General features: G+C 42.2%; 3 protein-coding genes across 4 annotated transcripts in view; 2 read left to right on the top strand and 1 right to left on the bottom strand.

Annotated features, from left to right (window-relative positions):
* The window catches only part of VASH2 (vasohibin 2), a 34,618-nt gene extending 3,446 nt beyond the window's left edge, over nt 1–31,172 (top strand). The window contains exons 2-7 of the mRNA XM_059468236.1: nt 1,936–2,024; nt 4,328–4,384; nt 13,417–13,491; nt 22,036–22,417; nt 24,225–24,340; nt 28,830–31,172. Coding sequence (XP_059324219.1) covers nt 1,936–2,024; nt 4,328–4,384; nt 13,417–13,491; nt 22,036–22,417; nt 24,225–24,340; nt 28,830–28,899 — 789 coding nt within the window. The 3' untranslated portion in view covers nt 28,900–31,172. The remainder of the gene's footprint in view (nt 1–1,935; nt 2,025–4,327; nt 4,385–13,416; nt 13,492–22,035; nt 22,418–24,224; nt 24,341–28,829) is intronic.
* A 1,127-nt stretch (nt 31,173–32,299) lies between these two features.
* Nucleotides 32,300–47,759, bottom strand: ANGEL2 (angel homolog 2). The gene is made up of 9 exons (XM_059468110.1): nt 47,615–47,759; nt 45,569–46,005; nt 43,189–43,442; nt 41,893–41,962; nt 39,725–40,146; nt 38,657–38,783; nt 37,944–38,004; nt 35,924–36,087; nt 32,300–32,777 (listed from the first exon to the last, which is right to left on the bottom strand). Exons 2-9 carry the CDS (start codon nt 45,996–45,998, stop codon nt 32,623–32,625), a joined length of 1,683 nt encoding a protein of 560 aa, XP_059324093.1. The 5' UTR covers nt 45,999–46,005; nt 47,615–47,759; the 3' UTR covers nt 32,300–32,622.
* A 5,897-nt stretch (nt 47,760–53,656) lies between these two features.
* On the top strand, nt 53,657–137,101 carry RPS6KC1 (ribosomal protein S6 kinase C1). Of its 2 annotated transcripts, XM_059469067.1 has the most exons (17): nt 53,657–53,803; nt 58,368–58,403; nt 62,644–62,764; nt 69,655–69,770; nt 71,733–71,826; nt 75,526–75,585; nt 76,377–76,739; nt 90,855–90,973; nt 98,362–98,454; nt 109,169–109,216; nt 110,760–110,892; nt 118,900–119,505; nt 119,587–120,477; nt 120,749–120,838; nt 132,125–132,207; nt 132,924–133,019; nt 136,175–137,101. In XM_059469067.1, exons 1-17 carry the CDS (start codon nt 53,699–53,701, stop codon nt 136,283–136,285), a joined length of 3,165 nt encoding a protein of 1,054 aa, XP_059325050.1. In that variant the 5' UTR covers nt 53,657–53,698; the 3' UTR covers nt 136,286–137,101. The 2 variants fall into 2 exon arrangements, with proteins under 2 accessions (XP_059325050.1, XP_059325049.1); XM_059469066.1 differs by having other exon boundaries at nt 118,900–120,477.
* The last annotated feature ends 5,669 nt before the right edge of the window (nt 137,102–142,770 follow it).

The following is a 142,770-nucleotide window of genomic DNA, read 5'->3' as shown; positions in this document are numbered from 1 at the left end:
CTGGTTCTCTTTTCTAGGCTGTGCTCTGGTATCTGACACCATCAACCTCCTTGGATAATGTGATCACCTACCTTGGAGATGGGGAGCACCTCACCTGGAGTGTGAACCTGTCCCCTTGGTGAGGGTGGCCTCTGTGGGTTTCAGGAAGGGCTGTGTCTGTCCACACTGCTGCTGTCCCTGTGGGATGCTGTCCTGGCTCCCACAGCAGGGTGAGGGCTGGGAGAAGGATGGAATTCCCACCTCTGCAGGCCCCTCTCTGGCTGGGGCTCCCATTGCTCGGGTGTTGTGTAAGTGCAGGCATGCACCTAGAGCTTCTGTATCCTTGAAGCAAAGGACTGAGTGTATTGGAGCAGAAATGGCCCTCCCAGGGAGGTGTGACAGCCCTGCCAGAGTTACCTTTGTCAGCTTCTTGCTGCTTCTGGAACCTGAGCCTTATCTGGTGTGTTGAGGCCTTTGTGCTGGAAGGGACAGGTGAATAATTCATCCAGCCCAAAGGGGCTGGGTGGGAAAGGAACCTGTGGAACCAAAAGAAAATTCCTCTAATGAAGAGCTTAGGCATGAAAATCATGATTAAGAAGTGCTAATGAGTCTTGCTCATAACTCCCAGTGGTGAGAGGAGACAGCCCATGTGTGCAGCCACCATGTAGCACTGGGATGGCGGGGGCGAGCTGGAAGCCTTGCCATCTGCTTGCCACTTACAGTTTGTTTCTGTGTGCCAGGAGTGTAGGAGTCTCTGGTTTGGTGTTTTCTCCCTCCTTCTCCAAGATGTATTTACTGCTTTGCTGTAGTAACTTGCTGCGTGTAGTAAATTCTGGGTTTTGTTGCCTTGGGATTACCAGTGCTCATTCTCTGAAAGCAAACACACAATCTTAACAGAGATGGGTACTGGAGAGGACAGTCTTTGTGGCAAAGATGCCCCATACCACCTGAGCTTGCTGTTCTTATCAGTAATTGCTGACTTGAAGTATATTAAGGACAGTGATATGTCACTTTATGAGCTTTAAACTGGTTACACCAGTGTGGTCCCACAGACACTTTTCTTTGCACCTTGTCACAGCTGCCCAAATTGCTGGTTCCTGAATTTGAGTCTGCATTAATATTCAAATTGCTTCCTCCACTGTGTTTGTGAGAATTGTGCTGACTTCTTTTTAGTCGTGCTGCCTACTTTAATATCTGCTGACCCCATATTTTGCAGTTTCACCCCTGAAATAAGTGGACTTGGGACAAGGTTGTGCCCCTTTCCTGCATGGCTGCAGGCTCAGGAGCCAAATAGCTGTGGGGATTAAACGTGGATTGAGGGCCTGCCTTCTTAAAATGCTTAGGCACAAGCAGATGTCTTATGAGATTTTGGAAAAATCCCATTATGTTGCCAGTCTATATCTTTAAGTGTCTTAATGTCATTAAATATTTGGGTTCCAGGTGGTCTTCTGGGTGCTGTGCTCTCCCTCCCCAGCAAGCGTGCTGCAGACATATGGCAGATGGGAAATTATGCAGCCCAGGATCCTTGTCTCCTTTTATCTTTCTCTTGTGGTAAAGGAGGCCAGAAATGAGACTTGAAATGGCTTCCAGGGGGAGGGAGCACAGCAGAGTCAGTGCTGGGACTCTGCTCATCCAAACTGCCCTGTGCTGGGGGATGGGAATGGGAAGCAGAGGCTTTCTGTGCTGCACTGCCTGCCTGCATAGGGGCTGTTTGAGGGATGCTCTGATGATCAGCCTGCCACGGTCTCTGTGCAGGGCAGGGCTGGCTCTGCTGCTGGGGCAGCCCCCGTGGTCAGCAGGATGACTTTGCCTGATGCCTGAGCTCACGTGGGGCTTAAGCCATCTGTGCTGCAGCGTGGTGTTGCACTGAGCACATGCCACTGCTCAGTAAATCACTTATCTGCTCTGCAGGGAGCCCTGCCTGTCTAACCTCTTCATCTTCTTTCTCGTGTCCAGCCCTCAGTGCCGCCAGTGCCAAACTACAAGCTCTCCATGTCAATCCCAGAATGGCTCCAGGCAATACAGACCTACATGAAGATGCTGCAGTATCCTTCTCCTGTGTGTGTTCTCTGGAATGAAGGCTGACTTGTGCCTGGTGTGAATTAACAGAGCTCTACTGAAGCTTTAGCTGGTTGCAAGGGCTTGGGATCATTTGGGGGTAAAGGGATGCCTCCAGGGATTTGTGATAGCTCCAGCAGCACTGAGCTTGTCATAGCAGTCCTCTGGGAGATGTAATAGCTTTAAATTATACTGAAAAATTTAACTGGAGTGACATTGGTGGGAATAGAAGTGCTTATTTTGAAGTTGATGTATGAGGATATTATGATTGGATCATGATGCCTGGAGAAATAATATGGTATCTTGTCATAAAGCCACTAAGAGGGAGCCAGTGTTATGTCAAACCCTCTCTCCCTGTGCCTGGGCAGCCCCTGAGGATTGCCTGTGTGCTCAGCCTGCAGGGAGTGCTTGTCACTGGGGTGGGGGGCACAAGCAGCTGTCCTGACCCCAAGGTGGGCAGGCTTGCCTGTGACACAGGAACTGACCAAAGGCATCTCCCTTCCACATGTTCCACCTTGCTTGGGGATTCATCAGGGATCTACACATCTGTCTAGCCTGTCTGTCACTGCCTCACGCCCAATTCCTGCCTTTCCATTGCTGACAGATAATTTCAGGGAAGGTTGCTGGCCCAGATGCTGCTCTTCTGTTTCCCTTTTTTCCTAAACTCTGCCTTTCTGTGTACGTGGGGAAACTGGGGGGATGAGGAATGAGTGTGAAGTGCTGGTAAGGATTAAGAAGGATACGGGAGGCAGCTGGAAGAGCATCCAGAAATAGCAGGCGTGGTGAGCCGGGGGCAGTCGTGGCTGGGATCAAGGCAGGCCTGGAGCTGCAGCAGCTGCCCTGGGCAGGGAGCCTGGGCCTGCCTGCTCTGCAGGGAGATGGTGCATTTCTCTTCTCTATGGCAGCCACTGGGCCAGGACAGGAGGCTTCTTGCTCCCTGGGATTGTGCCAGAGAGGATACCGTGCCATACAGAGCTCCAAAAATGACATTATCCCCCACCTCCCCCCACAGTGGATTTGAAATCCTGAATTCTGCTGTGTAGCAGGAGCAGGCCTTAGGCACAGGGTTTGGGTCTGTGTTCAGAAAAACTTCAAAGGGGGGCTGGGGAGCAGCGTCTGGGCTTCCTTTGAGGGCTGCAGGACGTGTGCTTTGTGCAGAGCACCCTGAGAGGGCCTCATGAGTTAGTTTTGAAGGCAGGAGGGAAGTAAAGCCTTGTTTGTGGAAAGCTCTGAACTCTAATTGAAGTCAGTTCAAGCATCCTGCTGAGAGCTGGAGTTTTTATTTAGGCTATGGTTATACATACAGCAGCTGTGCTATTTATACTTTGCAAGCAACTCTCAGCTTCCATGGGGTCACCTGCTAGTGCCCTGGTAGCATCAGTTTTACTGGCATGAACATTCTGATGGGAATAGAATTTAGGTACTAGATACTAGGTTAGGAAGGAGATTCAACTGGAAAAGTAACCTATCAAAAATAAGGGCAGTGTGATTTTTTTTTTTTTTTTTTTTACAAAACTTAATTGGGTTTTTTGTTTTGTTTTTGTTTTTACTGAACAGATTGTTTTCCTGGTCTGATTTATTGCATTGCTGCTTGGACGGAAATACACAAGGAGCAGGGAAGAGGCTGCTTCTGTTGATGCTGCTAGGAAGGTGGTGCTGAGATTTGATTGACTGTCTGCTGGCATCATTTTGTGATGAACTTTTCTGCAATTAGTGTTAACTAATGACCTTGGCTTGCACGTAGCTGGTTGTTTTCATTTCAAGAGCATTGTGTTTTTAGAGAATGGTTTCTATTTTCTAAGTGTGAAGGGATGCACCTGCAATGATTTTGGTTGACAGGTCACAGTGAGCCATGAGGCTGATGGAGTTAAAAGACTTCTAAAGGAAATAAGTTTTTTCAGACCATGGATTATGTTGATTGGTTAGGGTAAGCTATGAAAGCTTTCTCTGGCCCATATGGGAGACTTTTTTCCAAACTTGCAACCTAGTAGTGAGCAGGACCTAGTGCAAAAGAGAGTCTAAAACCTTCAAATGCTGAGTTTGAGTGTCATTTTAGATGGTCAACCTTAATATATGATTCTGCACCTACTGCTGTTAATAAGTCATATAAAAAGACAAGTGACAAGTTTTGCTTTATTTTACATGCCATATGTTTCATATCTGAGAGTCAACAGCTTTTACTGTCTGTTTTGTGTTTCAGCAGGACCTCAGAACTGAAATTCACCTTTTCAGCAGTGTTATTTTATTGCTTGGCTGTTCCAGTTCCTTTCCCTTAACAGGCAAAATGCAGATACAATCACACGGGAACACAGTTCTTCGAGATCAGAAAGAGCAGACCTCTGAGTGGGTAAGTGCCACTGGAATTGCTCTGGGGTCCTTGTCCCTGATCAGCTGGCATTGCAGCACTGCAGCACATGGCATGGGAGGGCTGTGTCCTCTGTGCTCCTGTGGCAGGGCCAAAGCTGCCTCTGTTGCTGCCTTTGCAAGGAGTGTCCCAGCTTGCTGCGGGGTGCCAAAAGGACCATCGAGTGGAAGGGCTGCTCTTACTCAGCAGCTGTGTGGGAGCTGCTTGGCTGCAGGCCAGAGCTGCGTGCACAGGGCTGGGAAAACTCTCTGCTTATTGGTGTTGGGCTGGGAGGGCTGGGTGCTTTTCTGGAAACTGAGTAAGTCCTGATATTCTGGTTGTGCTGAAATGCCCTTTGCAGGTGTAGGAAGGGATTAGCTGTGTGAAGTGCAGCAGGAGTTTGGACATCCTGGGCACAGCAGTTTTCCCTGGAGGCTCACAATGGACTGTTTAAGTTGTGTCTGTGCTTCTGCCTTGCTGCTTATCTTGCTGTTTTGTCCATGTGGTGGGTTTGTGCTGGCTGGTGATGAGTTGTGCAGTGGAGCTATGAACATGTGCCCAGGGAGCCTGGTGGCAGAGAGCTGGGGTCTTTTGTGTGTTAGAACTGCATCATACTTGGGACAGCTCTTTAACAGAACCTAATAAATTAGCAGGTTAGGGCAGGAAGGGTGTTGACAGCATTATGGTTTTATTTTAGGGTGAAATTAAGATAAGCAGAGTATAATTACTCCCATAGACTGCTCTGTCCCTAGCTCTTTCCATTTCTCTGTCAATAAACTAATGGTCCCTCACTCTAAAATTCCAGTTCCCATCTCAGCTTTGTGCTTCAGGTTTTCATCTTGCTGACAGCAATCTTTCTCACCTCCTTTATCTAATGTTCACTGGTCTGGTGGAACTTGTTTAAAACAAATCTTGTGCCTCGAATGATAGATGAGTTTACAGAAGCTTAAACCAATTTTCAAGCTGCTCACTCATTTTTAAATTTGTCCCATTACTTTTTTCAAAGGAAGTGAAGGATGAAAATGAATTATGCTCAGCACTTACCACTTAAAAGGTCGTTGTCTTCCTGGGCTGGATAAAAGCCTGGCTTAGAGGATGGTGCTCTTTCCTAGAAGGGAACAGATAGAGTGCTCACAGCTGGATATGTGCCTGTGGCTTTGAATCACCTCCCAAGTGGAGCCATTTCCTCTGTTTATCTGCCTTAGTGATTGCTTGGGGGCCGGTGTCTGACTCCTCTCTTGCTGCTGCTGGGAACTGCTTGGAATGGGGTGGCAGGACTTCTGTGGGGTTAAGGATGGTGCCCCTGGAAGTGTCCAACCCCTCAGGGGCTGCCAGCTCTCCAGGCACAGTTGCCTGAGCACGGTGTGTGCTGACTCAAGCTGTGCTGCTTTGCTCCTGGATTGGGTGGATGGGAGTGCTGGGAGGAGTGGAGCTGTCAGGAGCACGAGTTGCTGCCCAGATCTGCTGTTCTGCTGTAGGCTCTAACACTTGCCTGGGCTTGGTTTCTCCAGTTTTGAGGAGGAGAATGCATGCAAAGCTGTCTGAAGTTCGTCATTTTTATGAAACCAAAATTCCAGTTGTTTTTATGAAACTTACAGTTTCTGGTTTAGATTTCATATCTTTTAAAATTTACCTGGCCAAGTCAGGAGGATGGGACCAGACTATTTTTAGTGGTCCCCAGTGACAGGACAAGGAGCAATGGGCAGAAGCTGGAAGTTTTATCTAAGTGTGAGGAAGAAAATGTTCACTTTGAGGCTGACAGAGCACTTGAACAGGCTGCCCATAGAGGTTATGGAGTTTCCTTTTGTGGGGATATTCAAAACCTACCTGTGCAACCTGCTCTAAATGAAACTGCTTTAGTAGGAGGGCTGGGCAGATGGTCTCTGGAGGTCCCTTCCAACCCCAGCTTTGGTGTTTCTCTGTGAATAATGCATTGAGGTGTGCACAAAAGCTTCCCTTTCCTTCATCTGGCCAGTTTTCATCAAAGCTGGAAAATCGCTCACACCTCCAAGTTATTTTTCCTGGGAGGTGTGTTCTGCTTTGCAAGAAATCTGCTCCCAGCGTGGCAATGACAGGTGTCCTGTGCTGAGGTGACAATTTTTGTGGTGTGAAAGGTCTCGCTTGCTGCAACACAGTGTTTGGGCAAGCTGCTGAAGGCCTCCAATTGCCACTGGCTCTTGAAAAATGAGGCTGTTCCCAGGGCTTTATTGACACTAAACATATTGCTGATTTCATAATGCGAGGGCTCAAAGTGTTACGAAATCTTTGGCAGCCTCTCCTCAAGACAGCAGTGGTTGGACACAAAGAAGCTGAGTACTAGATGGAAATTGAATATTCATAAATTCATGTCAAAGTGTCCTAAAGCAGCTGGGGCATATTAATGAGTTTTCCTATTATGGAGGGAGGACTAGATATTGTAGAGATTTACTGCCAGCATCAATGTGATGTATGACAAAATAAAAATGTGTGGCTGAGCATAGGAAGAACAGCATAAATTATCTATGTGTGCTCATTAAGGGATACAGTCTTGCTATAACTCAGTATTTACAGTCTCTTTAAAGAAAGTTACTCTTATTATCAACTTGAATTTTAGAGTGCCAGACCACCACGTGGATTGTCTAGACTACAGATAGCACTTTCAGCAATGCTAGATTTCTGTTGGCGTAGCTGTGTGAGTCAGGGTGGCAGAGCTGTGAACCTGTAAACTTGGTGTGCTGTTCTTGTTGTGCTGGCAAACTGTGTCTGAAAATGTGCCTGGGTCTCACCTCTCCTGAGTTGGCTGTATTTGCATAAAATCCAAATTTATGGGTGTCGCTACATCCACTGTAGGAGTGCTTTGCTTACACAGTATCCTGGGAGAGTGCCCTTCACAGGCTTCATGATGTGCCTTTTTGTACTGAATAGGTAAAGGGCACCCTGTGAAGTTCAGCTCTGCTGATCCGTGTATGTATGCATGTGATATGAATGTTTCAGACACCAGTAGGACTGGTTCTCCTTTTCCCATGCAGGATTATGCTGGCTAAACCTATATTAGACTTTTGTTGTTATGACCAGTCTGATCAAAAATGATACATTTGACTGACATAGTCCTTCTTTTTAAAACTTCCAGGCTTGGATCGTGTAAGAGCTTTAGGAAAAAAGTGTATGTGTGGATACCTAGTAATATCTGTAACTGTGAATTCAATGTCAACAAGCTGTTACTACTGGGTTTGCAAGGAGAGATAAGCCCTCTGGAAGCTTCTGTTCTAGGATGCAGGCATGAGGCACGATGAGGAACAAATCCCTTTATCCTCCACAGAGGATCAGGGGAGGTGCAGTGTTGTTCTGTTCCCTCCAGTAAGTGCCAGCTGAACAGGGGGACCTGCAGCTGAGGCAGAAACTGGTGTTTGGGTGGGTTCTGTGCTCTGTGAGGAATTGGAGCCCAGAAGCTGCTCTGTGAGGAGGGAGAGCCCTTCAGTGGCAGCAGATATGATGTGTGATCAGTTGCAGGGAAGGAGCACGACAGGAGCTGTCACGTGGCAACAACGCAACCAAATAACAGGGAAGGGGACATGGGGAATAATTCTGTTTCCACACACCATGTTATTAAGGAACACTGATGGGGCTGTAAAGAAAAATGGGCTCATAGCATTTCCAGACAATAGGCTGCAGAAGGCATTTGAACATCTGCTTCTCTCTCTCACAAAGGGGATGTTACAGATACGGTAGGGTGTTCAGCATGTGGTGGAAATGCTTTTGCTGTTGCAACACTGTTTTTGAGAGGATTCACAAGATCCATATCTGCTCTGCTGTTTTATCTCCTTTTACTCCTGCTGGTGCCTTTCACTTCTCTCTCGGCTTCGTTATCATGAATGAAACTGTCAGGAACCTTAAAATCTCCTTCTCCCAAGTTTTTCTATAGACCTCATGCAAATACATGGGTCTGTGCAAGGAGAATCTTGTGGAAAAATATACTGGAGGATCTCACTAATAAAAAAATTATTCAGTCTTGTAGGAGTCTTTCTGGTGAAGGTAATGGGGAGCCTCTCCTAAGCATGGTCATCCCTGAAGGGACTCCAGTGTGATCAGTGCCAGCTGGTGAGATCCTCCAGTTTTGGGCATGCTGAATGGTTTTAAGCTTTTTCTAACCTGTATATGAAATTGGGTGCCCCAAGAGAAAAATCTGGAAGCAAAAGGAATGAATGATTTGTGTGAGCTGTATTTAGGCGCTGCCATTTTGAACAGAAAGCATCCTGAAGAAGCAAAGTCAGCTCCTTTCAGGGCCTCTGTTACTGCAGGAAGCAAGGGAGATAGTCCTGCTTGGCTCCTGAAAACACTGAAAGAAATTTGAATCAATTAACAAGGAAGTATCACTATCTGCCAAGGACTAGGTTTGAGGGAGGAACAAGCAGCCTGTTCCTGTTGGCTACATTTGTTAAAAGGCAGAAGTGTTCACTGTGGTCTGGAATAGAGATGTGCCTGGCAGACATCAAGAGAGTGGTGTCAATGCCACAAGGAGGGGAGCTGCAGGGTGCTGTCTTTGGCTGTAGCAGTCTCTCCTGGAAGAGATGGGCTGCCCCCAGTGCTCACTGGAGTGTTGGGAAAGGGTAACTGTGGGCTAATTCCCAGCTGTCTGATGTATAAGACTAAAGAATAGCTATATATGGGGCTCTTTTCAGGTAACTGTCAAGATTTAAAGAAAATCCCAGTAGCAAACTCTGCTAAGGCAGGGAATTGAAATGCTTGATGCTGTTTTTTAATTCTTTTCTGCCTTCCTTAAATCTCCTTTCACAAGTTTAACTCCAGAGTTTCTGGTCACTATTAATATCTGAGACAATGTGATAGGAATTTAGGAGTGAGGGAAAAGAGGGAAAGGACAAATCAAAGAGCACCTGAATTGTGCTGTTTTCACATGAGCTGAATGCTCTGTTATTTGCCATAAGTTGTTTGTCATAGATCCCTTAGAGAGCTGACATGCAGCCTTGACCATTAATATTTGTGTTAGAGAATGTGGGGAGGGTGGGTGCTGGGGAAGGCAAAGATAGCAGCCTTTAAAAAGAATAAGGGAAAAGATAAGTCTAGGAACTTTGAGTTTATCTGCAGTTCAAGGGAAGAAAAAGGCAACATTAATAGCGTTGCCACTGTTCGTTTCTGAGAATTGACTTCTATGAGCTTTTGCAAACAAGGGAGAAGACGTGGATGTAATAACTCCTTGTTTTAGTGTGGCTTTTGATAAGGCCACATCTTATCTCTGCAGATAAGGCAGGGACCTTGAGTCTAAATAAAACTATTTAATGGAAGGACCCAACTTGGTGGAAAGCAGCACGTAGGAAGTGGCACTTTACCAATCTTGCCTCAGAGATCTTGGTAAAGTGGCACTTTACAATCTCTCACCTCAGAGATTGTCAGAGGTGTGCAGTGTCTGTCCCAGCTCAGTTTTTCCTTAATGGTATGGGTAGGACTAATTGTATCATGATGGATGATTTGCAGTCCAGGCTGGACAAGGTGACAAGGCTTTGACAAGTGGAACTGGGATATTCAGAGTGATCTCTTGGGCTGGAACAAATGGGAGATAATTTAGTGAGGACAAATGTAATAAGAGAGTTTGGGAGTAGCCAGCTGTGGAGAGCAAAAGTGGAGTTTGGCAAAGAAGAAGATGAGCTTAAAAAAAAAAAGAAACCAAATAAAATTTACCAAAAAATCCCAGCCAAAAAATCCCCACCCCTAACAAAAAAACCTCCCAACCAACCAACAAAAAAACCCCACCAAAAACACCAACAAAAAAACCCAACAAAAAACCACCAGAACCCGATTCAGTGTGGGCCAACAGAGAAAAGCCACCACCATGCTGGCTTGGTTGCATATATGCACTGAAAGATGGATTCAGAAGGAAATTGGTCTGTTTGTACTGTTGTGGGCTTAGCCAAAGGACTGTGAGAAGTGAGTTGGTTGAAGGGATTCCAAAATTGAAAGAAACAAACATTGTCCTAAAATCATAACCTCAGGGGGAGTGAGAGAGGAATTAAATAAAAATTGGTGTCTGCTTTCTTATTTTTACAGAGGGGAAGGTAGATTACAGTCTTTTGCATATACAAATGTCTGTAGCAAGAGGAGAGATGATGAATGGTCTCCATGCCCACTGTGGAGAGCCAAAACAGCTCCTGATTTGATTTGCAAAAATGGAAGGATTTAGTTTAAACATTAGGGGACCTTCTTAGAGGCAAGGTTAAGTATAGGATAGATTAGCTGGTGGGTTCCCAGGCTTTTGAGAAGCCAGTTGAAAGCAGACTGAAAAATAATCCATGGGGAGTGATTTAGATTTGGCTTGTGCTACCTTGGGCCGAGCAGTGGCTTGGGGATCCTCCAGGGGCTCTGCTTCCAATGCAAACACAGGGTTCAAGGCCATGCTTTGACTCAAGCTTGTTAAAAGTGGAAGAACTCTCAGTGGCTCTTGAACTGGGTCATGCACACAAACCCTGAGGTCTGTGCTGGAAATGCAGAGAGAAAGCAAACTGTTTGCAGAGTGCTCCCAGGGCTCCAGGGGGGCTGTGTGTGAGGGCACAGCCTGCCCAGAAGTGCAGTGGCTGCTGCTTGGCTGACAGCTGGTGGTGCCTCCTGAGCAATGCTCCCTTCTCACAGACCCTCCCCACCTGTGGGAACCCAGGACATCCCTCTGGCTGTCCTGAGCAGCCAAGACCCCTGCCAGGGGGCTCAGAGACCCTGGCACAGAGCCCCAAACACCTGTGGTTTTGATTATGACCCGTGGAGCAAGTTACCAACCTTGTATAAAGATCAGCAAGCCACAACAGTTTAAGTAGAATAATAGTGAAGTTATCATGGAGTAGAAAAGTAGATTTTAGGGTTTTTGGTATGAGAGTTCAAGAAGCAAGATGGAAGGGACTGGGTGTGTCCAGCCTTTCTCCTTCTTCTTGGCCTCCATCTTCTGCTGTGATGTTGGCACTTACAGATTGGTTTAGAGTAGAAGCTCACTGTCTAACATAGGTGATAGGTATTGGGAAGTAATTGTAGACATTGTATACGTAGTTTTAGTATGAAGACATAACACCACCCTGGGGGAAAACAGAGTGCCTCAAACCTTCTTGCTGAGCTGACCTCAGCAGAGCAAGAGAAAATTTTTTATAGACAAGAAACAATAAACAACCTTGAGACCGAGAAATGAAGAGCCCTGACTCCTTCTTCAAGCGCTGAGCTAAGAAAAGAGACTTTCCAGCTTTTCTCAGAGTCATTCTGACCAGCAGAGACCCTGACACCCACTGTCCTGCTCCACTGGTGTCTCTGAGCTGCCAAGTGCCCCTGCATCCCTGGATCCAGGTGCAGGCTGCTGGGTGTGCCTGAGGAGGGGATGCTGGCTCTGCCCCTGCCCCTCAGACTGTGTGAACCAGGCACAGGTCACACCAAGCGGCTTGCAGGTAAATGCTTTTACAACTCATGATGAACATTGATAATAATAATTTCTTTTTTTTTTTTCTTTTTTTTTTTTTTTGTGACTCCCTTGTGGTTAGAAGATAGGAAATCCAGTGGATTATCTTGTTTATGGATACCTCCCATGCCTCATCTGCACATAACAAATCTGAGACAGAGACAGGGCTTTGCAATGACCAGTGGGAGCCTCTGTGGGCGATGAAGGAGCCCCATTGTGTGCCCTCCCCAGGGCTGCTCTGTGCTCCCAGCAGTTCTCTGGGGTTCTGTGCCTGATTGTGAGTGTGGAGGAGGCAGGCAAACTCTAATTAGTCTTCTGAACTGCAGGCAGTGTAAGGGGTGGTTGTTTACAAATGAAAAGATAATTTCTAACTTGGATAAATGGGACATGAAATGGCTGTGACAGGCTGTAATAGCAGTGGAAGCTCTGTTGTCACTTGCATTCAACACAAGGTTTAAAATGCATGAGGTGGGTGAATCAGAAAGGGGGGGAACAGACTGATGGTTTCAGATCCGTATTTTCATAATCTTCTCTAATACAAATATTTTTGTCATTTAATCTTGTATTTCCTTAGAGTAGGGATCTGTTTACAAAGCTCTTCCCAGAGAAAGGATATGGATAGAGAAGACTGCAAAAGAAAAGTTATCCTCTGGCTGAGTTTTCAGCTGTGCTTTTTTGGGGGGGGCATTTTTTTGGTGTGGCATTGAATGTGATTCTTCTGGCCTTTTTTAGGCTTTTCCATTTTATTTTGTTTTTTTTCAAACTGTCCAAGATTTCAGGATCTGTTTGTGGAAGGGTATGGGTTACCTGCTAGGTTAATAGTGCAGTGTCAGTCTGGCACAGCAGCTTTCTCAGCTGACCTGAGCTTGCTTGTCACAGTGCTGTCCCTGTCAAATAATTGTACTCCAGAGATGGTGTCTAGATTGTGCCTAAACTTTGGGAACTTGCAAAATCCTGGGCATGTATAGTTTCCTGCACTCCTGCAGGAAATTTTGTGGATTTTGCCACTTTCCCTGTCCACAGGAGATGTGGGGCAGCAGCAAGACAATAACTCAGTTTGCAGGGATGTGAAGTGTCTGTGTTGGTAGAGCTTTCTGCATTGCAGGCTTTGATAAAAAGGCAATAAATTCTGGTCTGCAGCTGTAGCTATGGGGTTATGCAGGCATTTGTAGCTTTTAGGGGGCCAGTAACCATTCTCTCTCTCCTGGTTTGTTTGTTTGTTTGTTTTTCCTGCAGAGGAGAGCCAGGATTATTTTGAAAATAAGCTGAACTCAGTCCTGCTCTGGGATTTCCATGACTGCCAGCTCATGCAGTTCAGTGGGCTTTGTGTTACAGTCTGAGGTGATGCTCAGGGAGTTGCTGCCAGATGCAGAGAGGACTACATTCCTCCCATTCACCTTAAAATATTTTTTTTCCTCTTCCTTTTCTTTTCCCCCCCAGTCATCCTCCAGAAGTTAACAGGACTCCAACAAGTCACTAAGGGGAGAATCAAGTTCCCCAGCTCTTGCTGAGATGAGAACTGGAGGTGCCTGGCTCTTGGTGTATAAGAGGACCTTTTGATTCCTGTCAATTGCTCTAGCTGGAAGGACTGAAATCTGTTTTGTTTTTGTTCTAGGTTAATGGAGACAGCAAGAGAAATGACCAGGGAGTCCTTACCTATCAAATGCCTTGAAGCAGTTATCCTGGGGATGTATCCTTTCTTGTGCCTGTGCCTTTTTCCACTGCAGCTCTGCTGAATGCATTGCCCCTCACAGATGGTGTTTGAGAGGGCTGCAGCCTGAGGTGAGTGCCAGCAGCTTGGGGAGCTGCCCTGGTAGTCATCACCAAGGTGCTGAGTTGCCTGGAATTGTAGGTGCAAGTTGGGATGCTGTGTGCCGGCTCATGCAGGCTTTGCCTCCTGCCCTGCTAATCTGCATAATGTCAGGATCTGACCCAAAGTGCCCAGATAAGTCCCTTTCTGCACAATCCTTGTTTTCTTTGTTAGCATTTCTCTGTTGGTTGTTGTTGGAGCTTGGTAGCACCCGAGGAGGTGGGTTCTGTTCTGTGTTTGTCTGATGTTGAGCTTTTGTCTCTGAACCTGCAGCTGTGCTTTGTGCAGAAACATGTGTGTGTTACAGTTAAACATTGGAGCTTCCCCTTCACATAATGCTTGCTTCCCACTCACTCTTCAGTCATTTAGACACTGATTGCTTCTCCACCCACTGGTGCTGTCACTGATAAATCAGCCTGCACCATCCTCAAACACTGGAGGAGGGCAAGGCAGGGCTGCAGGAACAGATTGCCAGACACATCTTGTCAGAAATGATCAAGTTTCACTTAAAACAAATCCCAACTGAAAATAAGCCCTGGAGCAAGCCATCTCCTGGGATGTCTCTGCAGTGTTGTGCTGGCTGCTGCTGCCCCCTCCCGTGGGACAGGGAGCTGGCAGAGCCTGGCAGGTGGTGCCTGTGAGAATCCATGGCTGCTGGGGCTGGGAAGGGCATGGGCTGGGCAGTGTGTGCCAGGGATAGGCCTTGGATTGCAGACTGAGAGGTGGCTCTGGCTCACAGGGTTTCCCTGGGAATGCTGACAGGCTCTGCATGAGCTGGAGGGATTGGGGTCCTGGGGGCTTGATGTCAACAAGAGACTCAAACCCCCTTCAAAGCCCTTCCAGAAGGAGAAATAATAGAATTATAGAATATCCTGAGTTGGAAGGGACCCACAAAAACCATGGAGGTTCAGGCCCTGTGTTGTCCAAATGCTTTTTGAACTCTGTCAGGCTGCCTGGTGCTGTGACCACTTCCATGGGGAGCCTGTTCTAGTGCCCAGCCACCCTCTGGGTGAAGAACCCTTCCTTAATATCCAGCCTAACCCTGACACAGCTTCAGGCCATTCCCTTGGTCCTGTCACTGGCACCACAGAGCACAGACCAGTGCCTGCCCCTCCTCTTCCCCTCAGGATGAAGGTGTGACTGCAGTGAGGTCTCCCCTCAGTCTCCTCCAAGCTGGGCAAGCCAGGTGACCTCAGCCACTCCTTGTATGGCTTCCCCCCAAGGACCATCTTCATTGCCCCCTTTGGGATGCTCTCTAATAGATTTATATCTTTTTTATGTTGTGGCGCCCAGAACTGCCCCAGCACCAGAGGTGAGGCTGCCCCAGGGCAGAGCAGAGCAGAACAATCCCCTCCCTTGCCTGGCTGGCCATGCTGTGCCTGATGCCCCCCAGGACATGGCTGGCTCTCCTGGCTGCCAGGGCACTGCTGGCTCATGTTCCCTCTCTGTGGTGCTGTTCTCCAGCCTCTCATTCCCCAGTCTGTCCACACAACTGGGTGTGCCCTGTCCCAGATGCAGAATCTGGCACTTCCCTTGTTAAACTGCATAGGTTGGTGATCACCCAGCTTTCCATTTTGTCAAGATCTGTCTGCAGGGCCTTTCTGCCCTTGAGGGAGTCAGCAGCTCTTCCCAATTTTGTGTCATCAGCACACTTACGAAGCATACCTTTGAGTCTTGCATCCAAGTAATTTGTCAAGATGTTGTACTGGCCTTGAAATGGAGCCCTGTTGAAGCCCACTAGTGAGTGGCTGCCAGCCTGGTGTGACCCCATTTGCTGTAAGCCTTGTGTGTGACCCATGAGCCTGTTCCTTACCCATTGTGTTCTGTATTTCTCTAGCTGTATGCTGGATGTTTTGTCCAGGAGAATACTGGGAGTAACAATATTGAAAGCTTTCCTGAAGCCCAAAAAGTTTATATTAACTGATTTCCCTTGAAGTGATGTCAGTGGATCTGTTGTACTTGCCCTAGTGTCAGGATTGTGTTCCAAACTATTGGAATGGGGGCAATAATCCCCAGGTGGAGTTGATGCTGCTCTGTAGTCTGTATTTCTAGCAGTGAACTGATTATTCCACACATCACAGGAGCAAAGGGTGATTAATGGCCTATGGATAACCATGATAACCTGAAAGTGTTGTTGCTGGTTTTTTGCTTGCCTCAAGCCTGACTTATGGGTTCAGTTTGGTGTTTTCTGCATTGGTGTTTTTTTTTTTTTTTTGAGAAGTGAAGGAAGCAAAATAATCAAAAGCTGTATTTTATACAATTTATTGTCATTTGAAGTTTCTTCAGACTTAAGATGTGTACGAATATTTCTGTCTCTAGATGCTAATTAAAAAACTCCAAACTTAGGGCAAACTTTTTTTTTTTAAATTTAGAAGGTTTAACCAGAGGAGTGTATGGGACAGGCTTGTCTTGCTAGGACTTCTGCATCCAGTCTTGGAAGTCTCTGTCTGAGAGCAGGGACTGTCTGCTGGCTGGTGGTGCAGTAACAGAAGCATGTAGGTTTACAAGATTCATGCACTATAAACCCCAGGTATTTTGCTTGAGATGTGGGTACACAAAGAGTGTAGCAGTGGTGAGGGGATGGGCCCCCTGAATTTGTGTGTCTGGGAGGTGGCTGGAACAGAGCCTGTGCCAGTATGGAGCCCTGCAGTGCTGTGATGCACGTGCAGCATGAGGGGTTTTGGGAGGCATCTTTGGCATGACAGGTCACAGACATATTTTATGAAAAGTCCTTTTGCTAGGATTTTTTCTCCTGAGAAGCTGAGAGGCCTCAGAAAGGAAATGTAAACATTGATTATCTGCTGCTGTGGAATGCAACAGGTGCATCTTTGATTGGTCCAATGTGGTTGTTTTTAATTAATGGCCAATCACAGTCCAACTGTCTCAGACTCTGGAGAAAAAATGCTACCGAAAGGATTTTTCATAAAATACATCTGTGACAGGGAAGTTTGCTGTTTTTTGGCAGCCATGAGATTCTGATGTTCAGCATTGCGCTCTGGATGCAGCCATGGTGAGGCCAGCAGCGTTCCAAGGTCAGGTCCTTTCCAGTGAAGATGTGCTTACCCTCTCCTGAGTTCCCAGCCAGTGCCTTCACACAGGCCTCAGCTGAGCAGCCCTGTGTGTGTGTGAACCTCTGGTTCCATTCCATGTGTCTGGAAGTGAGGTCCTGCTGTAATTTGTGTGCTGGCAGGCCCTGGGTGTTGCTTGGATACTGGAAAAGCTCAGCCCACTGAGCGACCCTCGGCGTGAGCCTTCCTTCAAAGGCCGCCTGGCGCAGAGCGGCTTAGCGAGATGTCGCTTTAATGGAGCTGCTTGCTGGCTTTTTTTAAAATTGCCTTTTACTGTGTGACTTCTAATAAAATGCTTCTATAATCCCTCTTGGTGCAGAATTAAGTTTTGCATAATTGCCTGTGCACTTGATCTTGGAGCGTTTTTATAGGGCACTGAGGTACCCTGTCTGCACACACCAAGGAAGCAGCTGCTCTGAGATGACTGAAAGCTCAAGCAGATCTTCCTGTATTATTTTGCAGCAGTCTGCACAACTCTTTTTCTCTGTGTAGCTGTCTGAACTGGGTTCATATCTCTGCTTACATGATCTGCTTGTCAGAGCCTAACCAGAAGCATTCCTCCTGCTGTCTTCCCCAGGGCATTGCTCAGTTCAGCTGTAAATCAGCTGAGTAATGGTGCGTTCAGCCCACTCTTTCTGAGCAAAGATCCAATTGATTTGAGCTCATGAAAGGGAATAGTAAACCAGAAAGTGCCAAGGGAATTTTATCTGTGCTGCATTCACTTTATTAAAACATAGAGAGCAGAATATCAGAGGAGGAGAAGGAAGCTGCACACTGCATTCCTCCTCGGGGAGTCTTGCAGAGTGTGTCCACATTGGCTGAGCATAAATCACAGAAATCACATCAATCACTCCCATTGCCTTCAGCATCCTTCTCCCAGTTCATGTGAGGTAACACTCAGACCCACACAGGGTATTAGAGCCCCTGGCCAATAATATCATTAAACAAGGAAGAGAAGAGCAAAAGTATCTCAGGAGTGAGAAATCATTCAGTAGCTTCTGCAGTGTTCCTTCTGTGGATGCAGTCTGTGGATGGTGTTTATCACCACTGGAGGCCTAGGTCCATCCATCTCCTCCAGGCCAACAGGTATACATCCCTGGGCTGGAAGTGAGGGTTTTCAGTAAGGGGGAGAATTTATTGCAGTCATTGCAGGATATTGATGTCTGTGTAGTGCTCCTCTTTGCCTCCTGCATGCTTGTCTACAGCTTGACCCACTTGCTAACTGAAATATGGGAAAGAAAGATGGTGCTGAATGTCTGCAGCCCGTGTGGTGGCTGTGAAGAGCTGGGAGAGAGCTTTTAATTGCTTACATTGTCATGGTCTAATCTTTAGGTAGTCCCTCCTCTGACTGTAGCCAGGCACTGCAGAGCAGGTTTCTCAGTCTAAGGGATGTCACCCTGGCAGTCCTGCCTGGGGAAGCTGAACCAGCTGCTTGAGCCTTTCCTACATGGACCCTGGAGCTGCCAGGGGGAACTCTGGGCCCTCTGTAGACAGCATCCAGCTGTGGGCTCAGTAGCACTCTGCCTCACAGTAAGCAATCCCAAGCCCATGGGAAATGCTATCTGACTCCAGCTGGAAACCTCTCTGAGAGTTTATTGCTGGTGGTTGGGGGTCCTCTGAGCAGTTGCTTGGAAAACCAATTCTTCTGGTTTTACTGAAGCCTTATTGATGTTTTTGAGATTTATTTTCCTCCTGCTCCACATGCTGCTCTGTGCTAGCAGGTTCAGCATTGCTAAGACCTAGAGCTGCTCCCTTGCTCCCCAGCCTGCTGCCATCCCTCCAGCTCACTGCTGCTCAGTGGCACTTACTCGTGGCCCCAGCCCTTGGGAGTGGCAGGAGAGGGGGCAGCCAGGCACCCTGTAGTTTTCTGTGCTCATCTTGACCAGACTTCAGCAAAAACACCCTTGCTGGGCTCTTGAGGCATGAAGCACTGCCCCTTTTCAGGGCTGGATTCCAGCACTTGCTCTTGTTAAACCTTGTGTGGTTTGTGGTTGCCCATCTCTCCAATTTGCTGAGGTCTCTCTGCAGCACCTTTCTGCCCTTGAAGGAGTCAACAGCTCTTCTCAGTTTAGTGCTGTCCCCAAACTTCCTTTGGGTTCTGTGTCCATGTTATAATGAAGATGTTGAAGAGTCCTGGGCTGAGGATGGAGCCCTGCAGAGCCCCTCTGGTGACTGGACTCTGGGCTGATGTTACCAATTCTCCAGGATTCTCTTGTGCCTGAGCTGTGAGCTTCTTGTGCTTCAGTTTCTGCCCCGTTGCCTCTTGTCCTGTTGGTTGGCACCACTGAGAAGAGCCCAGCTCCATCATCTTGACTGTCATGGAGACCTAGGATTAGGAGGCCACTGAGCTTTGCTGCAGCTGCTTTTGCCCTCTCCTGCTCTGCACTGCTTCTCTATTGTGACATGTAATTCACTCCCTGACTCTGGATCTGTAGTCACAGTCCCAGCTCAGAAGTGTGATTACAGCTGCAGCATTGCTGTGTGCTTGTCTTTTGTTTGCCACAATACAGCTCTCCTTGGGCAGAGCAGAAAGGAAAGCTGTAATAATGATGCAGGGACAGAGGGGAAGATCTGACGTGCCTTTCCAGCCCATTTGCTGTGTATTTCATCTCGGGTGGGGACTCTCATTAACCAGTCCCTCAGCAGAAGCAACCCATACCTAAAGGTTAATTTCCACAGCAGTTGTTGCTGGGTTGTTTGATGGTGGGTAATTTCTGCCCTCAAAAGATTCTTTTACTCCTACTAAGTATTTAACGAGATTAAATTGCAACTTCTCTGAGCCCTTGTGGCAGAAGTGTGTATGTGTGGCAGGTGGCCACCAAAGCTTTGTATGGACTTAACAGAAAGGCACTTGGGGAGCAGAGTGAAAACCCTTTCATAATGAGGGGGGAAAATAGTGGTGGTGTTTGAAAGCTTCCTAGGTGTTAATAAAAGGTAGTGCTTTTTCAGTTACACAGAATGATAAATACAATGGGCTTTTGCAGAAATCAGTCTGTAGGACACAAATGATTGTAACATGACTTTGATGTACACAGGATGCACCTTTTAAGGACCAAAGCAAGGTGACCTTTTAAATGAGGTGAGTGTGTGCTGAGTTTTCCAGTTGACATAATGGCGCTGGGCCCCATTCTGCCCTTGCAGTGTATTTATAATCTTTAATTATAAATCATCTACTGGTAGTGGGGTGAAGGTATTTTTCTTGGAGAAGCTAGTCCTAAGGCAGCAGTGATCCAGTGAGACCATCTAAGGCAAACAGAGCTGTTTCTGTTCTGTGTGGGTGATGTTGGGCTGGGCATTGACGCTGCAGGGTGTCTGTGTTTGGTGGCAGTGGGGCAGGAGGTGGGTGCATGTGGCCTTGCCTGGGTGACAGATGTGTGTGGCAGAGAGGTCTGTGCTCTGCTGTGCACAGTCTTCCAGACTCGTGATCATACAGCCAGCATGAGCTGAGCCCACAGTGTTGTCTGTTCCTTTATCCTCTAATACGTTTTCTCCAGGCTGCTGAAGCTGATGACATCTAGCACTGAATACAGCTAAACATGTTGACATGGAACTGAAAATCTTCCCTGTGGCTGTTCCAAAAGTTCTGAGTCAATGTGGTTTTCTTGTCTGACTTTTTTTTTGTTTGTGAAACTCCTTGCTCTTGACTTAGGATTCTGGGCAGTTCATGGACCTCTTATTAGTTGGTTTGTGCATTTATCCAGAATCCAAAAGTTTGAATTTGTGAAATTCAACAACCACTGGGTGAAATATCCCCCTGAGAAAATGGTTTAGAGAGAGATGAGAGCCACTGGATGCTTTTCATGCAACCCTATAGAAAGAAGAGGTGAAATGTGGGGTGCAGGCAGGGGTCAGCATCCCAGGGAGTCACACTGGTGGTGAGGTGGTGGCATGTCAAGCTGGGCAGAACCCAGAACAGAGTGCAAATTTTGTTTTACAGTCTTGATACAAAGGCTTTTTTGTGCTCTGTTTCCCAGCAGCTGTTTGGCAGCCGTGCTGTGCAGGCAGGGGAGGAAGGCTGGTCACAGTAACATCCCAGGATCTCTCAGCTGTGTGGTGGCTCTTGTTTCACTGCTGTTAAATACCTCCTTTTTGGGCATGAGGCATGGAGAAGAGGGGATGCTGGTGATGCCCAGAGCAGAATCCTGGACAAAGCAGGTTCCTGCAGCTTCAGTGGAAACTGAGCCCACTCCTCCATCTGTCAAGATGCCCTGACACTATTCTGGCAGTGCTGCCTTTTGGGTGGGGTATTTTGTAGTGGCAGCACCATGACCAGCTGACTCAAGGGATGGCTCCAGGGTTCCAGCAGGTGCCTCTGGCTGGAGTAGCCCCAGGCTGGAGCGTTTTGCTGCAGCCTTTTCTGGTCATCCCTGCTCCATGCCCAGGCGTGGGTGGGGGCCTCAGCTGTGGAGGGGAAGGCACCTGCTGTCCCAGGGCCAGGTGCCAGCACGTGGAGCCCGGCTGAGTTTCAGCTGTCCCAGGATTAGCAGCACGGAGCTGCGTGCGACGTAGGTGCTGACGCAGAGCTGCTCGTGAGGGATTCTCAGCCTGTCCTCTCCCTGGCACGGGCCAGCAGCCTCCCTGGAGGTGACCTGCATGTAGCTCCCCTCTGAGCTCACACACTGCACTGGCACAGAGCTTGGTCCTGGCCTCTGCACGTGGTACCTTTGAAATGGCCAGTCTGTGATTCCAGGGACAGGGTTTGCTTTTTAAGAGTGTTTCTGACCATACCTCTGTGCTTATCTAATTAATTATTCATCTTGGACCTTTCCTTTGGTTCCTCTCAGCAAGGTGTTACAAGGGTAACATGCTGAAACACTCTGTATGAGGAGTGCAATGTCAATGGCCAGTTTACAGAAAGAAAGACAGACTGTCATCTTGGCGAGGAATAAATCCAAATTTCTTGATACTATTTGAAGACATGAGAAAATGAGGCTCAGTAAACTAAGTTGTATCAAACCCTCCAGAAAGGGAGGTAAACACTTTTCCCTTTGGAAGTGTGGGAGTTTGATGTAGGTATCAAATGGGGAGCTTCCCCAGATCTAGGGAGGGTGGTCTGTCTTTGGTCGTGCTGACCTGAACAGTGTTGTGGTTTTATCTTTTTCCTCAGTGTGAATAAGAGTCATTTATTTTCCAAGCAGTGAAATGGGCTTTGGCAGCATTGGCTGTATCTGGGCACAGAGATGAATGTGAGATGAATGAATTCTCACACAGTGAGAATAAGTTTGTTTACAGGAAACAAACTTATTTTTGTTTGCCTGGCAGTTAGAAACCCCAAACCCGCTGAAGAAGTCTCCCAGGTGTAATTGTAGCTGCTGCTCTCCCAGCACCGTTGTTGCCTTGATGCAGTGCACCCCAGCTACTTAACCAACGGGCAGCCCTCGGTGGAGCGATTCCCCATCAGCTTTAAAACCCACTTCTCAGGGAACTATTTCCATCATGTGGTGCTTGGCATTTACTGCAACGGCCGCTACGGCTCGCTGGGTATGAGCAGGCGCTCGGATCTCATGGACAAACCTCTCACGTACCGGACTCTGAGTGACCTCATCTTCGAATTCGAAGACTCCTATAAAAAGTACTTGCATTCGGTGAAAAAAGTGAAAATCGGCTTGTACGTGCCGCACGAGCCGCACAGCTTCCAGCCCATCGAGTGGAAACAGCTGGTCCTCAACGTCTCCAAGATGATGCGCACGGACGTCAGGAAGGAGCTGGAGAAGTTTGCCAGGGATATGAGGATGAAGGTAGGTCTGTGCACCTGGATGTTGGGCTCAGGAGGCAGCTGTGCCTTGTCCCATCCTGCATCCTTGTCCCCCTTGTCCCTTGCTGTGTGTCAGCCTGAGATCATGCAGGTGTGCTGAGGGGGTGCTTGCATCTCTCTTTTTGGTGTGCTTTCAAGCCCTTACAGCTATTTAGTTGAAGGATCTCCCCTTTAGCCTGGGAAACACTTGAACCCATACTTGTCACTGGCTGTCAGGGAGCTGCTGCCCAGTTTGCTTTCCTCAGTGACTCCAGAAGAAGGTGGTTGGGAAGAATCAGCTTAGCTGGGGCTGGAGCTGCTGGGAAGAGTGGCCTGGTTGTAGGTAGGGGGTCTGTGTTTTCCACCTGAAAATTTAATTATAACACTTTAATTATAACACTTGCAGGACATGCCAGAGGGCTGATTGTCTCAGCTAAATCACAGAGTAGGTTATGTGGGACAGGCAAGTAAAGCAACTCCCTGATAGACTTCCCTGCTGGCTGGTTGGACTGAAGAGCTCATTGGGAAACAATGGGGAGACAAGGCAGGCTGCCAGGGGCCTGCAGGGTTTGGCTGCCCTTGGGCATGAGGGGTGTCCCTGACCGTGCCTCTGAGCCTGGCGTGGGCCAGGAGCTCTTTGTGGTCGTGGTGGAAGCAGATTTGGTGCCTGTCCATCTGGCTGCCAGCAGCGAGAGCAGAGCAGGTGTGTTGCTAAGAATGGCTCTGGCTCTTGTGCAGAGGTATGTGGCATGGTGTCCAAGTTATTCTGGGTTCTCTCCCCTTCCCCACTAAAGGACGGCTCTTACGTGGCAGCCACGTGCCTTTTTGGCTGGGGCATCTGCCCCTTGCCCTGACCTTGGGGTGAGCCCTGCCAGTGGCATTGATGTTCTGCTGCCATCTCCCCTGCCCTGCCAAGGAGTTTGAGGGCCACCTTGTACCATGCTTAAGCATATGGGCCTGATTACTGATGTAACCTCAAAACCCCTTACCCAAATATAAGTTTGGGGTTTTTTGTCCTTCTCTATTCATGTGCTTTTAATGCTGTCCAGAGAGCAAACAGGCTTGAGTTGAAGAAGTCCACAGGGGTGGATGACTGACTGAATTTTCTACTGTTTTTGATAGAGGGCCCAGCTCTCTGTGTGCACTGAGCTGTGACACTGGGTCTTGTCCCAGTGAGTGCCTCGGGGCCAGGACCACAGCCCTGAACCCTTGAAGGCTGAAAGCCCTGCATCTGATCTTTCCCTCAAGTTACTACGGAATTCAGAGGGCTTCCATTGTGAGTGGGCTGGGTTTGGAGGAACAGGTCTTTAAAGCTGTCCAGAGTGTGAGTGTAATGCTGATTGCCCTCTGATGTTGGAGGGCCTGGAGGATGGGGGCAAGCTGGAGACCTACTGAAAAGCCTCACTGTCAGAGTTCAGCTGCCAGCCTGAGAGATGGTCACCTCTGTTTGCTGAGAGAAAAGCTGAGAGGGTGATTTGGCTGCCTGAGTTTCTTTCAGCTGAGGCTCAAAGCCATTTTTCTTATCTCTTGCTGTTGCCAGCTCTGAAGAAAGCTGTGGATGAGACAGTATTCACCTGGGAATTGAACTGGTGACACCAACTAATTCTTGCAGGGGGCCCCTGAACAGCTATCACATGATAACAGCTTTGAGTTCCTCTTAACCTGGGCAGGGTTTGAATAAGCCCCAAGGGACTGAAGGCTCTTTGTGTGCCATCCCTGCTACTGTATGAGGCCCTTTATTTTAAATTTTTATTTGCAGTGAATCATTGCCTTTATTGAAGGCACTTCCTTCCCTCCCCCATCTCCCACAGATTCTGAAGCCGTCCAGTGCCCATTCTCCGATGAAGGAGAGGCCCCGGGGAAAGTCGCTGTCGCCGCGCCGGAGGCAGGGCAGCCCTCAGAGACGGGCCTGCAGGAGGGACAAGTCGTGAGTATCCCTGCCACCATCCCTGCTGGCACAGGGGAGGCTGCTGCTGGTACTTTGCTGTACACAACTTCTGTGCTCACTGGCACAAACTGCACCAGGTGCCTTTGGTAGCAGAGGGGCTCCAGAAGCTGCTGGCACTGCTGATGTCCTGGCATTGCTTCCAGTGCTTCCTGCTGCCTGGTGGCCCCTCCATGCAGGGTCCTTGCACTGTGCAGCTTACAGAGACAGGGGAAATGTACACTTGTCTTTCCAAAGTGACAACATCACTTGAATTGTATTTTTTGATTTTAATCACCTCAGAAAAACCCCAGGCCTCTTTCCATGTGTGTCGTAGCCAGGAGTTGTTCTTCAGCTGTGTGGGGAAGGATGGATGCAATACCTCTAAATGGATAAAACTGTGCTTCCAGATCCACAGGCCTTTTACAGGCACTGGCAATTCAGACTCCCCTACCTTAGATGTGGAAGAGCTGAGTTCTAGCTGTGGTGCTCCATGCCAGGAAGCTGACAACTGTGAAAGCCTATATGTAACCCAGATTAGTCACATATTTATGATCATTGCTTTTTAAATAGACTCCCAGACTACTGTCTCAGCACTTATTTATTTATTTTAAAGCACCTAACAAAGACATTAGACTAACCTTCTAAAGATAACTTCAAGATACGTTAGCAGCAGATGATTTCACAGCAAGCTTTTATTTTTACACGTTCATTCACACGCAATCCACGATGCTGTGCTTTGGACTTCGTCACTGAGAGCTCCTTGTTTAGTGCATAGATAATTATAGTTGTGATGGGCTCAGCTGCTTCAGGCTTCTCCTCCTAGATTCTCTTTGGGGAACAGTTTCATTTTTGAGTTTCTAATAGTGCTTCGGAGTTGCTGGAGTGGATCAAGTATTTCTGGAGAGGAATGAGTGTCACTGGGCTTGGAGACTCTCCAGTTGAGGTGGTTTCCTGAAAAAGCTGCTGGGCATGTGGCTGCTCTGCAGTGACTGATCTCTCCTTGGCAGCTTTGCTTTTCCAGGACAGAAAGGCAGGGAGTGTACAGGTGGCCTTGCAGTGGCTTCAGCACCTGTTACTTGCTCAGTGGTTCTGCTCTGTTGCTCTGCATCAAGAGCAAATTATATGTAACTCTGAAATAAACCCTGGGTCACCCTGACAGAAGATGTAGGACTCAGACACAGTGTGATGAGCTGTGAGCCCTGAAGGGGGAATGGCATCCCCAGGTCAGGGATGAGCTGAATGACAAATCTCAACACATGCAGTGGTTGACGTAAGGTGAGAAATAACGAGGAGAAATGGGGTATTCTCTTCTCCATATTGGTGAATCTCTGAGAACCTGATGGAGTGAGAGGCCTTTGTGTTACACACAGAATAGGAAAGAGTCAGGTCTGCTAGGCTTTGGGCTGGGATCCAAGCTAAAGAATGGCTGTGCTTATCAACACTGTTTTGTTTCTTTGTGGATCTCTTACTCACATGCTCTAATTACAGCTTTCTTGAGCTGGCTGGGGAGGGGGAGAGAAACCTTTTGCTCCAGTGTGAGCTGGCAGGGGCAGAATAACACATTCATTTGAAAGGCTTCACCTGCTGATGACAAGCTGTTATTACAGCTTGGGTTTTTTCAACAGTAAAATTATATGGGCCTGCTGGGAGAAATCTCCCACTGAAGGATATGGAGTGTGAACTAGAGTATCTTGGATGGATTGTTTCTGAAGGACAAAGGATGAAACTGTTCTTAAGGATGGAAGAGGATTTCACAGACACAAACATTTAACTTCTCATCCTTCCCCCTTCAGCTTTGTTAGGTAAATGTTAGTGGTGGCTGCCAGCAAGCTCAGGATAGCCTTTCAGCCTGGAAATGCAGCTGCAAGGCAGGTGGGGCACATTGCAGGGCAGGTGGCAGTGCAGTACCCAGTGCATGCCTGCTAGGAGGCTGGTGTGTAGGCAAATTGCAGCTTATTAACTGAGCTGTGAGCAGTCCCTGTGCTCTTAGCCCACAGCTGGTGTGATCCTGCATGGATACAGAACATTAGATAGGGCAGTGTCAATCTCTCTGGTGAGTCTGAAGCTTTACTGTGTCCACTTGCCCATCCTCTGAAGTCCCAAAGCAGCAGGGTGCAGTAAATTGCATTCCTGTGCTGGAACAGGCAGTGAAGAGTTTCATCCTCACTAGGAGCTCCTGGAGCTGGAGGGGTTTGGGAGAGTTGCTATGAGTTTGGAAGGGAGGGTCATGCAGTAGTCTGGAGAATCTCTGCTCCTAAATGTGAGCTCACCAGATCCATTTCCTTTCAATTTCATGTTGAGCCTTAACATGCATGCTCTGTGACTGGCTGGCAACACTGGCCTTGTGTGCTTCCAGCCCAGGGTAGCTGCTGAAAGGGAAGTTCTGCTAGTCTGTTTTATCAGGGTGTGCAAGGGGGCAGGAGTACATCAGGATGTATCAAATCAGGCAGCTCAGGTGCAGAGAGCTCATGAATGCTGTGTGCCCAGCAGCTGGGCACAGCTTGCTCACCTGCTTGTGGTCAGGGTGCGTTGGACAGGAGGTGTGATCTGATGGGCCAGTAAAGCAGAGGCCCCTGGCCTCAGAGGGCATGTCTGGCATAGTCATGTGGCACCAAGGAGAATGGGATCTGTGGTGCCTCTGGTCCGAGTCTTGTCTTTTCCTGAAACTTATGGAGGACAGTCTGTTTGTAGCTAAAAGCTGCAGACAGTTGTGGATGGGTGGAAATATTCATGTCACCATGGGTGTACAGTGACTCCCCATCCCTCCTGGATAATCAGAGAAGGTACTACCATCCAGGCATGCTTTAATTAAAACCATATTGTGACCCTAATTAAAGGGAGGGAGAAAAGGTGTGAAGAGAGTCCCTAAATTGGAATGAAGGGGAAAGGAAGGACACTGGAAGTCTCATACAGTGCATCTGTTGCTGATCTCTGACTCCTACACAAGCTCTGAGGGATGCAGCTTGTAGCTTGTTTACTGGTTAGTCAAATCCCATCTGCTCTGAAGGAATAATGAGGAAAAAATGCAAACTATCTTACAGTGATTTGTTGTAAGTGTGATCCCTTCCTGCAAATAAGAGAGACCAGTGAAGACTTCTTCTCTTTTGTGAATTACTTAAATTGAGACAAACGCAAGGCATGGTGCAGGGCAGTACTGCAGTGAGGATGGTGAGGTTATTATGAAAGGTGCTTAGATAAATGGCAAAGCAACAGGTTTCATTCAATGTGCCACTAGGCAGAAGGGCATTAGATGCCTCAAATGCTGTGAAGATTCTCAGCAGGCATCTGGTGTTAACTCTTAAAAAGAAAAAAAAATCCTTGTTGAATTGAGCAATTAAAAAATATTTCAGAGGCTCTGTTGCACACATGCATGTGTGAGCTATACACTCTCAGTTCTTGGGGCTGCAGCAGTACAGCTCTTCCCTGTGTGTGCCCAGCAGTGTGCCACAGCCAGGGCTGGGCTTTCCCTGGTTTCCAGCCTGCCTGTGGCACTGCTGCCGGCCCTGAGCTGCTCCAGTGGGAATGGGCTGGCAGCCTGCAGCAGGGAGATAAGGGCCAGCCTGGCTGAGCAAACTCAGGGGTCACATCTGCTGCAGAGGGGGCAAAGAGTAATAAGCACACAGAGCTGGAAAGCAGGGCTGAGGAGCTGAAAGCACTGGAGCAGCCTCCCATTGTACTGCTGGGGTTTTAGCTGTGTTTCTGCAGGGAAGCAGACATGCTATGGAGTACTAGAGAAATGTGTGCTTTAAACAATGTATGTCTTCAGAAAAGCAAACACATGGCTTAGTGTGAAAGCAGCCAAGAGCCTGCAATAGATTCTCAGATTAGACACTTCCAGACTATAAATCAGCTGAATAGTTTTGGTTTGACAACTTTGTTGCAGGACCTTTTCCATTGCTTGCTAAAAAGAGAGACTGATAGCTCAAGGTTTCCTTTGGTTCAGGCTGTTGGAATACTGAAATGGTCCAACAGCATCCACGTGTGATTGCTCAGGTGAGTGGTATCAGAGTGCTGGATGCCAGGAGGCTGAAGGGAGTCCACCCTGTGTTTTCTGTTTGGTGGGCTCCAGCCTTTCACACAGAGCCAGCCAGGAGGAGGGGCAGGCTGGGGTTGAGCCAACATGCAGTGCCCGTGTGAGAGACCCTGCCTGTTTGCTCTCAGCTGTTTTGGCTTTGTTCTAAAAGCTGGAGTCCTGCTCCGGGGTGGATGACAGGTGGGGTGTGTCTAGTCTTAGCTACTCATTTAGGGCTCTCTCAAGTCAGGAGGAGGGAGTGCTTCAGGTTTGCATCCTAAATCCCAGGCACAGCTTGTCAGAGGCAACACACAGATAGCTCTATCACAGTAGGTCCTGCAGCAGATTGACCAGGATTGTGTTTAAGATGACAACATTGGCTCTATCCACCGTCCCCGTGGCTGCTGAGCTCCCCCCAGCTGCACGGCCGTGCGGGATCGCTGGTGAGCAGCGCCCTCTTCCCTCCCCTGTGCGCAGGCCGGCGGTGCTGGACAAGAAGGGAGACCTGGCTGCACTCAACGAGGTCGGCTACCAGCTCCGCATCTGACCCGTGCCACGGGCTCCTGAGGGCTTCCCGCTGCTGCCGCTGCACTTTACCTGCACCCCCTCGGAAGGAAAAAGGAATGGGACTGCTTTTTAATTTATGTACTCTCACAATAAAAGTTTGACCTAGATAATAGGGGGTAATTGTTTTTGGTGGCAGTATTTATTTCAATTTACAGAAAAGGCATCAGTGAAGAGAACCTAAAATTAGATTTGCCAGGATATGAGATTTTTTTTCCTCTCCCATCATGTAGCAGGTGACTTCAGTGGTGTGAGTTTCTTCAAATATAATTTCCCTGTACAAGTGTTAATTGAACTTGGCCTTGTGCTGGGTGGTTGCATTGGAGTAACTAACAAATCATATTCTTAGTATTAAGATGTGCTGGGGTGCAGTGCAATTAAAAAAAAATCATATTCACTATTAATCTTTAATTCAGCAATAAAAGCAAGCAGTGAAGAAGTGGCATAAGTTTTTAAAGTATCAGTATTACCTCACTAGACTTAATAGATATGCAAAACTGTCAGTATTGTTATTTTCTAACCGATTTGTACTGTTTCCCAGCATTACTGGGAGTATTAAAACAGCACTGGATGTTTTACTGCCACCTCTGTTGTTATTTTCTGTGTGTTGCCGAAAGATGTTAAGTAATAGTAATATGCAACTGTATTCTTAACACTGACATCTTGTTAGGCAAGATACAAGGGTTGAGGTTTTTTAAATGATGATAATTGATGAATAATGAATTTTTAAACTTTCATAAATTTTTTTATACTTTTGTCACAAGCTTTTAGTCTTTCTGAACTACACCGCTGAAGCACAAAACATAGAGATTGCTGTTTTGTAGAGACAAGTCAGCTTTTTTCTCATATATATAGTACCTGGAATAATGGAAAAACTGTGGGAATTGCTAACCTGAGTCTATGTGCTTTTCTCTCCACATATTTATGTGCAAATTTGAACCTTGTCTTTGAAAGGCTGGGCAGTCTCTGATGGTGGTGCCTTGACACCTTGTATTAAATCAGGCATGGCGGGCTGAAGTCAAACCTGCCGTGCTGTGCAGGGAGTTTTCCTGCACATGTTGTAGTAACAACTGCTTAGTCAGACTTGAATAAGGAAGTATGACTGAAATAGATGAAAATCAAGCTTGTCTGCTTCCTCCCTGCTCAGTTGTATTGTTGTAAGACTTGGCTAAGGACCTGTGATTGGTGAAGTTCTCTGGAAGCATTTGAGTGCTGGATTCGTGGAATTGTTTCATTAGGTGCCTAAATATAAACTGGATTATTGTACATGTCCAGCCTCTACCCTTTGTGCTGTGCTCATAGATGATGCTGCCATGGGCCCGGTGTACCTCCCCTCCTGGGTACTTACTTTTTTGGGATTTCGCTGAAGATGGACGCTGTTACAGACTGACAGTAATGCTTATTCAAATGGAATGATGTAAGCTCCGAGGACACTTCCATCAGCCAGAAAATGAAGGAATATAAAAGGAAAGAATTGCTTGTTCACAGACCTCATTGCTCAAAAAACTGAATTTCACCTGCCTAGGACAGGAAGAGAAAGCCAAGACCCAGCAACCTTCTACAGCCAATGAAAGGCTTTCTACTGATTAAGAGTTCAAAAGCTCTAGAAAAAGAACTTTTCAAAAGCATGACACCTCTTTATCCAAGTTTACCATATCAATATCAGGAAGGCCTTTCCCATGCCTCTTTCTTTAAACTTTTCCACTCCTGTGTTCACAGCAAGGATTTTTTTGCTTAAGGAGTGAAGCTGAAGAGAGGGAAATACTCTTTTGGTAGAAATTCTTGTGTAATTTGACATCAGCTGCAGAGTTTTGGTTTCAAACTTTGTGCTGCCCAGTGTCTTGTGACCTAAATAATTTTTTTAATGACTTCTCATGGATAAAATGATGTCGAAAAACTTGATCAGCTGTATCCTATAGCACAATGTTACCTGATATGTTGCAACTTTTTTCTATGAAACCATGGTTTACTTCAGCTCAAATAATGGTTGTAATATAGTTTCTACCCTTGTCCAGCACACTTTATTTTCTCTTAACTGATACTGAAGCTTTTTAATGCTGTAGAGGTGTGTTGACAAATTGCTCTTGATCGTTGTTTAAAATTCTGCTGAAATATTCTCTTGAAACTTGCTTATGATGGCATTTATCTTAAGTGTGGTTCAAGTGACAGCAAAGTGGTCAAATAGTATAGAAAAACATGCATGACTTTTTGGGCTGTTTCTCATCTCTTGTATATGCACAGCATGAAACTTCAATAAAAGTATCATGGTAGTCTTTTTCTATGACTTATGTGTGGTTTCTTTTTTGTTTTTGCTCTTAGCAAGGGTTGCTACAACTGAACAATGTTTTTACCTGTAATGTGGGTGTACCCAGAAATTTGTTGCCTCTAAGTATGCTGGCATCTATGAGGTTACTCAGATGCTTGAAGCCAGACAGTATCCAGGATCAAACAGATTGTCATCCTCAGCATCAATCTCACTGTTAACAGGCAGAAGAAAGATCTTCAGTTACAACTACCTCTGACTATGACAAAAGTAGCCCCCTCCAAATTCTCAGCAATGTAAGCTGAATGTTTTGGCAGGTGCTCATAGTTTGTAATGGACTGAGGAGCTTTAATTGCAGTTGTCTGTAGTCAGGGAAAGGCAACACAGATGAAAATTCCACAAGTGCTTCTGGGAGACAAATGTGTCTGAATGGGTGCAGGTTTTCCAGCACTACACTGAAAGACAAATCTTACTTCAAAGTTGGTTCTACATACACATCCATGTGTTGTTTGACCAAGTTACAAGATTTGTTTCCAGCCCCTCCACATTTCCTATTCAGGCAGTCTGGTTGTTTTTTAATTACTTTGTAAATTGTATTTTACAGAGAATGTTTATGAGTGCATCGTGAGAGTAAATATAAAACCATGATAATTTAATAACCTCAGGATCTGTAATTTCAAGATACAACCAGATCTTTTTAATAACTAAATGGAAAAAAAACCCCACCCTGTCACCAGTTCTTCAATAGGTATGAAACCTTAAGATGTCAAGGGCTAATTTTTTTGCTCCTATATAGATCAGTTAAGTTTCCTGTGATGTGGTGTGCTCATTAAGCTTAGCTTTATTTCAGATATTTTAAAAAATATTTCAGTGACTGCTACCTATATTTATGCCCTTAGAATTTTAAGCAGCAAATTCTTAAAGCGTAAGTATTTGCCTTTCTTCCTTTGAAAGTTCAGTCTTGCAGCCTCTGCACTGATAACACTGAGTAAATTCATTTGCAGAAGTATTAAGATGGAAGTGACCACAAAGCACCTTTACAGTAAAACATTATTTTGAACTCATTTTAAAATGCTGCAGGCACAAAGACACGTTCACCTCTGCTTGAAGAAACACACAGTTCTCAGAATAGTCCTTTTTACTGTGATTTACAATAAAAATCATTTACAACATATTCATGAAAAATAATGCCATTTGGAGTCTGGCACAGATGTTTTCCTTTATCAAAGAGGAAGCTAATGTAAAATCCTTCTTCTCCCTAAAAGACTTGGTAAAGTAAATTAACCACCTTTTTTTTAAAAAAAAGCAAGTCCCTTTAGAAAGTCTACTTCACACAACACTAATAAATCAGCATGCAGGCAAACTTATTTAAACTGGACCAGCAGTGCTTGAATTTTAAAAAAATAATAATAATCATCCCATGAGAGAGAAGTCCTTTGGATATTACCGTTCAATAAGCCTGAACTTTGCTAGCAGTGGCAGGTGGTCAGAAGAGTTCTTTTCATTGGGAAGACCATTAACAGTCCAAAGATCTTTCTCTGTTACAAGTGCCAGCCTGCCAAGAAGTTTCAGACCTCCACAAGAAGAATCCTCTGCTCCTGTTAGAAAAAACAAACCAAAAGGCAATGTTAATCAGTGTGGGCTAAGTATCACATGTTCATACAGATGTAGAAGGAGGAAAGCAGTATGGAAGCAATAATGCACAGTTGGTACTGTTCCATGCAAAATCACCAATATGACAGTTCAGAAATTCTTTCATGATTCTCAAAATAGAGTTTCAGCAGTAGAGCTCCAAGTATTCCTAAGGACACTATTTTGTGGAAGGGTAAATAAAAATAAAAAGGAAAATGCATTTATTTGTTCATTGTAACTCCCCTGAAAATGCCTCATATAATCCAGTCCATTACTTTAGACAACGGCATTGCTAAACAGAGCTGACACTTGTGAAGGTAAATATCTTTTTAGTTACTGGTCCACGTAACATTTTATTTCTGTATCCTCAAGCACACAGTTCCCCAGCAGGCAGGTCATACAGACACTTTTGCTCCTAAGGATGAAGGTATTCTAGCTTTCTATTCCCTTTCATCATAAGAAGGGATCTCCATTATCTCCTGCTACCTATTCCTGCAGCTACCTAAGGAACTAATAATTATATTCCTATAATTCCTATAACCTAAGGAACCCACTCCCACCTCCTTCCCCAGATGGAACACCACACTGCTCATGCAAGAGGGAACACAACTCAAGCCTTGCAATCACTACACACTTACGTAGAATGGTTTGGCTTGGAAGGGATCTTAGGGACCATCAAGTTCCAACCCCCTTGCCATGGGCAAAGGACACTTTCCACTAGAGCAGGTTACTCAGAGCTCCATCCAGCCTGACCTTGGACACTTCCAGGGATGGGGCAGCATTGGTCCCAGTACTGATCCCTGAGGAATGAGGAACTGACCCCTGAGGAATGCCACTTGTCTCCACCTGGATATTGAGGCATTGATGGCAGCTGTTTGTTTCCAGCTAATTCATGGAGTGGTGCAGCCACCAAATCCATCTCTCCAGCTGCTGGGCAGGACCATGTCAGCTGCCTTGCACAAGCCCAGGGAGATGTTCAGTTGTTCTACCTTTTCCACAATTACTGTAACTCTGCCACTCAAGGCCACTGTATTTGTCAGTCATGATTTGCCCATCATCAAAGAGCAATCAGCTTCTCAGCTCAGGTGGAGAAATTTCACTGAAATCCTTCCATGATGTGTAAAATTTAGATTTCCTGAGCTATGTATTCAAGTTGGACAACTACTCAGCAACCCTGCCTTTTGCTTTCAGAGTGCAGAGGTGATCCTGGGCAAGTTGAGTGCTTTCAGGACCAGTACAAACTGCAGCTGTAACTTGTGACAGAAATACTTTCTGTGTGAAAGTTCTCAGCAAATTCAGAGCTTCCTGGCTGACCCTGGTTCTGGCTTCCCAAGAGATACTTTAAAGGACTATCCAGCAACTTCTGAACTCCTCAGAAAGTTCAACAGCTTCATCCTTTGCCATCTGCCAGCTTTCCAGCCCTTCAACAACCCAGCAGCTGTTTGCTGCTTTAAAGAAAAGCTTTTTTTACTGTAAAGATTTCTTGGCAGCTCTAGAGCACATGTCCACCAGGTCTTGAGACAAATTTATCATTTATCAGCACCTGTATATCTACAAAGGAGCAGTTTGTTGCCACAGAGAACTTGGTCAGCATGCAGTGGTTAATGTCACTCAGAACACTCAGCAAAACTCAGCCCTGCAGGACTCAGGTAGATACTGAACCCTGATTACAGGAAATCCTGGCAGGTAGATTTTTTAATACCAAATATTTATATAAACATGACAGAATAAAGCATGAATATTTCAAAATAAAACCCTTTAAATGGAAAAACCCAATCTGTGAGGCTAGACCACATTTAAAATTCTTGTACAGACTTTGGCAGCTTTAAATATGGAGGCCCAGGTCATTAGAAAACTGAAAATCCAAACCATGGCTTAATTTCTAAGAGCTCATGAATAAAAACTATACTAGTTTAAAGTAGTTGGAAAATTCAAGTTTGGTTCCATTCTGTGCCCTGATGTGACAACAATCTATTTGAAAAACAACTGCAAAAAGAAAAAAGTGCTGTATCTCTGCCAGAGCAATGATGGTGCTAATGATGCAAAAAATATGTAATGATGGTGCAAAAAATACAGAAACAGGTGAATCAGGATTAAATTCTGTGCAGAGATGCATTCTGCAATCACACAGCACTCCATTAAATTACATGGCATTCAGAAGTAATCTAAATACTTCCCATATTGTGGTTTTTCAGTCAAAGCTTTTGTATTTGCCATTTTATATTAAGGTAGCATTTACTGTGCACATTATGACAAGTGAGACTTCTGCGAATCGACTCAATGAATTTTAACAATTTAGTCTTAAGTTACAAGAGATGAAGGTGGTGTTTTATGCCACATACTGAAAACAATGTTAATTTATAAAAATTAATTTATAAAAACTCTACAGCAATGGAATCCAGGTTTCTTTGCTCTAATGCAGAGTCATGAATGTGCTAGCACTGCACTGATGTTTGTTGATGGCATGACACACAGAACTCATGGGAGCATGGAAAGCAAACTGCACAGAAGCACCCACAGAGCGAGTCCCAGGGCAGTAAAGCTTGGAGAAACACTGTGATACCCATCACGAAATTCCCACAGAGGTACCGCGACTTTCTTGCACCATCTGGTGACTTTTAGCTGCAACTGCAAACCGGAGAGTGACAGCTGGGCCCGAGCCAGTGACCGTGCTCACAGCAAAGGCCTGTTACTTGGCACAAATTACTGCAAGACAAGCTGAGAAGTAAATTGCCAGGAAATGTTCGTTTATCAGTTTTAATGCACACCACAAATTGCTGTTCATTGTGTTGATCAGATGATTGGGAACACTGCTTTGCTGTAGGTCTGGCCTGCATTACTGACAGCAGTACTTCCACTGCTGCTTTCCTGTACCTCCAGCTTGTCCCCATGCTGAGACAGGAACAACAGAAATGTTCACTCAGATGAAAAGGGTGGCCCTGTGTGGCACTACAAGTCCAGCTGTGGTGAGCTTACCATGTTTCTCAGGTAACAGCTGACATTCAAAGCACTACCACAAACCTCTGAGGAACTTCACATGGATGAAATCATCACTACAGCAAACAAATATTCTTGTTTAGCATATATGAAAATGAAAAGTTGGTGTCTTTACCTGGCTGGTCAGCAGTATCATCTTTTGCTGCAGAATAGAAGATATAATCCACAGTGACAGCACTTCGGGAATGACAAGTTGTCACTTCTGGAATCCCAGTTTCAGGGAAGTAATGAGAATACACTGAAGACAATTTAAAATGGTGCCGCAATTTTGAAGACAACCTAAAGAGACATCAAAGAAAAGAAATTTTATTTTCTTCCATTACCAAGAAGGAATAAGCAATGAAGAAATACCAAATAGTTCCTGGTTACGAACAAAATGAATTATCTGGACATGCAAACTAGTGTGTCTCTCCTGCAAGCCATCCTGTAGTCTTTTGTGTGAGAGGTCCAAAACTCTGAAGGCAAAATGCAGGCAGCATTTTCAAGTAAAATGCTGATCAGAACTGGTTTAGCTGACACTTTACTTAATAGATAGCTTTGAACTCCATATACATTCTGTAAGCATTCACATGTCCTCACTCAGCAATCTCTCCCTGACACGTAGGCAGAAAGGTCCATGAAAGCAGCTCATATGAAAGCAACAAAACACAAACTCATCTAACCAGACCCTTCAGCATAAAGAGAAATTCAGATTTTTAGATGTTTTATCCTCCCCCAAGCTAGAGGTATCAAGTTCCAAGTTAGGCTATGCTTATGTCTTTCTTCCACTCAGGCTCCCATTTTCTGTCTCCCTATCGTTTGTCCGTTCCTCTTCAGTTCAGCCCATCTTGTCTCACATGTCTTTTCAATCTTGAAAGCAAAATGCAAAACTGCGCCTTTTAGCAAAAGAACTCCTGTCTCTCAGGAGTTTTGCTTCCATCATCTCTACAAATCATCAATCCCTCAGCTGGTACCTGTCTCATCCTGCATTTTAAACCTAGGCTGCAATGTGTTCTGGTTGAAACACAAGCAATAAAAAAAAGAAAAAAAAATCAGCATGTTACCTTGCCTGATTCAGAACAGAAACAAACATGCCAGTTGGTACAACGCAGGCAAGTAGTAATTTCTGGTTTTGTTACCTGACATCCCTTTTAAGATGAGGGGAAAAGCCCTGCAAGAAGCATTCAGCATGCTATGGATTTAAACCATAGCATAGGGCCTCCTGTTTGTTAAATACTTCTTCTGTCAGAAATGCCATGACATCTTTTTCATCACCAAGAGTTCTACTATGACCATCTGCAGTGATGCTAAGATCTCATTTCTGGTAAGAAATAGCTGACTTGGAGCCTACTATCCCATACATACATTTAGGGCAATTTCCTTCTTCTATGCCTTACTTTATATGCCTTTACCAGTTTAGTAAATGCAAATATATTCTTGCTTTCAAAAAGCAGTTACATTTTCCTCCTCAGCATTCTAGCCATGGCTTCCTCCTTCTGAGTGAAAGTTGCATTACCAAATCCATAATACTCCACATTTCTCAGACTCAAAGAACTTAAACACTCCCACAGAACTCATGACAAGGAAGATGTTAGGACCTTTCCAGTTCCTTTCTCTCCTTCATCCCAGTTTCACACTGTATTATAAGATTTTATACATCCATAAAACAGTGTATCAAAAAAAATAAAAAGAGACTGAAGTGCCAATACTTCAGCAGCTGGACAACACTGGCTTATTTTTTTTTCTCTCCCTCTTTTAAAAACATGGCTTCTGCAACTGGACTCAAGTTCACATGTTTCTTGTAATGTCCCTTCAGAGGACGATGTTCTGTTTATGTCAAGAAGTGATAAAAATGCCAGAAGCATTCTTTTAATGAGCAGACAGAAAGTACCCTCTAGACAGCACTGACACCTGAGCCCTGCATTCTGAAAAAATATCTGCAAGTTCCTGGAAGATCACACATTCCATTATTGCCAGTTCTAGTCTTTTGCTGTCTGATCAGCCTTTTCATGTTTAAATGTACTGTTTTTGCCAAAAGGGCAGACTGGGTGATTATGAGGTACCCACAGCTGGAATCAGATATAAGTTTGGTCTAAAACCAAAACCAACCCCCAAGTAACCAGCCAAGGGCTTCCACTTTTTTCCCCAATACATACTTTTTAGATGCTATTACAATCTCCTGAGTGTTGTCTGGTTTTTCTGTTTCCAATTTTTCTCCTGCAAAATAAAAATAAATTCCATTTATATTTAAAATAGGATATAAGTGAGACCAATGCTGAAGAGCTACAGAAAAGCTGCAGAAAAGCTACAGTAAAAAAAAATATCTTTAAGTACAGTTATTTTTTTACAGCAGACAAGATACAATTCACCCAGCAGAATTAAATTCTTCTGTTCCATTAGTAACATCCCCTCTAAAGACTCTTTTATATTATGTCCCATTCATTTAAGATTGTTTTTTCTGTCAAAGGAAAAAATAATGGATGAAAGATGTAGCCATAATCTTGCTACATCACTTGCTCTTCCCAACTGTTCCATGAAGTGCCAACACTATAATTCACAAACACTGAGGCACAATGCAGGTCCACACTCTATGTCCATGTGCTGCATTCCTTCCTCCCTCACCCAGTCACAGCACAGCTGGCTTTCAGGATGCAAACACAGGAGTTTAAACATTACACACCAATTCCTGAAGGAAAATTTCAAACTATTATCTTATAAAGTTCAAATTTGCAAAGTTTATGTGAATAAATCACTTTACACTCTAATGAGCCCACTGTTTTTCCCCCACTAAAACAGAGTGTATGATTTTCAGTACTAGCTGAATGACACTTTTAAAGGCTCACAAAAATTCATTAATTCAAAAACTGACCTGCATTTTCTTCCTTTTGTTGCTGTTTTATTTCATATACACAGTTTTGTGAAATACCTAATTTTTTGGGCCAAATTGGAATAGATAATATTCTTTGTCCCCTTGGAAACTGTTCTTGTCCAGAGACCTGAGAAAGACAACAAGTTTTTTTTTCAGAAAAAAATATTATTAAAAAAAAAAAAAAAGAAAACCCACCAAACAAACCTGAAATAAGTGAACATTTTTTGTAAAGTTTAAAGAAAAAGGCCCAGCCCCTTGGAATAATTATAATGAGTCAAATCCCTGTAAAAATAACAGCCTTTATGTACATCCACTCTGTTTATCTGTGGCAAGTTCTTTGCAGGTACCCAATTTTTCTAGATGGTTCTTGTGACACTGACACACTTCCAAGGACACTTTTAGCAGTGTGACAGCCCTGGCTCAGCATACAGAGCTACCCAGATCAGCTGCAAGATGCTGATCCTTCTGGGAGCAGGTCAAGTCAAAGGGGGGCTTGAATCAAGTCCCCACTAGCAAACAACACCCAGCAGGGCTATTGTTTTGGTCATGTTTCCTCATTTTATGTAGTTCAGTCATCCAACAGCTGCATACAAGAGCTCACAACAAGACACCTTTTATCATGAAACAGTTGAGACTCAGCATCTAATTGCAGCTTTGTTTTTACAATTAGTGCAGCCACCAAGTTTATCTGCAGTAAGAGTTATCTTCCCACAGAGCACACAGGAGGTTTTTGATTAAGTGGCTATTTTATCCTACTTAAATACTGGGACACTTAAACAGTGATAAAATCATCCAAACACAGTGATCCAATTGTTCTGTGGATTAACTAAATTTCAGGAATGATTGTTCGTAAGTTTTTTCTTTCAGAATGCTGGGAGAGGACACAATATTCCCTAAGGCACAGCTAATATATCCAAGCTTATTTAACTGCAGTAACTTTTGCTTTGCAGGCTGCTGACAGGGCACTAAGAGAGTAACTGCAATGGAAACAATCACAGCACCACCCAAATATTTCTCTTTAATCAGCATTAACCAATTTTTTGGTGAGAAATGAGAAGCACAGCCTACCTTCCCTATAGCAAGTCCTTCATAATTTAACTTTCCTTCCTTTATAAATCTGTACAAAGGAGAGCCAGGAACAGAATTGAAGTCCCCACAGATGATAATTGGGCAGAAAGAGCCATCCTTCTGAGGGGCAACACTGGCAATCTCTGCCAGGAGCATTGCAAGCTGGGTCAGTTTGATGTCCCCTCTCCTTGGGTTGTACAGCAGGTGTGTATTGGCAATACAAATGGCAGCATTGGCTTTGCAGTGAAATCTGGGCTGCAGCAGCAACACCAGTCCAACGTTGTCCCTGTCCAAGAGTGGGATATCACGGCGAAAAAATTCCACTGGGTTTGAGGAAATCAGGCTAAATTTGGAAGTTTTGAAGCAAATGGCACAGCCATCAGGTTTTCTGCCTGTCCTCATTTTATACTCACAGTGATACCCTGCAAGAAAGGCAATTAAGAACATAAAATACTATTGTATAAATAGAGATTTTAAAACAAACAAACAAACAAACAAAAAAAAATCAGGAAGATCTCATGCTGCTTTCTCACATCAGAGTCAACCCCCAGTCTGAAGTACCAAAGTCTGTGTGAAGTTCACAGAGACTTGTGCTCTTTTCTTTCTGCCCTAATCTGAGCTGAGGCAAGGCAGGACAGCAAACATGGTCCAATACCTCATGCAATGTGCAAACATCTACATACTCTAAGATACCAGTCATGTTCTTATCTCCTCATCTGGAAAAAAACATAACCAAAACAACAAAGAAACTCCCACAAGGCACATAAAAGTGGCCTTGTGCATTGAAGTTTTTTCTGGATGCTACAAGAATAGCTTAGGAGTAATACCAGTGAAGCATTACCAATCAAAAGCCTTAATCATGCTAAGTCATTAGTCAATGTCTAAAATTATTCATGGAAAAAAGGTCTCAAATGTATCTACATAATTATGAATTATCCAGTGAGCAGCAAGTGGCAAGCTTTCACCAAGGAAACAGAGACACTTATCAAATGACAGCACTGGAGTTCAAACAAGTCCATCTAGAAATAGTGATTTGCCAATTTCTTCATTTTATGCAGAGGTGATTTAAACAAGACCTTATATAGATAAGGAAAAAAATTAGATCTTGAAACAGTATCTAGTTTTTGCCATTTTTAAATGTTCTCTGCCCTGCCCAGACCATATGAATTCATGAAGTACAGCACTAAGGTGAGCTGACCTGATCTCACACCAGTGCTGGACAGGGGATTCCCATTCCCCTCTCCCAGATTCAGGCCATGTTGCTCCTGCCACCTGTTGTGGCACTTAGTGCTAACTCAGTAAGCTAACAGAAAACTAACCCAGAGAAATAAAATTAGTCTGGATAGTATTCTGCTGGACTGATGGATTTAACCAGTGAGTGCCAAAACTATCCCAGGATAAGGGGCAGGACATGCATCTGGGAGCTAGGGATGGGGAACGGAAGAGCTAAAGCAAGCTCCAGATCCTCCTCTACACTAGTTACAATCTCTCTTGCCCCCACAAGCCTGGCCTCACAATGTTTTTTCACATTTCAAGTGGATTTCAATCACTGCCATTACCCTCTTCTTTGCAAACACTCAATTCTGGGAGCTAGACTACCTCAAGCAACCAAAAAAGAAAAAAGTATCAGTCCAGGGCTGCTCCTTTACCATGTCCTCCTGGCATCAGACAAGAACAGTGCCAGGATGGAAGTGGGGCCCTGGGACTGGAAGGTGGTGCAGGGCATAAAAGATTCAGATCAGTTTAAACCACCATGGAATCAACCCTTAGCAACACATTCCTTGCATAAAATCACAAGGGATAGTGGCAGGACAGTCTATTCAGACTGACTGACAGCACTATAATGCTGTATATATTCATTAGGTATAAAAACCTCATGAATATAGACTGACCATGGGTAACATTTATTGCTAATATTTGGAAGGTTTCAAGGCAGAAAAAACATGCCCTTGAAGAGCTGCCCAACAAGAACACTGGTAAAAAGGATTAAGGTGGTTTCAAGAGAGCACTTGATGAATTCAAAAAAGAGGATACACAACATTGTTGCATATGATAGCAAAAGACTTGATTCTATAAGAGTTTTTTTGAGGAAACTCAGTTCTCAAAGGGTAACAAGTTATCCCTGCAGGGAAGAAGACAATACATTGGTCCTAAGAGTTTCATCATACCCAGGGATTCCAGACTTGACTTGATCTCTGTTCTATAGTGGTCTTCTTGGACTTCCTGTAAGCAGAGCACCTAAGGCAAAGGTTTACAGTTAAAATGTATTAGTAAGTACATCAAAATGTTACTACAGCATATCTCTGTTGGCCAGTCTGTACAGGTATTAAAAAAGCAAACTCAGAAGCATTTTGACTCCATAATCCCACAAAAGAATTCACTCTTCTATAGAAAATGCTCCCTAAGATTATGAAGAAGGCCCCAGTTCCTCCTTTTTCAGGCAGACATTTTCAGAGGTGAGATTCAATTTAATCACAACAGTAACTCGTTCCAACATTCCCAGCAGCTCAGGGGAAGGCTCAGGGAGAAGGGATGAGGAGGCAAATGGCACACTACAGGGTGGAAAATAGGCTTCCATATTATAAGAACCTGAACCAAAGCTGAAACTCAAAATATTCATTTAAGAGAGTTCACAGAATCACAGAGTACTTTGAGTTGGAATGGACCCACAAGGATCATGGAGTCCAACTCCAGCTGTGAGTTCCTGTGAGCCTTCCCCCAGCAGGCTGCAGGAACACAGATCTACAGCCACCACTGGAATAAAGGACTGAGCTCCCAAAGGGGAACAAGCTACCCCTGCTTGCTCAACTGCAGCAACACATCCCACCTGCCCAGCTGTCATCAGCTCAGTCAAGCTCTCAAGGGAGAGTCAAATCTCAAGCAACATTCCAAAATCTCTGCTTCTCTTAAGGTTACAGCTCCAACCAATGAAACAGTTAAAAATCTATGTCCTTTAGCAAGAACTTTCTCCGTGGAAAGGACACCTGCACCTACCAGGGTGTGAGAGCAGCTGCTCCTCTCAGAAAGCTACCCAAGGCATCTCGTTGTAAAGATACATGCATACAGGATGTATAAATTTATTAGGAAGAAAGGAAAAGGTTTGAAGGGACTTTCATTTCCAGATTCCTGGCTACTACTAACATAACTAACATAAATGGCACAAGGTTGTTTTTCTGTGGCTTCCCCAATAGAACTATTTTTTCAGTACTGTTTTTTGACACAAACAGGATGGATTCTATCACTGAACTTCTGCTGCTCTAAATAATGACTGAAGCAACATTTTACTGACTTGACTTCCTGATTAAGACTTAAAATAATTTATGTGTCTTTAAAAACAAACAATAAACTCTACAACCAACCAAAACCACAGAGGTGTTTTTTCAGATCCCAGCACAGAGTAGCAGAATTTGCTATTTCAGTTTATCAGTTCTTAAGAAATATCCACATGCTCATTTTCTACTCACATCTGCATCCAGGTCTTTGATTTCTTGTAGGATGTTGGGAAATCTGTATGTCCAGAATAGCAATCGCTGCCTGCAGTGCCTGTACAGGTGAGAGTTGCCTTCCAACAAAGTCTGTGAGAGAATGTTGTAGGACATGACTGTAAAATCAAATGTTGCCTCACTTCCTGTGCTGCTTTGGTCAGATCCTTTATTTTTAGCTATTTTCATTGTTTTACTCTGCTGACAATAATATTCCCAGTGTCTTTTGATGGTTCCTGTTAAGAACATATGAAGCAGAAAAAAGTTATGTTATAGACCATATGGCATCTTACTGCTCTTGGAAATCATTCTACTGACAACTATTTGTCTTTCAAATCTCTTAAATAATTCTAAAAGTTTATTAAATTAGCAGTGATTCAGACCCTCTGTTTAAGATAGATAAGCATCAGTAAAAAAAAAATAAAAATCAAACAAACCAAACCAAACAGCACAAAACCATTATATGCCCTGAATTCCATCTGCTTTGAAATTGGGGAACTGGCCTGTTCTAAGGAGATTGTTGCAACCAGACTGCACCCCCTGCTCCTGTAGAAAGGCTGTATAACTGGTGAGCCAAATCCAGTCTGTTGGGAGTCTCACACTGCCTTGTGCCACTGCCTCTTCAGCAAAGATGCTGTATGCCAGTCTGGATACACTCCTCAGGGCAGCATATGGGACCCTGTTGATCTCTGTCTGCATGACTAACAAAGGGTTAGGAATCCAGCAATCACCTCTACCACGTGAACAGTCTGTAAAACTCAGCCATAACCTGCAACAGGGCCTCGTACAGGAGTCCCAAAGCAAATAATGAACCCAATTTTCCTCAGTGAGTTGAGAAATCAAGAAATTATTAAGTTTCAGAATTACCAAGAACTTCTGAAAAGACATCCTTCACCTTTCTGCCATTTTTAATTTCATACTTAGTATTAGTAGGAAAATTCATAATAACATATCTGCCCATCACTAAGCATCCAATTACTTTTTAAGAAATGTATTTCTCCACTTAAAAGCTCACAGAGATGCTTTTCACCCTTTATATCTGACCTCATCTGAGAGCAAGCTGAGGTCCAGTTATCTGTGCTAACAACCAGTGGCAGACTGCAGCTATAGCTGTTACCATCTGTCCTATTTGGGGAGTCATTTTCATTGCTGTGCTTAGATTATTCAGGACTTTACAGTGTTTGCAATGAATTACAGCAAAGGTTTAAATTATGTTTCTGTGGTGGGAGAGAAGTCACATTGCTCCTCAGCAGGTATCTTTAATTAGCATCACCTTCCAAAGGGTGACTGGGAAGGACCACAGTGCCAACCTCACGCTCAGATAAAGCTATCTGATAAAAGGCAAGCAGGGTTAACAGAAGACTCTGCAATTAATGCACAAAGTCCCCTCCTTTGGCTCTTGAAGATGAATATGATGTTCTAAGCCTTATGGGTATTTGTGTCCAAAAATCCCTTTGGGATGCTGATAGCATCTGTTGCTCTTTTTAGTCATAATACAATTTCCAGTTTATTTTGCTAAGGAAGTGATTTATGCAAGAGGGCAACAATTTTGACTGTGTCCCCCTGTTTGTCTCACACAAGACACAACTGTAAATATACACAAGACTCAGTAAAATATTTGGATGCTATGTAGGAGATTGTATCTGTAACAAGCTAAAACAGACACTTTGAAGTTTCATGGAAGTTTGTTAGTAAGCCCAGTAGACAACTCTGCACTTCCTCCTGTATTTATCTGGATAAGCACACATGCTGCCTGCTCTGTCAGACGTGATCTGACACAAAACTTGCTACCATGCCAGTGGCAGAATACAGCTGTAAGAACAAAATCACACTGGAAGCGTGCACCATTAAAACTCAGTGCATTCATTCTCAGTTTTCTAGGTCACAGCTAACACAACTGGTCTGGAAACCAGTTCAGGTCCATGAGCTCAGGTAGAGCACAAGGAATGAAGCTACACAACTGCCAGTCCAGCTCAGCCCTACAGCAAGTCAGCCAAACCTTTTTGCTTTCCAGAGCTTCCAGGTTACCAGACATGACCTGGTGACAGAGACATGAGAGTGTAGTCTGAAGCAAGCTCAGGACTCCCCAGGTTGGGCAATCCCTCACACAACTGAGTGAACTGTGTTCCACTGCCAAGTGCAGTGAACCTAGTTCTGGTACTGTTTGACAGCACAAAATACAAGTTTGCAGACTAAACAGCATTACAAAACTGGAGCATTTTAAAGACACGTTTTCCTGAGAGGGGTGCCAAGAAAAACAATAACTCAAAAGGAGCAGGCACCACTGCTCATGTCTCTAACCTTATTTGGTGTATTCAGCATTACAAATAAACACAGCAAATAAGCAAAGAGCATCTTTTACCTTTCTTGCTGCCATGCTTTTCTTCATTCTGTGCTACAGAAAGACAACATACTTCCTTCTGATTAGACAAGTCTGTTTGTTGCTCAGGAGTTGGAGTATTATCCTGGCCACTGAGTTTTCTCTTCTTTGTCAATGGTTCTTCTCCCTCAGATTTCATACTGGGGTTGGGGAGGTGAAAGCAACAACTTTGTGTGTAGTTATCAAGATGCCAATGAGAGTTCTGAAATTGCCTCCAAGGTCCAAAAAATGGAGGGAATCTCCAGTTTGCTGAAAAATCAGCTGAAACAGGGAGTGGAAAGGAGGCCCAGGGAGGATAGTGTCCGGCCCATCTCGTACAGCTGGAAACTGGGCTGTTCAAGGCCAGGATCTGGGAGCCATTCCAGTGGGTGATCCAGTCTCTGCCCAGCCTCTGCACATGGCGGGGCAGCATGGAGTGTCTACCAAAAAAGCACAAGTGTCATTGCTAGCACACAGCTACATCTGCCTGTAGAGAGCTGTGGAGGCAAAGTCATCCTGGTCAGCACTTACAGAATACACTCTCTCTTCCACAAGTTAATGCATACAAGATATTCAAACACTTAAATACAAGGTGTTTAAACATTTGTCTAAATGATATGCAAAATGGGACTTTACAAAGTGATCTTGCATCCTTTTCCCCCCTCAGATTTACAAGTGCCATTTAGTGTCCAAACCCTATCTCTCTCAGTAACAATTTAAAATTTCTTTTCTGCCTTGTTGAATTCAAGTGTCAGATCTTTCAATCGCTCAGAGGAATGACCTTTACAAAAGGTCATTTTTGCATGCTGCATTAACTTCATCATAAGGCTATTTGTAAGGAATGAGAGGACCACTTTCCTGCAAGCTGTCAGGACTTTGTTTGGAAAGCCATTGATTTGGCTCAAATCCCAATGCCAACACAACAGGGAAATAAAGGTACTAAGTCTCAAGGCTTAGTACCTTGTACCTATCCCTAAGCTTAAGACTAAATTTGTATTCTTACTTCTTTTCCAGGAGAGCAAATCTCAGCTTAGCAACTAAAGCCATGAAAAAGGTGGGGTTTTTTCTCTTTTTTTTTCTTTAGAAGAAAGAAATCTGTCTCTCAACAAAATCACAGGAAGCTAGGCTGAGTAACAATGATGTCTCAGATTCCTCACTGTTTAAATAAGGTGTATTTTGAGCCTATAAGCAAAAGATATCAAAGCTTGGTATGTTGAAGTTGCGCTGAAGTGAGAACCTCCCAGCTGCCATTCAGCCCAGGAAATAAGCCGAAATACAGAATCACTGAATCACAGAATATGCTGAGTTGGAAGGGACGCACAAGGATCGTTGAGTCCAAGCCCTCGCCCTGCACAGGACACCCTGAGAGTCACACCATGTGCCCAAGAGCTTTGTCCAAAGGCTCCCTGAACTCCGTCAGCCTGCCTGGTGCTGTTCCCTGGGGAAGCTGCTCCAGCGCCCAGCCACCCTCCGGGTGAGGAGCCTTTCTCTAATGCCCAGCCTAAGCCTGCCCTGACACAGCTTCGGGCCATTCCCTCGGGTCCTGTCCCTGTCACCAGAGAGCACAGACCAGTGCCTGCCCCTCCTCCTCCCTTCCTAAGGAAGTTGCAGACTGCCATGAGGTCTCCCTCAGTCTCCTCCAGGCTGAAAATGACCTCGGCCGCTCCTCACACAGATTCCCCTCAAGGCCCTTCACCATCTTCGTAGCCCTCCTTTGGACACCCTCTAATCTCTAACACAACTTTCAGCAAAACTCGCTTGTCCTCAAATAACCTTTTCCGCCATAGCGCACCAGATGTAGTACGGCAGAGGCAAAAACAAAACACCCTCCCGGACATCACAGCATTACTGTGGGGCAAACAGAGGCATCACTCCTTTACAGAAAACCCCTGAAACACATGTTTTACAGAAAAACACTGAGAAACTGCTCCCTCCCAACCCCGGCGCCCCCACCCCGGCAGCAGCACGCCCCACGCCGCGCTGTGTTTACCGCGGCCCTGCTCGGCCTAATGGCGGGCATTGACCGCCAGCGCCCCCAGCCCCCGTTACCTCCCCGCTGCCGGCCCCGCGCAGCCCCGGCGCCCCCCGAAGGGGTCAGCCCAGGGCAGCGCCAGCTCCGGCCGCCGCCGCGCTCCGGCCGCCCCGCCGCCGCCTCATCCTCCGCACGGGCTGCGGCCGCCCCGCGCCCTCCCGCTCGCTCCTGGGACTTGTAGTCCAGGGGCCGGGCCCGCGGCCATGTTTAGCGCGGGCAGCGACGCCAGGCCCCGCCGCCATGCCGGCCCCGGGCAGGTGACGCCCGCCCCCAGCCCGCGCTGCCCGCCCCGCCGGGGGCCGCGCCCGCTCCGGAGCGCTGATGAACCCGCCTGGGGCTTTGGAAGCGTTTAGATGGGGGTAACACGGGGTTCGTGCATGTGAAAAACGCCAATCACTTATTTTTAAAATTTGTTAAAAGTTTAATAGCAATAAAATGGTTATAAAAATAGAAATACAATAGTATACTATAGTATTGTATATAGTAATAGTAATAATAATTTGGACAATTAGAATTAGAATTTGGCCTGTTTAAGAGATTAATTCAGAGTGTCCCTTGGGAAGCCGCCCTTAAAAATAAAGGAGTTCAGGAAGGGTGGGCTTACTTCAAGGCAGAGATCTTGAAGGCGCAGGAACAAACCATTCCTCTATCCCGAAAGATCAGTCAACGGGCCAAACGTCCAGCCTGGCTGGGTAAGGAGATCTTGGAAGAGCTTAGGAATAAAAAGAGGACGTATCAGAGTTGGAAAAAGGGTCAGGTCTCCAAGGATGTATTCAAGAGGGCTGCTAGAGTATGCAGGAAAAAAATTAGGGAGGCCAAAGCCCAGTTTGAACTCAGGATAGCGACTGCTGTCAAGGATAACAAAAAATGTTTTTATAAATATATTAATAGTAGGAAAAAAGGTAAGACCAGCCTTTGTTCCTTAATGGACACAGGTGGTAATTTAGTATTTACAGACGAGGAGAAGGCAGAAGTGTTCAATGCCTATTTTACCTCGGTTTTTAATGAGAAGATAACTTGCCCTCAAGACTCCCGTCCGTCTGGACTGGTAGATGGTTTTAGGGAACAGAATGGTCCCCACATTATCCAGGAAGAGGCAGTTATAGAACTATTGAAATGCCTGGACATTCACAAATCTATGGGACCAGACGGGATCCACCCCAGGGTGATGAGAGAGTTGGCGAGTGAGATTGCAAAGCCACTCTCTATCATTTACCAACAGTCGTGGATTACTGGTGAGATTCCAGATGACTGGAAGCTGGCCAATGTGATACCTATTCACAAAAAGGGCGCAAAGGATGATCCTGGCAATTATAGACCAGTCAGTCTGACATCTATACCTGGCAAAATAATGGAACAGTTCATATTACGTGCCATCATGCAAGACTTGCAGGATGGCCAGGGTATCAGACCTAGCCAGCACGGATTTAGGAGGGGTAGATCATGTCTAACTAACCTGATCACTTTTTATGATCAGGTAACCCGGCTAGTGGATGCAGGGAAGGCTGTAGATGTTGTTTTTCTGGATTTCAGAAAGGCCTTCGACACTGTTTCCCATAGCATACTCCTACACAAGCTAGCTGGCCGTGGTCTGGGTAGGAATACCCTTTGCTGGGTTCAAAACTGGCTGGATGGCCGGGCCCAAAGAGTGCTGGTGAATGGTGTCACATCCAGCTGGCGACCAGTCACCAGTGGTGTCCCTCAGGGTTCTGTGTTGGGACCAGTTTTGTTCAATATTTTTATTGATGATATGGATGAGGGCTTAGAGTCTTTTATTAGTAGTTTCGCTGATGATACCAAATTGGGTATGAGTGTAGATCAACTAGAGGGGTGTAGGGCTCTGCAGAGAGACTTGGAACGGCTGGACATATGGACAGAATCAAATGGGATGAACTTCAATAAGTCCAAGTGCCGTGTATTGCACTTCGGCCATAATAATCCCCTGTACCGATACAAGCTGGGGATGGAGTGGCTGGATAGTGCCCAGGTGGAAAGGGACCTGGGGGTGCTGGTTGACAGTCGATTGAATATGAGCCAGCAGTGTGCCCAGGTAGCCAAGAGGGCCAATGCCATCCTGGCCAGTATCAGAAATGGTATGGCCAGCAGGAACAGAGAGGTCATTCTTCCCCTGTACTCGGCACTGGTGAGGCCTCACTTGGAGTACTGTATCCAGTTCTGGGCCCCTCACTTTAAGAGGGACGTTGAGTTACTTGAGCGTGTCCAGAGGAGAGCAACGAAACTAATAAGGGGCTTGGAACACAAGCCATATGAAGAGCGACTGAGGGAGCTGGGGTTGTTCAGCCTGGAGAAAAGGAGACTAAGGGGTGACCTCATCACTCTCTACAACTTCCTGAAGGGTGGCTGTAGTGAGCTGGGGGTCGGCCTCTTTCTCCGGGCGACAACGGATAGAACAAGAGGACACAGTCTCAAGTTGCGTCAAGCTAGATGTAAGTTAGAAGTAAGAAGGAAATACTTCACAGAAAGAGTGGTCAGAAACTGGAATCATTTACCCAGTGAGGTGGTAGAGGCATCATCCCTTGAAGAATTTAAAAAAAGACTGGATGTGGCACTTGCTGCCATGATCTAGTTGAACAGTTAGAACATCGGCTGGACTAGATGATCTTATAGGTCTCTTCCAGTCTTGAAAATTCTGTGATTCTGTGATTCTGTGACAATACGGGACAATAGAGACAGAGTTACGGACGTCTGAGTACCTTTTTCTGGGCAGCGCAGCCCGAAAAAGGACACACGATAACAGAGGATCAACCCTTAAAAACAATAGCCTGTTGCATATTCATACACTTCTTACATGATGCATAAATTCTATTCAAACAAAGGATTCGGTCTGGTCAGTGTCAACTTCTTCGGAATCCTAAGGCTCCTTCGATCTTTAGCTAGGCAGGAGGAATTCAGTTTCTTCTGATAAGAGAACAATAAGTTCCTTTTTCTCTGAAAGATTTAGGTGTCTTGTGGCTGCTATCTGGTGCGAGTGCTTCATTCCTTTCTTAAAAAAACCTCACATAGTTCTTATTTTAACTACAAAAGTTACCTTTTAAATTACAAGACTACATTTATCATATTATTAAAATGTTAATATAGCACTATTAATCAATACAGCAAAATACATATAGTAAATATCTGCAAAGAGCCATATAATATGCACTTTTCACAGTGCAGTAGTTTCTTCACCCAGAGGGTGGTCGGGCACTGGAAAAGGCTCCCCAGGAAAGTGGTCGCAGCACCAGGTCTGGCAGAATTCAAGAGGCATTTGGACAACGCTCTCAGGCACGTGGTGTGACCCTCGAGGATGTCCTGTGCAGGGCCAGGGGTTGCACTTTGATAATCCTCGTGGATCCCTTCCAACTCAGCATATTCTGTGATAATTTCCATAAGTGGTCTTCTCCCTGGAACCACCGCGTGCTCCTGCAGGGTCAAAGGGGCCGGGAAAGAGCTGCCGTATATTTCAAGGTGCCATAGTATATTTCAAGGGCAGCATCATGATGCTTAGTGTTTGCAGAAACCCCGTTCACCCAAGCGAGTATTTCAACATTGTCAGGTGTTAAAATGCAGCTGAAGGGGCTCTACTGAGGAGAGCTGGCCTGAGAGAAGGGTGGGAGACCTGTCTGCCCTGCAGCCCCACTGACAGACCCACCGCTGCTTACCAGCTGCAGCAACAATCCTCTGCCTCTGCTGATGCTGCTTGAATAAGCACTCAGAACGCTTTCTGGAGGTCTTCTGAGGACAGGGGAAATGCTGGCCCTGTTTACTGTAAGGAAACGTAGCACAATGCATATGAAAAATTATAGTGCTGAATAGTGCAGATGCTGTGCAGGAACTGCAATCAAGTAAAATACTGTTTCTCTGCATTCCTTTTATATCTGTCATAAAAGTGACTTTAAATAACAAAGTTTTCCCAGGAGTGGTAGGGAAGACTGGAATTGAAATAATGCAGTGATGAGCATGCTAGTTAGGCAATGTGTCAGATCCACTTTGGGTTTTCCATTTCTTGGACACAACTTACTGGTGAGAGGTAAGAATACCCATCCATTTTCTGTTAGTTTCTTTACCATGTGAGAATGAAACTGCTAACACATGTGTAGTAAAGGATCTCCCAGCTGCATTTTCACGACCATCTTGTTTTGGTGGTTTGTTCTTTTCTGAATTTTTGTATTCTTATCTTTTAGATGTATTTTTAGGAGAGAAGACAGTAAGCCATAGCTATAGCAACAACAACTGCTGTTATTTCTAGGAGCAGAATCTACACATAACATGCAGTTATTTTCTGTATTTTCTGTATTTTCTATATGTGACCTGCACAGGGACACCCAAATTGATCTGTCACTTCAAAGGTTTTTACATAGTAGTAGTCTCAGTAATGATGCTGATGATGGAAGCTTTGGGTTTTAATGAAAATGAAGATGTGCTGAAAAGTATGGAAGTTGTGTAATAGACAAAAGAGAAGAAAAAGATTAGCCTGTGAATATGATGCAAATTGTTTCTCATCTCAGTGTTGCTAGATTTTCTTGCCTTGACCTAGAAAAGTCTTAATAAGCCAGTAACACTTAATTGTGGGGTTTTTATTCCTGTCTAATTATTATTTTGTGTTGGCTATACCATGTGAAAAGATATTCTGCAGAATTAGATATCTCCAAATTCTGATTTGTAAGTAGAAGCCAAATTATTTTATGAGTCATTTGAGCTTTTGAAACTCCCTAGTGAATGGAGGCTACTGACTCACTGAGGGATGCTTTGATTGATTACTCTGCACATAAGAACAGCCACGATGGCTCAGATCAGTGGTCCACTGAGCTCAGTTTCCTGCTTTCTAAACGTTATTAGCAGCAGATGCCTAGAAATGTGCAGGGGCTGGGCACACTTCAAATGAACACTCTCCCTGCCTCTTGCTGTTTTCAGCTCCGTGCATTTCCTAAGCCTGATGTGTTTGTCTCTTTAGTTACTCACTGACTTTCTCCCCCAAGTACTTGAATTTGTGAACTTTTGGTAACTTGTAGAACATCCATGCAGTTCTGTGTACCAGCACAAGATGTAAAAGACATGTTCTTCCCCTCTCAGAAAATAAGGGAGAGTGACAAGTGAGCTGCTAAAAACCAATGTCCTCTTTTTTTCTCTTCCTTAAGAAAATGTTCCTCAAAGGAGAGGCACGTGCTTACTACGAACTTCAGTACAAGAAACTCTTATCTTTCAAAAAGACACGTGGTTAAGTATTGTTAAACACTTGATGTCAAAAATCTGTATGAGAGCAGAGATATTAATAACCTGGTAAAGAAAAGCTGTTTTTTTAACATCTACAATTAAATGAATGAACACCCAGTGATTAAAAAAAATCGAGTTTCTATGATCTGAGGTGTGAGATCTACATTGGTACAGACCCCACTACAGGCAAGAAATTGAAGGTAATCTTACAAAAGGACAGGGTCCTGCGGCACAGAGTTAAGCTCTTCAGAACTGCAGCAATGCCCCTCAAACCCTGGAGGGTTTCCTAACACCAAAGTGTCCCGCAGACCTGTGCACGCAGAGAGCCCATCCGCAGGGAGAAGTCCAGGTGCAGCCTAAAGAACCCGGAGGAGACACAACCCACAAAGCATGGTGACTCGGTAACAATCTAACTTGCCTTTCTGGTAGCATTCCTCTTTAAAATCCGTGAGTCATTTCTGCGTTACAGGCCTATGGATTTAGGGCAGCATAGCCTAAAATAGCCCACGGCAGACGCTGGGAGCGGCGTACCGGGGGCTCGTTACGGATTTGTAGAGGCCACGGGCGCCTGTGTGAGCGAGGGGCTCGGCGGTCAGCCCAGCCGAGTGTAAATCCCCACGGCCGTGTCCTGCCGAGCCCCTGGAACGGGGCCGCACCGCCGCCGGGCCGCTCCTGCCGCGTCTGGGCCGCGCCACCTCGGCCTCATCCCGGCGGCGCGGGCTCCCAGCCCCGGGGACACACCGCGAGCGGGGATCCGAGCATCCCGCGGAGCCGGGCGGGGCTCCCCGGGCCGGGGCCCCGGCGCCGCCCGGGCGGGGCGGGGCGTTCCCGGGCGCCGCTTCCGCCTGTGCCGGCCGGGCGGGCGGCGCGGCGGGGGCAGCAGCAGGATGCTGAGCCCGCGGGAGCGCGGCGCCGACCTGGCCCGCTTCTACACCGTGACGGAGCCGCGCCGCCACCCCCGCGGCCACACCGTCTACAAGGTCACGGCGCGGGTGAGTCGGCGGCCGCCGCCCAGCCCCTCGCCCCCGCGGCTCCCCGCGCCCGGCCTGCAAAGCCGCCGCTGGGTGCGGAGCAGCGCCCGCGGCTGCCGTGCCAGCCCCTGTGAGGGACACGGGTGGGAGACAGGGAGGGAGGGCAGGTGGAACAGGCGGCCCCTCCCGAGCCGAGCCCCGCTCGCCTCCTGCAAACTTGTAGCCTCGCAACGTTGCAATGGCCTCAGACGCGCTTTGCGATTAACTCTCCGTTCCCTCGCTGCGCGTGGCAGGGCGTGCGAGAGCAGCTTAAAAACAAACGGCTCCTTCTCTTTTCCCCGTTCTTCCGGCCCAGATGCGGTGTGTGGGTGGCGGTGGGGTTGCCCAGCGTTGCTGCAGCCCCGCAGCGCAGCGGCGCGCCCGGGAGGAGCCGGGAGCGGGCGGGGTGCGGGGCTCTGCACGCCCCCGGCGGCAGCACCGAGCGGCCCCAGCCACACACGGAGGCTCGGCCTGCCCAGGAGCGGCCAGCACGGCGGGCACAGCGCTCCGGGTCACTCGGGCCTAGCACCAGAGGCTGGGAAGCTGCTGCAGATGTTGGGAGAGCTGCTGAGGTGTTGCTGGCTTTGATGAAAGCTCCGCGTGTTCTCCCAGGGAAATCCCTTGCTTTCTCTTCCACTTTCCTATTGAACCAAAAAAGGGAGGCGAGTAAGTAAGTATGTGGAGAGAGGTTCAAGAGGAGTGGCAGTTTAGCTCACAGGTGTGGTGGGATATAGTGAGAGCATCAGTAGGGGTGTCACAGAGAGACAGAGTTCCCTTAAATGACCCGTGATCCTGTAGCTGCTGCAGCCGTAGGCATCCTGCCTGTGTGAGCAAGGCATGCTTGTAAGCACCCTCCTCTTAATTCAAATGCAACATCCTGGATATGTACAGAGATTGTAATGTCAGTTTGTTAGCCTATGATCAGTTTGTATGACTTGTAAAATTAAAAATTAAAAAAAAAAAAATTTGGTCAACTACCTACCTACCTACCTACCTACCTCTCCAAGTTCACCAAACACAAATATGTTTAAACTATTCTTTTTTGTCCAATACAATGTAGTATTTGTGAATAGGAAAAAAAGAGCTGCTTTTTCCTATGATGCTGCAATTTAAAAAGACTCTCCTGAAATAGATGCAGAGAAGAAGATAATACTGTCACATCTTCTGCAGTTGTTCTTGATGGCCCAAGTGTGTGTGTGTACTAAAACGTTGTGTCAGTGGAATAAGGACTAATAGGAATGAGCCAAGACTTCTGCTGCTTATTTTGCTCTGGTGCTTTGTTCTTACCAGCCAAAGCCATTTAAATTTCTCTGTGATGTTTTGGTTTCTGTAGAATTGTTCAAAATCGAGTTGTGGCTGGCTAGTTGGGGATGTCATTCTCCTTGTCCCGCAAACTGAGAGTACTCTGGTACCTTTCCAAGTGAGACAGTGCAGAATCAGCTGGTGTGCGTGATTTAGCTCAGAGCAAGGAGCTGATCAGTCTGTGAGCTGTCCAAATTCAACTGACTGAACCAGAGATCATTAGTTTTTTATGGTGTTTTGATAGCTAAAATCACCAAAGGGAAAAATTATTCCCTTTTTTTGCAGTAAAGGATGCTTTGGACTCCCAAGTGCAGAAATATGAATAACTTTTTTTTTCAGCAGGGCTCTGTCTGGTAATCTGTTGTATAGTACTTGAAGTGAGGATTTGGGAAATTGAATAAAATGATTTAAAAAGGATTCAGTGTACATATCAAGTACCCTTTCTGGTTCTTTCCTCCTGTTCCTGCGGTGATCTGGCTCCATGGTTGATATCACAGCACTCCAGCTGTATTTGCTGAGCATCAGCTCAGCAACTTTGGGGGACCGCCAGGAAAGAAGTGAGGTGGGCCTTCCTGTTGTGTTGTGTTCTGGCTGAGATCTAGGGTAGTCTGGATGTGTGAGTGGAGATTTGTGGCTCCTTAGTGCAGTATGTGAGAGAATCCTTTGTGAAATGAAGTTGAAGGAACTTTCTAAGCAATGTAGATAAATAATCATGGATAAGAAAGCACTTGTATTAGTGTGTCCTAAACATCTGGCCCAAGGCATAACTACCCATGCAGTCTCTGCTGAGTGCTAATATCACTATTGCAGCTTTTTTCTTAAAGGTTTTGTTTGTATAGCAAAGAATATGTATTTTCTCATAAACTGTAGCATAATTTTAAATGCAGACAAGTTTAAATGAATTTTAGCTTTTCAATACCCGTTTCCAAATGCAAAGAAACAGATAGATATTAGCAAGTTGTGATGAGGAGTGTTCTTTAACAATACCTGAAAATATAGGCCACTAATAAAAGTTTAGAGAATTTGGAAGATTAAAATCATTAATGATAATTAAAGTTCTAATGAGTTATGTTGGATACCTGCAGGTCAGATGAAGAATGGGGTAATCTGAAATGCTTTTCTCGATGTTGAGGGTCCTTGTAATATCTCTGTTTCCGGAGTCTGGTGCAGTAACTACACATTGCTTAGCTCATTGGTGGGTATCCTGATGATATTTTTGAAAATAGGTTATAGATGTGTAAATAGGCTTGTGTTACAGATTTGCAGAAGGAACTGACTGCATTGATCCTTGGGGAAGGATTAAAAAAAGTACATGGAAAATTTAGGGGTTTGGGTCATCTTTGCCAAGTGTCTAGGTTGACTATAGATTGGGAGGAAGGGGCAGACCTCTTGTGAGATTGACCTTCAGAAAAGGATATGAAGAACAAAGTAGGACAACACATAAATTATTACATACTGACTTAAAGTTGGCATGGCTGGGAGATATAGAAGGCGATGTAACATAAGAACAAGTGTGAAACAGGGCCTCTGGGTTTTATTCCAGATTCTTACTAACTGGCTGGGTAATTACTCATCTCTCTGGGTCTCCTTCTGCCCATCTGGTAACTTCCCTAGCTGCCAAAACTGTTGCAAGGCTTTAGTTAAAGGTGAACTGCAAAGCAGAGCAGTTGGTGTCTGCCCTTTGGTGTTCCCTGTGATGTGTAGCCATGCCTGTGATATTTTCTTTCCCCAGCTCTACAGACTCCTTGCATCAAGTACGCCAGCTATTAGAAAAGGAGGTTAGGATTATTTCACCAATTGCTCTTATAAACTGCCTGGTAGTGAATGAAAGAGCAACAGCCACCAAGGTTAACATTTGGTAAAGTTACCAAATGTTAGATTACTCAAGAGTGAGGAAAAGTTGAGAAGGGTTTTGTCAATGTAGACTACGCTGGAAGAAGAGGACTTTGGTGTGCAAGGTGAGAGAGAGAGAACATGGAGCTGTGAAGGAAAACGTTTCATGTCTTTGGGAGATTGCTAGAGAAGGAAACACTTCTCTTTTCCGTCTTGTCTCCTCCAAAATGTGTGAGAGATGACCGGCTGGGCTGTAGTAAACGGATGGTACAAAATCTGGGAGGCTTTGGCAAGGATTCTTGCAAAATGGAAGTGAGGAAGAGAGCTGAGTTTGTGGGAGATGTAAGAGGTGTGCTATTGTCACTTAGCAAGAGGAGAGTGTGGATTCAGTGGCTTCCATCTCAGCAGCAGCTGCGTGGTGCCTGCGGAGCGGCGGGACGGTGTGTGAGTCTCTGGGGTGCCCGTGCCGTGGGCTCCCTGCGCTTCCCTGCACGCATCACCTCCTCAGGGCATCAATTATTCCGGGGTGTGGTGCTGGGGACAGTCCCAGTTGCATTGGGAATGCCCTATTTTGCTTTAGCTAACAATAGACTAATTATTTTGTTAAACAGCTTTGGCTCTTGTGATGAAGGATATAGTGACTTGCACAAGATAATTGCAGTTATGAATTAAAGATGTGTCTGATTGGTTTGTGTGTTTGTGGGGATACGCTCTTACTGCTCTTTATAGGACCAGAACAAAACTTGGATTACAAAGGCTTTTGTTATCGATATTTATTTAAAGAAGAAAAACAAATCTTGATGAAGTACAGGCTTCTTTATGGTGTGCAGCCAAGCCTGATTTTCACTGCAATTTTCCCCTGGACTAAGTCATTTATAATTAATTGGGCCAAGAGTTTTTAAGGACAAACAAATACGCCAGGATAGTCAGAGGTGTTTGCGCTCTGGTGATTGTAAGTAAAGTGGAAATACTGTCTTACTAAATACAAATCCTCACATTCTCAGTGAGGTTGTTTGCAGCTTATATTAAGCCAAGTAGTCTTAGTGAGCTCTTCTTATTGGGAATAATGTGGCCATAATATGAATTAATAGGAAGAGACTGGAAAGATGATAGGAGATGTGCTCAGTGTAGCTTTGTTTTGAGAGATGCCTTTTGTGCCATTCTGCCTAGAATGTACGTCTGTCTTGATGTGTAATCACAACTGACTGCTGCTGAAATCCCTCACTGTGTTGTCTTTGGGTATTTGACTTCTCTAAAACTAAATCAAAACTTCCTGAGTGCACAGGACCATGCAGCTATTTGCCTTTTCCCAGACTTTTCTCTTCAGCAACAAATCGTTGTATGTTACTCTTTAACTTCCAAACTGAAAATCCAAGGACTTACGTGGTTTCATTTTTGTTTTGCCTTTCAGATTGTTTCAAGAAAAAATCCAGAGGATGTCCAGGAGGTAACATTTTAAACTTGTGCAAATGTCTTTATGAATCACACTATCCTTTGAAGCATCTTTGATGTAATTTAGCAGTTTCTGTGTGTTTTGTCCTTGTAATTGAGCCAACAATTTTCGTGTGTTTCCATTTGTCTTTAGCTTTCATAGTTAAAAACAGTAGCTAGTGTAACATGATGCATTTCATCCCTCAGTGATGAATGGTGACTTGAAACAGAGTCTTAGGGACTAAAGTGTCTTTTGATGACAAAACTGCTTTGATAACTTAACAAACTCTTTTCTTGGGGCTGGAATTGGCAAATTGATGGTTACTTAACTCCTACTGGTAAAATTAGAGATCAGTCCACAATTCAAGTCTTAGGTCTCAGCTGTAGGTACTCTTTTCCTCTTTAACCAATGCTTCACTGAAAAGCCTACACCATTACTGTCTGTTAGTGAAGAGGGAGAATGGAGGAGTCTAGGAGTTGTTGAGAGAGATTAGACTGCAAGTCATAAATGTTATGCCTATCTCTCTGAGGCTCCTTTAGTATTTTCCAGTGATATACTTTGACAGAACTTTAAAACTACTTATTTGCCTCTTCTGATGAGTCTACGAATAAGGGTCTGATCTATTCTTGTGCATCTTAAATATCTCAGAAGTCTGTCACAGAAGTCATTTGTTGAGGGAGAAAAATACACCACATGTACGTGCATTGTAGATTTTTTTTCTTTTTAATTAGGAAATCTTCCCCCTCCCCTGCCTTGATTTTTTCCTGGACTAGTGACTTGACATGGTTACTATTATACTATGTACCTGCAAAATCTTCCCCTTATGGTTTTTCAAACACTGTGTAACACATGCATATGTTCAGTTTCTGGTGTAGTCTCTTACTGCAGCCAAGGAGAACCTGCATAGTTGATGAAAGAAGAGCTCATAACTGAATTCATTGCATCATTGAATTGGCTAATACATCTAACACCCCTTTATTGCATCTTTCTTTGAAATCTTGAGAATCAGGCAAGCATGAACATTGGTACTTTTTGCATTTTTTTTAATCTCTAGGAGATTAAAATAACCTATCAGAATCAGAGATGATCATGGATCTAGTTTAGAACTGCATTACTGTAGTTTGTAGCTTGATGTTCACCTTTTCCAGGGAGACTCCTGAATTGAACCTATCCATGAGCACATTCTGCCATTACCTTAATCTTCATTTGTGAGGAAAAGCACTTTATAAGAGCTGTTGATGAGTCCATTCATCAGAAAAATATATTGTAAGTGTCTTTCAGCTAGAGTATTGCATGAATATGTGTTAAGTAGTTTTGACACAATAGCAAAACCATATCTTTTAGTTGTTGCTTTGATTTGTGGCTATAGGTTACCCATGCAGAGTTTCACATGCTCTCGACAATAAGAGGACATAAATATGAGATGAACTTTTAATAGTTGTCCTTTTCCACCCTGCATTGTACCTTATTAATTATTCTGCATGTGATAGCATGTTAGATGCAGGGTGAATCTGTTATAAGCATTATCTGAAAATAGTTGGTTATTGCAAGGAATATCCTAAATGCTAGTTGACATAAGGGGGAATTGTAGTCAGAAACCCTCATATGTTGAGAGCTTTTCTGTTACATGGCCTCTTACAGTAAAAAAAAAGAATTGTGGGCAGTCTTTGGAAGAAAAAGAATATGCCCTTAACCTGCTCCCACTGAAAATAAATTTACCTCAGTTTTCCAGAATGCTGAATGAGGAATTAAATAGGAAATTTTGTGCACAAGACCACCTCATGGCTTTAGGATGTGTCTCATGCAGCCTGCTTCCCACATCCATGTAGGACCAGTGAGCTGTGCCTGCCTCCTCCTCCAGGTGTCCCTTAGTGCCACTGCTGTGATGTGAATGCATTCTTTACATAAGTGCAGCTGCTCGTAAGGCTGAGTGCTGTGACCTCAACTCCACTTGCCAGTTTTCTGTCACATCTTTTGGCTGCCCTTTGGGATACAAACCTTTACTACTGCAGCCAGTTAGAGCTCAGGGTAATCCCAGCTGTTGTTGTTGGGGCAGGAAGGAAGAGAACCTTGTAAGGGCTTTCCTCTAGAAAGAATGAAATAGATTAATGTGAAGTTTTGTGTGGGGATAGCAGATGGAGAAAGGCCAGTGGACCTAACTTTAATGTCCTTGCTTCTGGGGACTGATGGTGGAAATGTGGTGTGTAAGGCAATTGCATCTAGGGTAGTCCTGTGGTTCTTTTTTTCCTTTTCATTTAGGAGAAAGGCTTATTCATTGTGGAACAGATGAGTTGCATGAGTTAATAGAGATCTACTGGCTCTTGCCATGACAAGCACCTTATTGCATTACAAGTCTAACATATGTTTTATGATATACTTGCTGTGCTTCATTGGGCCTCAAAGTACAATGTGTCCTTCCTCCAAATCTAATGTCTAATGAGGGTGGTAGAACTTTGCTAACTTTGCTGGGCCACATGCATGCAAAGGCATGTTTTCCATGAGCTTCTGGAAGGTTTTAGGATAACTTTGGCTGCTTTTGCTATGCGAGTTACTTAGGGACATTTATCGTAGCAGTGAAAAATGATGCTTTTTAGTGGAATGAAATCTCATGCTCTTATTTTCTGGCAGCTTTTCATGTTGTTTCCAAGTACTAACAATACAGTAACTCAATGTTTAAAGAATTCACCGTCTTAAGCAATTTTGTGTTCTATATGCACACTGCTCAAGAAGTGCTAATCATGCACTCTCTGGTTATTGGATTAGATAAAAGTACAGCATTGAAAAAATATTATTTCTGATAGCAAAATGACTGGTTTGCCTTCTTGAGATTCCTCACTTGTGTGTGAGGAGTACCAGCTGTAATTAAGTAATGAAAATGTGTGCCAATAAGGGAGTCAAAATCAGGACTGGTGGTTGCTAAATATAGCTAAATTTATAAGGTGGTTAATGTGTTGCCACACTAAAGCTTTGCATGTCCACTGTTGACAAACCTCTTACCTTATATCTGCATTGTTCTGGAGGTAGGACTTGCATCTGCTGAAACTTAGAAGGCCTCTGATTGCAGTATTAAAAAAACCCAGAGAAACAACAGCACAAAAATGTTCTAAATTGAAACCTTTTGCTTAGCTCAAAATCTGGTTTGCTTGAAAAAACATTCAACTTAATCAATTATGATGGCTCATGAGAAGGCAACCTGGTAAATCATTCAGAAATATTGTGGAATATTTAAAGCTGTAGTTAGTTGTATTAAGTTAATTGAGATATTTGACTGGTGCAACTGTGGAATCAACTGCTGAATGCATGCACTCTCCTTGTTTTTTTCCCTTCTGTTCTACTTTAATCACTTTACATCAGTGTTGAGGTTTATTGTGATGGCTTAGTGAGTCTGACCAAAAATGAGGTCAGGATATAAAAAAAATCTGTGTTAATATCTTTTCATCCTGATAACAAATCCAGTAGCAGTCAAGTGTAAATGTTATTGTTTACTTCTTTCATTGGTTTGATTTTCCTACTGGGTACTCCTATTTTCTTGAATAGAAAGAATGGGATGGAAGAAGGATAGATACCTGAAGTAGATACCTGACTGAGAGATGACTACTTTCTGGAAAGGAGGCATCAGGAATAGCTGATCTTTATATTCCTAAAATGGAGTTTTTTGTCTAGATTACAAAAGGAACAAACTGTGGGGGTTTTTTTGTGTTATTACAAGAAAACTTTTAAGATGGAGGCTAGCATTTACATCTGGTCCCCTCTTTACATACACAATTTAGGAGCTGTTTTCTAGTCCTGGATGCTCAATATAGTGTCCCTAAAAATCCCTTGCTTGTATTGGGATTTCTCTTCCCTGGTTTTCTCTTTTGCTGTTGTCTCTTCTCCACACCTGCAGCTGCACCAGGCACAGTGTGCTGTTGAATGTTGGATAGTGCAAAACTCCTGTTCAGCATTTTTTTCTCTCTTACTGGCTCCCTGTGTAGGTCTGGATCTCAGAATGACTGAAGCAGTGCTTCCTTTGCCCTCCTTTGAGATTTTACTCAGTTTTTCTTTATGCACTGAAGTGTTGCTAGCCACAATGTGGGTTGGGGACAGATAATGGCCTTTTTTATGCTTGTTACACTTGGCAGTTCAGACTGTATATTTTTGTTAAACAAATTTGCTGGAGTTAGTGGTCTGATGTGATTAACCCAGTGGATTTGTGGTGTGATGTAATATGAACAATGAACCTCACTAATGCTTCTCTCTGGTTTCTCTGCTTCAGATAATCGTTTGGAAGAGATACAGTGACTTTAAGAAACTGCACAAAGATCTTTGGCAAATTCATAAAAACCTATGCAGACACACAGAGCTCTTTCCACCTTTTGCCAAAGCAATAGTGTTTGGTAAGCATAATTTCTTCCTGACCTGCTGAAATTCTTTGATAACTCAATATCTATAAATACATCTTGTTTTGTAGCTGGATGAAAAATTTTCCTTGTGCTTTTCCTACTCGTAGGTGTGCTGGTATCATAACTTGATGCTTGTATTTATTTTTGTAATGGATAAGAGTTTATGTCCTTGCCTCCAAGTTAGACATAGTTGCTGAGATATTTATTGATGTATATGTTCTGTATCTTTACCACATACATTCCCTGTTTTCAGGAGCATAAAGTCTGTATTACCTTTAACAGCAAAAAAAATGTTTTAAATATGAGCTATCTGATTTTTAGTGATGAGCTGTATTAAAGTATTAAATGGTTGTTACAGAAAAAAATATTATGGCAATTTGATTGCAATTGTCAGTTTTATCTAGCTAGGCTTTTGAGATCAGTTTTACATATTTCACCAAAATAATCTGCCAGAGAAACAGGTGATAAAAAGGAAATTAGCTCTTATAGGTCTTAACTTGATCCTGATGTGTATGTTCTCATGAATGAGCTGTAGATGGACTTCCAGTGAAGTGGTGTGAGTGTACAGAATTCCACCTGCCACACTTTTTTTAGCAGTGTTGTGTTTATAAAATCACCTTTTTTTAGTGTATGTTCTTCATGTTCAGCACAAACTGGAGCTATGTTTTTGTGTACATATATATCACCACACAATGTCCACTGTGTTTTTAAGTGTTTTTCAACAATTTTTTAGTATGTTCAGCATGTTTGGTATCTTTTTTGCTCTGCATGCTCTGTGAGTGTTTCTGAGGCATTTCTAAAGTGTTGCTGACTGTTGCTATTGGTGTACATTTACCACCTGCTTTTGAAACCTTTTTCCCAAAAAATTTAAAGTTGTATTTTGAAAGTGTCTAAAAAGTGTTTGACATTTGTTTACACATTTGGTTTGGTTTTGCATGAGCTTTTGGGCTGAAAGGTTTCCAGTGTGGACTATTTTTAGGTGTGGTTTTGGTCCCTCGGGCATGGCTAAGATGTTATTTCTGTCCAGGATTTCTTTAGTGGGTTCTTTTTGCATATATACACACACAGTATGATTTTTCAGTGTGTTATTTTATGAGTCATCCAGTGGAATTTTTTCGTGTGTCCAGTATATTTGCTGGGCCTTTTTAGCATGAATTTGCCATGTGCAATTTACAATTAGGCATTTTAATGGTTTTTAATCTTTGAACATGTTTGGTGGTTTTTTTGGCTTGCATCCACCAGATCCTTTTTGGTGAGGTTTTCAGTTTCTGAGGTGTATTTTGGGTTTATTAAATCCTTTTCAGAACCTAAGGCGTTTTGGGCATATTAAATCCTTTTTATGGTGTTTACAAGTTGGTTTAGTTTGGTGTTTTTTTCCTTTGTTTTGTTTTGTTTTTTAATTAGCATTCATTTGTGTTCATGGTTTCTCTGTGCACCTTGTATGGGGTTTAGTGTCCAGGATGTTTGGCATTTTTTAAAATGCATCTGCCATATATTCTTGTTTCTGGACTGGGATTTCTGTGTGTTTTTTGGGGTGGATTTTGGTTCTTACAGTGTTGTCCCAGTATGTTTGGCATTATTGCAGTGGTATTTCAGGTGTCCAGTATGTTTGGAATCTTTTGGCGTGAATTTCCAATGTGCTCTTTTTCTGCTAAGTTTTTGCACTTTTAAAAAATAGTCTTTTGTTTCTTAGGCATTGCTGCAGTGTTGCTTTCCATTGCCATGTGTTTTGGATATGTTTTGGTGTTTTTTTAAACATACAGCACACTTCAGCATGGATTTGCCTTTTTTTTTCTTTTGCATTCTGCTACTACATCCTTTTTTTTTCCCCTCCCATATTTTTAGCATTTTTAGTGTTGAGCTTGTTTGGCATTTTTTTACCACACCTCTAGGACATGCTTTGTGTATTTGCAGTTCCCATGTGTTGTGTCTGTTTTTTGTGTTTATTGCCATATATGTTTTTGCATGGTTTGGATGTATTGTGCACGTTTCAGCACCCAGACAGTATTTGGTGTTTTTTTGGTGCACATCTAGTGCTGCTTTTTGCAGGTTTTCTTTGTGTGGCATTTTTTAGCAGTGTTGGGCAGTCATCTAGAGGCTATTTTCCCAAATTTTCTGTGTGGCTTAGATTGGTATGTTTTAGCATCCAGTATGTTTCACATTTGTTGGCCTGAATCTATGAAGCTGAATTCTGATGTAGATTTTGTGCCTCTCTGCTAGGTGAAATTCCTGGTTTAAATTGTATTTCACATAGCCAAATTGTATCCAAGTTTCATGTAATTTTATTTTTGCTTATTTAAGAAGTTGGATGTGGGGTAAGTTTTGGTGCTATGTCAGAGCATGGGCAATAATTGTTAAATAAAGCATATAGTATTAGTTTCATTCTGAGATTATTTTAAGTCTGATTTACCAAGTAGAGTTCTCACTGGACAAATTATTTACAAAGCTAGTATTTGCAGAGCATAATTTAACTTCAGGTAGAAGATATGATAGCTATTCATAGGGGAGAATAGGGGAGGGGTAAAACAAAATCAGGGTGGAAGAGAGTATAGGTGTCCTTAATAATGTCTTAAATAATTTAAAATTGCTATAAATGCAAATTAATTCTTTTTACACTAGCTCTGTAAGCAAGGGAAGAATTGAGTGAAATCCCTTCTGAAAAACATCCTCCTTCTATTGTATTTAGTGAACAAAAGTGACAGAAATGTACTTTGTGAGAGAAGGAAATACACAGAAACATTCAATGCAGTTATTTATTGAAAAGTGCTTTGAAATTAAAACTAAACGAAAACAAACCCCCCTACATTTAGATGAAGCTGAGACACAGAAGAATACAGAAAAGTGGAATAATGTAAAAGTAAATTTTAAATGATTGGTACATATCTGAAAGGAACAGCCCTATTTGACTCTCTGATTTAAGAATTATTTTTGTATTTACAATATAAAATGTTATTGTGCATCCTTCCATTGCAATTCTGCACATAGTAGCTGCCATATGATTTATTTTAATTTAAAATAAAAATCCTAAGGGTTTTTTTGTACTAGAGGAAAAATGCAATCTTTATAGATAACAAGGTTTTGAAAAACTCGTTTTCAGTCTCATTCTGTTAGGGATGACCTGCAAGGTCCATCTCTCTCAAGATCTTTTGTTTCCATGCTGCTTTGATGGACAATTTCTGTAGTATTGCTTCCCTGTGGCAATGTTACAATTGTTGCAGCTTTTAGACTAGTTTCTAATTAAACTTGTGAGTAGAATTGTTGGCAACTGGTGGGGGGTTTTTCTGTGATTTTTTTTTGTCCCTTTTTTGTTTTGTTTTGATTGGTTGGGGTTTTTTTGGATGCCTGTGCTTTAAATAATGTATGTACCTGTTGTTTGCAGAGGGTGCAGTTTGCAAAATGTGCATTGTTGGCTCTGACAGTTGAATTTAGTTGTAGTAGAATTGTTAAAGCTGAGGAGCATCTCCAGTTCAGCATTGAGAGTTTCAGGAGATGGTGTGGAGAACTGAGATGTATTTAAGAACAAATGTGTCATGCTGTGCTTCCATACTTCATGCAACTAAGGACTTGCCACAAAGTGTGTGTGTTTTTATGTTGTTGTAGTAGAGCTGCTTGTATCAAAGCAGAAAAATCCTATGGATGGGAGAAAGAAATCATCTGACTTTCTCTGTACTTCACTTGAACATTTTCCACTTGTTTTGTAGGAAAAACCTCAGTGAACTTGATCATGGAAATCTAAAATGTTCTAACATAACCTGCTGCTGAAATTATGATACCTCTATCTGGGACATGATTACTGTCCTATCCTAGTATGCATTAACACAATGTTTTCCAGTACTTTCAAGCTACTTCTTTTTTGTTGTTGTTGGACATTGGTAGTAATTCCATCTGTTGACCATACATGGCATTTTACCAAAATATGGGTAAATCTGTATGTATTGTATCTAGTATAAAAAAAATGCTACACCCCCCCAACCCACCAAAAAGGAAACAGAAACTCCCCAGATATTGATAACTTGCTAGCAGTGAGTCAGAAAGATGATTTCCATTATAAAGCTCACATAAGGGTGCTCTGTGTATTTGAAGACACTGAACGAGGTAATGTGTTTATGAATTTGGTGCCATGTACAGTAGGAAGTCTTGTGAGAAGTTGATTGAAACATAAACACACACTTTGCTGGGTGTTTAGTTGTTCAGGTCTGCTCCACAAAATTAATTGTGGATTCTTTTAACAGGAACTTACATTTAGTTTTTATGTAAATAGGAAACGTTGAATGGATCATTGCTGGAGGAGTAAGAACTGTGTTATATGCTGAAGTTGTAGTTGACACTTCTTAAAAATATCAGAAAGATGTGATCCCTATAATGAAGTGCGTGTATGTCTGAGAATTAAGACTAGCAGAAATAATGTTGATTTAGATGCAGAATGACATCCTGATAGAAATGTTGGAAGAGTCAGCTGGCTGTGTAAGCACCTTTGAGCATTTCCTCGAGAAGAGTGACAATGAAAGTGTTGAGCAATACAACATTGCTTGAAAGTACAAAAAAAGGAAAAGGAGGAAGGAGGTGGGCAGGGCTGCCTGGGAATTAAACTGCCAGCAAGATGCCAGGAGGTCTGTGAACTGAACCAGTACTGAATAATGTTCTTCCTTCCCCTAAAGCCCTCTAGTTCTAGAAGCAGTTTTCCTGATGCTATCATGATGCTAATGGACTGGAAAATGCGACGGTGACTAATGTTTCAGCAGCTCTGTTCTAACATGTATTTCTGTTTTTTTAGCTCAGTGTCCTAAGAAGCTAAGGCTTGTGTAATTGTGCCTTTAGAAAGTCAAACCCCTTACTGATGTGGCTAATGCCAGCTAAATTTGAGAGTGAAGGGGTTGCAAATGTAGTTATACCTCTGCAAAGTCTGTGAAATGGAATGGCAGCTGAGTAAGGAGAGAGCATGTGTTTTGGTGCTGCTGAGGGCCAGGCAGGCTCAGCTCATACCGGTGAGGTTTGCAGCTGCCTGGCAATCAGTGAATGCACACTGGCCAGCCTGACAGGGCTGGTCCTGATGTGCCCTATCTGGTGCCCAGTGGAGATACTGAGAAGATGTAAATAAGCAAACTTTGTTTTTATTGAGCTTGATTAAATGAAACAGGGAGAAATTCTTGAGAAATGAGGAAAAATATCTTACAGAATTTTTTTCTTGCAAAAGTTTTCTGGTTTTGGTATTGTTAGGTGTTTACTTCTTCACCATTGATTTCCTACTGCATTGTAACAGCGTTTGTGTGAATTTGTAGATTCATTTAGCTGGCTCATGCTGCTGTGCTTTGCTGAGGGAAGTTGTTTTCTTTCCATGACGTCCAGTTTTGCATGTAATGAGCCAAGAGCCCTAATGCACCCCCAGTGCTGCTCTGAAGACTTAGGAAGTTTGTGAGCAGTTTAATGGGGCCTGATTTCAATGTTCCCACTCACTGTGGTAGCATTGCTTTTGCCTTCTTTCTGCTTGCTTGTTGCTCACTCTTTTGTGCAGCTGCTCCTGTTTGTACAGCTGAAACGGCAGGGTGGGCAAGGCACGGAACCAGTCCAGCTGAAAATTAGCCCAATGATGTCTTTTCTTTTCTTTCATGGGAAAAATAAGCCCTAAAAGCTTTGTTTGTGATCTTGTGAGTATGTGTGTGTCTTTTTCGTTTTATTTTCTTTTTTCTGATACCGCATGGGCAGGAGCTATTTACTTGAAGAATTTCTGGAAAGAATCCTGCTTTGATACTTTCTTCTGGGATTATTTTTTTGCTTGCTCTAAGTATAAATGAATTTTGCTTTTGTATTCAATGTTTCTTTTGTCCTCTTCAAAGGTTAATGCCACAGAGCTGTCACAGGTGGTTCTTATTTTTCTGGTCATGCTGTTACAGCAGTACTGTTTCTTGAACTTGTCTTCCCAGTCCTTTTTTTCCCCTCTGTATAGCTGTTGCAATATCTGCTCTATTCTCCTCCAATTATTACTGTTAACCTCTACCCTTTTTCTTTTGTAAACTTGTAACTATTTCAACAACAAAGTGATGTTGATATAAAAAGCTAAAATAAGTTGTGTGCAATTGTGAAGGATGTGAATTTAAGGTAGCAACCCAAGGGTTTTCTCCTGAGAAGCAAATCTCTTCAGGTGAACTGTGGGATTGTTTTTAAGTATGTTTTTTCTAATTGGAATGTTTTGGGTGCTGAGTAGAGAAAAAGGAATGATCATACATTTTAGTAAATGAGCTGCTTCCTGCTCTGTTTACCTCTTGAATCCAGAAGGAGATGAGACCCTGTCTGCATGGAGTTACTTCAGAGGAAAGCTTCAGTGTCTGGTAGCAGGGCTTCACCATCTCCCCTACACTTTGTCTCCTCCATAAATGGCACCTTGGAATTGAAGATCTGTTTGGGGGCTTTTAGCAATACTTTGTTTACTACCCACTCATATTGTGCGTTGTTCTTGAGAATACGTGAAGATTGCTCAGCTCCTTACAGGATTTGGGCCATAATCAAGGCTGACACTGACTGGCATATTGTCAAATTGTGCATGTATCATTTATTGTCAGATAACACTGGACATCCGTTAGTGTCTCTTGGCTAATCAAGAGTGTTGCCTCACATATTCTTACGATGAGAGGGCGAAGGATTCTTGTCGTAGCTGCCAGCTTTCATCTGCCGAGCGGATTGCAGAAGATGGGACTCTAGGGACAATTGACAATAGGAAGTTTGAAGATTTGCTATGTTCTCCTGAAGCGTTGGAGTGACTTTCATAGACTCAGGGCATTGTCTCCAGAAGGTTGCTTTTGTCTCGTTTGTTTTCTTTCGTTGTAGTTGTTATTGCAAAATAAATGTGTGGTTATTTCTAAAGCTGTCAATCTGTGTGTCTGTTCCAGGGCGATTTGATGAAACTGTGATTGAAGAAAGAAGGCAATGTGCTGAAGATCTCTTGCAGTTTTCTGCCAATATCCCTGCTCTCTATAACAGCAAACAGCTGGAAGAGTTTTTTAAGGTTGGTTAGTATTTGCAGAAGTATTTGCTTCTTACCGACATGACTGAAGTGCAGTGCTGATTCTGCTTTACTTTATAAACCACGGAATGGCAGTGAGCTGCTCTGACATGCTTTGGGATGGGACTGGGGCTTTTCCGCTCACTCTGGAATTGTGGCTTTAAAAAAACCCCATGCCACACCTCTACAAGGTGGAAAGTTTTACAGGAACTTCAGGTGAAGAGATTTAAATTTTTTTTTTAATGAATGATGAGCAGAACTTGTGATGATAAATTCCAGTGGGAAGTAATAAAAATATTGTCACTGTTCCTATATTTTCAGTAGATGTTTATAGTTTGAAACCAAAGGAGTGAAGACTGTTTACACTGTTTCCTTATGGTCTTTGTGGACTCAGGTCCACAGCAACAAATTTGTCTTGTAACTAGTCCAATCTGCTGCTTGTACAGTGCTGTGAGAACCAGTCCCCATAACAAATTTTAGGACAGTACATTGATATGGACTTGCTCTTTATTACAGCTGAAGCAGTTTCTGTTCAATAGTTCCTTCAAACCTCTTTATTTTCAGTAGCTTAGCCTAATGTACTGCAAACTCGTAAGCATAAATTTACATGGACCCATGATAGTAACCCTCTGGAATTAAGGAAATGTTCATCTGGCTGAGATGGGACTTAAACATATGAATGTGTTTAATATATTTAAATGATATCTATATGCTAGAGCAAAATTTTATCAAAGCTTAAGATTCTTCACTTGTTTTTGTGATGGAGTTATTGCAGTGTTCTTTAAAATACTTAAAATAATATTTTTTTAAGCTTTGGTGTCAATAAATGACTGGGAGACCGAGTTTAGACTATTTTACTTTTTGGTTTATTTGCATTTTTTCAGTTCTTTGGAAATACTTCTGTGGTTTTGGGTAGTTTTTCAGACCTCTCTTTCCTTCCTTTGCTTAATGAAAGTGTTAGTTTTAGTCTCCCAATGGATCTTTTCTGGCTTTGTAGGGAAATGAATAAAACTAGAAAACCAGTGTTTTTTTAGGACAAACTATGTCTTCAAGGGGGGTTATGCAAATGCAATAATTTAGGCTCATTTGTTAGCTGATGTCGTGTCATGCTTTCCTGTAAGAGAGCCTTAGGTTTGGTCTGTCACCAGCTCAGCCTGTGTGCTTTTAGCTCTACCCATGGGTGGTTTTGTTCCTTTTCAGATTTTTGTGGCTGTAGAGAGAGAGTCTTGGACAATGAATTCTTAGAAACATCTGAAGGGAGTGTTCTGATCATCTATGTGCTATAAACTCCAGAAGAATGAGCTGGCTTGTGTGAAAATGTGCTGGGCTGGTTCAAGACAGATTAGAAGTGCCTGTTTGTAATATGATTTTGAAAATGGTGCACTTTTTGTTAAAGTGGCATGGAAAGTGTGCACCTGTATGTGAAGCAGAAATTTAAGAAAATACTGAAATATTTAGGTGGTTTCTAATGCTATTGTTACTTCTCTTAGCTTTGATTCCTTTCAGGCTTGGAGAGGAATGTCCTCCTTGTATCTTTGTAAAGTCTCAGCTGTGATTGAACTCAAGATAGTGAGTCATGGGTGGGACATTAGTCTGATGGACAGTCCTGTGCTTGGGAGCACCACTGAAGGGCACAGACTATATGTGACACAATAGATCAGGAGCATTGTTATTCTCTCCCTGTTAGACTTGGGTGTGCAGGTCTGTGTGGTTCAAAATTCTGACACTGCAGTAGGCTAAATATTTAGATATCTAGTCAGTCTGTGGCAACCAAATATAGCTTAACTGAAAGTTCTTGTTTAATTTTGCAGACTTATATGGTTTAATTCAATTCATTAACTCTAAAGTAATGGAGCACTCACTGATAAGAAAAAAAAATATCATTTTGGCTATCACTTCTGTACAATGAGAATTTCCATAGAGCACAGCAGCTGAGTAATTCCTTTGCCTCTTTTTTTTTTTCAGGGTGGAGAGGTGCATGATGGCTCTGAGTTGATTGGTCCTGTTGAGCCTCTGTCTGACTCTCTGACTGACAACCTGTCTGACTGCAGCTCTGAAGGTTTGCTCTCTTTTCCCACATAACCTCATAGCATGATCTGTTTTAAAGCAGCTCATAAATGGCAAGTGGCAGATTTCTTCATGGAGCATTGGCCTCCAGTTTCTGTTTGCTTGTTGTGGCAAAAATGCTGAGCTGGGATTGGCAAGAGAGAAATTGGGCTCAGCAGAGCTGTCTGCACCTCTGGAAGTTTTATTCTAAAGGTGTACATGCTGACTTGGATACCATGTGTAGAGTAATTTTAGTGGCACTTTTAGGGGCAGTTCACTTGCACTAAAAAATAGTAGAGCTGTAAGGAAGGGTCAGTCAGCCCAAATAAATACTGTACTGGAGCTTCTTGCCTGCCTCTAGGCTGAGTCAGTGAAGCATTTCTGTGTACCATGCAATCTTTTAGATATTTATGTATTTCTGAGTTATTCTTGGTCCTTGTGATTTCCATGAAATTCTTCTTCAACTCTTAAGTTTTCCTTTGGAATTGCTTAGCACTCATGTATAAATCCACATTATTATACAAACACTTCTTAAGCTTACTTAGGAGGGGATCTGATCATTCTGGCATAGAATTTGCTTTGATAAAGCAATCCTTGCAGGACAAAACATGGGTTTTGTCTTCTGACAGTGGTTGGTTAATTTTTTCACTTGAGGTTGTATGACTTGCACTGGGATCTCTGTGTAAATAACTTTGGACTTAGTTGTACAATATATTCTACATAGGAAGTGAGTTTTGCATTTTATTTTGTAGTACCTTCTAAGATGTTAATGAACTAATGTCCCCACAATATTTTGTTCTGTGAAGGGAAAAGTATAGAAGTTGTTGTTGTTTATATATAAACCATTTAGATTTATGTTTATATAAAACCCCATGTTTATATATAAACATATATGTTTATATATAAACATATATGTTTATATGTAATTGTTTAGTTGAAGAGGGCAGTTATGATAAATAGCACTAACTAGTGTTAAAGGGTTTTAATGATTTCTGTGAAATTTAACATTTCAGATTCTGACAATGCACTCACTTTACACTGTGCCCTATAAAATAGACTGCTTCTAAAAGTGCTTAATGTGAACGTATCTATTCATTATTCACAAGGGCCTCATTTTTAGCAGAAGAAAACCACTTCCTTTATGTCAGATAAAATACTGAAAAGAAAAAAAATGCTGTAAAGTAGAAAAATTCTTTGATACCCTTCTGAATCGGCTGGAGGGCTTTTACAGGATCCTTGGAACAGCTATGAGCACAGGAGTTGGATGTGCTGAATGTGAATTTTGTGGAGTTACATTTTCTAAAAACCTATGTGTCTTCCAGCTCACATTGTCTTATGCTTGAAAGCAGATTTTGGTGGGCAGGAGGCTGTGGACAGAAGGAACGTCTGTGTTTAAAACCTCTAGATGGCAGTGGCAACACTCGGCCCTGAGTCCTCTCCCTGACTCTCCTCACAGCTCCTGCCTGCAGCTGATTTTTCCCAGTCTGATTATGGCAATTAACTGTGCCTGGTTCACTCTGTCACCTTCTGTGGGCATGCAAGGGCCTCCAGGTGGGCACTGCTCCTTCAAGCTGTGGTGCTGAGAAGTAGCAAATCCATCCCTTAACAGGTGCTGCTGTTTGCTTTTGAGGGTGGGTTGTGTTTTCTCACTTTTATCTGTTCTTTCCAGACAAAGTTCATTTTGCAGAAGGTGTGCACATTAATGGTGGAAGATGCAAATTGACAGTAGTAGGAATGTTTTTGTACCAAAATAAGCAACAATTATCTTGCTTGTTAAAGGAGGTTGGCAGTTCATGCTTTTGTAGGAATCTGCTTTTCAAGAGGCCAGGTTACCCAGGCTTTCCACCAGTTTTTGGAAACTGTGTTTCCTTTTCAGATATCTTTTTCAGACTAGTACAGAGATTTGTGTTCAATTTCAGCATCATTATTCTCATTTTATATTCCTGATAAACAGTCACTTTGTCTTCTCTGAGTACACTGGATGATGTTCAGATGTCCCACTTGCTCATCATAAATCTTTCTATATTAATTAACTTACCAGATTCTTTAGAGAACTTCATCAGGAAGTATATATTTATTTTCATTCTCTTTTTTCCTCTCTCCTGTTTTACCATGTACACATTATCTTTCCAGAAATAATCCTGTGCACCTGAGATGCTTTCTACCCCATAAGCTGACTGGAAACCCCATGACTATAGTTGTGTGGTGCCAGCTCTGGACTCTAAGCCTGACCTAAAGAAAAGTTTATTAGCTCAGGCTCTGTGCCATGCTAGCTGTGTTCATAGAGCTTTTGGTCCACTTGGCTACCAGACAAGAGCAAACGTGGTTTTGTTTGGCCTGTAGGGAAAGGAACTTGAGTCTCTGTGAAATCTGCTGTGTGGATGGGCTCTGATTCATCTCATCTGGATGACCAGAACACCCTTCCAAACCCCCCAGCTTTTCCTTTCATGGTTTCTCTCTGCACTCTTTGTCCATCAATCAGATCTGCTTTCATCACCTGGTACCTCTAAATGATGTTTAATAAATGCTCAGTTCTCCACCCCTAAATTTGATATTGCTGCCCCTAAATTGAGCAGGTGAATGGCCCATTATTATTATTATGCTAGTTAATGAATCTTCTGCCCTCCTCCAGCTTTTCTGTTGTGAGTTTTCTTTTCTTGCAGGACTGGGGGCTACACAGTTTTCTTCTCTGCCTGTACACTTCCCTTAATGGCCCTTCCCTGAGAAGATCAGGAACATTGTCTCCTGTGCACCCTGTCCCTTCCTCTGAAGTAGTATAGTGTCCTAAGTATCACTGTCCCTTGCTTTTCAGACAAAGAGTGGCTGGTAATTTGTTGTCCTTCATGTCTTTTTCCTCTCACTCATGTTAAGGACTTGCTGGCTTTTGGAAAAGCAGTATTTCTGCAGTGCCTTCTTACTCCTCTTCCATAAATTGTAAACTCCTGTAACTTTACAGCTGCAAAATGTAAAAGAAAGTTGGGAGTTAGTTGCCTTTGAGTCAGCTTCTAGCTGCTGCCATATACTTTTTGAAAATAAGTCAGAATATGTTACTTGGAAATGTGGTTAAACTCATCACTCTGACAATAATATATAGGAGAAAGCAGACAGCAGGTTTGAGCTCAGAATTTACTTTCTCTGTGCATGCAAACAGCTAAATGTCTTGACCTTGTTGCCTGTTTTATTGCCTCAGTGGGTACATGTGCCAAGGTGATAAAACAAACTGCTACTTCATATCCAGGTGGCACTGCCAAATTTGTGGCTTGCTCCATATGTCTCATGCAGAGTACTGTTCTGGAATGATGTTTTTGAGACTGAAAGCTGGCTTTTTTTTTTCCCTTGTGTGTAGGTCCCAGCTTTGAAAACTTTCCTGTTTTACATCTCCTTAGCTGTAAATCGTCAGAGCAGTGAGAGATAGGGACTATAGTCTTGCTGTTGTTGAAATGAGGTGGCGTGTGAGGTTCAAATAATCCCCTGTTCAAGCAAGGACCTGTGTTTTATTTTTTAAATCTTGGAAGCAGTCAGAAATGGCAAACCTAATACCTATTTTTAATGGTGTGGTAGGAAATGGGTATCTCTGATAGCCAGTCAAAGAGCAGTTTCATATTATATACTTTTACTTATAGGAGGGTCATGTATTTTCATTCTGATGGCAAAGGAACTTGTAATCTGTTGTACACATGGGTGTCAGAAACATTTTTGTCCTTCTTTTCAGTTCGAAGGGATTTAAGTGGGCTTGATGATGTGACACTTACAAGCCAGTCGGAATGTGGAGGTGAGATCTAGAAGTTGTCTCCATTACATTTGTGGAAATTAAATCATTAGAAAACCCTAATTGAATGAATGCCTTTTATGGATGATAATCCTTACAGAATGAAATGGTATATATGTAAAATAGCATTGTTGCCTTTTATTCCCAAATAACCATGTGAAAAGTACCTGTGGTTTAGATACTGAAGGTCAGTTTGCAGTATGGGTGTAGTGACTTATGGCAAATGTAAAATAAAATGTGTTAGCTCAGATCTGAGTGATGAAAGAGGTGCTAAGTAATTTATTTTACCATGTGTTAGCAATGAAGGAAGATTATATGTATTACATGTGAGCTGAGTGCTGCATGATGCATAAGCTGACAGTAACTCTGTGTTAATTCAAACTCCTAATTTACTGTTTTGATGATGCTTCATCTTGCTGATTATAAACAGTATGTTGGGATTTCTTGCAACAGTAATTTGGCTCCTGTCACACAGGTTTAGTTTTGTAATTTCCTGGAGCCCAATGGTGAGCTGCTTTGGAAGTTTAAGTTGGGTGTTAGATGTTGGTCTCTTCATTCCCAGTACTGAAATGAAGACTGGTTGTTCTGCAGAGTTTGTCATTAATTTTTAAAATTATGTTTCTATAGGTACAAAAATTTTTTTAGAGGCAGCATTGCGATCAGGGAGTTTCTGTGGGTATTCTGAGGAAACTGCATAAGTGAAAAGAGCGAAATCTTTGCATGGGCTAAGGAATTTTGAAGGCTTCTAAGGTATGTGAGCAATCCAGAGTAATGGATGCCTTTCTGACTTCCAGGCTTCTCCAGTGACAGTGACCTGATCTCTCTGACAGTGGATGTAGATTCTCTCGCCGAGGTAGATGATGGAATGGCATCCAACCAAAGTTCTCCCAGTAGAGCTGCTGGCCTTTGTGTCACTTCTGAATCCCCAGTCCAAAGCACGCTGGCATCTGAGCAGGAGTGGAGCAAACCTGAAGGAGAAAAGGAAAGCCATGGTTTGTTTACTGGAAGCTTAAAATCCAAGCCAGGCAAACAAGATTACTTGGAGAAAGCAGGCGAGTTAATAAAACTGGCCTTGAAGAAGGAGGAAGAGGAAGATTATGAAACTGCCTTAAGCTTTTATAGAAAGGGGGTTGATCTGCTTCTGGAAGGTGTTCAAGGTATGGATCTTCTCATGCTGTTTGTCTTCTCCTTGGTTATGTTTGTTTATGACATTTCCATGGCTAACATCAGCTTACTGCATTGTAGAGAAGTGATCTGAAATGCAGAGTTACACGTGCCTGGCTTTCATGTACTTGATAGCTGTGTGTGTGTGAGAGAGAGAAACTTTTCTCTCTAAGACTGAATGATAATTTAGGGTCTCATCTTCCAAGTGCCCAGTATCTCCTCTGTTAGAATTGCAGCACAACCTTCAACTTGCAGGTAAGTAGCAAAGTACTCCACTTTTGCCTCTTTCCTTTTTATTGCCTAGCCATTAATTAATATGTGGCATTTGCAGCACTGTTGAAACATTATTTAATTTACATGGTTAAGTGAGGATTAATTATCCCCATTTTACGCTTGGGAAGAGGCAGACTCAGGTTAACTTCCTAATCACAAAAGGATTAGAATTGCTCTTGTCTCACAGCCTCTTGCTTCTTCCATTAAACTATTCTCCTTTTCTAGCTAAAGGATGCATAGAAACTTAAATGCTTGCATTGCTGGAGGAGAACAGGGTTTTTTACCTTTTGAAAAGACTTTGGTCTGTCAATATATGTCTGCAAAAGCTGTTGTTAATAGACTGGATGCAACTACATGCAAACTTCTGCCTCCTTGCACCTTGTCAGTAAGGGAGAAAATTTTTTCCTTTCTCTCTCTTGAGAATCTCAAGTGATAACCTCATGTAATCTGTGTTTTGTCCAACAGTGGCTTAAAACTATAAAGTACAGGGAAAGATTTGTTCTTTCCTGGAGTGAATTCAGGGTCTGTGTATTGTGCTTCTGTCCCACACAGATCAAATGAGTGAGATTAGAATTGTGCCTTTGTTTGACAGTGTACAGCACAGGTGCATTCTGCTCTTCCAGATCTGGACTTAGACATGAATGTACCAAACACACACAAGCAAGAAGCCTTTGCTGCATCCCAGTGGGATGCACAGCGGTGGTCCAGACCTTCTGAACAGTTCTAGCAATGGAAATTACCTGCTGAGCTGATTTAATGGGGCCTGGCAAAAAATAATGGGTAGGTTACTGATGAGAACTAGAGGTGTGAGCCAAGGTATGTGCTTAGCCTTTGCTTAAAGTGTCTTATACTTTTTGGCAAAAGTAAATCCACCTCTTTTCAAGTCTCAGTGATGTCAGTAGGGTTGCTGCTTTGCTGCTTGTTGTGGCTTTTCAATAGCATCCTTCCTTTCCTTGCCTGTGTTGTCAAAATGTTTTTCATTCTTAGTGTTGAATATGCTGGCAGTCTTCTTTTGGAGAGCCCAGCTATTCTTTCTTTGCAAGTACACTTTTTCATAGACCTGTGGGCCATTCAGTTGTGATCTTCTGAAGAATATCCTATTTTGTCATAAACACTCTGTCTGCCAGCCATGATGCAAGGCTGCCATGATGCTGTTTTGAACTGACATTTCAAACTTCAACTTCAAAAGCTTTCTTTATTAAATAGTTTCAAACTGTTAGGGCATGAAAACAAGTCAATTTATTGCCATCGGTTTTGCTGTGGTAATTACCATGTATACTTGAGTTGTGGCAGTGGTTAAACATGTTGGCTTTGAATTCATGGCAATTCTTAGGGTAATACATTTGCTTTAAAGTTATGAAAGACTTTTTGCATATAAGTGACTTGCTCATGCATATGAACTTGTTAAACCAGAGTAGGTTGAACTTTTTATTTATATTTACCAAAATTTCCGCCAAGGATTTTTTCTTCTTTGCTGTTGACTAGGCTCTCTTCCAGCTGCCTCAGAAAACTGTTAATCCATTTCTATCACCCACTTATCCTTGCTTTTCAGGCTAGGAAGAAATTCAAGGAAAATTGTGATATTCTGCTTGATTTTCTTGATGCCACTCAGTGCAGTGGGAGTTGCTAATAAATGTTTAGTGATGGTTACTTGTGTGGTGTGTCAGCGCTCCTGATGGATGAGGAAACATGTAACCACCACCAGCACCTTTCTCTTTTCAGTCCCTGGCATTGTATCTGTATTGCACACAAGAGGGAGTAATGGGAATGAGTTGCATTTTAGGTGGCATCTTATCCTTTGGGATGATTCTTCACAGGGTAGTTCCTAGCAGCCAGCTAATTTTTCATTTCTCTATGTTCCCCTGCATGGCTGTGAAGGAATATTACTTCTCTTCTGGGCATTCACACTAGATTTGGGTAGATCCACCTAATTTTGTCCCATTCTCCTTGAAGCTTATGAAGTCTGGCAGAGAGACACTGTTGCCCTCTTCATGATGGCAGGGCTGGTCCAAACGTCTTCTTAAAAATGTGCCATCTCCTGATCTATGAGGGCAGTAAAAAAACCAAAAAACCCCAAACAAAACTTTCTAATCTAGCTGCTTTGTGAAGGCAGTGTGTTTAGCATAAATATGTGAACATTTAATGTATATTTCAGTAAAAACCCACAAAGCTTCTACCTAATTACTTGTTATTTAAACACCCCTAGTTATGTATTTCACACGGGTAATCACATACTCCTTTCGAAGGTAAGGATGGTGCAATTATTACAAAATGCTTCTGGTCGTCTGCCACTGATTATTTTGCACCTCTTCAGTGTAAATAAGACTTTGTAACAGCTGAGAGTGAAACACAGTGTTCATCCATCCTTACTCACCTGTGCAGTGCCGCTGTCTCTGTGCACAGCCTCTGCAGAACGGGCTGCAGGTGGCTTTTTCCCTGGAAATGCAGTGACACAGGAATACATACAGACCGTGGCCACGAGGTGGCGGCAAGGAAATAGAAATTGCCACCCGAGACCTGGAATCGGGCGGTTGTAGCAGCGCCCGGACATGGAAGGAATGCCGCCCATCCTCTGTGCTTCCAGCTTGGCTTTTGAGCAGAGCACTCGCTCAGGTGCAGCGCCTGTTTCTGACACCCATGTCTACAACAAATTACAAATTCCTTTGCTATCAGAATGAAAATTCATGACCCTCCTATAAGTAAAAGTATATAATGTGAGCTGCTTTGGTGGGTCTGAGGGGTGAGGCTGTGTCTGGCACCAGTCACTCCTTTCGGCTCAGCCCAAGATCTTCTTGACAAAACCATGCACGGGAAGGTTCAGTGCTGCAGGTTTATAGACCTTGCTGGTTAGTTTGAGGTAGGTGCTTCCCTACAGGCAGTTGAGCACACTTGAGCCTGTTATATTCCCGATGCCTTTCCAGCTCTCTGAGCTGCTGGCACTAGTGTTGGGTGAGGCAGGTGTTGTGTATTTGAGAAATGGCCATCTTGACTTTGTTTTCAGCTCTGTGCACATGCTCTCAAATGTACAGTGGTGTTAATTATTCTGGGCAAGGTGCACAAGTATTTTCTTTTGCTAGTCTCTTGCAGAGTTTAGTACTAAATCCTTTCATGTCCTGTTTATAGTCCTGCCGAGAGACCCAATTTGTGTCCCTTGGGGAAAGACTGCGTGCTCAGAGACTGGCGTATACCTTGGACTCTGGGATCTGCTCCTTATACATGTCTGGCCTACTTCTGCTCCATACTCATCTTTAGTATTAACCAGTTGTCAGTGGGAAGAAGAATGAAATCTTGGACTGGCAGTGTAGCCCTGGAACTGCACCTTTTGTGCCTTCCTGTTTCATATATACCAGAGCTGCCTTGCTTGCAGTGACAGGGAGTAGCTGCCATAATTTCCTTTTTGTTCTGAATATGTACTAACGCTGCTGCTCCTCTTGTCTTTTCTGGGCATTGCTGCGTGCTGGGTTTGGAAGCTCTTGTAAGACAGGTTGTGTAGCATGGTTCAACAATTCTCTAGGAGCTGAAACCTAGAATTCAAGGTTTTCTGCCTTTTTAAGCATACTGAGTATGCGAACTAACAGAAACTTTGGCTGACAATTATAACTGTTCCTTTGTTTTGTTAGTATGTCAGAGCACTTTGAGGTCAGTGCATTGCTTCAGGCCTAGAGATGGAAAAAAATGCACTAATCAATAGCAAGCCACCAACTTCCAGCTGGAAGTTAACTCTGTTTTATGCAAAGCAGTGCATTCCCTGACTTTGGTATAGGGCATAGTTTATGATAGGAAGAAGCAGATCACGAGACTGAAATTATATAGAGTTTTTTTTGTAATAAAGAAGGGAGTCCTGTTTGTATAGACTGCTTCTCTTTTTACAACAGCAGCCTTTCTTTAGATATATCCATTATGGATCTGGGCAGTCTGAGGTGTGTGATAAATGGAGTTAACACTGCTGCTTATTGCTGTGTTTCAGTAACACAGGCATGTGAAGAAGCAAGAATGCTACACAACCTGGCCAGCCTAATTCATGTAGAAAAGTACAGGATCTCTTCCATGTGTTTTAGAAACCAAATGTGTTTATTGCTGGTCTGTCCATGTGCACATTAACATCTGAAGGGAGACGACCCATTTACTCCATCGGAGTTTTGGGATGTTTGTTTTCACGTGTGTAGCAGCTGTGGCTGGGCAGAATGAATATTGATTTAGTTCAGGCAGCATGAACCCTGTTGCATGAAGTATGTGATGCCTCTGGAGTGTCAGCAGCACAAGCTGTTTTCAGGTATCTCTGTTTTGTGTTAGGGATCCACAAGTTCTGAATAAGCTGCTGGTGTCTTTGAAAGCAGGCTGTGAATGTCAGTTTTGCACTGCTCTTTGCTATTTTAATGTTTATCCAGTAAACAGAGCTGGAACAAAAATTACACAAATTACTGGAACCTTGCTAAAATGACTTTGACTTTTAACTCAGAAATGCATGTACAATGAAATGCTGGGAATACTTTGGACAACTAGACGATATTTTTGGATATACTGAAAACAAACCAACTTGTGCCTAATTACTGGGATTATGATGGGCTATGATTTGAACTTGTGATGGAGCCAGGGATGCAAACAGGAGCATGCTTGACAGAATGCCAAGAAGACAGTACTTTATGAAAAGGGAAACAGCCATGGCCTTCCACCAGCGCATTTCTGGCTTCCTTTGCTTGTTTGTTGAATGGCACTTGTGAAGACAACTTCTGTTACCACAGTAGCTATTTTAAATTCCTTTCACTTGTGAAGGCCTCTGAGTAGTGTTCTTCATTGATTGTTAACAGTTTCTGAGCTGTCCAGCAGATGTGTCTGGTTGTGGCAGTGTCTTTAAGGAAACAACAGACCTGTTTTCTGAGAAGGTGAGTTGGGGTGTGAGCTGATGTCTGCAGGGAAACCCTCAGAGTTGTGCTGAACTCCACAGGGAAGGTTGGTGATGGGATGACTGATGCAAGTGTCATTCCCCCTGCCCTGACCTTAGGCTTCTGTGTTCCTATGGTGTGTTATCACTCAACCTGTTTGCTGTAGAGCTGTTTGGGCTGAGCTTTCTGAGCAATGCTACAAAGTGCTCCCTCCCTTCTAGTGCTTCATACAACCTTGAAATTACAGCTGCTGCTTCAGAAGAAAAGTGTGTGACAGGACTTGTCTGTTGATAAGCAGCTGGATTAAGAATGGATGCTGGAAATACTGTGGTTGGTTAAAAGAAAAAAAAGTCACATCTCACCATGCTACCAGTGATGCTGAAACACATGCTGGTATGTTCATAATTGGAATGTGTTGTCTCCAAGCCCATTGCAGACCATACAGAGCTTCAGAGCAGATCAGTGCTGTAGATCCTTCACTGTGCAGTAGGTGCTGCATGGACTACCCTGAGTGATGTCATTGCCTATGTGGAAGTGCTGGGTTTAGACACCTCGTTGTGGCAAAGCAGTAAAATACAGTGTGTGCCAGTAAAGTATGGTTAATGTATGTAGTTAATGCCAGCAACTGGTTACTGTATAAATACAGCCAGATTTGGCTATGTAAAGGAACACTTAAGGCAGAGTTCCATTTAAACTGCAGGACTTGTCTGCACCAGGAGGCTGATAAAGGTGTGAGGTTCAGTACATGCTGCAGAGCTTAGAGCTTTGCAATACATGTAAAAGTGAATTGTAGCAATACCTGCAAGCCAGTGTGTAGGGTGTGATGCAGAGATGACTCTGAATGTGGTTACTTAGCAGGTAACTGTTAAAGAATTAATAAATATGTGACCAGGTGAGCCTTAGAAATCTCATTTTCCTTCCCTCTTGGGACACAGCTAGCTCCACTGACTTGGTGCTGTTCTGACCTTTCCAAGATTGGAGTCTTTCCTCATAGCAGTTCCTTGCCAGGCTGCTGCCTGTGCCTGGCCTCTTTGACAGACATCTCTTCCAGCCTGCACTGCCTTTTATCTCAGCTGTTGTTAGCCACAACACTTAGCTGCAAAGTGCAGGAATCTTTTTTGACTGTAGCTGTGTGGGGTTTCTGCCTCCCATCAGAAGACGCAGTAGGGCTGCCACAGTTCTTGCAGCATGCAGGGTAGACAGGGCAGACTGATTAGGTTGCAGTGCCGCTGCTGTCCGCAGGTGAGAAATTTGAAGTCTCTGGCTGCAGAATTCAATGCCTTAGGCACTGTAGGTGAATTGAGGCAAATTACTGGAATAGAAAAATTGCATAGATAGGTTTAAGGGCATGATGCTGCATGATAATCAGTGCTCTGATTCTCTCCCAAACAGTTCTTGCATATACAGCTTCTCTCTTTTCACATCCCCCTTTTCTCTTTTACTGTCCTCTTTTCCTCTTAACTCTTCCGGTATCTTAAAATAGCCTCCTTAGCTTCAGAGCTGTCTAGGACTAGTATGGGTTTGATCTCTTTAAGGCCTGCTGCTGGGTCTTCTGTTTTAGAGATTCTTGTGAGTGCTCGGGGAAAAATACCGTTTCCCATAGCAGTATATAAAAATACATATGAATTGCATTTAATACATAAATAGGAGTAATATTAGACTGTCAGGATTTATGAATCTCATAATTGGGTTTTTTTAATCTGCCTTTTTCTTTTTTTTCCCATGCACTAAACTGTTCTTACTTGAAGGGATAGGTGTCTGTGTGCCTGGATTCCCTCTGCTCTGAAGCAAGGAAGTTTGTGGATGCTGGTTCTAATTTGAACTTGTCCTTTTAGTCAAGAAGTGCAGAGAAGTTGGAAATTTCCTCTCTCTCGTGGTGGTGGCCTGGATAACATCTATCCTTGCCCTGGCTGTCAGTGTTCTTCCCCTGTTCCATTGGTGCTTGTGTTGGAGGACTTGCTGCTGCTGTCACCATTTTGTTCCCTCCTCTGTGCTAGAATGTCACTGCTTGTCCTTCTGTCTTGAAACACTTAGAGTGTAGTTCTATGGAAGAACATTCAAGAATATTTGTCATATTAAGTCTTATTTGGGCAAAATACCCTACAGTTAAGACTACAAGTATTAGCAGATAGATGGGAAGTTAAGACTTTCCTCCCTGAAGTGCTGCATGCTGTGACCATTAATTTTATTTTTCCCAGGTACATGAAAAGCTACCACCACCTTGTGGATTTAACATGAGAGTTTATCTAGAAGCAGATGTTTGTTGGTTAATATTTCTGGCAAGTTACAATATCTTCAGTGTTACTGACTCCTTTACTGGTCACTCAAACACATTTCACCCACACCATCTTCTGTGTAATTTTAACTTTGGCAAATGTGCCAACATTTTTTTTTTCCCTAGAGAGATGTTTACCTAGACATTTACATGACAGGTGTGTAGCCAGCCATAGGTTTTCTACAGGATGTAGAACTGGCAACTTCCTAGGAAATATAGATCTCTAGGGGTCTCAGGCTACCTGCAGTGAAGATGATGTAAGTAACATACGGACATAATAGTTACCAGCACACTGGAAAGTTGGAAGAAGAATTTGTAGGCATTCACTCACGGTCACAAATTTGTGCTTTAGTGTGAAAGGTTTAACTTCTAAGTGGCTTTTCTTCTTGGTTGATAGAGTGCAGTACTGTCCTGAATCTTCAGAAAAGCAAGAAAGAATGGTTCTGATAAATGTGTTGCATCTTAATAAATTCTGTCTCTCTCAAAACATTAAGAAAAAATAAAAAGAAGAAAAAAGATCACTTCAAGCTGTTTTATCATAATGGGCTTAACCTTTGTCTTATTATTTAATATTTACAGGTTTTTTTCAGCAGCAGAATTTGATCAGCACCTCAAAGTAACTCGCTGTTAATATAATGTAAAGCATACTAGAGCTGATGAGGTAGTGGTCTTATTTCACAATTCCAAGCCCCACCTGCTGCTCAAATCTATAGCTCTTTCCTTGATGCTGCAGTATCCGTCTACCCCGGCACCTGCCACATTTCACTTAAGTAATTGTTTGAGAATTAAAGGTTACCCTCCCTCCTGTGAAAGTTGGTGGAGACTCGTTCCAAAATCAGCAGCTTTTCCCCTTCCTGAAATAAATTTTGGGGTTATAAAACAGTGTCCAAAGTCATCACAAACCCGTGCTGGATTATGAGTCGCATTGTCACTTATGGTGTGCCTGAGCTTTTGTTTGGCTAATATGGACAAAGGAGTCTGCTTCACATGATGTAAGAAGTGTTTGCCCTAAGAAGAACAGAGGTCCTCTTGAACCAATTAGGCAAAAATAACAGCTGGGCTACCCACTAATAAGGAAGGTGCTGCTAAACCTCTTTTCATTGTGAGAAGAAATAAATCTTTTAAGGCTTACTCCCTTGCATTTTTATAGAGAGCAATTCTTTGAAAAATTCAGCAATCCAGCTGGGTGATATGTGCAGGAAGACTGTGAAGAAGATAAAGAAACTTTAAAAAATAAAAAATGGTATTATAGCTGTTAGATTTGGCAATTATAAATGTTTCATTGAAGATTTCAGTATTTAGAGAAAGTTTTACTGTTTAAATTGTTAAGAACGTGGAGTTTGGGGCTGGCACAACAGGCAGTCTCGTACAAGTTCCTTGTAGCTTGTTCTGCAAGAGGATATTCCTTCCTGGAGCAAATCTCTTCTGATATCTTCTTTAAAGGAAGGCAGCCCACATATATTTTTAGTAAGTCTGAGAGAAAAGCAGGAAGAGGAGGTCACAGAGGATTGGGACAAGTAATATTAACTTTATGGCCTTACTTTTTCTCTGAAAGTATTCCTGTCCTGGCCACCCACCTACTCAAGTAGGGAGTGCACCTGTGTTGCCCTGACAGATTAACTCTTGCTGAGGAAAACCTCTTAACACCTTAAGGGGTATGATTTGGAACTGGTCAGGCACAAAGAAAGGAAGGGATATCTAGAATTCCTGGGTGGGTGCTACATTTAATGATTTAATGATTTTTGGGTTTTTTTGTATATGTTAGTAGCAAGTGGCAACTAGAACTATCTTTGTCATCCAGAGGGAAACAGATCTTCCCCATGACTTCCTCCTGGATCCTTGGAAGAGAATAGTTACACACCAGAGCAACTTTGACAGCACTTCTGTGTGTCTGAGATGTGTTCCCCTTGTAGTATCCCAGATTATTTGAGGAAAAGGGACAGATTTTTGTCCACAGTCTTTACTGACCCAGTTTTTTTTATTTGTCTAAGTTTATTGAATATGGCCCCTTTCAATAGCTTTTTGCTGTTACTACCTAAGCATTGGTAGTTTTACTATATGATAGAATTACAGAAGATTTGATGTGTGAATGAGCAGTTACCTGAGCTGAACACTTGAGCATTAAGTTAGCTGATCTCTCCAAGCTGTGTCCTCTTCTGAGGTACTGTGAAGTGTGAGTGAAGATTCTGAGCAGAAGACAAACATAAATATTGCTGGTTTTCCAGATGCCACTGCTATACATTATGGAAGTGCTCCTTGTTTGTGTTTTTTATTCAAATCAGTGCACTGTGGGCAGACAATTAGACAAGTCTCAGAAGAACTCACTGGCACAATTATTCCAATATTTGTGGTTTTCCTCTGTCGAACCCTCAAAATCATTTGAGTGTTGTTAGGAGTATCTGTGTTTGTAAATATATTGTAGCTGAGCTGTCTTTAGAAATATAAATTAAGGAACAAATTTTAAATCATTGGCTGCTGTCCTAATGTCCTGGCTTACTGTTACTTTGGTCAGCGGGTGGCCTGGTCAGCCTTTCCAAAGCCAATTTTCATTTTAGGATATTTTTACTTCTTTGAAATAGGCAAAGCCTTTGGAAAATGAGGAAGCAGCCTGCTTGTGTTTCTGTGTGTGGATGAAGGCTTATATGTGTAACAAAGTAGCTGTAGAGTTTTTATATTCTGTTTGCAGTAATAGTAAACAGAGCATCTAAAATAACCACTTGCACATTGCAACAAACACATCATCATTTGCTTAAAAAGAGTTATAATTACAGTTGACGAAGCATGGACACCATAAAAAATGCATTAGTTTAGCTTGACACATTAATTACCTGTTTTTGCAGATGTTTTTATATATTGTTGTGTGAACAGTTTACAAAATAATTACAGGAAAGTCATATGGAAAATAAACTAAGTGGGTGGTTTCTCGCCTTAATATTTTCATTCATGTGAATCTGTGTGAGGCACAGCTGCTCTGTAGCAAAAGCAGAGAGAGAGAAATGGGGAATCTTGAGGGGTTTTTATTCTAAGGTCCCTATGATCAGCCTTGCTGCACTTTTATATCTTGCTTTAGCAGTGTAGTTTTTAAAAGTGTAAAATGACATTGCTGATTTAATCCCAGTGTTCAGGAGGGGGGAGAAGCTTTGATCCTGATCAGATGAAACATAAATCTTCTAGTATCTAGGAAAATAAATGAAAAATCAATATTATTTAAAGCAGGATGAGCTTTTATGAGCAGTTGTAAAGATTCATCAAAGGCTTTGACACAGTTTAAACATTTCCTGTTTGCTGGCATTTTAAGAAAAATGCCTTTCAAGTTTAAATTGTAATTAGAGAGATACCTCTTTAGATTATTGTGAGCTAACCACAGAGTGGAAATAGGAGCTCAATATGCTCACACAATATTTAAATCAAAAGTTCTTAACTAGGAATAAATGATTATTCCTAATTTATTATAAAATTAAATTGATGCTTTTGAAAATACATTTTGCTTAACCAAAACCAATATTTCATGACAAAATGTAACATTGCATTTAGAAAAACCCATGGAGTCTGAATCACAGCTTTGACATCTGTCAGATATAAGGATTTGTTCTAGTACTGTGTTTTAGTGATTTATTTGGTTTTAAGTGAACAGTTCTATGACCTCGAATTTGGCACAAATGCTAAAGATTATTTTTAGCTTAATGGGGTCTTTATTGTTACTGTCTGTATTTGAGGCTTTTTAAGTAGCATTTACTTGTTTATTAAATTTATATCCTGTATTTATTTACAGATTTTTGTGAGATATTGGCTGTTTAAATGGGAATTTGTATTGCAACGTAGTTTTTTACATTTTCTTGGTTAAACTAATGCAAAAAAATAAAAAGCCAAAATCCTATTTCCATGAACCTAATTCTCAGTCATCCACCTGTTAAAGTATTCAGAGACTGAACTGTTAATGATCTTATCCACAAATACAATATGAGAACTTGTTGAATAAATGTTATTTTTTGAATTCACACCCTTTTTTATGGCTGAAGATTTTAATGAGAGGAACAGCTTGCAAAGGTTATTTAACAAATTACTCGGGAAGGAAAAGTAGAAGGAAAACTGGAATTAATGTCTTGTGAAAGTAGGGAGAACAAAGACAGCTCTGAGGGGACATCCTAGCTGGTTTGCCTTAATTACTGTAAAATTACTGAAGCATTGGAAAAAAGCAAGAAACATCCAAACTAAATACACATAACTAACAATTAAGCAGTAAGCTTGACTTTTATGATAGCCTTAGACACTGACCTAGCAGTTTTCTAGCAGCTTGAAGGAAATGCTGGCTGCAGAGTTTATTGTTGCTGTGCAGATGTCTTGCTTTCCCCGAGCAGCTGCCACTTGGTGTGTCTGAGAGAACGTGGGTGCTCACCAGTGCAGCAGCACGACGAAGTTTGGTGGTGCTTTCACACTACCTGCAGAGATGAAAGCCAGAGTTAGTCCTGTTTTAGGAAATTGCAACACAGGCTTATTGAAAAAAAATACTGTGTATCTATTCTCTTTTGATAATGCCAACTTCAACTTCAAAGAGTTGAGTGATGCTATTTTTTTGTTTTTATCCTAAGTGGGAATAAGACTGGCAGTCTTAGGAAGGCAATTTTTAACCAAGATTTCCCGAGGTCTTTAGAATGAGAGAAATTACTGAGATATTGATAAATAGCCATAATTTCGTATGCTGAAAGTGCACTGAATTTCTGTCTGTCTCAAACAAAGTGTAGACAAAGGTTTTAGCAGAGCAGTCTCGTGTCTATATTCAGGGAGGGAACAATCACTTTTTCCCCCTGCTGTGAGGTGAATAGTAAAATTTACAAGTGACCACTTATCTCAGAACTTGGAGTAGACCCAAAGTCTCTTCTGCTTACTCTTGATGGAGTCTGGGTGTGATGGTTCTGTGTGTTTGGGTAGTCTCTAGTTGTGATATGAAAGGAATGGGAGTCTCTATTTTAAAACAATCCACCTTGACCCCTGCCTTTCATTCTGTCCTTGAAAATCTCACAATGTCTTACACATTGCCACAATTGCCCCCTGAAAACCTCCTGCAGTAATTTCTGAATGCAGGCATTCACACAGTAAGTTCTCTATCAGAAGTTCCATAATAAGCTTGCCCTTTTTTATGAGACTGATTATTGATAACCCACAATAATCCTGTTTTTTTTCTTATCAGTTACAAAGTTTCTGGTTGAACTCCTTCAAGGTTACACTCGGTTCCTTTCATGGCCCGGTGATCGGTGTCTTACGAGCTCCCGCCTTTGTTAATATCTGTTATCTGCTGTTGGTTGGGGTTTGTGTATCTGTGTGTTTAATTTATTGCCTCTCCTGTTCCTTGCCTTGTCTTTCATGTGGAGTAGCTGTTGGACAGATATCCTTGCAGTTCCTTGCCCTGTTGAGCATCGGTTTGAGAGGTGCTGCTTGCACCTGGCAGTGCAGAGCCTGTCACAGTCAAGGCTTTGTTTCTGCGAGTCTTGGATGGCCTCAGTTAGGGCTGGGAGAAACTGTCAGGGCCATATCAAGTCTCTGCTGTCCTTCAGTCTTCTTCTGGGACAGTTGTCTCTGTCTTTTTTCAGCATAATTTTCTCATGTCTCTGTTATAACAATTGTGTCTCACAGTCTCTTGGTTGAGGTTGGTTGGGTGTTGCCATCACAGGTTGAGTCTGTTACAGCAATACATCACTCAGGATGTGAATGCCTAAACCAGACTGAAAACTTCAGAGTGAATTCAGTGTTTGTGTGGTGCCATGTGGTTCTCACCAAGAGTTTGGCTAGATCAGAAATAATGCAGTGGTTGTTTAGCCATCTGGAAAGTGAAGTAGTTGGTGCAAGTGCTTATTGCTTTCTTCTCATGTTACCCCAAGACAAGAGGCAAGGAATGTCTAGCATAGAAAAGCTGAGAGCAGGAGTTCTTACTGCCTCTCCTCAGTTGCCTTCTTGCTTTCAATAGCATTTCTAGGCTTCATGTATAATTAGGAGAGTCCATACTGGACGCCTGATGTCGCAATATGACATGAAATGAATGACACTCACATGCTGGGATGTCTAAGGCAAAAAAGCATGTTTATTTTTGGACTTTGATATTTATAGAATTCTAAAAGTAACTATGGATTTGAGGATGAAATTGCTACTTCTCCAACCGCACTGGTCAAACTAACAGTCTACTAATTCTCTCCTCTTCTAGAAAGTAATGCAAAATAATGATTATTTTGATGAAAAGTGTGTGAGAAGCTCTATTACAAAAATGTAAACATCAGAAGGATTAGGAGAACTTTAGAAGAACAGGATGACAGCCTGAGGAAAAATTTGTTGTTTTGTTGTAATCATCTTGTTCTGTCTTTCCTAATTGATTTTCCTTTTTGGAATGCAGGGTTTGGATCAGTGGTTTGTTTCAGTTCTTATCTATGTTACCATGGGAACATATACCAAATAACAGAAATATTAGGAAACGCTTTTTATTTACCATAGTCTATAGCAAGGCTTAATTTGTTATTTTTGTAGAACTCTGAGATCATAGTACTGGATTTTTAGAAGATGCATATCTTTAGGTTTGATTAGGAATAACCCAAAGCAAATCAAAAAGGTAGAATCAAAGTAGTCATGTGCTTTGATTACTTAGTACCTCTCTCTTTATAGAAAACATGACTTTTTTTTTCTTCATTGAGGTGAATCAAGTCCAACTCGTCGAGAAGCAGTGAAAAGGAAGACTGCAGAATACCTTATGCGTGCTGAAAAAATTTCCAGTCTCTACCATAAAACCTCTGAAGATACATCTGTTTCTATGGTAGGCTTTAATTAATTTTTTTCTGAATTATTTTTTTTCCAGAATTTGTTATAATTAAGTAGCAAAGCATATTCTAGCTTAAGGTTCAAAAGCTGTCTAGAATTTCTCTTTTGGGAGGCTGGAGGAGTATTTTGATGTTGTGTTTCTGTTAAGTTGCCATTCTTTCTGATTCTTCATAATTGTACGAGGAGTGCTTGGTTTAACACAGGACTGCTTTTCATGTGCTTTCCTACTGCTCATGGTTGATGATGTAGACATTTTTCATCATGCTGAAGAATCTAAAGGTAAAGGAAAAAATCACTCTAGAGTGTAACATTTCATTTGACTTTTCCATGAGAATGCTGGTTGGTCCTGTAGGGAGAGAGAAACCTGTTGATTTCTTTAGCCTGGCACATAGTGAGGTATCACAAGTGAGTCAAGCACAGAGTAGAGGGGATCAAATTAATTTTCCACAGAACAAGTCCTTAACAGAGCAAAGGTTCTTCCTGATCCTTTGAAATGTCTCTCTTGGATATGCTTGTGGGATCAGTTCCTTTTTGATTTTTGAGAAGTTTTTGTGCTAATTTCTTGAGCAGAACACCTTTATCTGTGCTTGTACAAAAGACAAACAAAGCTTGTTCTAAGACACCCTCCATAAATATCTAACTTGCCCTTCCTTAAACAGTTCCTTTAGGATTTATCTGTTTCTACTTTAGACTTTTACTGCAGTCATGTTAAACTGTGTTATTGTCAATGACTGCCCTATTGCAGTAAGTATAAAAGCTGCAAACTTCCTGACTCTCTAATATCAAGGGATAACAAAAGGGATAGAAGATTATTGCTTCTTACTTTGCACAGATCTAAAAATGTTTTAAGGAGACAACTGCTGCAAAAATTCTAAAAGCCTTCTAAAAGCTGTCTATCTAATAAGTAAATTTAAAAAGCAAAGACACTGATTTTTTAAGGGTAGATTATTTCATGTTGAGAGCCTACAAGTACAATTTTGAGGATGTTCCAAATGGGATATATTTTGTGAGGCTTGGAGTCTTGCTGTTGCTATGAACTGTACTTTGAACAATTTAATATTTTGGACAGATACGAACTCCTACTAGGTATTCTTTCTTTGGGTCAAACACCCCTGAAAATGGGGAAGAAGCTGTATTGAATGGAATCCTCAGTGTGTTTGGAAACTGAAGAACAAGAGAAAAAAATCCACGAACAACCTATTTTTGCCTTTTTATAAGTTTAAAAACTAACTGTGGTTGGGAAGGAGGAAGAAATAGGTTGCATTTTCTGTGTGAGCTTGAGAGGTAAAGTATTTCCTCTTTTATGCTGTACTGAATAAGACACATGCCTTCTTTGCAGATCCAAAGAAAAGCAGGTTTAATTGGGATAAGACAAGAAAAAATAAAGCAGACAGAATAAAAAACCTTTCTCCTTCTGTGTTGAGACTCAAAATTGACAATCATGGCAAATCTTGTTTTGTACAAAGTGTTGCACCTTGGTGATTCTCCTGTTTACAAAAAAGGCCATGCAGCCATGATTTAGCCTTGTTTTTTTCCCTAAGTTTGTAAATGTATTTTAATGTCCTTTATTTGCTGCTCTTCATAATGCATGAATTTTACTTTTATATTAGAATTTTGGAATTTGCTGAAATTGAGGGCAGAAGGTCTTTATGGGTCATGATAGTTGTGGTGAGAAACAGCTTGTCTCTTGTTCATAGCTGAAAGTTACCTGGGAGAAGAACTTAACTCCCAAAATTATGTGAGGGTAGTGGTAGGGACCACAAATAATTGGCATGCTCTGTGCTTTTGCTTAATGTCTTAAGGAAAATAAGGAATGTGACTGTTCCCATGTGTTGGCCGCTGAGCAGGCCTGAATTGTTGCACTTTAGTTACTGCTTATTATTTTTACTTCCCAAGATAGTTTATATTGGAGTTTGCATGAATTATTCCACTCCATATGGACAGTGATAAGTGCATTTGGGAGATACCAGTGGCAACTTGCACATACTTTGTGTCCTTCTCCTAAAGATATTAAGTGCATGATGGTCAAAGTTAGTGCAGTACCTGGGCCCCTGTTAGGAGTGGCAGAGTGCAGTTTTGCTATGGAAAGCATGGTTTTCTGCAGGGAATGTCTTGGGCATTTGCACCTTGGAGGAAGAGGTCTGGCTAGTGAGTGGGTGTGGGCATTTAAGGCAAAGTGCTCTTGTTCATGACCTGGTGTCACAGGGCAAAACTGCTTTGTCACCCCTGTCTGCTGGAGGTGGCTTTGTGTTTCCTGTGGTGCCCTTAAAAGGAGCAGTCATGGGCATCAGGACTAGGCTGACCTGTCCTTCTTACACATGGAATTTTACCTCCTTCTCCTCCACCAGGCCAGAGACCTGTCCAGCAAGGGAAGGGGCAAGCTCAGAAGTGCAGGTTCAGTTATTGTCCTGCACTTCTCAGCCTGTCAGATCTCCCAAAGGCCTGGGATGCCAGCTGTGTGCTGAGCCATGTGCTGAGCCCCCTGCAGCAGTCTCAAAAGATTGTGCCCACTAAATGTGCCCTTTGCCATCTGAGCACCTTGTGAAGATAAAGCACAGAGCCTGGCTTTTCTCTGGGAGCCCAGGCAAGGAGGAAGTGAGCCATTCTTTCATGGCTGGAAATGCCAGGCCCTCGCCTCTTCCAAAACCAGATTTCCCTAAAGAGGCAAAAGTCTGGTATTTGAGAGCTGAGAAGCAAAATTTCCTTTGATGTCATGGAAACCAAATGAAGAACAACTACTTTGTTACTTTTCAGCAGTGCAGTTCTCAAGGATAGCACCCTTAGCAACCACCCTGCTGCTTGCAAGTTCAAGTGGTCGAGAGAGGAGCACAAGAAGATGGTATTTGGAGAATCCTTGGCATTGTTAAAGAAAGGTTTTGGGTAGAGGGCTTAAAAGAAACATAGGGAACTGACTCAGCTGTGCCCTTGAGCTGGGAGCTCATCTGAGTGTCTTGTAAACATTGAGAAAAGCCTTGCTGTGACCCATAAGAGTAAGAGATGTGGAGACAGCTTTTGGAGCTTTTAAACAGGCACATGAACCTTCTGGAAAAACAACCTGCAGCAAATGCTGTCCTCTTCTTCTTCCTTTGGTGCAGCACAGCAGCCTCAAGGGCTGTCTCTTGGACAAGTGCTGCAGAGCACTGTGTGAGAGCAGCACTGGGTCATTTTGGAGATTCTCAAGCTGCATTTTCTCCTCTGCCCCTTTATTGATAGTGTTTCTGGGGAGCCATCTCCAAGCCTGAGTGGGAGCTGCAGCAACAGCCTCTAAATCCCACTGGCCTGACCATCAGAAAGCTGGAGTGTTGCATAGCTGTCAGCTGCAAAGCCCAGCACAGCTGCTGGTACAGGCTGTGGGGCAGTTTTAACTTTGGTAGTTTTTATAAAGCATATTTTTATTCCCTTTTTGAAATTAGTTCTGATTCTACTTACGCTAACTTCACATATTCAGAGTTGTTTCTTTTTTCACCATTATGAAAGTTGTTGTCTTTCACAATGTCAATTATTTTTGATTTTTCAAAGCAATTTAGTAACAAGAGATAATGCAAGCCTGATGCCTGAACAGAAGAAGCAGTCTTTGTGGTTTCCATAAGATATCTTCCTAAAATTCTCATTAAATGTGCATGAAAATTACATGAAGTGTAAAGAAAATGCACTGCTGTAGTTCTGTGAGATATAAATTTAACATAGGAGATTCAGTCTCAACTTCTAGGATCACATCCAAGGTGTGTCCCAGCTTCAGGAAGAGTGCATTCCCCAGCTGGTGCTCACTGAGGGCCTCCTGAAGCACACTGTAGTTCTGTCTGGTCCAGATGCAGAAATCCAACCTGGTTTTCTCCTGGTGCAGAGAGAGGAAGAAGCCAGGATGTTTGCCATACCAGGAGAGCTGGAAGCACTGTCACAGCCATGAGGCAGATTCTAGTATATCTGCATCAAAACAAGGCATCTCCTTGCTGCAAGTGAAGATCTGGCTATGCTACAGGTAGACAGATATTGAAATATCAGACTCAGATCTCTGAGTGGCAAAGGGAGATTGCATTTTGATGTGCAGGTCTGCACTGGTGTACATGAAAGTTCTCTTTTCTTATCCTGAGAATCTGTGGTGACTGATGTCAAAGGTGGCAGCATGAGCAGCTAAATTAGCAGAGCTTTCTGGGTGAAAGAATGAAAAGGGGAAAATAAAGATCAAATATTTAATTAGAGGGAAATCCAGGGAAAATAGCAGTTGTGTTGGGAAAGCTTTGAGAGACCAGTGCAAGGGGCATCACTGCTTGAGCACGTGGATTGCTTTGAGCAGCCAAGGAAGGACCAGGACTTCACCATTCCTCATGTTTCACTGCATCCCAGGAGGAAAAGGGTGCAAGGAACCCCACCAGAGATGCTGGGGTGCCCCCAGCCTGGGATGTACACATGGTGTGGCTTTTGGGGTTTCCCTGTGCAAGGCCAGGAGCTGGATCCTTGTGAGTCCCTTCCAACTCAGGATATTCCATGATTTCCCATCAAATGGTGTTTGTGTCACTGGGCTAGGGATAGTGGTCTTGCCTTAAGTGAGGTTAACATGGAATGCCCTTTCTCTTACTTGGCTGGTGGAGTTCTCTGCCTCCCTCTGCTCTTCTCCTGCTGGCAGTGATGCCAAAGCTGAGGCAAGGGCTCTGCCCATGTTCCTTGTGTAGCTTACAGAACCAGAGCTTTCCAAAGGCTAGCAGTGGCCACAGGAGCATCACAATCAGCATCAGCCTTTTCCTCTTGAAATCTGCACATGGTGTAAAAGGTGATGGTGGGAGAGGATCTGGTGATGCCTGTCCTAAATCTGGATAAATCCAGCTGTGCAGCTCAGAGTGTAGCCTGGAAATAGAGAGGGCATGACCACAACAGAGAAGATCCAGGGATACCTGAGCAGCATGCTGAGCATTTGGCCAGGCTGCTGAAGGCCTTCTGCAGGCAGAGGTAGCCTGACAGTTTGTTCTGAATATTTGTCTCATTTCTAAAGGCAAATGAAGCTTTTTTTTTTGTTATCCTCCTTCCTATATTTTTTTTGTTCCTCTGTTTTTTGATGAGAGTGAGGGTTTTTAGTTGTTTTTCTTCTTGCTGCCTAGATGCTGAGCTTGGATTTTTACTCTATTCAGAGGAGCAGGCTGTTTCATAGAGTGCTTAATTGCTGTAGTTTTGGGAATTGTTCTGGGAATTTAGAGTTTGCTTCCAGCCTGCTTCACAACAGAATGTGATGCCTTCCCATCATTGGGCTCTTCTGTTAGACTTTTGAAACAGTGAAACCAAAGTACTGTAAAGAGCAAAACTGATAAAAATGGAGAGCCTGCTGGGAGCTGTGGATGTGATTGTAAATCCCTTTAAGGTAAGAAGTAACTGTAGAGCACACTTATAAAAATCAGTGTGTATACACACTATTACCAACTGTGCCACCACTGGTCACATTTAGAGAAGGACCTAAAATATATATACTGGGGCTTTTTGGCTCTTTGGACAGGATGGGTGCAGAAATCTGATTGTATAGCATTATTAGACAACTATTAACTTCTGCAGAGATGTATGAACTTAATTCATGGTTGAAATGTTATTCATAAGAGAAAATATTAAAAGTGTGATTATTGAGGAATGGTTATAAAATGTAATAGCAAGCAGATAGAAGTGAAAGTCTTTTATAGTAGTCTAGGGGATTAGGAAATGTTCTCTTCCTTTAAATGTCTTCCTTAGAATGCTTTTGAAATCTTGTCATGAATAAACTGTGTTAGCACAACTCTTTGTTTCAAAGGAAGTTTTTGATTATTGCAGAAAAATTGCCTACTCTCAAAATACTTTCAACAGCTCACTGAAATGTGGAACTGGAATTAGGTTTGGAGAAAAAAGTTCATGTACAGTTTTCTTTTTTTTTATTCTTCTTCTTGTTAAAGCCTTTAGTTTTAGATTGTAAAATCTGGGATATTTTCTCTTAACTGGTATTGGTGTTCCTGCTTGGCAGGGTTTACGTGACAAAACAATTACCAGATCCATACAAAAAAATGAAGGTAACTAAGAAACTCCCAAACACTGGGAGCCCAGAAAAGCACACTTTTCTCGAAGCTTTTTGAACATGTATCTATGGTCCTTTCTTTTGGATTTTGCGGGCAATGAGTACTTAAATAAATACTGATTTTTAGGAAAGAATTTGGAAGGAAAGAGTGTTGTTGAGTGAATGGGGAAGGCTTCAAGGAGTTGCTTTGGCCTTGGAAGGTAGCGCAGTAAGGATGCCTGAGGGGGGAAAAATAGGGTGGCAGGAAATTGCCAGGATCTTGGAGTTTCTCATCACATAGGAAAAATTTTTGATTTTTCCTGATACTTAAGAATTTAATCCACAGTGTATTTGCTTACCAACCATTTTCCTTTGTGACATAGTAGTTAAATATTGCCTCAGAATTCTGACCTCCCTCTTCCTTTGCACCTTTGTGAGATAGAAATCTACTTGGGGAGGCCAGGTTATGCTTCAAAGGACTTTGGCATTCAGCAGCTCTGCAAATGAAGTTACCTTATTTTTGAGGAAGAGATGCAGGTCTGCGGTTCTACTAGAAGCTACATGTTGAATTTTTGGAGGAAGATCTAATAAATTCTCTCAGCTGGCAACTAGAAACTGCTGAAAATATTTGTTGACATGCCAGAGGTATATGGGATGCTTAAAATGTTGATCTTTGTCCCAAAAGACTTCCAGTTGAAATGTTGTTTCCCCCTCTGGCATGCAAGCTTTGAATTTGCTCTGAGAAACTACAAAACATAGTATGGACAAATATCTATGTATATTAGCATGTTAACTACTTGAATAGTTAGCACCTGTCAATTTCCTTGCTGCGGTGTTAATTTCTAGATTAATGATCCATAGTTAGTTACTTTTTTTCTAAGGCAGCTTTAGGAATAATTTCTGTTGTGCACCTTATTATTAAAAAGATTTCATACAGCTCACTAGAGAGCAAGAGAACCCCATTTATAATTCTATATTTTATGTTCTTCAGGCTTAAAAAGCCTCTAATTTGCTTTCTCCTCCTCAGTGATCTCTGAATTATTTTGTACCCAGAATACCTGTAAGGCTTTGATTGATTATTATTATGTGGTAAGAACTAAGTAATCAATTTCTGGGTTCCATTAAGCATAGAAAATATAAAAATTCATTGCTTTTTTCTTTTTTAAATTTTTGTTTTCAGTGTTATCTTGACTTTTATTTACTTGCAAGTTGTTTTTTTTTTCCCCCCACTAAGGACAAACAGAAAACTTCTCCTTTCATCTTCAGTCTCTCTGATTTATGATAAATTTAGTTTCCTTCGGCCTGGCATTTGCTTCAGCAGGCAGTCTTCCTTCAAGTACCACCCTGATTGATGTATAATCTTTGATATCTTCCATTAGCCTCCAGGATCACTAAGTTCAAGGCCCTCTTGGAACCTAAGGAGCCCTGCCGAGGAACTGAAGACCTTCAGAGTCCTTGGGGTGATTGACAAGGTAATTCTTCAGTGTCTCTTCAAGAATTCAGTCATAAATCGACTGCATGCTGACATTTTGTCTTTGAAGCTGCGGATCTTAAGGATATGAAACAAAAGGGGAAAATGACTCAAATGCATCTGCACTTTAAAATAACAAAAGTAGAAGAAAAAAAGGCTTTTATCTAAGCAATTCATGTAAGGTCATGCAAAATGTATTTGAGCTAAAGGATGAGGTACATGTTTGGTAGCATTCAATAGGATGGGGCCTGTTTTTCAAAAATGCAATCATGGTTGCTGTTCTGGGGTAAGGACAAGTTGATGTGTTTTCAGTTGAACAGTCTGGTGGACACTGAAAATACAGAAGGGTAGAAATTCTTACTTTTGAACTCTTACTTGAAATGGGAGCTGGGGACACACACGACTGTTCTCCTTCCCTGAGGATTCAGAATTGAAATCCCTTGCCAAGACAGAGATGCAGCAATGAAGCCAAGCTTATTTTGGAGTCATGCAAATAATGTCTTCCAGAATCCCAGGATAATACCCATCTGTAAACAGTAAAGGACCATACGGATTTTTTTGCAAGCCTAATTAAGAGACCAGAAGAATTGTTGGGTTGTTTTGATAATGCTGATTAGTTACCACCTTACCAAATACTTTTAAGATGATGCATTATTCAGCAGTGTGACAGTGGCTAATGCAGACTGTAATGGCTCGTTTCCTTTTTGCTGTGCCAAATCCCTTGTGCCTTTTGATAGTTCCTCATGTAGTCCGTAGTTTGTGCATGAGCTACTGATGCATGGTCAATTTATGCATTTGTAACGTGCATCAAAAACCTGTGGCTCATCCCTTGAGGTCTGTATTTCTTGGTTGCTTTTTCTTGTTGGACTGAACCTAGCTATTGGGACTGGTTTTTGTTTTTCTTTGCCTGTTCCGTTGTAATTGTGTGCATAAGTTGATAACTTCTCCTTAGGTGGCTGTATACATAGGTATTATCGTTGTTTTTATAGCACACAAGGTTTTCTAAACTCTGACTTCATATTCATTGTATCTTCTTTCCTCAGTTGTAAGTACAGAATTTAGCCTGTATTCCACTCTGTACACATATCAGAGAGACATGTTGGAAAGACCACCTATCTGTAGCACCTGGTAGTAGGTGCTAACTAAGTTAGTAGCCACTAAATGGATGCAGTGTGCATGGATTTTGTGAATTATTCAGACAGAGTGAGCCTGCAGAAATGCTGGAAATGGATCAAGAAAGATTTTCTCAATATCTCCATTCTTGTGTAGTGCTAATGAACAGCTACTGGAAAAGATGCTTGACCAGAGTGAAGCTTTTGCAGTCCTTGGTGGTACCAGGTCTCCTTAGCTCTCTGAGCAGTTTCAGTAAGCATCCCAGGTGTGAGCTGAACATGTCCAGACCTTTGAAGGAGAACCGGGGAGAATCAGGGTTCTCATGATGACAAAAACACAGGATTGTCTGAGCTGAAGATGTATGCAAGGAGTAGCAGGCCTGTGCACACAGCTCGAATGCTCCTGTGTAAGCAGTATCATAGGGCTCAGAGTTCATGTTTAATTACTGTGTAGAAAAGGGAGCCAGATTCTTTCAGGTGTCTTTGTACTCTGCTTTCCTTTTTCCAGATTCTCACGTCACAATCTTAGCCTTATCTGAGTATGCTGCTTTTTTGCATATATTTTTAGGGATCTGTAAAGTTGGGAGGCAAATGAAAACCCACTCTAAGCCCAGAGAATATTTTATTTGGTTTTATAATGCATACACAAAATGCATGTGAATATGAAACAAAAGTGTGCAGATGTGTCTGTGGGCTGGAGATGATGTCCCTGTCTTTGGTTTAAAGCACCATCTCCCTTCCTTCCTCACCATCACTGTCATTTCCCTCCTTCTCTGCTTCCATATGCCCTAAAGCTCTCATCATGGAGAAATCCAATCAATGTGTAAGTATCCTTGCTGCAGCCAAGTAGATGACATAGTGTGCTTGTTCCTGACAATGGGTTTTGGTTTTCAGGGCCAGCATTGAAGATGCCATGCTTTTGGGCACAAGGCTGTAACTGGTTCAGCACCATGCAGAGTTTTGCCTGAGAATAATCTTCCATTCTAACCCTAAGGTAGCTGCTTTGGTTTCAGCAGAAAATAGGTGTGGGTAGTAATGGGCCACTGGCATTGTAACTGCTGGCTTGACTAACCCTGTGCAAGACTGGCTTAAACACACAGACTTAAAATGGTGTTGGTTGGTTTGCAGACTTGTTCTCCCACTGCTGAAGCCCAGAATGGTGTCTGCCTGCTGCAGCGCTGCCTCGAGAAAACCAGCTGTTAACCTTCCCTCATTCAAATGCTGAAAGGTTCAGTGCTTTCCCTTAGACTAATGTCACTCTTTGTTCTTCTTTTGAAGCCACTTCAAGTGTTTTGAATTGGCTTCATTTTCATGGACAAAATGCTTGTTGCTACCTGAAACTCTGGGTTTTTCAAACTGCTTTAGACTAGGCAGAATGATTAGATATTTAATTTTAGCCTAGTTTATTCCCAATATGCAATCTTTCTTTCCCTGTCTGCCCTCTCACCTTCCTTGTCACCTCAATAATTTTTGTTGCTTTGGCCCTTTTCTGCTAAATGTGAGAGTTAGAGATCTTAGCATTATTAAGCTCCTTAAATTATAATGAGAATTCAGGGAAGTATGCCCATATGTGCCTTGTCTTCCTTTCATGTAAAGGCTGTAGTATAAATCTAACTATTTTAGTAGACCAAAGTGAACTTATATTTTCCTTGAGGAAGCCATTCTTTTTTTTTGAGTTCTGCTGCTGCTGTGTTTGCTCACTTCATGGTGTCAAAAGGTAACGAGGTGGTGTTTGCAGGTATTTTATATGTTTAATATGTAAAGAGCCTGCCGTGAGTAGGTTTCTGAAAATGGAGGTGTAATCTAATTGTAAAGGTGGCTTTTGTCCTGCAAACCTTGTGAAATGTGAGGTGCTGCTGTTTGGGCAGCAAGGCTCTTATTAATGTTACCAGAGGTACGGCATTGGAAACAAATAGCTAAATATTGTAGCTGTTGTTATCACCAGCTACAAATGATCAATTACTTTATCATCTCATGTACCTTAAAGTAGGAAACTTCTTTTTTTTGGAATAGGGAAGAGTTTTGCTTTCAAAATTTGCCTAATTAAAAATCAAGGTTGCAGGTTCTGTGCTGAGTTTCTGCCCTAGGCAAATCTGTCCTTTGAAGCTACGACCGGCCCCTAAAGAAACGACTTTGTTATGGTGCTGCTGGATACCTTCACAATGCTGCTTCAAACCCAATTTCTTATTCTTTAGAACCCTCTGTTATTTAGATTCATTCAATTTAAAGATTCACCTTGAAAGCAGAGTGCATTAAGTAATAACTATGCCTCTGTAACCAATGGCTGTCTTTTATGTCTCTTCTATCCCCTCCCTGTTCCCCATCAAGGCACACTGTTGGTACTGGCACTGGCTGTGTTCAGTTCTTCCACAGCTGTCCATGCATCTCAGCTTGTTGTTCAATACACTGTTAAGCTTTATTATGAAACCTAATAAAATCACATACTCTCATCAGGGCCTTGTGGTAAAATTATTTTTGGAGTTTCTGAGATAGATAACATTTTTTAGAAAATGGAAGCAATTTTGTTAATTGCGGATATAGGGGTTTTTGTGTCTCCCATGCTGTCCTGAGAACTCCTAATTCTGGTGGCTGTACATGTTGGTGAAGTGACTTAAAAAATATGCAAGAGAACCAAATTAATATTATTAATTATTTATAAAGTGTGATCACTACTTGTCTTGCTTAATGAGTGAAAGTGCCAAAAGGCAAAAATAGGTAGAATATATGTCAACTTCACAGGCATAATCTGCAGATCCAGGGTTGAGTTCAAACAGGTTATGGCTAGTTCTAATGAAATTTAATCAGAGGGGTAGGAGGAATAGTCCCTACTTATGGCAGCATGTGTGGTGTTGTGCCTGAGTAACAGACGTAGCTAACTATGTCCTGTTAGTGTTTGTTAGGAACTTAAATATTCAGCCTTTTATTGTCAGGTGAGATTAAAGACTGTTGCAGCTGTGAAACTGAGTTGACTGTAGCAGATGTTTTCTCTCCCCTGGCTCTCAGGTGCACTCTGTGAGCACCTTTAGATCATCTTACAGATTTGACTGAGTGGCTGTGTGTGCCTAAGAGGTGTGGGGGAAAGGGAGCTGGAATGTACAAACAAACAGGGCAGAATGGAAAATAGCAGTAGAAAAATGTTGAAAATCTGAAACTGAGTAATAATAGTAACTATTCATACAAATAAACTTTTAAGAGCTGGTTTGATGTTTTGATAACCTTTTAGTTTCTTAAGGGGCTTGCCAAGTCCTACAAAATCAAACCAGCTAGAGAGTTATTGTCGAAAGTGATTTCTTGGCTCACCACCTTCCTTTCCCTACTGCTGTGGGATTATTCCTAAGCTACTGTCAGATTTCAAGCCCAACTAACAAAGCTTGCTCAACTTTAAAACCTAGTCTTTCTGCCAGCTAGAAATGGTCCTGTCCCTTCTTCCCTGCCCCCAAACACCTGCCACTTGTTTTCCTGAAATCCTTCCATTTACACAAATCTGAGCATTTCTCAGTGTTTGTGGTTGTGACCCTTGTTTCTTTCTAGCTTCTTCCCTGTTTGTCTCACTAAAATTTCTTTTGACTTGGGTGAGATTTGGTAGAGTAACGCAAATTTTGCCCTTGCCTTTAAAAAAAGAAATTACATTGCTGAATGTTCTTCTACAGGTTGTACTGTATGTCTTCTGGCCTTCAGAAAGAAATAAATTATTGAGATATTTTCTTTTAAACCAAGATTATATAAGTTTGTCTTCCTAATTGTTACTGAGTTGCTTAATACATAATTTGTGCCAGGCAATTACTCTGGGATGCCAGTGGCATTTCATATTGTAAAATGCTTTCATTAGTAAAACCTGCCAGATATATTTTCTAGGTTAATATTTCACCATTTGTAATTTATTGGCCAGTTTTTAGTTTACTTTAAGAAAATGGACTTTCCTCTCTGTTATCAACCGACTCAAAGTATTTAAAAATTCGAATTTGAATATTTGCTGCTTTCTTAGCATTTTCATTATTTAAAGCTGCACCATTTGTCTTATAAGTACACTATTATTCCAAGTCATAGAATATACAGGCTGTAAGTTCCTTAGAATAATGGTTTGAAAGGAGGAATAATTGCAAACTGAAGATAATTCATATTGCACAGGTACAAGGATAAGGAATAATCACATTTTTCATACATATTAGCCAAATGTAATCTCTTTCTGTAACGACAGAGGGAGATGAGTAAGAGTCTGGGTGGTGTAATCTGAAAAGTGACAAGAATAAATCTGTGTTAAGTAGATCTTTTAATCCTGGTAGCCTTGTGACAGCCGGCACAGCTGAGGAGAGCAGGAGGAATTGCACCCCTGCTCCTGCCCATCAACAGAGCTGTGTCCTGAGTGCAGCACCCAGCTGAGCTCCAGCCCCAGCTGAGGTTTTCTTGCAGTCCCAAATACTCGTGCTAGGGATCAGGTGGATGACTTGTCTCCTTCCTTGTCATCTCTCACTACAGCATTTTCCAGCTGGTGGGGTAAACACAAGAGAAGAAATCCTAGATGATCATCTGACACATATTCAAGTTTGTAGGACTTTTGCTAGAGTATCTATCCTATGATAAGGGTACATTTGTTTACATAAGATAAGGACCAGAGTTCATAGATGGCCCACTGGTGGCAACATTTACATGATGTGTTTTCAGTGTAAAGCAGCAATTTAATAACAAAATGGAGCTGGTTTTAAAGTAATCTCTTAGCTGTGATTTGTCTTGGAAACCTTTCTGCTGTCTGATTCTGCAGTAAGAGATCTTATTCAATTTTCTTTGATCAGGCATGAGCTATTTTTCACTTATGTTAGTGAACCTAAAGTCACATTTTTGTAAGCAAGTGTGTTGATGTGTTTGTTTTGATTAGTGTTAAAAGCTGGGGGCAAATAAAAAGCACAGGTGTGTTCTGTGCTATGGAAGAACAGAAACTAGGGAAAAAATCAGGCAGGGAAGGGAAGAAGAACAATTCCAGAAAAGGAGAGAGAACTGGGGAAGCAAATGTGTGTTGGGATTTGTGCGCTGGTGTTAGAGGCAGCGGCGGGAGAGCAGCGCTCAGAGCAGCCCTTCCTTCTCCAGAGCTGTCCCCCGTGACCTTGGCTGGCTGCTCGCTGGGTGACTGCTGCTTCACCATGTTCTCTTCTCCTGGTGCCTTGCCTGTTGCCTGCCCCTGGCTCTGTGCTCCCCCTTCTGCTGACTTGTGCAGTATTCCTTCAGCCTCTTATCTCAGGGCTTTGATGCATATGTTCTGAAGGTGGCCACCGTGACTTTGGGTGGCAGCAGATGGTAAACCTTCAGGCTGCCACCGGCTATACTGGTGTTAAGTTGGAAACTTAACGTTTGATGAAGAATCAGTAGTGCATATGAAAGAGCTTTTACTGCAGAAATATCTTTTAATTAAAAAAAAATTAGCATACCGAAACATTTGCTAATTTCTGTGCATTTAGAGGATCTTAAAATGAACTGTTTTCTTAAAGCTAGACTATGGTTATTTACCAAGCAGGTTTTATTTTATTTTTCTCCAACTAATTGGACCTACTATATTGAATTCAATTGAATTTATTTTCCTCTAAGCTGTTGGGTACACTGTAAATCAAATCTAAGAAGCTAATTTTTTTAAGTAGCTGCTGTCAGCATCAGAATTAACTCTTGACTTAGGAAAGGAAAAAAGATTCACAAGTAGGAAATCCTATTTGGCATCATTGAGGGGTTTTGCTGTCTGCACTTTACTGAGATGCTGTCATGCAGTGCTGCTGTGTTCACTTGTTTTTTGGGATGTTCCTGAGAGCTCCAGTACTTGTACAAAATTAGGATGTCTGTGCTGCTGAAGACACTTATTTACATTAGATATTTATTTGTGGTGATTGCTATTTGTGTGTCAGTGTTTTTGGCCATGTTGAGGTTGTCATTAGTGCAAAAAAATAGAGAAAGAATGAGTAAGCAACAGAGCTGTAAGAGCCAGCATGATATGTGGACCTTGACTCTGTTCCTCCATTAGTATTACAAATAGGATTTTGCCTTGTCTCCTTTTGTGTCACAGTCTAGTTGCTCAGTGCCCAGGATGGCCTGCTGCGCCTTCTTCTCCCTCCTCTGAGACAGGATGCTGAATATTACAGCTGGCAGTTTGTTCTTAGGAGAAGTTAAATATTGCAACTTAGATGGTGAAAGAGGTTCTGTCAGCTCTGTGAGCTGGAAGCAGCCTTGGCTAATGCCAGCATCTCTGTGTGATCTGCTCTGGAGAACAGCAGAGCTCTGTCCCAGGGAATGCTCTGTGGAATCCTGTTTTGTCCCATCCTGCCTTTAGGATGAGGACTTGTCACTTTGCATTTTAAAAGGAATCTTAGAATTACAAAAACACTTTTGCCACGGGAAGCAAGTGGGAAGGAATGCAAACAGGAGACTTGGTGCACTGCTGTCTATAAATTGGCTGTAAAGCATGAGGTGAGGAGAGTAAGTTGGCACCTGGGTCAGTTGTGCCCTTCTGCAGCACTGTTGCAATGCATCCAAGAGCTGCTGACCTTTCTCTGCACTGGGTGAGGGATAAAAATTCAAGCAAATATACTTGTGACCCTCTCTCTCCTGGACTTACCCCTTCCTCAAATAGCTTTCTGATTAGACTTCACCATTCATGTTGTCCTTTAATTATTTGAGAGAATCTGGTTAAACCACATCTTTGTAATAATGTGTGCAGGCTGCTTTCCCTTGAAACAAGTTTTTGATTTGTAAAGTCTGCAGTCTGCCAGGGCGAAGTGGACCATCACTACATGAATTTCTGAAGTTACTTCCAAGGCTCTTCATGGGCTTCTTGAAGTCCCTTTTGAAGTAAACAGCCTTGCCAAAGGTTGGTACTGAATCAACAAAGAAATAATTGTCCCTAAGATGAAGTGGAGCTGTAAATGAGGTGTTAGTCACTCGGGGAAGGGAGGATGCTTGATAGGAAGCAAAAAGAGAGGAGCTGGTCAGTTGGACTGGGTAGCCCATGCAGGTAGTTAACCTCAAAGGCACAGGGATATTAGTTGCTGTTATTGCAAGTATAAAAGTGTAGCTGCTGCAGTTGTGTTGATGCTGCACTATAGCAGCAGGTGAAGTTACCCTACAGGGAGCTGCTGCCTGCTTTATTGGCCTTGGTGGTGGTGGTGGTTCTGTACCTCAACTTACGGGGAGAGGGCTCAGTAATCTCTTCTGTTGCACCATATGCTAATACAGTGCTGATAAGCAAGTGTGAAAAATGAAAGGGAGGAATACATTAATTGTATTTGTGCAATAAGGTATGCTATCAAAGGTAATTATTTCATGACAGTTTTAGTTATAGCAGTTGTTTTATCATGGAATAAAAGATGGCTTTAGGAGGCTTTTATTGGAAAGACAATTGTATCAAATTAGTACCAAATTAGATTTTTGTCTTTATAAAGGTGAGCAAACCCATGAGCAGTTTTTAAATTGGTGTCTTCTACTCTACAAATGAACAAATCCTGTTTGAGGGTTAAAGAAGCTATTATTCTGTCCTTTATGCTGACAGCTTCATTACTGATTGGCCTACTGTTGGTATTAAAAAAATGTTTGGCTCCTTATGATCTTTGTGCATGCAACTATAATATTAATACAGACCACGGAACTGTTCATTAAGAAATGACTTTAAATGAGGTTGATGCTTGTAAATCTGGAGAGATACAGATGTTAAATGCTGCCATTCCTTTTCATATACAGCCGTATGGCTAATAATTTCCAAGTGGCTAAAGCTCTTGTTAGCAAGAGTGCTGGTGTGTTAAGAATGGCCCTATAAATAACTTTAAGAACTGAAGTTGAAGGTGCTTCTTTTAAAGACTATTGTTAACTAAACATTATTGCCAAACAGATGGAAAGCATTCACCAGCCTGATGTTTTTAGGTCTAATTATATTATCGCCAGTCCTGTACGGCTCAGTTGAAGAGGTGTATCCAGAGGCCAATTTATAATCATTTAGCCAACACCTGTTTGGGAGATATTGACAGTCAAAGGGCACATTTAAAAAAAAAAATCACATATGTTCTCGTATTTATTGCCTCAATGTGAACAGTGTCTAGTTGCAAACAAACTTGGGAGAAGAGGAAGGAGAGTGATTGTAAACACATACATGTTTCCAAACCATTTTTATCTTCTTTTGGCATCTTCTTGTAAAGTGGCTTTTATATTTTCTCTTGTTCTGTTGATTTTCTTTGGTTGGTTGGTGTGGTTTTGTGTTTTTCTTAAATTTTAATTTTACACCTATTGGTTAAGCAAGGATAACAAAACCAGTTTTGCAGTTATTATTTATTGAGTTGGTTTCCTCTGTTTCTGGAAGCCCTATGTAAGAGGCCTAAAAAGTTGTTTGGCAAACTCAAAAGACTGGGAATATTTGCCTTTCCTTACCATGCCCTTGAAATGGAAACTGTGTGTCATTCCTTTGTTAAAAGAATCTCAGTAGCACCAACTTCTGTTGATATTTTTCCCCCTCAAAGATACAGAAAGCTTTTAAAATTGTCTGCAACCCTAGTAAATGAGGAGGTCTTTGAAATGGGGACGAGTCTGTGACTTCGTTTACTTTGGTGAAATATCGTGAGAGTGAAATGATTAGAAAATACTTCAGTTCTCCTTCTGATGTTCGAGATGCAATGGGGAGAGAAGTAGGTTTTGGATGCTGCCATCCAGAGACAGCAGAGCATGGCTGCACTGCTGCCCCTTGCAGCAGGGAGCTCAGAGAGGCTGGGTGGATTCTCCTTCTGCCACCTGATGAAGCCTTGTTGCTCCTGGTGCGTCATTCCTCTGCAAGAAGTCTTTGACTCTCTGACTTGATCTTCACTGCTCCTTGTTCGTTCAACCCAGTGTTGGGTAACCCCAGTGCCAGCAAAGGAGAGAAGCCCTTTAGGAGTTTGATTTTACAGCCTAAATATTTTGCTATAACTGTATGTGAATATTTATACTGGAAGTTTACAATGTCTGCTGTAAATAAACAATGAGGGCACACTTGTTCCTAGAGGAGGGTTGAGCTTGTGCTTGTGCTGCTCGTGTGGCTGTCTTGCAGCTGGTGCTTTTCAAGCACATCTGTATTCTTAGGGTTTGAAAACACTTAATTCCTGAGCAGGGTGACTTGAAGGCAGAGGGTTCCAGCTTTCTAAAGATGCAGTTTCCTAAATTTATATACACATGTATCTTTTTTTTTTTGTTTGTTTTCAACACATAACCAAATGGAGCTTGCTAGGAGTGTAGGTGCTATTTAGTGCTTTTCTCATTGTTGTGTTTAACGTGCTTTCAGTTGAGGTGATGCACTGCTAGAAGAGATGCTCTTTGCAGCTGTAGGTGTTCTTGTCTCTGCAGCAAACCCATCCACTATTTTCTCTCTAAATAAATCCTCTTTTTTGTTGTTGTTACCCTAATTTTAGAGACCTATATCCTCAGTCATTTTTTTTGCTAAAAAAAAAGAAGACTGGTTGTCAAGTCTGTATGCTGCAGGGGTTTAATTTTAAAATTGATTATATAATTTCTTTTTAAGAGTGTTCAGCATTAGATTTAGGAACTATAACTAGAAGTTATGTTCGCTTACTCCTGTGAATCCTAAATAAATTCTGATTACTTTTTGCTTAGGTTTTGCTTGTAATGGACACTAGAACACAGCAGACTTTTATATTGAAGGTGAGTAAAATCTTTTATTTTATGGCCTCTGAAATTACACCACCACACAAAGATCAGTTTATATCTAATTTATAGAGGTATCCCTGCAATATATTGTTTTATGGTAATACATTTTAAGTGCTCTGGAATTCTTTTTGTCAGTGTTTGGTTGCATTCCTTTCCTTTTATTTCTAACATCCCTAGTGCTCAGATGTGCTGGTTTAGTCACCTGAGATGCTTCTGGTTATTGAGGCCAACACTTTTGCAGACTTTGGTAAAAAATCACACATTTCATGTGCTGCTTTAAAACATCTCTGAAGCCTTGGTGGCTCAGGACTTCTGACAAAGGTGAAAATTCTCCTTAATCCAAGCACATTCACTGCACTTTGTGTTTGGTCTTTTGTAGCTGAGGAATATCCTGCTGGCCTAAGTGGGTTCTGGATGAAATGTACAACTGACCTTCTTCAAATTTGTTTCCTTATGTTTTACATCAATAGTCTGAGATAACTGAGATAACCCACTACATTTCTGTACAGTTATTTGGTCAGCATAAAATTTTTGCATTACTCTTTTATGTTTCAGTAAGTGTTCAGATCAAGACCCCAATGTACTCAAGAGCATCTGTGATGCTGAGAATTGGTTTAGTTATGAGTATTGTTTTTGTGGCCATTTACTTCAGGCTCCCCTTGACATGAATTCCACTGCTAATGGCAGGAAGGATGGAAAAAAAGCTATGTCCCAAACATGAAGCTTTAATTACTTGTTAACATTTTGTGACTTTGCTTCAGATCTGGCTTACAACCCACCTTAACTTCGTGCATTGGCCTTTGAAATTGTATGTGCAGGATACAGCAAACCTGTTTGTTTCTCATAAAGGTTCATTTGTGAATATTTTATATTAGAACCTCACATTATCTACTGGCAGATAGGGTAACATTGAATTTCCCATGTAACTGCCTATGTTTATCAATATTGTAATAGGTCACACTATTGACATAATTTTTTTTCTCTTTCTCTCTCCCCTCCCTTCCACCCTCCCACATCAATTTTTTCACTTCTGGCAACTTCATCCCTCCCAAAAATCATTGCCTCTCAAGGAGACTAATCCTTTCCTTTCCTTTTTATTGAGGTGGTTGCTGTCTTTAGTAAAGTAAAATGGAAGTGTGAGGATTACCTGTGAGGCTAAGGCATTCTTTTGTCTTTAAGACTTGAATTGAATTTTTTAAGTAGTGTCTTTTGGTCACGCGCAAAAATAAAATTTTAAAAAAAGGTCACAGGGAAATAACTGAGTGTCATCCTGATGACTTAGTTTGAGAGAGATTCTAATAAAAACATTGACCCATGTAATTGATTTTAATGGCAGCTTTGTGCCATCTTCTGTTCTCTGGAAACGCGCCAGATGCCATCAGCACAGCCTCGGGGGACCGAGGGGCATAGAGCAGCAGATGAGTGGTTTCTCTGAAGCCCAGAGTAACTCGGATAGATTAGTTTGGTTGATAAACACAGAGCACAGCAGGCTCCAAAGGCAACTGAGGGTACAACTGACCTTTTTGTTCTCTGTCAGGGTCTAAGGAAAAGTAGTGAGTGCAGCAGGAGCAGAACGACCATCATCCCCCGCTGCGTGCCCAACATGGTGTGTCTGCACAAGTACATCATCTCCGACGAGTCTGTCTTCCTTGTGCTGCAGCACGCAGAAGGTTTGTCTCTCCTTTAAGCATATTGTTGAAAAGAGTCAAAGGTTTTTAGTTTTAATCAATGGTGCACTTCATTGTCAAATGAATCTCTCATACATCCAGTTAAAATATTTTAGTGTGGCAGAGAGGTGTCATGTAAGACACCCTACTCTGTTCCTCTGTCCCTCCCTTTTCGCCTGTCATTCTGCAGTGAATCTGATTCCTGCTTCAAATGGCCTCAAATCCTTGAATTGTAGCAGTATCGAAGGCTTCCAACTGTTTATTTTCTACAGGAGAGGGAGTGCTTTGACTGCAACAACGATCTGCATTATTTACATTTAGCTCTCATAGATAAATTCTTTGGCTACTTTCGTAAACTTTAACTAGTAAACCTTTTTAGCATCTTCTAATTAAAATGACAAGTATTTGCACAAGAATTTAATAGCTCTGCTAAAAACCATGAACATTTTCCTGTTGATTAATATTGCTCTGATCTAGATTTTTAAGAAAATAGCTAGTGGCATCACACAGGAGTTCAAAGCAGAACCACAGAGTTGTGCCTTCAAACTATTTATAAAATTCCTGTTAAATGTACAGGGAACAGGTGGCACAAAATAATTACATTTTGATTTTTTTGTCTAACACCTGGATTTAAATATTCCGTAAATGTAATTACCCATATTTGTTTAAAATGAGTACAGAATATAAATTTTGGGGTTGCTAATAGTTATTTTTTTAGGAAATGTTAATAACTCAGACAGAATGGATGATGTGAAGAAACTAAGCTGGCTGATAGAGAAGATAATTTTATTACATTGAATATTATTTCTTTTCCCCCTTAATAACTTAGATTTTGGCTTTTTCATGAACAATTTGTCTAATGAGGCCAGCTAAAGTTAGCTTTGCAACAGGAATGAATGTTTCTGCAATGTGTGACTTGGTTTTGCCATGAGCACTGATGCAGGAAGAAAAGCCTCACATTGCAGTAGTGCCTGATGGTGATCTTGGGAATTTACAGTGCTGGTCTGTACAGTGCAGCAGTTTTTTTAAGGTGTGTATATAATAATAGACACAATAATTGGGAAATTCTCACCTGGGCTGCAATCTCCATATAAGCTGTTATATTTTGTTTAGAGAAAAAGTATTTTTAAAAACCCATAACCAAAGAAGCTCCAAACCAAACACAAAATCCCACCCATAACCTTTGTCAGATACCAGCTGCCCTTAAAACTAGCATAATTACATAACTTTAAAAAGCCTTCCTAATACTTCTGCAGTTTCTGAAGTCCTACAGTTTTGGTCTTCCCTTTAGGAAGAATGTTCTTCCTTGAGACAGATGGAAAAGTGAGTGGAGTAGTCGTGATATTTGTGGGAGAAGTGGTCAGATGTAAGAACAAGTTTTAAGGAAGGCCTAATGTGAGCAGCTTACAATGGCAATCTTCTGGAATTGTTAATTTTATTGTGATAACAATAAGAAAAATAGAGACATTGCACGAACAGAGTTCTTTCATTTTCAAGAACCTACTGTCTGGGCTCAGAGCACACAAAGGGAATAGAAGAGTGATATATTCTGCTGTAAAGAGTGGTAGCTGGGGTACACAGTGATGAGTAAATTGCCTGAGAATGTATTCAATAAGTGTGTTGCAGATGTAGGGCCTGATTCCAAATCCCAAACTGGGGCAGTGGCCACTGCTCCTCACCCTGCTGTGACACTGATGCTGGGAAGAGATTCAGGAGAAAGGCTTCTAACTCTGTGTGAATAAAGGATAAATAAAAATAGGGCTGAAGTTATGCTGCACTATTTGCAGAGTAGTCTTGCTCACCCCAGTGATGGTCTTGATCTGATCAGTCTTATGTTAGTAGTACTCATTCTTTAAATTACAAGGATAATAACACCAGGAATCCCTATAGACAAACCTATCTTAAAATGTTGTTCATCTCAGAGTAGATATGAATAGAGAAGGTGCTTGTAGTTGATGTTGGGAAAAGATAAAAATTTCTAAGACAGTACTTTTTAAGTAATAGTCTCTTGAAATTTTATTTAATGACTTATGAATGCTCTAAATATTCATACTCCAGGTAATTCTTGTAAGCAATAAGATTGTGCCAGTCAAATTTGTAAGTGGTGCTGATTTATGATGTTAGGTATGTTAGCTCCACCACTGTGAGTTTGAAGGGTAAAATACCAAATGTGTATTTAGTATACCCATTATATACTACTTTAAATGGGTAGCGGCTCGTATAGTAGCAAATTGAAAGGTTTTAATGTTATGAATGGACAATATATGTTTGCTAAGGTGCTCACTGCTTCATAGTAGATTTTATCTATATTATTAAGAGCAGCACTGTTGGGTTTTGTGTGGAATTCTGCAAGCTTGACCACTGACTCAAGAGGAGGGCCTTGGTTGGTTGGTTTGTAAATCATGATGGTGTAACGTGCCTAGAATTGGTGAGTGAGGTCTTGGGTTCTTTTAGAGATTTTTCTCCCTCCGCAGTGACAGGCTTCAAGGATGCATCAGAAGCACAAAAGTCCATAAAGTTATCTTGTAGCTTTTTTGGAAAGCACTTGCCAAGTTCTAGTGTGGGAGAGAGCCAATCTGATGTTAATAAGGCCTCGCTTCTTCCTGGCACTACTAACAACTGAAATTTTAGAAACAGATGCTTCAAAATAGGCTGGGGGGCTTCCATGGGACATCAAAGTTTAAGTGGCTGTTAGAAGCTGTCAAATCTCTTTAAGCATAAACAAGCTGGAGTTCCTATCAATCTGGAGAGCACTCAAGAAACTTCCTGCTGAAGAGGCTTGCCGCACGCAGCAATTGATAGACAACACCACGGCAGCGCTCTGGCTTGCAAAGCTGGGGATTTGTTGTTAGGAGAGGAGATAATGCTAGCTGTAAATATTTGAGAGCAATCAGAAAATGCAGGAAAGGTGATACGCTCCTTGGCAAGTGACTTTTTCAGGAGGCTGCTTTGGAATAGTAGCTTTTGCTCCAAGTGCATTGGAACTTTGCCTAAACTAGCAAACCTTGCAGCAGAGATTCACCAGCAGCACTGGAAGTACAGGACTGCAGATGCAGGACTCTGGTGCTTGTAACTACTGTCATGTTGGAGATTAGGCAGGAGCTCAGCTTCCTGCTTGTGTGGAGCTGCAGCTCCACTGTGCGTGCCTTCGGGATGCTGTGGAATATTGTTGTTGTGCCATGGCAGTGCCTGTGTGTCTGCTTTGCTTTTGGCCTAGGAACTGTGCAAGCCCCACTTTTTGTAGCTGTTGCGTTAAGATGGTGAAGTTTACCAGGGCATGTCTCTGTTCAAAAGGGGGACAGTGATTCTTTGAAAACCATAAAATTGTTCCTTTCCCAGCAAGGAAGGCTAATAATTCTCGTGAGGTGCATGATTTAGGATTGAAAGTCCTGGCCATATACAAATCCTTATGTGGTGATGTAGAGACTTGGGCCCAGTTTTGGAGAATAATTCAGGCATATGTCTTTCAGTACTATTTTCTTCCCTATCACATCACAATTATTTGGAAGTTTGGGTTGTTCACTTTGACTTTGTTTGGGATTTCCTAAATACAGTGACTGCTACATTCTTAGCTGCCTTCCAGTTCTGTGAGAATTGCAGAACATTATTCCCAATACTTATTGGGAATAATCTCATGGACCAAGGTAGCAAAAGCGATTGATTTATTTTGGAATATTATCTCCTTAGTCAGGCAGTCTTTCAGGATGTGAAACTGAAATGGGAAGTGTCTGATAACTGGGTAAAGAAGAATCCAACTGGTCATGAATTTTTCTTGTCAGTTGGAACAAAAAACATGTTTAGGAGACAAATGTGCTGATCTGTTAGGTTTCGTTTCATTCTGTCTTATGTACTATTATAGTCTCTGTATTTTCTTTTTGGTGTTCCTACATCAAGTGCTATTAATAAAAAAGCTGCAGAAATGTTTGAAAGAATATAAAAGATTTCTAGTCAGCTTCATCACTTGGTCACTTTATGCTGAATTTTCTGTTGCTTATTTTGGACACTAACTTTTTAGATTCTGCCTTTAGAAGCAAAGGTGTAAGCTCCAGAATACTGGAAATGTGGTTAAGTATAGCACTGCTGATAAGAAATTTCTCACTGAATAACTGCAGAAGAATGTGAAACTTGATGATTTTCATGTGCTTATAAAACCAGAAAGACTGAACTAGACTGACTGTAGAATCAGTTCATGGTAGAAGAAAACAAACGTAATAATTAGTTATGCTAATAATAGAGTTCTGAAATTGCATTAAACACTAATAAACTTTAGCTTAATACTGTAGCTTTTATAGTTATTTAGTCTGTTGGACTATCTGACAGTGACTGAAGCTTACTTGTTTGGATTGATTTCTATAATTTTAGTTTTTATAGATTCCTGATACTATATTAGCATGGTTTGCTAATGGGTTTTCTTGATCTTACACAACACATGGGGAGAGGGGGAAAGATTATTAGTATGTCATTCATAAAGGCATAATTGCATACGCAGATACAAATATCACTTTTGTTTGACCCTGGATTGAATGTTTGCAAAAAGGAATGAAATTATTGTTTTTCACTATAGAACACAATTATTGCATGACATTTATTTACGTATTTCCACTTGACCAGGAGGCCAGTCTTGAAATATTTGTATGTTAACATATTTGGACATAATTTTTGTTTTGTTTTGTTTACTTGTGTTTAACTCTTAAGTGAAGTTGCAGTAAGTAGTCATTTCCAGTGTGGTTTTTAAATACAGGAATACAAGTCATGAATAACAAACAACTTCTTTTTGAAAACCTAAGATAATAGATTTGCAAAAATAAATGAATTGTTGCAGTTCTTCCTGTTTTCACAAGTGGACAGTGGTGAATTCTTGAACACTGTAAAAATAAAGAGATTTCTTTTTTGTCTTTTGCAACTTCTGTGTTTACTGAACCTCTCAAATCTGCCAGTGATTTTTCATTGGATTTTTGAAGTATTGATCCCAACATGTCTCTTTTTCCTTCCTTAATCTTTCTTGGGTCTCCTTTAAGCTGCAGTAATCCAAGTAGAAGTCCAAATCTAGTGGAGGTTGCATGAAATCTTCCATGAAGTGAGGCAGAGGGAGCAGCAGACAGGATTTGTCCTGAGAGCAGCTGAACTTCTCAATAGGTGAAAAACCTAAGTTGTGCACAGATAACTCTTGCATTCCTCATATTGTGGGCAGCCCAGCCCCTTCTTATCTTATTTTGTACCCTCTACCAGTGTAGGGGTACAAAACATTTGGGTCAGTGAGAGCCATTCAGGAGTCACATGTAAAAGCCCACCTGGTGTCCAGTAATGACACAGGAAAAAGATGTGACAAAAGAGCACAGGAAGACGGTTTTGAGCTTTGTCTCCCTAGGTCAAAGCTCAAGGCAGGCCTCTGTTACAAAGACCTTTTACAACTTCCTTCAGGGGAAGCACTGATGATGCTCATACTTGAATTAAAGCCATACCTGGAGGCTGAGGTGGTGTTGTGCCAGGCACTTCCCAAAACTCCAAATATCTTATGTGAGTCTTCATGGTCTGTGAACCTGCTTTGACACCTGAGATTTGTGTTTTCAGCATAAATTTGTGACTAAACACTAGTAATATGTAGATGAAAATATTTAGCTTGTACTAATTAATCATTAATTAAAGTGGGATGGGGAGACTATATAATTTTTTTATTAGATAGTGTGTTTTATTAAATGTAGTAGGTGATTCTCAAATTAGATTTTATTGTTTTGTATGAAATGGACATGAATCATTACATGCCTAGTTAATAAACTGGGCAAAGTTATTTTATTAAAAATAAATTATAATAAAAATAGTTATTTTATTAAATTGGGTAAAGTACTTGAAGTAATTTAATTGAAATTTTAAAGGAAATTAATTCTTCTGGATAAAAGTGTGAAAAGAGGACAAACTCTCACATATGTAAAAATTATGTATGTTCTCACTCTCTTTCTCATTCACTTTTCTGTTTTTTTAATCTCCCTGCCGTTTTATAGCAAAAATATGAATAAATGTAGAAGTATAACATTAGAAAAGAACTGCTGGTGATTATGGGATGGACAACTCTTATTCACTAAATCAGCTGCAGTAATCCTGGAGTGCTGTGCAAGCTGCAGGGCTCCGAGGGCAGGCTGCCTTCGCCCTGCTGCGCCGCTGTGTGACCTGTTGTGTTTAAAGCAAGAGGCCTCACCTGAAGAGCCTGCAGGGGCTCCCTGCTTCTCACAGGGCTGAGATCCTCCTGTGAGGCAGCTCTGGCAGGGCCAGGGCCCTCGGTGTCACCAGCACAGGGCCTGGGGTCACTTGTGCCCAGGCAGGCTCGGAGCCAGTCCCTGCCCTGCAGCTGTGCTGGGAGGGACCCAGGGGCTGTGCTCGCTGCTGAGGCAGGGCACACTTTGGGTGCATATTGTGAATGCACCTCTGGGTAAGAATTTGAAGTGCTTTTGTTTACAGTGGTCACTATAGCAGTTCTTGTTCCTCTCTCTGTGAGCATTGCTTCCCTTTGCTCCTGTTGCTTTACCTGGCATCCTTTCTCACCGCATTCTGGAAGGTGGCAAGAGTCATCCTGACCTGGTGCTAGCTCTGTTAGTACTTTGGGCAGAAACCAGGGTGATTAACAGACCTAAATTTTCATCTTTACCATTGGACTCAAGCTGTTAGAATTCCCTTTTAGTGTTTTTAATATACTTACTTTCACCACAACCAGTGAGATATTTTTTTCCCCTTGAAAAACAAGTCTTGTCTTAGCCAGGGGGATGGAGGGCAGGAAAACTTCACATTATATTATTCAAATTAATTTTTTAAAGTGTCAAGGTTTTTCTGTCTTTGGTAAGTTTTATTTGAAATACCTGGGAGTATAGCAAATCTGTTCCTAGGCAATGATAAATAGTTTCTTCTTTTATTGTAATTTTTAAAGGAATTTTGCCTTATAAAGAGAGTGTTAAGAACCCCAAGCTATTAAAGAATGTATTTTGGAAAAATATAAAACTCTGGTTTATCCAAATAAGTAACAAAAACCCAACAAAAACCCCACCAACTTTGCAGATGCCCAGTGGGATGGATACTTATTTCTTTTACAAAGATTTTGTTCAAACTCCTGCATTTTCCAGAATTTCTGTACAGTCTTTGAAGTTGAAATGTCTTGACATTGCATTTCTCCCTAAGTTATCAAAGGAGACATGCTAGCTTTAAGCCAAATTCTTTGGCACATACAAGAGGTACAGTAACTTCCTGATTTATTTTGCTAAAATTACGTTTTGAAGTCTGTGAGCTTTTTTAATGTGTGCAGCATTTGGAAAGATGAAGAGTCCTGGTTTGTATTTTTTAAATGTAACTTATTTTTGGAGATACCGCTTTCTTAGATGCTGTGAAGGAGCTTTTTGCCTGTGTACATTAAAGTATTGATAAATTCTTGTCTGGTGCAGCCAAGCATAAAAAACTTTTTTGAAATTCTAAAGTAAATAGAAGAATTATATCAGTATTTAACTAAAATCCCCAACTTCTTCAAAGAGAGACACAGACCCTTAAAATATCCAGCTAATATGGTAATTTCCCTTACTGAACTTGCTGTTTAGTTTTCAGTCCATTTCCACTAATGCTGCTGATGAGTTTAGAGCTGGGTTACAGAATTATTCAGGGTAGATAGAGATGGTGATGAGCACTAAACAATTTGATCTTTCCTGGTTTTTGCTTCTTTTGAGGCAGCAGGTGGAGAGTAGGGACCACTTTGCAACTTGAGACATGCTCTGTAATGAGACTTTACTGAAGTTTAGAAACAAAAAAGCAGCATCTGAATCTCAGATGCAGCTCTTTAAATGTTTATGTAATAATACAAATCTACGTGAAAAGCAAGTTGTAGTCCTTGAAATTATTTGCTGCTGGGGTAGCAGATCCAAATAACTCTGTGGATGTAAGGGTACAGTGACAGTGAGGATATTTTCCTGTTTCATAAAAAAAAAAAATTCTATTTTTGAGTGAAATTAACCCCTCCCTTTTTTCTTTTTTTTTCAGGAGGTAAACTCTGGTCTTATGTCAGTAAGTTCCTGAACAGAAGTCCTGAAGAGAGCTTTGAAATTCCTGAATCCAGAACATCCAGTTCAACTAAAATTTACCTGGAGCAACCAACACCAACTCCTAAAGAAACTGGTAGCAGCACTGATTCCAGAGAAAGCTATGGAGAGAGCACGCTGAAGGTGGTGCCACTGAGGAGCAGCCTGACACCAAGCTCTCAGGATGACAGCAGCACCCAGGAAGATGGTCAGGAGAGTTCCAAGTGGATGGACTCGGCATCCAGCTCAGAAGAAGAGTGCACCACTAGTTATTTAACGTTGTGCAATGAATATGGGCAGGAAAAAATTGACTCTGGCTCCCTAAGTGAGGAACCAGTGGCTAAAGCAGAGAGTGAAGGGCTGCACACCAAAGAGAGGAGTTCCTTGCAGAGGTGCAGCGTTGTTGGCAGTGACAGCTTCACCTCCCAAGTTGCGCCTCAGGAACGAAAGCTGTTCATCAACGATGCCGAGTCAGAAATAGCCAGCCCTACTAGGATACTGGACTCGTTGACTAGATCCAAGAACAGCCCCATGGAGCTCTTCAGGATAGACAGCAAAGATAGCACTAGTGAGCTCCTGGGGCTTGAGTTTGGAGAAAAGTTGTATAACCTGAAATCAGAGCCTTTAAAGCCATTGTTTTCTGTTCCAGATCATGACAGAAGCTTGGATGCCCTGGAGAGCAAGATGGGTGTGAAAGCTCATGACACTGTGAGCAGGGGTTCAAATGACTCTGTGCCAGTCATCTCCTTTAAGGATGCTGCTTTTGATGATGTGAATAGCATTGATGAAGGAAGGCCTGATCTCCTAATAAACTTACCAGGCATGTCTGATGAAACAGAGGAGCCAGCTGTGTCAAGGCTGGCAAAGTTTACAAAATCTGATAGGGACGTGTCAGAAGTAAAGTTGTTGGAAACACCTGATGTCTTGCAATTAAATAATTCTGCAGAGCCATGCAAAGCATTTGATCAAGAGCCAAATCATGTGGCACCAGAAGTGGGCGATCCTGCCCACAAGGAAGAAAATGAGCAAAGTGGTGTCACTCAGGGAGCTCTTGGGACCCTCTTTTCATCTGACCAAGAGGTAGGTGCTTCAGAAGATGGGGCTCTGTTCCAAGAGCTTGGGGCCTGCTCCTTAAACATGGCAAGCAAAGAAGAAACTTCACGTGTTTCCAACCCGCTCTCAGGTGCTCCAGAGGTTAGCTGGGACACAGACACGCTAAGGAATGAAGGAGTGTCGCTGTTTTCCAGTCAAACTGAAGACAGCAGAAAAGAGGAGGCAGACTCAGCTATGTCACCAGCAGCTGAAAGTAAAAAGACTGCACCAAAGAAGGAAGACAAAATAGCAGGAGCAGGGCAGAAGGAAATACATCAAATTTTTCAGGACCTCGACGAAAGATTAGCGCTAACCTCCAGGTTTAATATCCCAGAGGATTGCATTCAAAGATGGGCAGCTGAAATGGTGGTAGCCCTTGATGCTTTACATAGAGAAGGAATTGTGTGCCGCGATTTGAACCCAAACAACATCTTATTGAATGATAGAGGTCAGGAACTTTTGCAAATGCATTTCTTTTTATTCGCTGTTGCTTCCAATTAACTGAGTAGGCGTTTTATCTTGTAATTAGTATCTTCATTTCCTGTCTAGAGCTTCATTATCAGTGCAGCAAATTCACCCCCAGTAATAGCTTCTAGTACTTAATGATGCCATTATTCTTAATGATACTGTTTTTAGCTACAAAAGGAGTAATTACAGTTCACTTCTGCAGAAAATGGAAGGGAAAAATGTTTTGATTTCTCCTGTCGTTTTGTTTTTAGGACACATTCAGCTAACGTATTTTAGCAGGTGGAGGGAGGTTGAAGATTCCTGTGACAACGATGCCATAGAGAGAATGTACTGTGCCCCAGGTTAGAGCAATCACCTACAATGTTTCACTTGGAAAGTAGATTAGCAGCTTTCATTTTCTCTTGTAGTCTCTGTAGCATACAGCTTGAGATCATGCGATATCTGAGTTTTCTTTGTCTCTTTTTCTTAATGTTTTAAAAAGCTACAGGGCTCATAACTGCTTTATTGTTGAACTGTGGTGGTGTTTGTTATGTCATTTCCATAACGTGTAATTGTACTGAATGTCTTGTTTAAGCAAGTTAGGAATGTTCTGTTTTCTTCTAGTTATTTCCTGTGTGTGAGTACATCTTGGTAAATGAAAAGAGCAAATGAGGCTGAAAAAGTGGCGCTAAGACCCTTAAAAATATAAAAATTTATACATGCAAAGGACATGGGTGGTGGGGGAGAACCACAGAGGTTTGAAAAATACAACCCTAATAGGCTCAGAGATGCCTCTGACATTTTTGATGAGCTACAGTGGGCTTTGAAATAGTTTAGAGAGCTCTTTCCTTAGAACTGCTTTCATCAATCATGAGGGTGATAAAATCAATATCTCTTGGGATCTTAAAGCAAGGATGGCACTTGAAACTGAGCCCTCCCTCTTTTTCTTTTTCCAATTTATTTTCTGCTAATACAGTGGTCTGTGATTTTTGGCAGTGACAGCCAAAAATCAGGTGTTTCATGTACAGCTTAATATTTTTAAAATTTCATAGTTAACTTATAAAAACTATGTTTAGACTGGAGATTACTACGTTTTCATTCCAACCTTGAAATGCCAGCATAACTTTCTGAAGAGTGCATGGTCTGGCCAGGCATTGCAACTTGGCATGCAGGTAGTCCTCAAGCTCAGGGTCTGCAAATGTGTGTTTAGAAAAATTTAGAATAAGAGTTACCAGCCATGGAAGTTCTGAATTTAGTTTGGCATTAGGTGTTTCTTCTGTGTTTTTGTTCTTCAAGTGAAATGCTGCAAGGAACTGCCTCTGTGAATAAAGGTGGTAGGGTCTCAACAAACTTTGAATGTCAGCTTCTTGAGATAAGTGAAAAATAAAATCTTTTCTATGCAAGTCAAAAGGGCAGGTATCACAGAAAATAATTCTTTTCACCTATCAAAGTAAATCCAACACCTTCGTTCTACCCTCAGGGCACTTTTATTCAAGAACAAGATAATTGGGGATCCCAGCAATTACTGTGTTTGTTAAATAGATGACTGTCCTGGAGGCCAACTTGTGTGACAACCTGTTAGAGAGGTGTTTTCCTGCCTCCCTAATGCAGCCACGAACAGAGCGCTCCCCAGTCGAGTTCCAGCAAAGATGGAAGTGCAGCCTTTTCCCACCCTGTCATCATTAATGAGCTGTGAAAGTCAAAGCTTAATTTTTCTGTACTTTAATGAGGATCCAAAGAGAGGTGCTTTTTGCCCCCTAAGCCCCAACCAGCCAACTCTTGCAGTAATTAAGTGTTTAGGGAGCAGTTGAAATAATATTTAGAAGTCCCCGAATGCAGGAATGAAGTTTTGCACACCGTCATTATTTCCACCTCACAGCACAGGTGTGGTACCCATCCGGGCTTTTTTTGCTGGAGTTGCCCTCCCCTCTCTGCCCTCTCTGCCCTACCCCAGGCTGCATTTGCTTTGTGTGTCTGCAAGGTGAGGATTTGCAAACACGAGTATTAGATGTATTCAAGGTGGATGAATTGGTACTGCTCCATGATTCTTGCCTTTCAGATTTCTTGATCTTAATGTTGCCTCTGTGAAGCATGCTGGTACTTTAGTGTAACTGTTACATGTTAATTTTTAGTAGGAGAGTAATTGGTATAATTTTGCAGCACAAAATATATTTTGAATTCAAGTGTCATTCTTTTATGAAGAATGATTCAGTAATGGTGTGTAGCTGTGTCCACAGTAGCTTTCTTAGGGCTACTGCTGCTGGTAAATGTTTTAGAACTTTTGAGCAGTGTTAAAAGAAATAATCACGTTAATAACCTTTCTCTAGGTTCCAATATTACTGGGGGCAAAAAAAAACTTCATTTGAATGATAGTTTTTTTCATTTTGAGGAGTGCACTATGTCCCAGAACCCCTTTATCATGAAAGCATTTCTCCTCAAGCTGCTTCTTCCAATAAGGATTTTGAAATTATATTTGTCCTTCAGTTCAGTACACTAGGAACAAGTTTTGAGGTTTCAATATTATTTTTTAAGTTTCTTTTTAATAAGTGTTTTTCACAGTCTGGTTTTGCCTTTTTTTTTTTTTTTTCCTGAAGGAAATGCTGTAGTTTTGTAGAAGTGAACAATTATCTTCACAGAATTTTATCACGTCTTATGATTTCTCACTGTAGTAAAACACAGTGTCTAAAATAAGTGACTCAAAGTGAGTCTTTATCTCGTTTTGAATTTTCCCGGTGTTTTCAGGATTATGTGCTGTGTTGCCCTGTCTCTGGATAGTCAGCCTTCCTTCTCCTTTTCTCTCCTGCTGAAGGATGCAGTGAAACTTGTCTTGTAAAAATTTTGTGTTTGGCTTGCTGTGTGCTTTTAACAGAGTTTGAGACAGAATAGGTTTGGATATGATAACTTGCATTCTACCTGATTTCAACAATTTAGTGCACTCTTTCATAGTATGCAAGAAAGGGAAGGTGTCTATCAGTAAACTTTACTTTTTAGAGTTTGCTGTTGGAGACTGAGAACAGATGAGTTTAGGGCTGCAGTTTTTTTCTGCATTGATTTTTGAGGAGCAAATTTTGCAGGCAGAAAAAGGGGAGGATGAATGTGAAATTTAAACACATTGCAGGATATCTTCAGTTTAAAAGAGGTAGAAAATTGTATTGAGAATTACATGAAAATTTTAAATGTATTTGAAACAGTTGTGTCTTTTCAGTTGTTGAGGTTTCAGGTATTGTTTTTCTACAGTGTAAGTTATAAAATGATTTGCAGTGAAGTGCATGAAGATGTATTTAAATCTTAAGCTGTTTTATTTGTTGAAAAAAACCATAAAATCTAAATTCTGCAATTTATATATTGAAAACTAATTGCTGGATGGGCTAGGGATAGTAATGTATTAGTGATGAAGCTTTGCAGGGCCAAGGGATAATAGGTCCACCTGTGTGAAACTTGCTCGTGGGATGTAGGATTTTGTGTTTAAGGCTTTCTGTGCACCAGAGTGTAACCTTGCATTGAGGTAAAGCAAAGCAGAGTGGGTACAGCAGCAGTGATCAGATCCCTGAAGAGCAGGGGCTTGTTCAGCTCCTGTTGTCCTGGGAGAGGTGGAGAGGCAAAAAGACATTATGCAGTGCATATATAAAATGCAACGACTATAAATGCAGAAGTGTCAAAAGGACGAGGGAAGGGAACAGTTTGAAAAGCTGCGTCGCGCTCCCTGCGAGCAGTATGATTAGTTCTGTGTGAAATAGCAGTGGTTATTTCGCATGGTGCCTCAGTCCGAGCGGGGCTGCGTGTGCTGCAGGAGCGGCACTTCCCCGCTGCCGACGGGAGGTGGCATTGTACCATTAATGCATGCCGCTGTCGCCCTGGCTGCCCCTCGTTTGCTTAACTTCTCCTAAGAACTGGAGACGGAAGATGCGGCTCATTTGTAATGATTTGCACATCAAGAATTGTGCTCGTAAGCTGGTGGTGTGTTACGGTGCTGCCGGATCTGTTGGTGTGGCTGGGTTACTCTTTACTGCTGTACAGTTCTGCTCAATTTAAAAAAACCCAAAAGTTCCTGAACCAGCTCTGGCACCAGCAAAGCTGTCTGCAGATGCTTCAAAGTAGTGTCTGTGCTATGCTTTGATTAATGCCCAAATAAAATCTTTGCTGTTCACCTATGATAAGTCAAATGTTGTTTCTCTAATTTACAAGGGAAATGTTAAATTATAAATCATACCGTATAAACTCAACACCACTTCAAACAAAACTGTGGGAGGTTTGGCTAAGAATGACCTATTTGCTTTTAAAGAAGAAATTAAGCACTTGTAACTGAGAATTTCTGCTGTGTTAATATGGCTAAGGTGACTATAGTGAGGCTTATGTGTTTTGTTTCCTTTAACTTTCCCCCTCTTTGTAGTAATTTTGTTTTCTGAACATTTTAAAGTGCGCTGAGCAGCTGATGTCTGAATACAAAGTTATTAGCAGATCAGATGAGAATGATTCACTTCTGTTTAAACAGCCCTTTGCTCTCCATGCCCCCTGAGAACTCTTATCACATATTTGTCCAAAAAATCCCCATGAAAACTAACAAAAAATCCCTTGCTTTATCCACCTGCCTGGTGGCTGATAGTATCAGCAATGTATCTCTTTATCTCTTGGTTAATGTGCCTTGGTATTCTGAAGGGGGGAAAATTCCAGTAACAGATTCAATTTACATGGACAGAAACTTGAGCAAATGCCAGCCTAGCAGGGGGGCCATTATTCTGCTCTATAAATAAGTTTAAAAAAGAAACCCACACACACATACACACTAACCTGTGAATCAACATGTTTTGGTCTAATTGAGAGAAAAGCAAGATAGATTAATTTTGAAATGCAAATTATCACCTTCTGTTATTTTAAGTATTGGTTTTGCCAACATTGTGATCTTAAATATAAAGAGTTGTTAACATTTAAATACAATAATAATTGTATTCCATCCGTGACAGTCACAATTTAAAAAATAAAATTGGTAATTTTTTTGTAAAAAGCCATTCTCAGTATGAGAATACCTGTGAGAAAGACAGAATTGTCTACAGCCGTTGCCTAGTCAAGGCTATCTTCGGGTAAAGCAGATTTAAGTTGAGGATTTTCTCATGAAGAGAAATCTTTAAGGTACTTTTTCAGTCTAACCTGTGAACCTTGTAGAAGCAGCTTGCTGGTCTGACATCTTGTGTAAATATGATGTGTGAATGAGATGTTTTATTTACACTCCCCGAGTTCTTGTTCCAGCAGCGGGGATGCTTTCTGTTGCATCCCTGTAGTGTTTTTGGAGGACAAGGTTTCAGAACTGGGCTGCCTTTAGAGTCTTTTTTCTTTCTTGTTTAAACAAGTTTTCACCAGACTGTGTTTACTAAAAACTGGAGATTTGCTACTTGAGATCCTAAAGCCAAAGGGAGCTTAGCTTCCTAGAAAATGTAAGTAGGAAACTGGCCATCAGTAATGCTTCATATTATTCTGAGGCTTTCATAAGCTGTGTGCTATAATCAAGTCTTATTTACACAAAGTAGCATTCACAGAAGCCTACAAATAAATATATGGTGAATTTGGCTTTATGTAACCTGCTGTTACTTGTGCACAGTGCAAAACCTAAGCAAAAAGAAGGAATTGTGTGTAAAGGATTTTGTTCCAAAAAAAAAAAAAGACAAAAATGTTTCAATGTACAACCTGATTTTTGTACTCCCAAATAAAGATGTCACTTTTGCTCTTAAACAATTGAAAATACAGATGCAAAGTGCAGCTGGTCACCTAAAATAGATGGCATGAAAATAAAAATTGCTAGTTGATATTATTAGCCTGCATGCTATAATTTTTATTTACTGAATAAGGAAAAAGATTATTTGCCTCTGTTTACCAAATAGACATTTGATGCAGAAAAACCTGCATATTATTTGTGTATGTGTTTTTCAGTAGGAGTTTGCAGACACTCATTAAATCTGCTATTCTGTATTATAGTAATTTAATTTGAGTAGATTGTTTAAGAAGCAAAATAACTGTGGTGGATTAAAGTGCCATTGACCCTGAGATGTGTCGAGGGGTGGGCTGGTCTCGTAGTTATAGTGTAAGACTGGACTTCCTGCTTTTTACCTCTAACTCTGTCCTAGATTTTTGTGTGACATTAATGTCTCAGGATGATGTCTCAGGATTATCCAAAAAGGAAAAGAAAATATCTGGATAGGTGAAGGAGCTTTGGACATCAAAATCAGAAGGATGAGCTAGATTTGAAAAACCCTGGCAATAGGAAGCAGGATCAAACACAAGCATGAAAAATAAATGGCTGGTGTGAATAAGGTCTGAATGTGCAGAAAAAGTACTGATTCCTGTGAAGCTGGGAGTAGCAGTTTTTCAGCAACTATTTGGAGTGGGACAGCTCTCTAGAGACCCCAGAGTGTCCCACAGAAAACAGTGACAACTGACTGCTCCCTGAATAGCAAAATGTCATGAACTTGGAGTTGGTAATTGAAGGCATAGGTCTGGGGAGAGCATCAGGTACTTTCTGAAAAAAATCTGATCCCAGGCTTGTTGTAAGTACACAGTGTGTTTCAGGTGAAGCACATGGTCTTGTGGTTTTTCTTAGACTCTGTAACTAGAATAAGCAGTAAGATGTACCAAGCTGTTGATTTGTAAAAATTTGATATTTTAGTCTGGCTGTCATAAATGCCAGTTGTTAACTCCAGAAGAAACTGTACTTACCTGTGTTTATTTATGTCTGTTGTTATTAGTAGTATTAACATTACAGATGGGACTAAACCTTGAAGATAGCATACAAGATGCCTTGTGAAAATAAACGGAGCTGGCTGTGAGGTTAATTAATGTTTGCTTTGTTTTGATAACAGAACAGTCATAAAACTTTGTCTCTTTCGTCACATGATTATTTTAGAGGAAGTTTTGATTCCATCTTGGGCTACTAAAAGAAAGAAAGAATACAGTTCCCTCTATTTTTATTCTTTTTTTTTTTTTTTTTTTTTCCCAAAGAAGAGCACAGATGCTTGTGTTTTTGAATAACTTTTAGATGAAACTTCCTATTTTCATACTCCATTTGATCTTAGCAAATGTCCATTGGACTTGCCTCACTACTTTATTGTTTAAATACCATGATAAACTTCTTATACTTAAATATAGATGGTTCAATACTGTGCTTTATAAATTGCTGAAGCATTTTAGGCAAAGCATTATGGCCAGATTGCTTGTGGGATGTTCTATTTAGTGACTGTATCTTATGGTATCTTGGCTGACTGAGTCTGTTGCGAGTGAATTAGGTTGGAATTATTTTAGTTGATTCTCTGCAAATGTTTCTTTACATATATAGATATCAAAAGATGATAAAACAGTAATCTTTTAAAATTAAGTGAGTGTAAGGTAAATAGAATTTACAGAGTCTCTAATGGTTTTTCATGCAATGTTTATCTTAATGGCCGCAGAAGGGGAAAACATTGTATTTATTTTCAGGATGTTGAACAAGTCCAATTCCTCATGGACAGTTTCAGACACCTGATGGTAGTTCAGATGAGTCTCCCTATTTTCCTATCAGTGCAGAAATGATACTTGAGAGTATGCTGTTCCTGCTTGCAGTGTGGCGTAAGGGGTAAGCCTTTCCTGACTCCTGGGTGTCTGGGGATGCACTACATCCACCTAGCGCCAGTTTTTCTGTGAGCTGACTGGAGATGCTTTTTTAAATTTTTTTTTTTTTTTAATTACTGCTTGTCCTACAAAATTTTTGATGAAGTTTTTGTTCTTGGTGATTCATGAGCCATCTGGCCTGAGTTGCACAGAGAATGTCTAAGGCCTCCTGTAAGCCTGGCTTCTTCCATGTTAACTACTGTTTGCCTGTGCTGGTCATGAGGCATTATTGTCAGCCCTGGAGGAAACTGTGTTTGGAAGAAAATGTGGCAGGTGTTGTAGTAACAGTTTTTGAAATCCTTCAGCAAGAGGGGTATATATAGGGTATAGATTTCAAGTTACTGTGTAAAGAATGAGAAAAGCCTTGGTTTGCCATCAATAGCTTTATTGAGAATGTGTGTTCAGGAGAAGGGAAGTTCTGCTTTTTCTTCAGAACTGGCACTTCTGTTTAAAATACAAAATGTTGTCAGCTATGTCTCCCTTATCAGGAAGTAAGGTATTGCTGTGTGTAATGCAAATATTGAGATAAGTATGGAAACCATAAAGAAAGGGCCTTTCAGTTGAGACCAGCTGCTCTGGAAGGAGGACAGTGCAGGGTAGTGAAGGTGTTTACCTGCACCATCTGTCTCTGTATAAACCTGACAGCATTTTACAAATCCCCTTCCCTTCAGTTATCCCAGTGGCTGCCGTTGGAATTGCTTTGTGCAGGAATTTAGCATTGCTGTTGACTTGTGCTTCGTGCTGCTGGATGTCATGGCTTTGGGAGGGAGAAAGAGGACAGCTCTCTCTTTAATGAAATTGCAGTAGAGTTGAAAGAGATATTAACTTTTTTTCACCCTACTTTATTATTTCTCTGATTTTCTATTTGAGGATGATAGGAATGTTTTTTTCTGCAAATGTTGTTCTGCCAGTCCTAGAAGCACCAACACTGTACATGTGTACACATGTTTATTTTTGTACAAATCTGGGTAAGGTCCTTGATTTCAAGGTTCATGAAGGAAAGATTTGGCATAAATATCCCCATGTTATTCACTTAAGCTTATGTGTCACTACCATTTATTGTCTAAATTACTTTGCTGATGGATTGAGATGAAAATGTTTTCTTAGTGAAGGCAGATATTGTAGTTCAGATTTATTGCAATATTGAAGCTTTAAAAAAAGCATATGCCCTGTGTGTATATTACATTAGCCAGCTACTCTGTGTCCCTCAAAAGCACTTCATAATCTACAGTTTCTAAATTTTCCATGATGTTTAATCAAGATAAAATGCAGTAATACTGATGTGGTATCCTGGACTTATTATGATCAGTATTGCATCAGAAATCATGAGACCTGTTTGAAGGAAGGAAATGTAAACAACATATGTTTATTTGTAGTGTACACAGTGATTTTTAAATTTTCTTTTTTTTTTTTAAAGGAAAACGTTTATTTTAACATGAAATAAGGAAACTTCGGAACATAGGGAAAGCAGCTGGAAGGCAGACATTGCATAATAGGAAAAAAGTTGAGCTAAAATTTAGTTTTTGTAAAGAAGGGGACTCAGGTGTTGCCCTCAGCTGAGTCTTCCATTTTGTGTTCTGTGTTGGTTCAGATGACTTGTTATGCAGCTTCTGCTTGTGCATGAGAACCCAGGCAGAGCCCTTCAGCCCTGGGAGAAATCCGTGTTACTTGCCTGTTCTTAATTTATTCCACTCATGTCATTTTGGTGATGGCCAAAAGTGGATGGACCAGTTCAGTGCTGCTCTTGTCAGAGAACTGCAGTGACATTTGTTTTGGCTTGGCATATATTGAAAGTGTTCTTCCAGTTGAAAATATGAGCTTGGATTTTGAGGAAGTGGACTCTGGTTTGCTTTTTGACTCTTATTCTATATATGTCCATTTTCATCAGTGCTGCTTCCTGTAATGAACAGTTCTGTGAAAGGAGGCACTGTGACTTTGGTTCTTTAGAAAACTGGATCAGCATCTCTGATTGCCAGCATAAAGAGAAATAGCACCAAAACTGAGTAAAATTTGTTTTTTAGAATTTCTTTTCTCTGTACTCTGAATGATGTATTTTTTTCACATTTAGGTAATTTTTTTTCAATTGGGCTGTAACTCATAAGGCCCATTCCCACTAAACACCTTTGGGAAAATTGAATTATTTCCTTCTGTGGCATTATTCTAAAATTTAAGGTGTGTCAATATGGGATAGTTAGTGGAACTGAGAATGTAGTAGTCAATCTTATTAATTCTTGGCTTTGTTGTCCTTATTCTGTAATAAGTGTGTAATTTAATTTAAAAATAAAAATCTTCACTTGTTGGGAAGAAATCTTCCTTGAGCTGAAAAGGCAATTCCATGTAGTAGGTTTCACTGAGAATTGCTCTGAATACCTTTCACCAGCTGGTTTGTGTAGAAAGGCCCAACTTTGGGGTTTCTTTCTTTTTCTTTTTCTAAAGGATAGTTACCTAGAAGGTTAGACTTTCTGAAGGACTTTAAAATTAAATTGCAAGAACACATTTTGATTTTTACACAAATTCTCTCAGTTTACTGTAACTTCAGCTTCATCCTGGTGCTCACATGGGATCTTAAAACATTTTAAAAATGGATGTAACTATCCTGATACAGTTCCTCTTATAGTTGCTGTTCCATCTTTGTAAAAGTTTCTTGGTGCTGATAGGAGCATTAATCTGTAAGGAGAGGAATAAATTCTGCTGTGTGGCACCCTTACAGTGATGTATTGGTCGTTCCAAGGCCATTAAGTGTAGTAAACTTTTCAGTGTGAGGGATGTGCTACCTCAAGAGACAATGTCTGAGCCATCCCTCCTTGTTGCTCTTGCAACAGCAGCCTGAGCTTAGTTCTGGGAGGTGCTGAGCCTCTTCCAGCTGTGTGGCAGCTGCACATCCCTGAGCTCAGTGTGGCTGTGCTTCCCTGCCTCTGGGGAGCTCCGGGGTGACACCTCCCTCTCCCTGACCCTGGGCTGGGACTCATCTGGAGCTCTTCTTGGCCATGCTCATGCTAAGCTCCATAAAATGATGAGCAGGATTTTTCTGCCCATGCTGCACTGCTTTTCACAGCAACAGCTATGTGACTGTATGCTAATTGTTGTCCTCTGCTGGGGAGCTGGTGTGGCTTTTGCCACCAAAGCTATTTTAGTGCAGCCTCTGCATTTTTTTGACAGTCATAATGAAGATTTCATCTTCATTGCAATCTGGTTTTCTGCCTGTTTTAGGGCAGACAGTGTGGTGTGTTTGTATTTAATAATTTTTGCAGTTTAAAGCCTGAGTCAGTGAAGGCCAAGTTTTCTGCATGCATCATGCCACTGAATAGGTGTGTGTATATGGCCAGGGACTGTCACCCCCCTCTCCCCTCCCTGCTGTCCCTTGTGCCTGTGCAGCAATAGCACTGTTGGGTTGGATGCAAGGGGAAACAACTTTTTATACCAATGTACAGTTTGGGCTGGGCTGTAGCAATACACGGTTACTGGCTGTGGTTATGCTGTTTGAAGCAGATTTGATATCTCTCCATGAGACCATTGTCAAAAGCTCATGGAGATCTCCCATGGGGATCTCAGTAAATGGTGTGGGTTTTCCATGAGACAGATCCTACCCTCAAAGGCAAAACTAAGGTATGCAGTAAACTACTGCACCCTCCTTTGAGCTGCTTTTCTGGATTAGGCCATTCTGATGTGTCCAGCTCTTGTGGCCAGGGTAAATTCTCTAAATATGCTTTGTTTTACTGTCTGTCATTGTTCAGTTTTGTCCAGAATAGAAAAATCATAACTGTAATGCCTACAAGTCTTGAAAGTGCCTATGTGTGCATGGAAAATACAAATTATGCATGAAATGTATGGTGTTGCTGTGCTTGAACAATGCAATCTGTAGGTGGCTAAAGGGCTAACTAAATTGCAGGCATAATGAAAGCTCTGTGGTGTTTAGTATATGTTCTGTCAGCATTAAACAGTCACCTTGTAAATATATGTTAATTTTGAAGGTGTAACTGACCTTTTTAATATTAATTGAAATGTCTCATGTTTAGAGGTTGGTGCTATCCTAGAAGAGACAGAAGCCTGTGACTGGTGGAGCCTGGGTGCCATTCTTTTCGAACTCCTCACTGGGAAGGTAGGGCTGGGGGCAAGTGACTCCATAAAAGTGACTTCTTGGCCAGTAGTTTCTTACCAGTGATGTGCCCAGGTGTGATTCCCTTGATTGTATTTCTCTGATGAGCTTTGCCAACCTGAGCACTCTCAATTTGCTTAGTCTGCATGGGACCAGAGAAACAAAACATGTTCAGCCTTCAGCAGAACAACTTAATAGAGCTGTACCAAACTAAGGACTGAAAAAAATAACCAAAACCATGATGCCCTCTTAGCTGCAGTGAAATCCAAATTCTCTAACATTCCATCTGTACATGTACAAAACTTTTGCCCTAATACTTCCAGTAGTATTTCCTGAGACTGTGTAGAAGCCATATATTGTTGTTACACATTAATTCAGTATTTTGAGGCAAAGAGTGATCGACCAAATCAAACTGGTGATTGGTTGACGGCTCTGCACAAAGAAAGCAAAGTCCACCAAATTTCCAGGCTCTTCAAATTTGAGCAATAGAACAGAAGCTTTAAGATGTAAATGTTCTAAAGCTCTAACTCAGGGAGCTCCTCAGCACCTGTAGACATTCTTCCCAGAACCGGTACTTCACACTAGGAAGCACTGAATTTTGGCTTTGTGTGTTAAATTTGCATGGATAGTAGGAGATAATCCAACACTGCAGTTTTGAAATCAATAAATATGCCTTCCTGCTTTGATTTATTTTATCCGTTTTTCCTTTTCTCCTCCAGTCTCTGGCTGAGTGCCATCCATCAGGAATAAACACTCATACTTCTTTGAATATACCAGACCATGTATCGAAGGAGGCCAGATCACTGATTCAGCAGGTAGGTGAGGGGAGAATTTGTTTTGTCTATGTGCATGTGTGGATGGGACAAATACTTACCTACCTAATTTGTTCTGGTGAAGTAAATGTAAAACCAGTAAGCTGCTGGTAGGAACGTGGATGGCCCTTTTGTCAGCACTGATGAATTTTGCCCAGTTGTCTTGTTGCATTTGCAAACTTTGACTTCTGCTGCCAGCTGGGTCTGTAGAAAACTGGAGTGCTTTGCTATTTCTTCAAAGAACAAGTTTGGCAAATGCTTTGGAAACACCTGCTGGTGATGCACGAACATTTTAGGAATTCTGCCCTAAATGTTCGTGGAAACATTGTAGTGAAATAAAGTAAAAATGCTGATGCCAATTCAGCAGAATAGCTCAAAGTGCTATGAAACCTGTAGCACACTGATTTGAAGTTATGACCTTGCTGTGGTTGAAAGTGTGTAGCTCTCCTCCAGGAAACCTTCTGGATGCCATTTTAAAGAAATGTACTTTTTTAAAGAAAAGTACTTTAAATGGTGAATCCAATGACTTTTGTAGTCAGAAGATAAGTGGGTAGGTTGGACAAAAGGCAAAATTGTAAGATACAGACAATCTTCCAGACTGATACACCATTTTAAAATTAATGGGAATAGTACTGTTTGATGGGTTTAGTTTACTCTAACTTTAGGTAGTCATAACTGCACATATGGTTCAGGGTCTTGAAATTCAATTAATGCAATGTTCCTGCTAGTTAATTTTGACATAGCTGTGGATGTGGTGCCTAGATCTGACCTGTTCCACTTGAGAAGAAGCAACAACATATGCAAATTGTGCTGTTTAGCTTTGAAGAGGATCTTGCTAGTGGGTGCATAAATAGTGGCATGACTTAGATGTAGTTTTCAACAGAGCAAAGTGGAAAAAGTATTTCTTGAAGAAAACAAAGGAAACAGAATTTGAAAATTCAGTGAGTGAGAAGATCCAGTGACAGATTGATTTCTGTGCTGTTACTGTGAAATGATTAGTGGAAATGGAACTGTATGTTTGGACACCACCTATTTTGACTAAGTGACATGAAGTCACTGAAGGTGAAAGTTCATGTCTGGCAAAGGTAGAAAGGGAAATGATTAAAGAAAAATCCATTTCTATATATTCTGCATTTATATAGTTGGACGGTAGCAAATTTTTACGCCATAAGAGACAAATAGCTGGAGGAAAGCAAAATCACATTTAATGAAGGGAATTCTCCCATTAAGACTAGAAGACAAATGAAGTCGTCCAGTCCATGTGTCCCTGCCATTGCAGGATTGTTTTTGGATGTAGACTAATACTAATTAATATAGTATTATAAGTACTAATAGTATTATTAGTACTACTATTAGTATAATTCTGATGTATTGCCTATTTTCACATATGCCAAAGAATGTCTCTTTTGCCACTGGTGGGTTTAAGTGGCAAATGTATTTCTGCCCCTCACAGCTGTGTTACAAGGCCATGTCTGTTCAGAGAACAGTTTCCCCAGTGCCTGTTAGATCAAGCTGTCTCGTGTAGGGTGGTGACTTATCTGGTGGAGGTTTGGCTATATGAAGCAGTAAATCACATTTTTGTTGTGTGACTATCCAAGGAAGCTGCCATTCATTGTTAAGGAAGCCTTGTCAGGAAAAGGAAGAGAGCTCTCTTGGCATGGATAGCAATTTGTCATTGCGACTTTCCTTCCCCCCACTGCCAAGGGTAAACAGGTCAAAACATCACAGAGTAACTCTCCGGGATCAGTGTTCAGCTATACAGAAAATTGTGTCAGGAGTTGTCTCCTGCTGTGGCATCCAGTCCAGGTGACTTCATTGTAAACATCATCTTCATTTAGCCAGCATCTGAAAAACAGAGATCTGTTTATTTCTGCTGAAAGATAAAGTGGTTTTTTTATGTTCGTTAGGAATTTTGCACTCAGGTTTTTGTTTTCAGGAACCTTCAAGTTCTACTACCAACAAAACATGCAATGTGACTTTTCAATAGGTGTCTGTTTCAGTTTACATTTGTTTTCTGAAATTAAAGTTATTCTGGAAGGACAGACTCCAGAAAATAAGTGACCATGCGTGATTTTCCTGTGCTGGTGCTGCCTGTATTTCCAGGGAAGACTGATACACCCTGGCTGCATTTGTGGCTTGTGGGAGATACCAGAGCAGCGCCATTCACTGTCAGCAAGCTACTTTTACTGTGTGACACTGTGACTGCAAATAGCAGAGCCATCTTAAAATGTGTAAATTCCTATGTTTATGGATGTAGGCTCACTTAGATGTTGACTGCATCAAGATATGAATACACATTTTTCCAAGTGACAACTGGGAGAAGTTATCCTATTAGCTGTTGCAGAAAAAGCAAGCAAGAGATCCTGCCTTTGTACTGGCTGTAATTGAATAGAGTATAAACACTTCTTGAAAACTGCAAAATATGTTTGTGTGTCTTTATTAGTCTCTTTGGAGTTTACCTTTGCATTCCCTTTTATATGGATTGGTATCTTTAAACAGATGTAAATATTGTGATTTCCTTCTCACATGAATTCAGCATGTGATGTACAATAAAAAGCAAATGAGGTGCTGAGTTTCAGGAAATTTCCATGAAGCCATTAGGCTGTTTTGTTTCTTTCACTGGGGTTTTGACTTTTCAGTTTTAGGCCATTTGTAGGACTCTTTAAAACTTTTTTTTTTTCTTTTTAGGAAATGGAGAGCTGGCTATGTTATCCTGATATTTTAGGATCAGCTCAAAATTTATGAAACGGAAAGTTACAGACTGCTGTCCCTGATGTAGCCATAACACAGTGGTGTGAGCAAAGGTTAACATGAAGCAAACGCAGCGTCCAGAGTTCTACTGATGCAGGCTCTGGCTGCTGCTGTCTCTTTTTAAAATGAGGTTACACTTGAAATGAAGTCCCAGTGTGCAGTGCTTCAGGGAATTGCATGCTGTGATCAGTAGTCTCTGAAGACTGTAAGACTGATACTCAAGGAAAGGAGAGTCTTCTTCCATTTACTGGATTTTAGGAATTTCAAGTATGCTTTTGCACTCTTGAAAGTAATTCATAGAGCAGGAAAACAGTAGGATGTCCCTTACCTTAGACCTTTCTGGAACTTTTAAGCAGTTGTTTTTGTTCTTACTCACTGAATCATGTGTTTTTTTCTTTTATGTCAAGCTTTTGCAGTTTAATCCTGCGGAGCGTCTTGGTGCTGGCGTTGCTGGTGTTGAAGACATCAAATCTCATCCATTTTTTGCCCTTATAGAATGGGCAGATCTGCAGAGATGAGAGACACGTGCCCTCTGAACAAACTCAGGTCAACTGGACAAGTTTCTCTGGCACAGGAGCACCCTGACTCGCTTCCTTTGGATGTCTCAAACCACTTGGATGTAATGGCTAAAGGATGCTGGAGCAACAGAGCCAGAAGTGAACACTTTTAACAGGAATCACTGGTTGTACAGGGTGCTGGCTTATTTTTACCACAGCTGGTTGCTACGTGTGTGTGAGTCCTTTCATCAAAGGAAGGTTTGTGAGGCAACTCCTGGGCAGCATGTCTGGCACTGCCAGATAAGCAGGGGCAGGAATGTCCTCCTGGTGCTTTGTCTGGTGATGGAGGTGTCTATAGACTGTGCCAGTTGAAAGTATTTTTTTATTGTGTCAATAGACCATTTCCCTATGCTAAGTGCAGCTCTTGGGGGGGCAGGGAAGGAAAAAGCAAATAATTTATTAACGGTATATGCTAAAGAAAATACTAAATAAAATACTAAAATGCTTTATGCAAAAGTTGACACATTAAAAATAATATATCCATTAAAAATTAAGAAAACTGTTGCATAATACTGCAGAATGTGTCTTGAAAATAGCATATCATTTCCCATTCTGGAAAGAGCATATGAAAGGCAAATAATGCTGTCAAATGTTGTACTTTGTTGGCTGGCAATGTCTGTTTAAAACTCTTGACTATTGTATTTGGTGAGCTACATGTTAAAGTCACTACAGAAAGGGAAATCTTCTTTTCCTCAGCTGGATAAACACTGCTTTAGCACTCTAATAAGGAGCAAGAACACATAACACTAAATAAATATATAGATAAAAAAGGAAAAACTCTTCTTTCATCGCTGCAGCCACTGCTTTATCACTTAATGAACTTTACTTCCTCTAAGTGTCCTATTTTTAGCTGCTACTTCAGGAAAAAAACCTTTCTGCTCGTGTTCTTGTGCTTGAGGAAGCTTCTGAACTCCCCAGTTTGTTTGTTAATAGTCTTAATAAATCAAAGAAAGCCTTCACCTACTCTGCTGCTTGAACAGGAAGAAGCCTGGGATTTGCTTATGCCAAATGACTAAGTGACATCTCTGAGCAAACCCTAGTGGGTAAGACATGGGTAGGAGCCAATTAGCTGACCTGTTTGTTTGCTAGAAATGTCTGGAGAATGGGAGAAGAATATAAGACATGCAGAATATTTTGCTGAGTGCTGCTAGTGCTGCTAAGCAGCCATGCCTGTATGGGTTTCTGATGTATAAATGCTGTACACTGCAATGTACAGATTATGTATCCGTGGGTTTTTCCCTAAATATTCCCTTTGCTTGCACTCTCTTCCCCCCCTTTTTCTTCTTCTGCCCAGCTTTATCCGGAGAACAAAGGGCAAATTCCTTTGGGAAAGTGAGGTGACAGCAACGATTACTGAATTTACAACTCTAAAAAAAAAAAGAGGTATCCTTCCATTTGTATTTTAGCAGTGTATTTTATGGGCACTCCCAAAAGTGCATCTGTACAGTCTCCATCTGTTAGACACCAGGTCGATGTATTCAAATAAAGTGGAAAAGGAAAATGCTTCACTTAAACAAAGGAAATCTGGAAACTTTTTCTTTTTCCTTTAAAAATTATTCCACTCCCCTCTTTTTTTTTTTTCTTCCCTTTCTTGTGATCACCAGGCCAGCAGAGGGGCTGTCACAACACTGCAGGTTGTAACCAGGTCACTGGTATCACTGCCTAGCCAGGGCTGTCCAAGATTACATCACCCGCAGAAGCTGCGTTTCAACTCGCCACCCTCTGGCTTCATAACAGGAACTCCCTCAGGTGAGCCACAGGAACAACTTCCTGTGTCGGAAATCTCTAATGCAGAGAGCAAACTGATCCCCGGCTTCCTCCCAGCACTGCCCTGGCTGGGACTCTGGAGAGGGCTCCTTGCTCAAGGAAAGCCTCCCTCCCCTTGGCCACCTGACTCCCTCCCTCCCTGGGGCTCTCCAGCCCAGCCATCAGATAATGCCCCTGCCTGTGTTGATCTGTCCCATTGCATTTGCCTGGTGATAATGGTAGAAAAAAGTATTTTCCATGTTACTTGGAAATGCGGTTGTGTTCAGGTTGTGCTCGTGTGCTGGCTGTAAGCAAAGGCAGGATAAGATAGCACAGGAGCACAAACTGGTTTCTGTGAGCAGCAGCAGGAGAACCCTGTTCTGGCAGAAACCAGATGATCAGTCACTCTCACTGCAAAGCATTCGGTTTAGTTAATGACATCAACATATTTTTTCAAGTATGTTAGTAGTGAGGAAATCTAGATCATGGAAAGTAGAAGGAATGGCAGTATGACTTGCCAGAAATGAGCTTTTGAGATGCTACAAGTATTTGTAACATTACCACTGACTCAGATAATTGTTTGTCAAGGGAAGCACGGTCTGGAGTTAATTGCACAAAACCAATCCTGCTTCTATTTTTATTTTTTCCTTGAACATGTATTATGTTGTATTGGTGTTTACATGTATTCCTTTAATAAACAAAACCTTTCAAACCTAATTCAGGCCTTGGCTTTCTGAACTTCACATTTCATTCTTGAAGAATGACCTTACCTATCAGTGCTTGTCCTTTGCTTTAATTGGTTGAAATGCTCTAGATACCTTCTTTTTGGTGCCTGTCACAAAGCCCTGTGATGCACACCTCCATTTGGATGAGTGTTCATTCCCACTTCCTTCTGTTACACCTAGTAGCTAACAGCAAAACAAATCAGTGCCTTTTTTCCCCACAAGAATTAGCTACAGTCTATGTAAAACATGGTAAAATAAACCTATAGATTTTCCTATTCTCCTCTGGATGTTCAGGTACAGCAGATTACACACTTGGGGCACCTCAAAGTGGTAATTTTTTGCACCCCGTTGAACCCTGTAATATTCTTTGTGTCCTACTAAGAAAATCTGGGATACAAAATGTTCAAAGGCTTGCCCTAGGTAGAATTGCCGTGAGGTAAGCCTGGGCCCCTGCCCAGACCTATAGGAGAAAGTGCATCTCATGAAATACAAGGGACATAACTTTGAATGGCTGTATTCACAGCTTCTGTTCTTGTAGCACAGCTCCTGTGTCTCCTGTGAAAATCACCTGGCAGACAGCAGTCACTGTCACGCTGACTGCGGGCGCACCTTTGGGATGCTGAGTTGGCAGGGTTACCCGTGCCGGAACATCCACCCCGCTCCTCTCGCCAGTGCTAACCTGTTCCTTGGTGTGTCCCTGCAGTGAAGGGCACTGGGATGAAGAAGGCTGGGGAGGTCAGCTCTCTCTAAATGAAGCACTCAGCATAACAAGGTACAGGGAAGTGCGAAGTAAACCACTATAGGAATTTTTTTTTTTTTTTTGAGTGTGGTATCATTTGTTTTCTCAAGGACACTGAGTAGGAAGCTGGAGAAACAGAAACTTCCTCTGTGGTGAGATTTATGGTAGGGATTTTAGCAATAAAATGAAAAAGTACAATTGTTGGTTTCTTTGGGTTTTTGCTTTCTGTGAGGGCTGTGCTGTGGGCTGAGTGCTCTGGCTCCTGGCTGCTGCCTGATCCTGTGCTCCATGTAAGGGGTTGTTTCCTGGGCCCCGGCATGTGCCATCCTGTGGCTGGGCACCATCCCTTCCTCCAGTCAGCAGCACCTCTGGCAGCCAGCCCTCAGCTCTGTGCGTCAGCTGAGCCACCCGTGGCTTTCACATCAGAGCCCCACAGCTCTTTGCAGGCCCCGAGAGGTTTGGTTTGGTGTGCGGGATTGGTTTGCTGCAGCAGCGCCCTGCTGAGTGTTGCCCATTCCCTCCCTCAGTGGCTGTTCCCTGAGGAGTGCCGTCCTTGCTGCCTGGTCCTGCTGAATGTTGCCCATTCCCTCCCTCAGTGGCTGTTCCCTGAGGAGTGCCGTGCTTGCTGCCTGGTGTCCTGAGGGGACTGTGGGAGATGCCACTGGAAAGGCCCTTGCGTGGCCGGGGCCTGTTGTTCCCCTCAGCCATGCTCCCGCCCTGTGGGCTCTGCCCTGTGGTAGTTTGTGGCATCACAGGCATTAATGGTGGCTGTTTGGCATGTGCCCCCAGCAAAGGGTAGCTTAGGGTGTAGTGAGGACCAGATCTGGGACTTTGGCCACCCTGAGGACCTTCTGTGTGGTTGTGCCTCTGGCCGGGCCCCTGTGGGTGTCACACCACAGCGCTGCGCGGGGACAGGGCTGTGGCAAGGTCACCGGGCTGGGGTGAGCTCCTGCTTAGGGGAGTGGGTCTGGGGCCAGGGGGGGAGTGAGGGACAGGGCCAAGCAGCAGCAGCAGGGATGCTGGCAGCCCTTGGGACAGGGTGCCTCGCGTGGCTCCAGCTGCCGTTTGGGAAGGGGTGGCAGAGCCAACTCCCAGAGGGGAAATGGGACTTGCTTAAAAGGTGCTGAGCAGCTGCTGCTGGCAGCAGGGGTTGAGACTGGCAGCGCAGGGCTGGCTGCTGCGCCGCGGGGCTGGTGGAGGGCTGGTTCCTGCCTGAGCCATCTGCATGAGCAGAGCTGGGCAGCCCTGGCCCAAAGGTTGCGTTGTCCTCAAGAAAATCCCAACTTGTGAGTGGCAAAGCGGTGGAAGTGATCCCACCGCTCGCTGGTGCCGTGCAGTGAAATCTCCTGCACCCCTGCTGCGGGGCAGAGGAGGCTAATCAGGGTACAGCAGAGAGGCTGCTCCAGACTCCTGGCAGCGGGCAACAGCTTGATGTGCTGCCCCAACAGGACCTCACTGTCTCTTGGCAGATCAGAGGCTCTCCTTCTCCAAAGGCTGCTCTGTCTCCATCTTCTTGGCCCAGGGACCCATCAGGAGGGATTAGTGCTGCTGCCAGAGGACTGCAGTGGCTCTGTGATGTGTGGGAAGGCTGGGGACATGTGCAGCCCTGGGCAGTGAGGAATTGGTGTTGTCTTGGGTAGGCTGTGGGTGGTTACCTTGATGCTTTGCTGCTGAGATCCTAAGGGTGGCAAGTTTGAGAAAAGTCTTTTCAGGGTAATAAGCTAGACTGGGCTGTTGCCAAGTGGTGGAGCTGGATAAAGATGGACCAGATAAGGAACGAGCAGTTGTTGAGGTCAGTGGTCTTAGCAGAGCCTTGCTAACCTCTTTTTTCTTTGCCTTGGAGAAGAGACTTTTTGCTTTGATACAACCTCACTTGTGCCAGTTTCTCCCATCCCCTTCCATGAGCTGAGCCATTTATTTACAGGGTATTTTCTAGGTTTCCTTAGCTCTCTCCATCGGTGTCCTGTGTTACATCCTTCAGCCTTGGTCACAGATTTTCTTACCCTCTCTGTGCCCTTGATTCTGAAATGCTGCCCCAAAATGCTGGCACACAGGAGCAGATTATTAAATGCAGCTGTTATCCCCATGCACTGGTGAAGCAAAGAGAGAGGGTTACTCCCACAATATGAAAGTACAGGGACTGTAAAAGCGTTGGGAAATTGGTTCCCCCAGCAGTGTGTGAGTAACGAGAGTTTTATGGCACCTCGTGCAGCGCTGGGATAACAAGGAAGGAGCCTCCATGAGAGAGACCAGTGGTGTGCCATGATTTAGAGCACGGCTCTGGCCAGCCACGCTCCACTTGGGGTCTTGCTAGTGCTCTGTGGACTCACATTTGCCAGCTCATAATCTTCCTTTACAAACCAGGCATGGAGAAGAGCTACTTCAACAGCATGGATCATGAGCCAAGTGGCACATACCCTTTCTCCAGATTTTAAAATTTGCTACTCTGCTGCCTTGGTCTCCATCCTTTCCAGCTTCATGTCTTCTTTGGCCTTAGAGAACTCCCCTGCCATCTGCCCCTGCCAGGCCCAGCACACAGCAGGGTGAGGTGAGAGGGGAGTTCCCCTGAGAAGGACCCTGGCTGCTCTGGCTCCTTGCAGGCCCTTGACAGGTGCTCTGGGATACTGCCGAGTCCTGAGTTAATCACCTTCCCAGGGTAAAGCAACCTCACAGTGTGAAGTCCCAGCCCCATTAACTTCACTGGGAGTTTTCCCATTGACTTTTCTGGGGTCAGGAGCTTACCCTTCAATTACAGAGAGAAGCCAATTTCATTGGAAACAGGTATAGAAAGCTTGTTTGCTTTCCTACTTTAAGCACACCCATGCAGTTTCAGTCCTGGTGTTAGTGAAATAAGCATGGGGTATTTTTTTTAATTTATTTTGTGGTTTTTTTTTTTTTTTTTTTTTTTTAATGTTGTTTTGGTTTCTTTGCTATTCTGGTGGGTGCAGTTAATATGGCAGTTCAGTTACTCTCCCTGGCTGGGGTGAGGTCTGCTAGTCTTCCCTCAGCCTTTGCTGTGCCTCTGATTTACTGTGGGGGCCTCCCTATAAAACAGGGAGGGCATTTTGCCTGGTGGCAGAGATGGGAAGAGTTACTGAGAGCCTGCCCTGCGTTTTAAGGCTGAGAAGTCTTTGATGAGCAGGGCTGCACAAGCCCGGTTAGGGTGACTGGAGCACAGAGGGCTGAGAAAGGCAGGCATCTGGTTTCCTCATTATTTCTTTTCATAAATAATCCCT

Source organism: Ammospiza nelsoni, chromosome 3, assembly GCF_027579445.1.
Source record: "Ammospiza nelsoni isolate bAmmNel1 chromosome 3, bAmmNel1.pri, whole genome shotgun sequence".
In the NCBI taxonomy this organism is placed as follows: domain Eukaryota; kingdom Metazoa; phylum Chordata; class Aves; order Passeriformes; family Passerellidae; genus Ammospiza; species Ammospiza nelsoni.
This window is presented reverse-complemented; position numbering and strand designations above follow the sequence as displayed.

Bases quoted from the DNA above. Each gene is read 5' to 3' on its own strand.
- ANGEL2 (XM_059468110.1), bottom strand. From the start codon at position 45,998: ATGCTGCCCCGCCATGTGCAGAGGCTGGGCAGAGACTGGATCACCCAC. The intron at 38,784-39,724 runs GTAGGCTGTGCT...TGTCTTTCTCAG, and splicing joins AAGGACTTGCTATAGGGAAG to GTCTCTGGACAAGAACAGTT. The intron at 38,005-38,656 runs GTCAGTTTTTGA...TTTATTTTGCAG, and splicing joins ACAAAAGGAAGAAAATGCAG to GAGAAAAATTGGAAACAGAA.
- RPS6KC1 (XM_059469066.1), top strand. From the start codon at position 53,699: ATGCTGAGCCCGCGGGAGCGCGGCGCCGACCTGGCCCGCTTCTACACC. The intron at 58,404-62,643 runs GTAACATTTTAA...TCTCTGCTTCAG, and splicing joins ATCCAGAGGATGTCCAGGAG to ATAATCGTTTGGAAGAGATA. The intron at 69,771-71,732 runs GTTGGTTAGTAT...TTTTTTTTTCAG, and splicing joins AGCTGGAAGAGTTTTTTAAG to GGTGGAGAGGTGCATGATGG.